The 143,083-nt window shown below is 47.2% G+C and overlaps 4 protein-coding genes across 7 annotated transcripts; 1 reads left to right on the top strand and 3 right to left on the bottom strand.

Moving 5' to 3' along the window:
• Positions 1 to 1,025: 1,025 nt before the first annotated feature.
• Positions 1,026 to 31,713, bottom strand: MORC4 (MORC family CW-type zinc finger 4). 4 transcript variants are annotated; one of them, XM_030574254.1, is made up of 17 exons: positions 31,540 to 31,713; positions 31,386 to 31,458; positions 26,514 to 26,646; positions 22,497 to 22,714; positions 21,428 to 21,575; positions 17,946 to 18,108; positions 17,514 to 17,642; positions 15,280 to 15,399; positions 14,392 to 14,483; positions 12,161 to 12,259; positions 11,209 to 11,337; positions 9,591 to 9,668; positions 9,012 to 9,075; positions 7,189 to 7,382; positions 2,673 to 3,417; positions 2,087 to 2,379; positions 1,026 to 1,250 (listed from the first exon to the last, which is right to left on the bottom strand). In XM_030574254.1, exons 1-17 carry the CDS (start codon positions 31,582 to 31,584, stop codon positions 1,100 to 1,102), a joined length of 2,874 nt encoding a protein of 957 aa, XP_030430114.1. In that variant the 5' UTR covers positions 31,585 to 31,713; the 3' UTR covers positions 1,026 to 1,099. The 4 variants fall into 4 exon arrangements, with proteins under 4 accessions (XP_030430114.1, XP_030430115.1, XP_030430117.1 ...); XM_030574255.1 differs by having other exon boundaries at positions 2,096 to 2,379; positions 31,540 to 31,712; XM_030574257.1 differs by lacking the exon at positions 31,386 to 31,458 and having other exon boundaries at positions 31,540 to 31,558.
• Positions 31,714 to 34,274: 2,561 nt separating this feature from the next.
• On the bottom strand, positions 34,275 to 43,602 carry RBM41 (RNA binding motif protein 41). Its single transcript, XM_030574258.1, has 7 exons — positions 43,538 to 43,602; positions 41,138 to 41,254; positions 40,349 to 40,541; positions 39,799 to 40,003; positions 37,656 to 38,050; positions 35,405 to 35,552; positions 34,275 to 35,001 (listed from the first exon to the last, which is right to left on the bottom strand). The coding sequence occupies exons 1-7, from the start codon at positions 43,543 to 43,545 to the stop codon at positions 34,835 to 34,837; spliced, it is 1,233 nt and encodes a 410-aa protein (XP_030430118.1). The 5' UTR covers positions 43,546 to 43,602; the 3' UTR covers positions 34,275 to 34,834.
• A 4,000-nt stretch (positions 43,603 to 47,602) lies between these two features.
• Positions 47,603 to 67,909, bottom strand: NUP62CL (nucleoporin 62 C-terminal like). Its single transcript, XM_030575144.1, has 13 exons — positions 67,802 to 67,909; positions 66,561 to 66,852; positions 65,488 to 65,876; positions 62,952 to 63,062; positions 61,957 to 62,082; positions 56,667 to 56,762; positions 55,169 to 55,280; positions 54,682 to 54,826; positions 54,042 to 54,091; positions 53,748 to 53,882; positions 52,929 to 53,040; positions 51,819 to 51,885; positions 47,603 to 47,835 (listed from the first exon to the last, which is right to left on the bottom strand). Exons 2-13 carry the CDS (start codon positions 66,836 to 66,838, stop codon positions 47,744 to 47,746), a joined length of 1,713 nt encoding a protein of 570 aa, XP_030431004.1. The 5' UTR covers positions 66,839 to 66,852; positions 67,802 to 67,909; the 3' UTR covers positions 47,603 to 47,743.
• A 156-nt stretch (positions 67,910 to 68,065) lies between these two features.
• On the top strand, positions 68,066 to 86,598 carry PIH1D3 (PIH1 domain containing 3). The gene is made up of 7 exons (XM_030575245.1): positions 68,066 to 68,152; positions 70,787 to 70,898; positions 72,956 to 73,025; positions 74,933 to 75,038; positions 77,794 to 77,890; positions 79,063 to 79,148; positions 84,905 to 86,598. Exons 2-7 carry the CDS (start codon positions 70,800 to 70,802, stop codon positions 85,032 to 85,034), a joined length of 588 nt encoding a protein of 195 aa, XP_030431105.1. The 5' UTR covers positions 68,066 to 68,152; positions 70,787 to 70,799; the 3' UTR covers positions 85,035 to 86,598.
• Positions 86,599 to 143,083: the final 56,485 nt, after the last annotated feature.

Below are 143,083 nucleotides of genomic sequence, written 5' to 3' on the forward strand. Positions count from 1 at the left end.
TCTCCACAGCTGAAAAATTAACCTGGCTACATCTGGGTGGAGACCCCACTCATGGTGGCTGGTAAAAGACCTGCTCAACTGGTCTGACAGACTGTGCTGAATGCCCTGAAGGCAGGAGGCTTTGAAATGGATTGAGTTGGTGGTCACAAAACAGCATTGCCTAAAGGCATAGCAAAGTTGGCCAGGCTCCTCCTTGATATATATTTACATATACATTTGCTATAACCTATTAGGCCATTTGTTTCTTAAATCAGGGCTAATCCTTCTACAAGACAGACATGATTCCAAGTTAAATCAAAGCAGCCTGGCGAATTGTTTAACACTTACATGTGGGGGTGTTCCTTCCACTTTTAATCAGATGAGAAGGAGAGTTTGTTTCAAAGCAGGGAGATGATGAAGAATTTTAAGAGTTTTAGATTCTTTGGAAACTCCAAGCAGAGTCTCTGAAGCCACTGGCCCTTCGCTGGCAATCTGTGTGTGATCTTATCCAGGTACTTCTGTGGTGAGGTGCTCAATGATCTCTTTTGTCCCTACCCCTAAAAGGAAGGCTTCGATACTGGCTTTGTTTCTTATGGGTCTGAGAATGAGGGTATTCTTACAGGGAAGTTTGGGCAGAGAAGAATTTTACACAAAGCACTCATCTGCTAAAAGATGCCAAAGAACCTCATCAATATTATTCTACAGCTTTGCAATTACACTGACACCAGTATAGTGTCAGTGAGTCACCAGCGGGTTCCCATAGCAACTTGAAATGTTAAAATTAGTTCAAAGAATCGTCTCACTCCATTATTTAACAAACAAACCAAAAAAGCATTTAAGAGACAAAATCATCTGAGGACCCAACTCCCTGGAAGCCAGCCAGCACACCCCAAAAGCAGCTTTAAACAAAGGAGACAGGACAAGACACAGAGGGATGAGCTATCCATGTTGATCTCCACAGGACTCTGATGACAAGTTTACAAACCCATAAGAAAGGAGGAGGGAATGGAAGCCCCACTCCTAATGAAATGAAGGAAGGCCCAGAGTTAGGATGAAGAACTTATGGGTTTATTAAAGAAACTATACAAAAAGGCACAGTGGCAGCATGGGGGAAGGGCTACTATGACATCCTGTTTGTCTCCAACACTGTCTGCAAGATCTCATCAATCTGGTCCGACTCATAGTTAACATCCTGCAGTTCTAGGTGAGGGAGGACCAGCGAAAGGAGCTGGCTGACATTCCTACGCAGGTTCTTCAGCTTCTCCATAGTGCTGTGGACAAGAGAAGAAGAGTCAAGAGTCAGAGAAACGGTAGTTCCAATACATCCCTTCCCCTAACTTGCTGTCTTCCTTCCTATTACCAGTGCCGTGTCATGCTGAGGTTCTTTGCTCCATTCTAATGGCAGTGCAAGCTGCGGATGGTAGGATGGGAAGATCTTGGGGCCAGTGCACAGGAATGGAGATAAGGGAATGTAACTCAGTTCTCAACTCTGTTGTAAGTTTCTCATGTGACATTGTGCAAATCAGTTCACTTCTCTGTAATAGGGGGGCAACAATACTTACCACACAGAGGGGTTGTATTTGTAAATCTAATAAGGTTGCATAGCTCAACATTCGCACTTGTTCCTTACGATTCCATAAGTGCTGTCAGGTCAGAAGCAGGGTTAGAAAACACATCCTGGATATGGAAAGTCCCATATTTGTGGGAAAGAGAGTTCAGTAACTGCAGAGTATTTCTTTCCCCTGACACATTCTCTTATCCTTAAGGAAGCCAATATTGTCCGAGTGATTCAACTGGAATACTCCATAAAGTGAACAATGTACTGCAGGAGAAAACCCAAACCTGACAAAGGAACTCTGTGTGGGGTATCCTTCAAACCTGTAGCTATTTGGCTTCACCTGTAGCTCTCCTCCATAGCCCCCCTTCTCCTCACAACCTAGCAATCCTTAGTAATAACCCATTGTTACTCATGCAGCATCCTCAATTCGTGGGTACCAAAGTGTTCTCCCAGAAGTCAGTTTCCTACGTGGATGTTCCCCCACAAGGTAACCCATGTTCTCTCCCCCGTCCCTTGGGACTGACTGATATTGTCTATGGTTTAACTCACAGTTCTGACCTTTTCAAGTCTCCTCTCTCTGGGCTCCTGCAGGATACATGTGCCTCCCTAAGCACCTCCAGATGCATCTCTGTCTCCTTGAGCCTCTCCTTCAGCTCAGTCTTTTCCTCTATGGTCCTCTCCAGCTGAGCCTTCAGCTCTTGCAATTCAGCCTGGCGGTAACCCATGTGTTTCTTGCTCCAGTACAAGCCTTCGGTCTCCTGGGCCCTGAGTGTTGCCAACTCCTGTTGGCTTTTCAAGAAATCTGTCTCCAGGTGGCACTTCTCCTGCTCTAGTTCCTCCACCTGAGTTAAAGAAACAGCAAATGCAGAGACATGCACAGGAAGTGAGGTTGCACATTAAAGAGGAAAAGAAAAAAAACAACAAAACACTAAACTTTCCAGGAGCTGAGGAACAGGGCAATAGCTAGTAGAGTAAGGAAGGAATCCTAACCCCTACTTGCCTTACGTGAGACACAAGTCAAGGGGATTTTCTCTCCTTGTTAAGTCAGTCTTGATCTTCCCCATCCAATTCCCTATTGCCGTAGAACTTTATCCCTCCTGCCCCACCAGAATTCACAGCCAAGTGCTAATGTTACCTTGCCCTGGAGCAAATCCCGTTCCATTGAGACCCTCTTCAGCTCCACCGAGAAATTCTCCACAGTCTGTCTCAGCTCCTCCTGCTCCACCATATCCCTCTGATTTCTGGTCTTTGGTACCTGCAGGTCTCCTCCTCCTTTGTCCCCATCAGGGGGAGGATCATTGTGGCTCCGGACCTTCACCTCAATCTTTGCTTTATCAAGTCTCTCCTCCCACCCAAAGGGGATTAGCTGAATGGGAGCCTCACCATCCACAGCAGCCTGTGAAATACCAACAACAGCCACGAAGGGCCTCTTGTCCACCTCCTCCAAATTCCCACATGTATTTACACAGACACTCTTATCTGATGCCTGGCTTTCTGATATTAAGGCTGGCATTTCCTCTTCCAGTTCCGCCTGGACCACTGCAGTCTCCTTTTGCTCTCCTTCAAAGTGACCGAGACTTGCTGGAGTCTCTTTGGTAGGACAGAGACCTCCATTGTGTGAAGCATCCCCAGCTTGGTTGGTGCCAGAGAGTGCATCCAGATGTTCTCTGACTAGGCAGGAGTCTATGCTCCCCTGTATACTTTCATCATCCTTGTCAGACTCACTGCATTCCTGATCCTGGTCCACTTCAGTGAAGCTCTGCCTTTCAAAAGAAGTAGGAGGGCTGGGACTGGTCAGATCGGGGGGGGATGGGTCTATCTGCTCCTGATATCGCTTCCGCTTTTCCAGCAGCAATTCTTCTGTGGACAGCTTGTGCTTGCTGCAAAAGAGAGGACTGGATCAGCAAGCCTGAATCTCACTCTGTACAGCAGCCAGGCAATGCCACCCCATCCCACTGAGAAAACTAATCTCAGTGTTTAGTGAGTAATGCTGATCTCCCAGAGTAGTCAAGAGTTGCTTTCCCTCTCCCCCTCCTGCACTGGTCAGGAGTGTTCGGGGGTGGGAGAGGGGGCAGGTCCACAGAAACATTAAGACGAGACCACTGCTGGAGGCACGAGACCAGCTCTGCAGGCCTAGGGGTCTGACTACTCTCAGCACTCACACAGCACTTTAGATTTTCAAAGTGCTATACAGAAACTAACTAATAATCCTCATAACTCCCTCCCCAACCCCTGAGAGAAACAGATATTTATCTTCACTTTACAGATGGGGAACTTGCCACATGAGTGGCAGAGCTGGGATTAGATCTCTGGAGTTCCTGGCTCCCCACTCCTCCCCGAACTCAATCCACTAGAACCCACTGCCCCTCTAACCCAGTATAGCAAAGCCTGTGAATCCTGTGTCTCTGCCAGCTGCAGCTTGCAAAATCTCTCATGACAAATGTTTGGTTGATACATTTAATTAAACACAACAGGGTATGTTTAAAATGTTGGGCTTTTTTAAGTATCAGGAAATTGACCCAGTTAAACAAAGTTTACAATACATTGTGAAGCATATATTGTCCACATTCTCAAGCAAAATCTGCACCACTCAAACAGTCAGATGGCTGATGGACTTAATTCACATAATTAAAAACAAAACTGAACTTCAGTCAGGAAGAAGCCGGCTCATTTGTATGTGCGCAGTGCACCTACATCCATAAGAACCCTGCACTGATCTAGAGAAGCTGGTCTGCGTTCGCTAAACTCTCAGACTCACGCATTCCAGGCCACTTCTTAAAATAGATCTTCCCGAGTGGGCAGACACCGTCCTTTCAATTTCACAGTCTCTGCAGTAACTACAGTGCTTGCTTATGTCAGAAAAAAATAATCAGCGCAGCATTAACTAGATGAACGTACATTTGCTTTAGCACAAAGTGGCTTCCTGCTTATGTCCCTCCTTTATTCATATTCAGGTTGTTTAGTTTTGCTCCCTGATTGTAAGGCTTCAGGTTTATTCAAATCTCCCCTTGTTACCTCCATCCCACACTCCTTTACATTTCTCCAGGTTGCTCTGCACTTGATTCTTTACATTAGGAAAGAGCAGGAGTTGGCCATTATCCTGGCCAAATCCCACCTTGGCCAATTCCATTCTACCTTCCTAAACTTCCTGGTACAACAGTCAGTCAGAATTTAATTTTCACTTCTGGGCCTAGAAAACCCTAAAATCTGGTATGCAGTCTGGCTGATTCAGAATGGCTGCCATCATCTACCCAGAGGCGGCTGTGTTTTAGTGACAGGCTAAGTGGTTCCTCTCATGTATGGTCTGCTTAGGGATCTGTTATGATTGGAAGGTTTGATCCTTTACTACAGGAGTTCTCAAACTCTTCAACACCATGGAACATTTCAAAATGAAGATTCGGTCTACCATTTGCAATGGCAACAACAGTGACTGCTCAGGGGAAAAAGCAATGTTAGGAAGGCGTTGAGTGCATTTTCAGCTTCTTGGCATGAATTAGTAGCTGGAAATAAAAGCACCAGGTAAGCAGCATTACCGAAGTGTCCACTGACCACAGTTTGAGAACTTCTGCTCGTGCCATTGCATTATTTCTAAAGCATTTTAAATTCACTTAGGCTACATTTCACTATTCTCGTGCATATAGAACAGGCTTCATCATCTGAGCAGCTCCTCTTCCAAGCTGTCACCCAGAGTGGGGCTCTAAAAGGAAAGGTGGACAAATTGTGCCACCAAGTGCACAGAAGGGTGTATTGCAGTACTTAAAAAACAATGGATTGATGACTTCTCACATAGTAAATACAGAACTGGAGTCAATGCTAGGGCAAGCGACAGGAGGGGAGAAAATGCACCTAAAACCCAAGTGAAGTTCAGATTTAACTAAGAAGCTTCTCTTAACCAAAGGAGCTGTTCCATCTGCTTGTGGCCAGAAATCAACTGAATTTTCAGCTAGAGCTCTGACTTCACAAATTTTGCTGAATTTCCTGTCTCTATCTGATGACAGGAAGTCACATTGCCCATTATCCAGACTGGCCCTAGGGGCTGTGGGAGAACCAGAACTGCACCAGTTACGTTTGCCAACTTTCTACTCTCACAAAACCCAACACCCTTGCCCCGCCCCTTCTCCGAGGCCATGTCCCTGCTCACTCCATTCCCCCTCCCTCTGTTGCTCGCTCTCCTCACCCTCACTCACTCTTTTCACCAGGCTGGCTCAGGGGGTTGGAGTACGGGAGAGGGTTTGAGGGCTCCGACTGGGGGTGAGGGCTCTGGAGTGGGGCTGGGGATGAAGAAGTAGGGGTGCAGGAGGGTGCTCTGGACAGGGACTGAGGTGTTTGGAAAGGGGGAGGGGAAATCAGGGCTGGGGCAGGGGGTTGGGATCATGAGGACATCGGGGTCCAGGCGGCACATGCTGCTGCTTCCAGGAGCTGCTTGAGGTATGTGCCCCTTCTGGCTCCGATGTGGAGGGGTGGCCAGGTGGTTTTGCACACTGCCCATCCGCAGGCGCCGACCCCTCAGCTCCCTTTGGCTGCAGTTCCCAGCCAATGGGAGCTGCAGAGTCAGCACTTGGGGCAAGAGCAGCATGTGGAGCACCGTCTTCCCCTACATGTAGGAGCCGGAGCGGGGACATGCTGCTGCTGCTGGGAGCTGCATGGAGCCATGGCAGGCACGGAGCCTGCCTTATCCCCGCTGCACTGATGACTGGACTTTTAACTGCACAGTCAGCAGTGCTGACCAGAGCCACCAGGGTCCCTTTTTGACTGGGCATTCTGGTCAAAAACCAGACATCTGGCAACCCAAGAACCAGTGCAAAGAACTGCAGAGATTAATTTAGGTTGAGACTTTATGTACATAGAGCTGTGAAGGTGGTAGCACCAATGAGATAGAAAAAAGCACTGGTCAACGTGAAAGGAGGAAAAGATTAAAAAATTAGGACATAGCAAAGATTTCTGTTCCTTCCTCTATTCCCACCCTGCTCCCACTTTCCTTGTCCTATGCTAAGGTGAAAAATCAAATTTGTGTTACAAACTGCAAGAGGCTCACCTCAAAGAGAAAAACAAAAGGAAAAATGACTCTGCAAACGTGATCCTGATTAGTTAGCAAACTTCCAAACTTCGTCCTTTCAGCATTTAAGGGAGAGCATCATAGGTACCAATGTCAAGGACTGGAGAAGCCCAGTCATGCACGCCCTGAGTACCTGTTAGAGAATTAAGTGACCCACCATCCCTTCTCCCAGTGTACCGTGATTCACTGAGTGCTGCTATAACCTCAGCACTGAAGGTTCAGCCGAGGATACACAGACACTAGCTGAAGCTGTAGCTAAACCGGATGGCCTTGCAATCCATTTATCAAAGCTCTCCATGTTCCCATTTCAAGGCCAGCAAAACACTAAGAAGAAAGCTGAATTGTGTTCAGAGAATCTGAAGTTAAAAAAGGAATAAGTGTAAGAGGAATGAGGGCAGATCTTCTAGCTCCAGCCAACACCCGCTTTAATGAGATTCTCAGATAATCCTCTCTCACTCCCTGCCTCATGTCCCTACACTCCAAGTGCAAGCATACCCCTCCCCCTACACAGAATCTCACACACAAGGTGGGTGTCTCACAACAGGAAGAGGGTTGTTATTGATAAGGAGGCAGTTGTTTGCACCATCACAACTACCTTGAAGCTGTCTGGGGTATATTTTTCTCCAAAGGCCCAGTGGTCAGACAGAGAGCACCGATCTTGTCAAGAGCAGGGGGAGGAGTGAGAGAGCCAGCAATCCCATCAGGCCCCTTTTCTGCAGGCTCTTGCTTTGCGGCTCGTGTTACACTGTTATTCTGAGCAGGACAGGGCTCTGGTGTAGTGGATAATACCTGGCAAGGAAGAGAGCATTGAAACAATAAAACAAACAGCCTCTCTCACATGCCAGCTGCAGCTTTGGAAAAAGTTTCTTAACCAAACTGAAAGCAGCACAGGAGTGTACTTGAGTATTCAGCCTGAGTCCCCATTTGAGCAGATGCACCAACTGGGAAATAAAAGAAAATGTTCCTAGTGGATACCATCACTGGGGCTCTGCCAGCTAAGACCAGCGTCCACTCACCCCCAACACCATTCTCTGATGGGTCATGGACTGCACACACATCACCATCAGACAAGTCTCTACAAGTCCAGGACTGACCCATTCCCGTAGCGGTTACTACTTCAGGGGCTCTGCCAGCTAGATGTTGAACTGGTCCCCCTTGCAATAACCACCTCAGTGGACTTTACCAGCTGAGAACCAAACCAAATTACTGCACGGTCACTGTCCCAAAAGGGAATTCCTCTCTCCTCCACTTCCCCAATCACTACCACAGGTGGCACGGTTACTGTTTTGGGCTATAAGAGTTCATCTCCTTCCCAATTCAGGCAGTGGTGCTTTAGCTTCTCCATGCCAGGATGCGAGGTGTTTCCTGGTGCTTCTGTGAGAATGTCCATGCACAGAGGGATGCATGCAAGCGACAAACTGACTTTCTTTCTACACATACACAGGCATGCACCTGGGGATATTGTGGGATGACCATGTCACAAAAGAAACATTAATGACTAAGGGAAGAGAGGAGGAATTGATGCCACTACTGTGGGAAGACACGACAAACATGAGTGAGGACAGAGTAACACCTCAGAGAACCTCCTAGTCTCAAACCAAATCAAATACTCTGCAACAGTGATCAAAGTCTCATCTACTTACGTGCTTCACGGTATGCATGGCTTATTGGGAGGTGGCTTATGGGGAGGAAAGAAGGTGTGAGTGAGAAGTCCTCCTGTCCTCACCAGGTTTGTCCTTCCCAATGGATCAGGGAAAGACTAGTCTAGCATGCGACATGAGGGTATCTTTGGGAAGAGGACATGCAACAAGATTAGGCTGGGGTTGGAATGGGAGCGGGAAGATGTTTTAATACCATGATGATTGTTGGGAGGGAATTGTCCCTAAAGGACGGCCAACCTGATCGCACGCTGAAGTGTCCAGAGCTGCCCGGAGAACCCATCCTGGGCAGCCGTGTCCGAAAGACAGTGCTCCTGAAAATTCAAAACATCAGTCTTTATATAACCAGATAACCTGAAAGTGGGAAAGGGCCTGAGAGAACCACTGCGACCGCAGGACGGGAAGGAGGACCTCACTGACCCCTCTTCTGTGTTGAGAGGGGGCAAGATCAAGCCCCTTAATTAAGACAGGGCTTGGGAGAAAGAATGGCATGTGAGCTGGAGCTCCTAGGCACTGTCACACTGTTAATAAGTATGGTGTTAATATTGCTCTGGTGTTTGCATGTCCAAGCTGTGCATACAGGGTTTTCTTGTTCCAGCCAATACACCGTGATCCTCGTGTCAGCTCCTCTCTCAGCAGAAGACAGAAATAAGAAAGACCGGGGCAAGGCAGAGACTTTGCCATCCCCAACAGCACAGAGCAGGGCTCCCCACTCTCCAGACCGTGACAAAGCCTTCTCCAGTCATTTCCTTCCTCTCACCTGGTGTTCCAGGTTCTCCAAAGATGACGACGACCTCCTCCTCTTTCTCTCTGCAGTCTGCTCTCTAAGTGATGGGAAGGAAGAAGGCATTCAGTTTCCATTCTCTGTAAGGCTCAACCAGGATCTGAAGTTTATCTCTGCCAGGAGAAACAGTTGGGAGGTGGCATGGGCAAGACGTAGGACATTAAGATACCTCAGCATGAGAAGAGTTTACTGCTACAGTGCAAGAACACTATCATGGCATCACCTCTGTGACTCCAGTGAGCAGGCAGTTTGGATTAACTACCAAAGTCTAGTTTCAGAGATAGAGATCCTAAAAAGTGGGTAAGAGAAACATAGGGGACATCATTGATGTTGACCCAGGAACCACTGACATGTGCACCTCCTGTGAGAAAACTGGGACATGTCACTTGCACCTTGAGCTGCTATGCAGAGGTACTGCTGTTTCCTTCTCCCCCTCCCTGGTTGGGTTGAATGGGCAGAAGCAGCAGCAGGACTGGGGAGGGAAAACAAAATTGGTTTACTGACTCCCTTGCTGTTGCTAGTCCATCTGCAGGATGGAGTCAGCATATACTTAACTGTTTCCTGAATTTTCGGTCATAGTTGGGGCTCATCTCGTCATCGCTGGGCTCCTGCTCTTCAGGTGCTGAGCAGCTTCTGCAATGAGATCAGTCCGTCATGCTTGAGCATGAGATTGTCGCCTACGAATTCCCCAAATCTTTAGGATCTTTGTGTACGTCTCCAGCTGCTCTCTCAGACTCTTCAGTACTTTATCTTTCCTTATAAAACCTTTGCATCTATTTCAGATAAAGAGAGCTATGGGAGCAGTCTGGAAACAACAAAATGTAAAATATTTAGGGGAAAACAAGCTACTTACCTCCTAAAACTACATAGATGAGGAGGCAGAAAGCGAAGCTTTTAAGATCTGAGTTTACGGTGTCAAGTATTGTTGCATGTGTGTCATTTCCTTTCAAATTATGAGTTACTATGGAGAAGTGTGGCAATCCCTGCCTCCCACAGTGGTCAATACCAGATGTCTCAGGGGAAAGCATAAGACCTCCATAACGAACAATTAGAGTGTAATATGCCTATAGGAAAAAGTAACTCCTAATCCCAGACAGTTAGTGGTTGCCTACAACCTGAAGCAGGAGGGTTTACATCCCTTATACACTAGTGTAAAAAAAATGCAGCCGTGGATATGAATTGTATAAAAATATCTAATTCTACTAAATTCCTGGCCTCCATTTTACCTTGTGGCTAATGTGCTGCGTAAACACTGAGTTCCCATGTCACTTTTAACTTTGACTGAATATTCCCTGGTCCTTATATATTAGGGCAAAGAGGAGTTCCCGACTGACCACCTCTACGCCATTCATTATTGTGTATACATACAGTACGACCTATGTCTAAACTAGTCGGTCCTAATCCTTTTGATCTCTCTTCCTATGGAAGTCTTTCCATGGTTCTAATAATTTTCATTGAACTTCTTCTTTGTGAGATAGGGTGACCATGAGTAGGCACAGAATTCCAGGTTTGGGTCTACCAGTGATTTATATAAAAGCATTAGAATAGTCTCAGTATTATTCTCTCTCTCTTTTGAAAGTACTCTACCCTCCTAGTAATACCTTGGTCGGTTTTTTTTTTCTTTTTTAAACCACAACTATGGCACATTGAGCAGATGTTTTCACTCAACTGTTCATAATGATCTTAGGTCTTTCTCCTGAGAGGTAACAGTTAATTTAGAAACCATCTGTATGTATGAGTAACTTTAACTGTTCCTTCTAACCTGAATTGCTTTGCACTTGTTTATCTTGCTCCCTGACTACTCAGTTTAAGTAGACCCAGCTGAAGTTTCTCACAATCCACTCATCTTGACTGAAAATTGTGTCATCTGTAATCTGACACCTCCTTTTCCAGATCACTAGTTAACATATTAAACAGCCACCTTCTATTAACCTCCTCCCATGTGGAGACCCGTATTTCAAGTGGGACTTTTGTTCCATACCTATATTTTCAGAGTGGCGATGATAAGGGCTGGCCAGGTAAACTTCTATATTTCAAGGTCTATGCAGATGCACATGTACATGGGAAGGGAAGCAGGGTTCAGCAAAAATTGAGACAGTGAGTGTTTGCCTTAAGAGTGAGAGGCAGCAGGGTAGAAAGTTCAGACAAGGACTGAGATAGGTGAGCTCCTTACTTGTACTTGGGGTGAGGATGGAGATGACAGAACCACTTCTCAGGTAATGATGCAGGATCAACCTTGTCAGGGAGCTTCCTCCATTTCAAACACTCCTCACACTGCACCCAAGTCTGGTCTGGTCTCCCTCTGGAAAGAGAGATACATGAACTAAATGTCTAGAATACAAAGCAAAGAACTACCCCTGCCCTATACTTAATCCCTTGAGTACTAAGAACACTGCATCCAGCGCTGCAACTGTGTGGCTGGCTAGCCTGGTCTACAGTTTCTGGCAGTGCATGTCCCTATTTAGTTTTGTTTTTAATAACCCTCCATTCTCAGATGTTACCATTCACTCTGCGGGTAGTGCCTGTATAACATGAGCAGCCCCCAGAGAAGCTCCTTCCTCATCACCAGCAACAGATTCCCTGTGGACATAAAAGTGCTTGGCCTTGCAGAGGAGCGATAGCCATCAGCACCATACCTATTCCCCATCACCTCAACCCCACATCTCGCCATGCTCTGTCAGCTGCACACAGCTTCCTCAGAATAGATTGCTCACCTCACTATTGTGTTGTTCACATCAGAGCTATGAAAGTGAAGGTTTGATTGTATTAGCACCTAATCCGGACAAGTAGCTCAGCCAAGGCATTGCACGTCCCAGCCTGGAACACCACATTATCCTAGTCACAGTGCCCTCCATACATCTGCCAATGATTCTCCATTCTCACCTGGAACACCCTATCGTTACATGTCCTGCTCACCCCCAACATTAGCCAGTGGACTAAGCTGAGATCACTAAAAACTTATTACACTAGCAGCCTTTGCAGCTAGATCTCCCAATGTGAAGGGATACTAATCAACCCTCCATACTCTCTGCCCTTCCACAACTCCCCACCCCTTCTCTGCAGATGAAAGGCCCAGTGCTTTTAATGCTGCACTAAAATTAGACCAAAATCACATTCGAACTCACGCTGGCACACTGGCAGCACTGGAACTACCTAAGTTCATCTGTGCCACCTTCGCCTTCCAATAAGTGTTGAGTTTCTGTCCCAGTGCAGTAATTGTCCGTCTAGAGGGAAGACAAGAGCAGTGAAAAATCAGGCAAATTCCACTGAAAGTCACAACAGGTAGCACAAGTAACACAACCCAGTTAAGAAGCAAACCTCCTTTACTGCCTGTCTCTGCCTTTCACTTCAGTAATCACAACTGCTCAGATATGAAAGTGGTGTGGACGGAGAAGGCATTCAGATGTGCCACTGTAGGAACAGCTTGGGTTTTGGAACATTCATCTAGCTTTATACCAGGAATAACCCTGATGTATCACCCATCCCACAGCTTCAGAAGTCTGCCAGTACCACCCTATGTTACCAGTACACAGGGCTCCTGATGGTCAAGATCTCTGGGATCTTACTCTCTGCTGCCCAAAATGCTCTTAGAGCCTCTCATTGGAGCAGGATTGCCTTTTTGTTCAGAGTCAGGGTCATTTTCTTTCCAAACCAGGGGTACAAGCCCCCCAGTTTTCACAGAGTTTAAAGCCAGAAAGGACCATTAAGATCACCTAGTCTGACCTCCTATACAACACAGGTTAGAGAACTTCATCCTATAATTTCTGTATCCTTTAGGGCTCAAGGTCAGGCTGTGCACAGAAGCTAAGATCTCTCATCTTTGGCCCCAAAATTCGGCTACAGTATAAACACATAATTTTTACCAAGGAAGACTGAAGCCTCATAGGCTAAGACCAAACCCAGGCAGCTAACTAGTCCTGGGTAGCCCTGCCTGAAACCTTTGGGCAATTCCCCCACACCCTCCAAAGAGAAGCCACCAGGCCCATGTCTTATCCAGCCAGTGGCTGCTATATATGATTCAAGTAATCACTGCGATTAAGGCCAGCATCAATTAACTTAAAACAAATTAGATACAAGCCCAAGCATGGGTATTGTGCACACGTAGAGAGGGTGGAGCAGACATAGGGTTTTCTTCTCCCAGTAGGAAAACTGCATTTCTACCCTTTGCATTTGGATGAGGCCGGTATATCAGAATAAAGTCTTTAAGTACTTTTTGGGACAGTCTTGCTATCTCCTACACATCCCAACAGAAAATGTCTCATCACACTCATCAGAGGATACCTTACAATGCAGACACCTGACACAGTTATGAAAAAAGAAAATCCAAATTCTAGATAGCCATGTTCAGATTGGAACACAAAGCACAGGCCTAGCCAAATCTCACCCCAAATTACTGTCTGTCTTGTTCTACAGACCAGCCTGCTATAGGGAGCAAGATTTGGGGACACCTAGACTCCCTTAACTTTAGGCAGCCCCTGCATTCAAGGATTAATTGCATTCATAATATACCCTTTCCACTGATAAAACAGGCTTCCTGGTGTCAGACGGACAGCAAAAGCCCCCATTGGGCAGCAGCATGAAACCCGTGCACCTCAGAGGGATGTACCTTCTGGTCAAGTCAATAACCTAGCAGCTTGGGGGGGGGGGGGGTGGGGTCATGAAGATGACAGACCAGAGAGGCATTCACAAACATCTCACCTCTCACTTCCTGCTGAGACAAGGGGGCCCCTAACCTCAGCACAGCAGCCCAGAGCTCTGGTAGCTATTTGCACTAACTTAAGAGCAGCTGGCTATCTGCAAAGCAAAGACAAACAGCAGGATCTGCTCTGACCCCCCTTCCCTCCCCAACTGCCCATTCTAAATTTGATGCTTACACTCATTTGTTCATCTCTATAGCGCAGCGTTTCCCCAAAGGTAGTGGTATGTCCAACTGAGTAGCTGGAAGGGGTGGGGGGGACATGGAACAGGGCCAATGCCAGCTTCTCTCATGCTGCCCTGCTAACATGACAGGGTTCAAGTGGGGGACATGACTGGTTTAATTTTCCAGCTGTGGGGCTGAGTTTCTGAAAGCCTGGGAAACACTGCTTTAGTAATGAAAGCACACTGTTCTATTTCAGATAAATCTCTGGGGCAGGGTTTAGGGTTCATGGATGGAGACATGCATGAAAAACAGCGCTAGATGAATATGGAGACTACTCCCTCTCTCAACCCAAGAAAGCAAGGTCTCTCTAGACTGTGCAGAAACATGGTCAGACATTTTCTAATAGGGGTGTCAGAAGCAAGATAGGCCAACATGGAGCTACTTCATACATAAAGCCCATGCATAGCAGTATCCCCAGTGGCAGGTCTCCCTTACCGGTATTCCTTGCTTTCTTCAAAGTCCTGTTTGTTGTGTGCTGGTTTCAAGAAGTTGCACTCAATCACCCCAATCACGCCCATGCCATCCCCCTACACCAATGGTCAAAAAAGGAAGAAAACCAATCATTTCAGCCATACTGGTTACAGAAAAGGAGATAGCACTTTCAGGAGAACAATTCCTATACCCCTGGAATCCTGGGAACAAGATTCAAGTTACCATACATCCCCTCCGATACAGGAGTTGATGGTAACACCTCTGCATGTGCCATGTACAGCAGCAACATGTATCAGATATGAACGCCTGGCAATCTCCAAGGGCCTGATCTCAGTCCCCAGCTGGCAGATCCCCTTTAGACAGTGGGGACAAGGAAAGGGATAAGCACAAATCCATAGGGTATAAACCTGGAATATCATCTAGCTTCCTTACTCTGAAAGCCACCAATGTATCAAGATGACCCCTAGAAACAAAGGAATGACAGCCAGCTTGCTGGCACAGCTATGCTGCCCCACCACTGCACACATGATTCTGTAATGAGTACACCACTCAGAGAAAGGAGCAGTCTGGCTGAGCAAAGAGGATGGGTTTCAAGACTTGAGTTCCTCACCAGCATCTGCCCCTTAAAGCAGCAATAAATAATCTCAGAGGACACACTTGGATCTCAGCTTCTAGACAAGTGTACAACAATATGGATATATGTATAGTAAATGGCTGATGAGGACTGACAGTCCAGTTACCAGGTTCAAGAACTCCTGCGCTAAACTGGTGAGATCCTGGAGGCCCATTGGACCAGAGTAAGGATCTAAGGACAGGGCCTACCTTTGATAAAGCCATGTTCCTCTCTTCTCCCCCATTCCTGAGAGCAGAGGGGAAGCACTGATCACTTGCCTTCATTTGGCAGCCCACTTTCTCATAGGACTTGATGAGTCGGTTGTTGTGGTACATCATGATCCCAAAGTGGCTATTGTTCTTGCAATTGAACCCAAAGGTGATCTTCACTCTCTTGTTCTGAGAGAAAACTTGTCAAAGGAGAAAAAACAGCAAGCTCCAAGGAGGAAGAAAGAAATGAATGGTGTTTTGTGGGAAGACCATTGTGTGTGGGGGGGTGGGGGTGGAGAAGGGGCCACTGATGGAGAATAGCAGAAGGCAAAGTGTCTCCAAAAGGTGGTAAATCCCACAAGTTTTCAATGTCTCAGCCTCATGATGTAGGTTGTGTGATGCAGATGTTGTGCTGTTTAGACTAGAGCAACACCTTTGCCTCTTTAGCAGGAGAGCAGAGCTGAGCATTGGCATTTGTACAATGAGGAAGATCTGGTATACACAGCCAAAAATGGTGGATAAGCATAACTGCAGCCTATCTGAGTTCCCACAGTTTAACACAACCAGTCTGGACAGAACAAAACTGTTACAGATAGGTTAAAATAACATGTTTTACCCTAGGTCTCTAAAAAGGCTACAATATTAATTTTCAGCTGGTTATAAAGCAGTCAAGCTCTGACCAAAGAACCACGATCAAACTGAGTTATAACCCAGACGGCCCAGCAAATGACTAAAAATGTGATTAAATTTGGCTGTTTTGGCTTTGTAAACAAGACCAAAGAAACCTCAAGAAATAATGAAAAGAAGAGATAAAGGCCCACAAAGGTAGAGGAAATTCAGCAGACACCCACTTCACTTGGTTTCAGTTCTGGAGAAGAAATTCTGCTACTAGGTTTAAAAAATTGAGGCTATTTATAAAGAATGAGCTTGTTATGCCAGAAATATCCTTCTGGTTGGCCTATCCCTTTAAGAGGGATCCCACATTTACGGAATATATGTGAAGATGGTATATTTTCATTGTGTGTCACCTTCTCAGCTTACCTTAAGTGTATTCTAACAACTTTTATTCTTCAGTGTCAGGGGTATATTACATTTTACACATGCTGGCTCTGCAGAACCAACAAAGTTGTGAGAGAACAAGCCAAAGTCCATTCCTTCTTATTCATTGTCATCGCTTACTAAACTCCACTTAGGCATACTTATGCTTGAGTGTCACCAAAGGCAGGATCTAAATCTGTAAAATCTTTAACAGTGAGCAGGATGCACAAACAGGAAAGGACCCATGCTGAGTCTCTGATCCCTGGCTGAGTATGCAGGGCTGGAAGTTAAAAATAACTCCATCTTTTTACTCTTTTCACATTTAAAGTGGAAATTGAGACAGGTGGAATCCCAGGATACCATTTTACAAAGTCACTTTTCAAAGCAGAACCACTTTTTAAGTGTGTTTAGCGGGAGGGTAGATTTTTACAAAATGTAATTTATTTAATATTAAATGTAAGCCACATTCTATTTCAGGGTTACTTTAATAGACATCTAGGTAAGCACAGCTCCCTTTGTGCTTTGCCTTGACTTGGAATCATGGCTCTCTTCTTCAGTCAGTATGTTCTCAAAACGCACACAAACGGTAAAGAAAAATCGTGTGTTCATACAGCTAACAGACAAAAAAAAGAATGAAATGAACACGGATCTCAAGCTTTCCAGTCAGTCAGGAAAAATAAAGCTAGCAACTGAATGCTGATAAATGGGTTAAAGAGGGGAGCATGGAGCAAGGTTTCCCTTTTATCATACACAAGTTCTGCTCTTGTACATAGAAATCAGGCCCTGGTTTATACTGAGGATTTTTCCCTATACATTTTTAAAGATGTTTATAGTTTTAAACAGGTTTGTGCTGATAACATCAGATAAGCTTGGTATTGGTATTCAGTTGCCAGGACCACTAAGCATGAAGATTCCTTCCACACATCTGGACCTCACTCAGACTTGAAACATGCAAGGGCTTCCATCCAGTAAGTTGAAACACTCTTGCCTTCTCCAACAAACAGTTTTCAAGGCTCTCTCGAACTATTCAGGTTGGGATATAGCCTCTATGGGGGTAAAGGGAGGGAAGGAGAAGAAAAGTCAGTTTCCAAGTTCACTTCAAACCTCGGCTTCTCTACCTTGCTTCTCCAGGCCACCCAATCCAGCTTTGAGTACAAAAGAGGAGTTAATTTCAATTGAGAAACAAGTGATCCTCATTGTGTGCTATCCTAGATGCAAAGAAGTCACCAGGAGGCAGGAAAGGTTAGAGGCAGCTATAAGGATACTGTGAAGGTAGGTCTGTATATATCATATTCAATATTAGCCAAGCTCTTGGAGATCAGCTGAGTCTTCACTTTCTTCTGTCGCAGAACAATCTGCATGCGAGGCTTCAGGTACAAGATACTGCAGTATGCCTGGGAGCAGGAGACAGGACAAGAAAAGAGGTATTATGGACACAGACTTCACTGGAAACCTTTAGGGAAAAAAGTGAAGTCATTTGACAACACAATCAGTCCCATATAGCCAAGTTGCTGAGTCCTTTCCAGGCAAACCCAGCTTGGATTCCACAGCTTTTAATTCCATGGTAAGTGCTACACTGAGGGACCCTGGCATGTCTGACATCAACACAGACTCTTAGCTCACACTGTTTACCTAGGACAGACACAGGGCAAGGACCAATCTAGTTCTTTGGTGTAACTCCAGCATCCCTAACTCACCCGTAAGGAGTACTCTGTTTCTGGTGCAGAGGACTCTTGCACCTTCTCAAGGCGAGGAGGAACCTTCCTCCCAGCATTCTCTGATTCCTCCGAGCTGAAGTCTGATATCCGAATGTCATACTGGTCTGTATCAAAGTCCAATTCAGGCTTCCCATCTTTATTTCTGAAAAACATGATAAACAAAAATCAGGAAATCGTATCCAGCCACTCTGTATCAGCCATAGAACAACTTTATAGCAGTCAAGCTATAAAGCAGTGGTCCCCAAACTTTTCAGGGTTGTGGCACCCCCCGCCCCCTAACCGTATCCACACCCCATCTCCTGCTGTCCAGGGCCAGGAGCGGGGCTGCGGCTCCTAAGGAAGGGAGAGAATGCAGACGGGGTAAGGGAGAAAAGGCTGGGCCACAGCTGGGGGGTGGAGTGGGCCAGGAATGGAGCCAAGGGCAGGGCTGGGAGCAGAGCCCCAGCTGAGGGCCAAAGCTGTGGGGGGGGTTGGGAGTGGTTGGGGCCAGTTGCCAGGCCAGAGCAGAGCTGGGCTGTATGGTGCTCCCTCCCCACCGCCCCGTGGGGGGCTGGCCTGGACCCACCTTGCCTCTTCCCCGAATCATAGAATCACAGAACTGGAAGGGACCTCGAGAAATCATCTAGTCCAGTCCCTTGCATTTCAAGGCAGGACTAAGAATTATCTAGACCAGGGGTAGGCAACCTAGGGCACGTGTGCCGAAGGCAGTACATGAGCTCATTTTCAGTGGTACTCACACTGCTTGGGTCCTGGCCACCGATCTGGTGGGGGGGGGCTCTGCATTTTAATTTAATTTTAAATGAAGAATCTTAAATATTTTAAAAACCTTATTTACTTTACATACAACAATAGTTTAGTTATATATTATAGACTTATAGAAAGAGACCTTCTAAAAATATTAAAATGTATTACTGGCACGCGAAACCTTAAATTAGAGTGAATAACTGAAGACTCGGCACACTACTTCTGAAAGGTTGCCGACCCCTGAAAGGTTGCCGACCCCTGATCTAGACCATCCGTGACAGGTGTTTGTCCAACCTGCTCTTAAAAATCCCCAATGATGGAGATGTCACAATCTCCTTAGGCAAATTATTCCAGTGCTTAGGCCCTCTGACAGTTAGGAAGTTTTTCCTGATGTCCAACCTAAAACCACCCTTGCTGCAATTTAAGCCCATTGCTTCTTGTCCCATCTTCAGAAGTTAAGAAGAACAATTCTTCTCCCTCCTCCTTGTAACAACCTTTTATGTACTTGAAAACTGTTATGTCCCCTCTTAGTTTTCTCTTCTCCAGACTAAACAAACCCAATTGTTTTTAATCTTCCCTCATAGGTCATGTTTTCTAAACCTTTCATCATTTTTGTTGCTCTTCTCTAGACTTTCTCCAATTTGTCCACATCTTTCCTGAAATGTAGTGCCCGGAACTGGACATAATACTCCAGTTGAGGCCTAATCAGCATGGAGTAGAGTATAAGAATTACGTCTCATGTCTTGCTTACAACACTCCTGCTAATACATCCCAGAATGACGTTTGCTTTTTTTTTGAAACAGCATTACACTGTTGACTCATGTTTAGCTTGTGATCCACTATGAACCCCAGATCCCTTTCTCCAGTACTCCTTTCTAGGCAGTCATTTCCCATTTTGTATGCGTGCAACTTATTGTTTCTTCCTAAGTGGAGGACTCTGCATTTGTCCGTATTTAATTTCATCCTATTTACTTCAGACCATTTCTCTAGTTTGTCCAGATAATTTTGAATTATAATCCTATCCTCCAAAGCACTTGCAGCCCATCCCAGCTTGGTATCGTCCGCATGGCAGCACTTTAATGTGCCTTGTGTGGTCAAGGCACAGGGCTGGGACAGAGCTCTCCCAGCGCTCTAAAAAACCCCTACCTCCACAAGGGGCATGGCTCCCAGTGCTGGGGCACTGTCTACACTGGTGCTTTACAGCACTGAAATTTGCTGCACTCAGGGGTTTTTTTTTTTCATATCCCTGAGCAAGGAAGTTGCTGCGATGTAAACTGCTAGTGTAGACAAGCCCTTAGCTGTGGTGGCTCTGCAGGGCTAACAGGATGGAAGAGCGCAGCAGAACATATTTAGTCACAAATGCCAGAAGATCTGACTTGGATCCACCCAAGAAGCAAACTTATGGAGTAGGCACTGCCATTGTTACACTTGAAAGAACCAAACATAGCAAGTTGCATAAAACTGGGTATTTGACCCTGATGCAAATTGGGCCGGTCTAGGTACAGTAACTCCTCATTTAACGTTGTTGTTTTGTTGTTATGGTGCTGACTATTAGGGAACAAGCTCGTTTTAAGTTGCGCAATGCTCCCTTGTAGTCATTTGGCAGCTGCCTGCTTTGTCCACTACCTGCAGGATTTGCAGGAAGAGCAGCCCCTCCTTGTGGGGATTAGAACCGGGGGGGCCAGCAGCCCCCCCGTCCATCAGTTCCCCTAAATTCCCTGTAATGTATGTGGCTCGGCAGCTGCCCAGTAGCATGTCAGCTGTCCCTGACCCCACTGCCATGCTGCTCCTGCCCTGCCCTCTGCCTTGGAGCTGCTCCTGGGAGCTTTCTGCTTGCTGGGGGGAGGGGGGTCCTGATATCAAGATGTCCCCCTGCTCTTGCCCCTCCCCCCCGAACCCCCTCTTCACAAAGCGGAGGAGGGGAACCGGGCTCAGGGACAGAAAGGAGGGAGCTTGCTGGAAGCTGTTGCTTGAAGTGGGGTCAGCACACTTAAAGGAGCAATGCACGTCTCTCTCACTCATGCACGCACCCCCCTGTACTTTGGAAAGTCAGCACCTGTACAGCCATGCATGTGCTCTCAGGAGGCGGGATTGGTGCGCTCCAGCTGGATAGCATGGGTTCATGATCATATTCAGTTTTTGGAGGGAAGTGTCTGCAGCTACTGCCCTGCATCTACTGTGTTTCCTCCCTCCTGCCTCAGTCCATGCTGCCTTGTAGAGTATGAGGCTACATTAACAACAGCGTATTAACTGTTGAGGGCTCAGCCGACTGCTAGTTCATCATTTAGCAGCAAGGCATGCCCTGGGAAATAGTCCACACTCTTACTCCACTACACACTCACAATCATTCATTGCTGTGTACAATATTAAACTGTTTGTTTAAAATTGTTTAAAACTTATACTGTACGTGTGTGTGTGTGTGTGTGTGTGTGTGTGTGTGTACACACACACTGTATATGTATATAATGTCTTGTCTGGCAAAAAATTTTTCCCTGGAACCTATCCCCCCACATTTACATTAATTTTTATTGGGAAATTGGACTAGCTTAACATTGTTTCACATAAAGTCGCATTTTTCAGGAACATAACATTTAGTGAGGCGTTACTGTACTCAATCCTTGGGCTACTGCGTTATTACCTTTTTCCCCTCAGCCTTACTAAGGGCTGAACCTATCATTTTCCACTCATCCCTCCTTGTGTGCCCTGGCTCCCTGTACCTGCGGATGTTCCAGATGAGGATCCGTGTGCCCTTTTTGCCTGGAATGGCATCAAACTGAGCCAGCAACTCCTCCTCAGTACTGAAGAGTGTATGTTTCAGGATGGCCTCAAGGCTAGGCCCAGAGTCTTCTGTAACAATCATTTTCTTTAGAAGCCACAGAGTCAAAGAAAATACAAGACGGTCCCTGGTTTCCCCTCTCCCCACGACCAATGAGACATTAAAAATTCAGACACTACTGCATAGGCAGGGGAGGTACATGGACATAGCACTCACCAAGGGGGGGGGAGAGAGGGGGACAGAGGGCTCCGCACACTGCCCTTCCCTGCAGACATCCCCCCCAGCCTCCATTGGCCGGGAACAGGGAATGGGAGCTTCGGGGGAGGTACCCACAAGACAGGGCAGCGTGAGGAGCCCTTTCTCGCCTCCCCCTGGGTCGTGGTGCTGGCCGCTTCCAGGAGCAGCACGGGGCCATGGCAGGCAAGGAGTCTGCCTTAACCCTGCTGCGTGCCGGTGCCACCCCAGAGCCGCTCAAGGTAAGAAGCGCCAGGGTGGAGCCCCCTGATGCATCCCTCCTGCACCCCAACCCCCTGTCACACCCCTCCTACATCCCCTCCCCCTGCCCTGAGCCCCCTGCTCCACCCCTCCCCCCACCCTGAGCTCCCTGCTGCACCCCTCCTGCACCTCAACCCTGTGCCCTGAGCCCCCTCATACACCCTACACTCCCTCTCACACTCCAACTCCCTGCCCCAGCCCTACATTCATAGCCCTGCATGCAATTTTTCCTTACCCAGATGTGGCCTTCAGGCCAAAAAGTTTGCCCACCCCTGCCCTAGTACTCCACAGGGCTGACACCCTCCACAGATGTTACCTGGAGGCAGCAGCACATGCAGCTGACACTGTCGGAGGCTACCCAGATATGTTCCCTTGTGTGAAGACACTATTGCAACAACGGTGCCTCATGAAACAGCGATCCGTGCGCTTCCTCAGTATCACACTTCTCCTACTCCTGACTCCCCACCCAGATGGTACAGATTGCACAGGCACTCTTGCCTTACAGGGAAGGATATTGTTTTGCTGGTTGAATGGTATCACCGGGACAACAACAGCCTGAGCATGGACACGTTCCAAATAGGTCTGCGAAAGGAGCCCCACACTGAGTGCACCTCCATTCTTGGTGAAGACAATGGCATCCTTTCCCAGACGCATGGAGCCTGACTTGAAACCATTACCATACACTCCAATGGATGGGTGGTTCTTCTTCACTGTCTTGTCTGTGAAGCCAAAGCTGCAAATCACACAGTCAGTCAGTCAAGTGGAGAGCTGTCTGATAGACAGAGGTGAGCAGGAAGAGGAATAGTTGGAGTGGAAAGTGATTTTAAATGTGGAACTCCACGGTGGTCACTTGGCTCACAAAGTGGGGGGAGGGATAGCTCAGTGGTTTGAGCATTGGCCTGCTAAATCCAAGGCTGAGAGTTCAATCCTTGAGGGGGCCATTTAGGGATCTGAGGCAAAAATCTGTCTGGGGATTGGTCCTGCTTTGAGCAGCGGGTTGGACTAGATCAGGGGTTCTCAAACTGGGGGTTGGAACCCCTCAGGGGGTCACAAGGTCATTGCATGGGGGGTCATGAGCTGGCAACCTCTACCCCAAATTCCACTTGCTTCCAGCATTTATAATGGTGTTAAAATCTATTAAACCGTGTGTTTAATTTATAAGGGGGGGGGTCACACTCAGAGGCTTGCGATGTGAAAGGGGTTGCCAGTAAAAAAGTTTGAGATCCACTGGACTTAGATGACCTCCTGAGGTCCCTTCCAACCCTGATATTCTATGAAATGAATAATACTTTGCATTAATACAGCATTTCCCATCCAAAAATCTCAAAGCATGTTGCAAATGGAGGTTCAGGGAGGTTAAGAGACTTGTCCAAGGTCACATCATAAACCAGTAGCAGAGTTGCAATTAGACTCCTCCTGATGCCCAGTCCTATGCTCTAATCATTACACAGTGGTGCTTCTTATTGCACTATGTGGCAGTGAGTGTAAGTTTTATAATTAATTAGAATTTCTTTAGTGCCTTCTGCCCAAGGACTTCTAGCACTAATTAATCCTCACAACTCTGGAATGTGGCACTTATTATCCTCCTTTTACAGATGGGGAAAATGAGTTACAGAGAGAAAAAAAACCTGTCATAGTTCACACATTAGGCTAATGACAATCAGGATTAGACTCCATGTGTCCCTGTCTCACTGTGCTCTAAACACTAGCCTATGCTGGCACAGTAGACATTAGACAAACCAGCATGTTTACGCCTCAAGTGGAATAAAATCCTCAGTAGGTGTTGGCAAGACTGAAGAGAGTCCAGCTTTCCCTCCCATCAGATACATAATCGAGGTTGGTTCAGGCATCTACAGTGCCTGCTGCCCTGATTTTCAAGGAAGGGTTTATCACTACTGCCTACATTTTAGTTCATGGGTCACAACAAACTAACACCATGCCTCACTGATACTGCAATTACATTACATGCTACCTCCATGTGATCAGCCTAACGCACCAGTAGAGCATGATATGTGAAGAAAAACTTCAAGACATTGCAACAATGCAGTTTAGATAAGAAGTGCATCTTCAGGACTCAGCCACTGTGGTCCAAACTACTAAAACTAACCTTGTACTTGTTAAAGGTTCAATCTTGGCACAAGCCCATAGCACTATTCCATTACTCCTCTAAAGCTTTGCATGTCCAATTCACCCATTTTTATAACTCCACACTTAATAGTCTGCAGTCAGGAAAGTTAATAAAAGGTGGTTCTTTGATATTGTGGCTGCCTTTGGGGAGAGAGGGGAGAATAACGAAAAATAACCAGAAAATTCCTTTCCCTCCTCTCATTACCTGTTCTCCACATAGGTATCTATATGCCAGAAACTCTTGGCCCCTCCATCCAATTCTCTTTTCATTCTTTCCTCTTGGTGCAGATGCATGAGACAGTCAGTCCTTCCCCTCCACCACACACCATAACAAGAAGGGTGAAGAAGTGGTGAAGGAAGGAAAGAGGGTCACTTTGTGGCTTTGTAACACCTCATTCTAGCTCACCCTAGATTAGTCCTACAGAAGATTTGGAAAGCGTCCCTCTCTAGTTCTGGGGAAGGATTTTGCAATGAGCTTCCCATGTGAAGTGATCTCAGTCTTAGAATTTTAACAGCTAGAGAGGCCTGCTGTCCCTCCTCCACTTCAATTTCACAGCCACTTCATGTTATCTCAAGAGAACCTGAAATAAGAGACCAAGCCATTGCTTTCCTCCCTCACCACACAGAGCAGGAAGGGGCTAAGGCTTCTGGTTTTCACTTCCTGAACCCCTCTGACTTTTCGGAAGAACTGTGGTTTTGTGTTAACAGCATTTGAAGAAATGATAGATTCTCTGCCTCTGTCCCCCACCTTTCTTATCTATCTACAAATTGTTGCAGAGGAACAACCAAACCACGCCCTACCACGACTGACTATCTGCTTTGCAGACGGCCTGCTGGAAACAGCAAAATTATTATTAGGTCTAAGGGAAACCTAGAGGTTACATGGCATTTGTTCTGAGAGGAGAAATAGTAGAACAGGACAATGGGTAATGCAGCAGCATCCAAGTAAGGAGAAATACCCACAGATGTACTGGACCTGCAGCTTAGGGAGAGAAAGGAGGGGGGGCTTGGTGATGCTCCTAGGAAAGACAGACATGAGCACCAAGACTAAGCAGGAAGATGGGAATGCGTGACTGGTGGGCCCCAAAGGAGTAGACATCTGATGTTCCCGGGCATCTGCCAGGCACAGAGGCATAACAGAAGAGACAGGCACACGAAGATGCAGAAGCAAGTTTTTACTATTTTGTAGTCTATGATAAACTCCTGGAAAATTAACTGCCAGTTCTAACATGCTTCTTCAATGTACACAGCACCTACTGCCATAGCTGCTCAAGGACATCTTTTTGGTGTTTAAGATACTGATGCCATGCCCTTCTCTACCCTCAGCAAAGGATGATGATCACATGGCATCCAGTATGATTACTACCAGCAGATACAATTAAAGCACAAGAGGAATAAATTAACCAAAACAAGAGCAAATAAGATCAGCAGACCTTGCATCACACCCTAAAGTTTGTTGAACTCAGGCTGTACCAGACCTGAGTGAGGGGTGGAGACTCTACTGAGAGAGCTAACTCTTGAGAATTTTACCCTAGGAACCAAATGCAAGAGCATTCAGCTGATCTTTATGCCTTTGGCAGGGGACAGAATGAGAGGTCATCTCTTAGAGAATGCTACTGAATGTTAGGGATAAAAATATTTTAGATGATGTTACACTGAGGCAAATTTGATATTCTGTGGTTTAGAATAAAAAGTAACAAGTCAAATTTTAATTTTTTTTGAAGTTAATTAATAAAATAATAATAAAAATTGAATCGAAATTCCTCACTGTAGAGAGTCAGGCCGTGTCCCTGTCTGCCTTTGTTAATGAGAAGGCATGAAACTGGCAATGAGGTAAGCCTATCTTCTCACATCACAGAATGAAAGATTAAAGAAAAGAGAGTCACGTTCTCTGAAACCACAAGCCATTTTAACATTCTGAAGGGAAGGGAGACAAGATGGGAAATTCATTACAACAAGTTTTCAGAAACAAGATCATAGACTTCTGATTTCATTTACTAACTTCAGGAGACATTTGTTTATTTTAAGCAAATACTCCTTGCCCCAAGTACTGTACTGAATTATGTGCTCTTGCTTACAGCTTCTAATTCACGCCAAATTACTTCAGCTAAGCCAGGGACAGTTGTTACGTGAGGAACCTTGTGTATGGAACAGCCCTGAATGTAAAAAGTCAGGAGTCCCTGGACCATGCACTGTATGTTAAAAATCAGCTTGTGAGAGGGTAAATCTTAGGATTTTGCACAGTGTGAGGGAAAGGAAAAGAAGAAAACCCACAGGAAGAACCCTGTGTACATCTGAATCAGGATTCCTTAAGTCCAGAACCCTGGGTCAACGACAACTCTTGCTTGCAAGATCTGAATCTACGGTAGCAAAACCATATCTGGGGTGAATTCTTAGCTTGTTACCTGAGCATACGGTGAAGTTTGTGAGGTGTCATTCCAGCACCATTATCTGTGAAAGTCAAACAAAGCTCCCCCTTGATCTCCACAACATCAATGCAGAGAAGCTTAGCCGTCACACCTGGATCTGAGGCATTGTCTGTGAAAGGAAAAAACATGGCCAGTTAGGCATATTCATTGTTCTCAACTATTCCTGACACAAAGATCATCTCCTCAGATCTTGGAAATGAAAGCATTCTTGAACCCTCCTTTTCCCAAATACAGGGAAATGTCTGATAGAGGATGTACCATAAGAACATAAGAAAGGTCATACTAGGTCAGATCAAAGGTCCATATAGCCCAGTATCCTGTCCTCCAACAGCAGCCAATGCCAGGTGCTTCAGAGGGAATAAATAGAACAGGTAATCATCAAGTGATCCATCCCCTGTCACCCATTCCCAGCTTCTGGCAAACACAGGCTAATAGCCATAGATGGACCTATCCTCTATGAACTTAACTAGTTCTTTTTTGAACCCTGTTATTGTCTTGGCCTTCACAACATCCTCTGGCAAGGAGTTCCACGGGTTGAATGTGCATTGTGTGAAGAAATATTTCCTTGTGTTTGTTTTAAACCTGCTGCCAATTAATTTCATTTGGTGACCCCTAGTTCTTGTCTTATGAGGACTAAATAACACTTCCTTAGTTACTTTCTACACAACAGTCATGATTTTATAGACCTCTATAATATCGCCAGCTTAGTCATCTCTTTTCCAGGCTGAAAGGTACCTGTTTTATTAATTTCTCCCATATTCCCCAAAACTGCTTATCACAAGAAAAGGGTTTCTTATCTGAAGAAGGGTGTGTAAATATAAATTATACATACAGAGAATTGTGTTATACAATAGTATTCCCGTAAAGATTTAAACAGAATGAGATTGGGGGGGGGGAGACACATATTTTTATGAGTGAGGAAGCCACAAATGAGTTATGCAAGCCAACTCGAACAATGGCCAATAAAATCCACCCCAATGCCACCCTTGTGTACTCTGCATGTGCTGTCTGCATTGCAGAAGAACTGTTTGGAAAATGGTTTAGAAATAAAAATGTTATTGGAACCCTTGCATTGTAAACCTAGGTACCATGGTTACCTTCAGTTCACTTACAGCTTAGAGGAAGTCAATGTGAATTTCTCAAAAAGGGGCCTTTTCTATACATAAAAAGATCATGATTTTAAGACTGATATCTTGAGACCTTCCAGGGCTTGAAGGAAGTGTCCCAAGAGGAAGCTCTCTTGTAATCCTGAAGGGTCATAAAATATCAGCCCTTAAGCCCATGCAGGACTGATCACAGCCAATCTTGAGCATCAGGCGGGTAGAATTTGAAAGACCTGGTGATGGGAATGCTGCATGTGAGGTGAAAGCAAGAATCACTGGCTACTTGCAGCTGCTTCAAAGTTTGTACAGTTGGAAACTGTGCTGAAGAAACATGGACTGACGGTCAGAGGAGGCAGTCAAAGAATGTATGATAATTGCAAAACCACAGTAATCTAGTCTATAAGTAGACACACACCACAAAAGTGATGATAATATTCACTGTATCATGGTTAAGTAGTGATCATGTCCCTTTGACTGCCATTATTCCATCTCATCTAGAATTTATTCTAACATTCCAAATTTCTGAGCAGGTTCAAACAGTCAATGCTTTAGATTTTTTAAATTGCCTGTCCTAGAACATTTCATCCTTCTGCATCCAATTGTGGAACTTTCCATTGAATCATGCCTACCTGAGGCACAGGACATGTAAAGTTCAATCCCCAGATGGCACAAGAGAGGTTTGCACTATCCTATGCTAGCCTGCTTATGACTCCTTGTCCCCAGTACTTGCTCAGAGTTTTCTCAAGCAGCATGAAACCACAGCTTTACTACTGTCCTAAGGGTTCCGAATAGCAACAGCAAAATGTAACAGTGTTCTTAATTTTACATTCTTGCTGCTGGACAAGACACAGAGACATTTAAGCCCTCTGTCTGCAGACTCAGATAGGCATTGCTGCACCAGTCACCTTCAGGTCAATAAAAGCTTCAAACATGAGGGTGAAGAATTGCATCACTGTTAAATGAGGAGGGAGTTGAGACTCAGATGGCTGCTTCCCCTCTCCCTGGCAGAGCTGCCCAGCCCAGCACATGCACAGTGACTTAGCACAGTGGTTCTCAACCATTTCAGACTACTATACCACTTTCAGAAATATGATTTGTCCTGCATACCCCAAGTTTCTCCCCACTTAAAAACTCAGGCTTCTTCTTTCTGCCCTGGGCCCCAGCAAGTCTAACACTGTCACTGGTGACCCCATTAAAGTGATCTCAACCAGTTTGAGAACCACTAATATAGTATATAGAACCGATACCAGTACCATTAACACCCTCCCCAGTGCCCTCCAACCCCCTGTCCTGTCCCCACAGCACAGCTACCGGTGCTCTGGACACCCTCACCAGTGCCCTCCAACCCCCTGCCCCGCCCCCCCAGCACAGCTACCAGTGCCCTGAACACCCTCCCCAGTGCCCTCCAACTGCCCCCCTAGCACAGCTACCGGTGCCCTGAACACCCTCCCCAGTGCCCTCCAACTGCGGTGCCCTGGACACCCTCCCCAGTGCCCTCCAACCCCCTACCCTGCCCCCCCAACACAGCTACCGGTGCCCCTAGACATCCTCCCCAGTGCCCCCCAACATAGCTACTGGTGCCCCTGGACACCTTCCCCAGTGCCCCCCAACCCCCTGCCCTGCCCCCACAACACAGCTACCGGTGCCCCTGGACACCCTCCCCAGTGCCTCCCAACATAGCTACTGGTGCCCCTGGACACCCTCCCAGTGCCCCCCTAGCATTGCTCCCGGTGCCCTGGACACCCGCCCCAGAGCCCTCCAACCCCCCGCCCCGCCTCCCCGCACAGCTCCCGGTGCCCTGGACACCCTCCCCAAAGCCCTCCAACCCCCTGCCCTGCCCCCCCAGCACAGCTACCGGTGCCCTGGACACCCTCCCCAGTGCCCTCCAACCCCCTGTCCTGCCCCCCCCAGCACAGCTACCGGTGCCCTGGACACCCTCCCCAGTGCCCTCCAACTGCCCCCCTAGCACAGCTCCCGGTGCCCTGGACACCCTCCCCAGTGCCCTCCAACTGCCCCCCTAGCACAGCTCCAGGTGCCCTGAACACCCTCCCCAGTGCCCTCCAACCCCCTGTCCTGCCGCCCCCAGCACAGCTACCGGTGCCCTGGACACCCTCCCCAGAGCCCTCCAACCCCCTGCCCTGCCCCCCCAGCACAGCTACCGGTGCCCTGGGCACCCTCCCCAGTGCCCTCCAACCCCCTGTCCTGCCCCTCCAGCACAGCTACCGGTGCCCTGGGCACCCTCCCCAGTGCCCTCCAACCCCCCTGCCCTGCCCCTCCAGCACAGCTACCGGTGCCCTGGACACCCTCCCCAGTGCCCCTCCAACCCCCTGCCGTGGCCCCCCAGCACAGCTACCGGTGCCCTGGACACCCTCCCCAGTGCCCTCCAACCCCCTGCCGTGCCCCCCCAGCACAGCTACCGGTGCCCTGGACACCCTCCCCAGTGCCCTCCAACCCCCTGCCCTGCCCCCCCAGCACAGCTACTGGTGCCCTGGGCACCCTCCCCAGTGCCCTCCAACCCCCTGCCCTGCCCCCCCAGCACAGCTACCGGTGCCCTGGACACCCTCCCCAGAGCCCTCCAACCCCCTGCCCTGCCCCCCCAGCACAGCTACCGGTGCCCTGGGCACCCTCCCCAGAGCCCTCCAACCCCCTGCCCTGCCCCCCCAGCACAGCTACCGGTGCCCTGGGCACCCTCCCCTGAGCCCTCCAACCCCCTGCCCAGCCCCCCCAGCACAGCTACCGGTGCCCTGGGCACCCTCCCCAGTGCCCTCCAACCCCCTGTCCTGCCCCTCCAGCACAGCTACTGGTGCCCTGGGCACCCTCCCCAGTGCCCTCCAACCCCCTGCCCTGCCCCCCCCCCTCGCTCAGCTACCGGTGCCCTGGACACCCTCCCCAGAGCCCTCCAACCCCCTGCCCTGTCCCCCAACACAGCTACCGGTGCCCTGGGCACCCTCCCCAGTGCCCTCCAACCCCCTGCCCTGCCCCTCCAGCACAGCTACTGGTGCCCTGGACACCCTCCCCAGAGCCCTCCAACCCCCTGCCCTGCCCCCCCAGCACAGCTACCGGTGCCCTGGGCACCCTCCCCAGTGCCCTCCAACCCCCTGCCCTGCCCCTCCAGCACAGCTACTGGTGCCCTGGACACCCTCCCCAGAGCCCTCCAACCCCCTGCCCTGCCCCCCCAGCACAGCTACCGGTGCCCTGGACACCCTCCCCAGAGCCCTCCAACCCCCTGCCCTGCCCCCCCCCCAGCACAGCTACCGGTGCCCTGGACACCCTCCCCAGTGCCCTCCAACCCCCTGCCCTGCCCCCCCAGCACAGCTACCGGTGCCCTGGACACCCTCCCCAGAGCCCTCCAACCCCCCTGCCCTGCCCCCCCAGCACAGCTACCGGTGCCCTGGGCACCCTCCCCAGTGCCCTCCAACCCCCTGCCCTGCCCCCCCCCCAGCACAGCTACCGGTGCCCTGGGCACCCTCCCCAGAGCCCTCCAACCCCCTGCCCTGCCCCCCCCCCAGCACAGCTACCGGTGCCCTGGGCACCCTCCCCAGAGCCCTCCAACCCCCTGCCCCCCCCCCAGCACAGCTCCCGGTGCCCTGGACACCCTCCCCAGTGCCCTCCAACCCCCCTGCCCTGCCCCTCCAGCACAGCTACCGGTGCCCTGGACACCCTCCCCAGAGCCCCCCAGCCCCCCGCCCCGCCTCCCCGCACAGCTCCCGGTTTCCCGAGTATCCCCAGTACAAGCCGGCCTCACCCAGCAGCTCGGCCATGGCGCTGAAGGGCCGCGTGTGGCTGGTGCTGTTGCTCTGCAGGTACCGCGGGCTCATCTGCGGGGAAAGCGATAGAGCGGGGCGGTCAGGGCCGGGCTCCCGCAGGCTGGGCCCCGCCGCCCCGGCCCCCCCACCTACCGCGCTGAGGCGGATGCCCTGCTCCGTGTTCAGCCTCCGGGCCATGGCGGCCCAGCGCTCCGCGCCGCGGGCTCCAGCGGGAGAAGACGGGGAGCCGCGCAGTGACAGCTCCGACTGCACCAACGCCGAGAGCCCCCTTCTCCCTCAACCGCAGCAATATGGCGGCCCCCACCCCGGAGGTCCCGTTCCGAGTCGTACAGCAACATGGCGGCCCCTGCTAGCAGCTCGCCGCCGTACAGCAACATGGAGGTCTTCACGTCCTGAGCTACAGTAATACTGATTCCCCCTTCACTCCGCCGTACAGAAAGATGGCGACCTCCACAGGGACACTTCCACGTCCGCACAGTAACATGGCGGCCTTCTCATCTATCCTAATAAGAGATCCCCTATATGGGAAATTTCCACTACATGCATCCAACGAAGTGGGTATTCACCCAGGAAAGCTCATGCTCCAAAAAGTCTGTTAGTCTATAAGGTGCCACAGGATTCTTTGCTGCTTTTACAGATCCAGACTAACACGGCTACCCCTCTGATACTTGATCCCCTATATGAGCTCCCTAAAGACCTGAATCAATTTGCATACCCACCCCCTGGGGCGGCAGCCCTTCTCTGTCTCCCCTACTCTCGCTCTCCTGTAACTAGGATTCCCATATGTCCAGATCAGGAAGCCAATCTGTATCAGGGAAGATTTTTGAAACGAGTAAACGTCCGTGATGTTGCCAGCTGTACTTACACACTGCTGCTGGAGGCCCAGAAAGTGGCAGCTGCGAGTTGGGCACCCATAGGGTGACCAGATGTCCCAAGTTTATAGGGACAGTCCCAATATTTGGGTCTTTTTCTTACATAGGCTCCTATTACCCCCCACCCCCTGTCCTGATTATTCACACTTGCTGTCTGGTCACCCTCGGCACCCAGCTCTGAAGGCAGTGCCTCCACCAGCACTCTCTACCCCAGCTCTCCCCCTTCCCCCCCCCCCGCCCCCTGTATTGTCCTCTATTTGGGAATTTGAAATACAGTAACCTCCTAACCCTACTCCTGTACTGCCAATCTCTAACGATCAAAAATCATGAGTCAGACCCAAAAAAATCATGTGTTGTGTTTTGTTTTTTTAAGGACTATATCGTGTTTTTTGGTCTGTCTTGATTTTTGAACTTACTCTACCCAATCTCACTGCATGCATGTACCAATTAATGCACCCCACTTGCCCAAATGTATTAGGTAAGGTGATTTTGGCCCCTGTTGCTGGAGCTCTCACTCTATCTGCCTGCCCCCTGTCCAGCAATTAATCCTAACCCCCCAGTCCCACTACCAGTTCTGTATGATCATTGAAGTATGCAGACGTTCAGTGAAGCGTGGGCATAAAAGATGTAACCTGAATTTAAAAACTTGCCAATGAAAGGAAACAAAATAGATAATCTAGACCTACCTCTGGCATGTCCCTCTGTTTTCTACTCTCCTGTAAAGTGGAAGGAAATTCCACCTTCTCCGCTCCCTATGAAATTAAATTTAAATCCCAGCCAGTGTTAAGCTTGGAACCATCCCCATTGTGACGCACAAACATTCCGTGGCAATGTGAACTAAGCAGGCTGGAGCCACCAGACAGGGCCCCAAAGGAACTCTGGTGTTTGAAGAGTATAAGAATGCACCTCAGCCATTGTGCCTATCACGCTGCTGTTTTGAAGAATTAAGCCTCCAGAGTTTGTAAGGACTCTGTTGTACCATGTAGTATAGCTCATTCTTCAAGAGCGGATGTAGTAACACTTCTGCATTCTACTTTTTTTTTGCTCTAAAGCCATCCTCACCGCGCCAACATTGCAAGTAGGACACTGCACATCACTCCATTTGATGTTTGAACTCAAGCCTGGATTTTGTGCATGACACATGATGAAAGGCTATCGAGAGCTGACAATAGCCAGAAAAATCAAACTGACAGGCTAGGGGTAGACTAGACAAGGGGAGAAAAAAGCAACAGACAGTAGGGCTACTAGCTGGATGCTTGGGGAAGGAACTAGCTGTTATAGGGAATTTGCATCCCTTCTGGGTATGTGGCAGGTGTTGCACAGCTCATCTCTGTTAAAGCCATGAAATCTGGTTCCATCAATCAGTGGGCAAGGGGATCTCAAATGCTTCTCTACAGAGACAGTCAGGTTGGTGGGGAAGAAACATTACAATAGCCTGCCATATTTATTGACAGAGGAGGCTATTCCTGAAGAAAATAGCATAATTCTCAGAAAGCAACTGAACATTTATATCAAGAATAGCATCTGCAGTGAGACTAGTTGGGAAAAATTACAAAGGCTACCAATCTTTGCGCTTTGGGGCTTTAGTAGATCAAGAGTGAAGGGTCAAGTCGTTTTCCCAGTCACATAGCACAGTATAATCAAATACACAGATGCAATCCTGTGGCTATGGGATGAGGGGAGGGGCATTTATGTCTTTCTTTCTCCTGAACCCTCCACTGCTATCCACTGTAAGAGACAGGCTCTCAGACCAGACAGACCATTGCTGGTCTGCTCCAGTACAGTAACTTGTGAGGAAGAAATGAGATCTGCTGTTATTATCTAGAGTCTGCAAAGCACAATATACCTGGTCCTAAAAGAAAGGCCCTACGTAGGCGGCTTCTACAGTATCCAAAAATTTCCAGGCAAAGAAGATGATGGATGCAGCTGTTCTGCAATACAGAGAGGGCAAAAGGCGGAGGAGCATCTGGGGAACTGAGACATGCACTAGGAAAACACAACCTGAACACATTTATTCACATATTCTTCCCCCTTAAATGCCATTCAGATGGCAGCACCAAAATACAGATATAAACAGGCAGGAACAGCTACCACTTACCCTGGAGGTGGTGACAAAACAGGCATCCGGTACAAACAGCATAAAGCTATTTGTTTAAACTATATACGGAATGGAATACAGCACAGGACTCAGCCCTCAGAATATGCTGCATGGTATGAGTGTTCAAACACACAGCAATTTCAGATCCTCAGACTCCTTCAGACCAATGTCTGTTACCAAGCCACTGACCTCAGCATTCCTTCTGCCTTACACCAGGTGAGGTTGCCTCTGTTCCTATCATCCCAAGAGTCACCTCTGTCCCATGCTGAGTGGGGCTGCCTCTAGCTTTCCTCTGCATCTCACTTGAAGGAACTTAGCTCTCATGACTCCCATGCCCCACGCTGGGACTTATATACCTGAATGTTGAGCTCAGAATCAGAGAATTAAAGGACTGTTCCAAAAGGTGAGTAACCGCAATCCATGAGGATCCACACACACCCCACAGATTACTTGTCCACTAGTTGGTAGTGGGTTTCTCTGCACTGGTGATGGCACGCAAGCTGTGGGAGGCAGAGTCAACACTTGATGACTGCACCTTACTTTTCCCAAACTCTATCACCAGCGTTTTCCCCATCAGGTTATAACCGTTCACCAGCAGCATTGCTTCCCGTGCAACCTCGACACCTGGAACAGGAGAGTAAAGTGAGATCAGGTTACAGGGCACATATAACTGCTCTTACAACCAGCTCTGCTCTCAAGCCCACTGGGTTGAAGCACAGACCTCGGGATCATGTGGTCTTCTCCTGGCCATTTCTAGCTCTTGTGCACTGTTATACAGCACAGTGCTGGGAGCTCATTGGTAGAGCAGTGTGTGGGGAATGCCACCATTGAGTGAGCATATGACATTGAATCCCTCTTATTCGATGGGAGGGCTGGAATTCGTCACTGGGGCAGCGTGGGGATGCTGAGGTCAGATAAGCATGGTGGCCAAATTCCCCTCCTACCCCAGCAAGCGTAGCCCTTCCAGAGCTGACACTGCACCATCATTCATCAGGAAAGGCCTGCGAGATGCAGCTGAGTGACTCACTGGGAAAGGTGATAAAGGCCTGGCCCCTCATGCGGCCACTCAGCAGGCGGAATTGGATCGGTGGGCCATCCTTCTCCTGGAACCGAGCAAACAGCGAGACCAGCTCCCTCACTGTCACCTGAGTGCTCAGGTTCTTCAAATACAGCACCTAATCAGCCCCCAGAACAATAGCGGTGAGAGAGAAAGAGTCACCACAGACTTGTGTGAGAAGGGCCATCTCTATACAGCTAACTCCCCTCTCTCTCCCCCACAGGCTCTCTCTGCCACATACCGGAAGGGGCTGGCCCTGCCCCTCCTGCCCCCCTACAGCCCCGCACCCCACACAGGAAGGGGCTGGCCCTGCCCCTCCTCCCCCCTCCAGCCCCCCACCCCACACAGGGAGGGGCTGGCCCTGCCCCTCTCATTCCCCCTACAGCCCCCTCTGCCTCACACAGGGAGGGGCTGGTCCTGTCCCTCTCATTCCCCCTACAGCCTGATTGCCCCACATTGCGAGGGGCTGGCCCTGCCCTTCTCACCCCCCCCCCCAGCCCCTTCTGCTCCACATGGGGAAGGGCTGGCGCTGCCCCCTCACACACACACCCCTCCAGGCCTCCCCCTTCCCCACACTGGTGGTTGTATGTTTATAAGACAGAGACGGGCACATATAGGACAGCATCTTATGGCTTTTTTGAGGCTGTACCATGCTGTATCTACATAGATTCTTGTTGGCTCCAGTTATTTATATCATGAGCTCTTGCTGCCTGTTAAACAAGTTTTAAACATAGCATTGTGGGAAGGCATTCAGATTGCTCATGACTAGTTATGGAGATGGCACTATGTCTGTCTAGGTCTCTGAGAGCCAGAGATCTTCCTCCCACTATAGTCCATCTGGGGCTGGGTTTGAAACATGGCTGGCAGTTAGGTATCCTAGGAGTATTTAAGCAGGGGACTCCAAAAAGCATCTTTATTCTCCCAGCAGAGGAGACTATTTCTCCTTTGTCTGGAAGGCAACTGCACACACTTATTTGGTGATGCTTCATCATTCGCAAGCAGGAATCTTTACCCATTAGGATTCTGCCCACTAGCCCCTTCTGGCCCTGGCATCCCATCAATCTAATACAGGTGCCAGAACAGTGTCCCCAGAGCTCTGCGTTAGGGCATAGAAACAAATGACTGGAAGGAATATCAAGAGGTCATCTAGTCCAGTCCCCTGCACTCATGGCATGATGAACTATTATCTAGACCATTCCTGACAGGTGTTTGTCTAACCTGCTCTTCAAAATCTCCACTGATGGAGATTCCACAACCTCCCTAGGCAAATTATTCCAGTGCTTAATCACTCTGACAGTTAGGAAGTTTTTCCTAATGTCCAACCTAAACTACCCTTGCTGCAATTTAAGGCCATTGCTTCTTGTCCTATCCTCAGAGGTTAAGAACAATTCTTCTCCCTCCTCCTTGTAACAGCCTTTTATATACTTGAAAACGGTTATCATGTCGCCTCTCAGTCTTCTCTTCTCCAGCCTAAACTACCCAATTTTTTCCAATCTTCCCTCATAGGTCATGTTTTCTAGACCTTTCATCATTTTTGTTGCTCTTCTCTGGACTTTCTCCAATTTGTCCACATCTTTCCTGAAATGTGGCACCCAGAACTGGACAAAATACTCCAGTTGAGGCCTGATCAGCGCGGAGTAGAGCGGAAGAATTACTTCTCGGGTCTGGCTTACAACAATCCTGCTAATACATCCCAGAATGATGTTCACTTTCTCTGCAACAGTGTTATACTGTTGACTCATATTTAGCTCGTGGTCCACTATGACCCCGAGATCCCTTTCCGCAGTACTCCTTCCTAGGCAGTTATTACCCATTTTGTACGAGTGCAACTGATTGTTCCTTCCTAAGTGTAGTCTTTGCATTTGTCCTTATTGAATTTCATCCTATTTACTTCAGAGCATTTCTCCAGTTTGTCCAGATCATTTTGAATTTTAATCCTATCCTACAAAGCACTTGCAACCTCTCCCAGCTTGGTACTGTCCACAGACTTTATAAGTGTACTCTCTATGCCATTATCTAAAACATTGATGAAGATACTTAACAGAACTGATCCCTGTGCGACCACACTCGATATGCTCTTCCATCATGACTGTGAACCACTGATAATTACTCTCTGGGAATGGTTTTCCATCCAGTTTTGCATCCAGCTTATACGGTACAATAATAACTGGGAAGGGGGAACATATCCAGTTTATGACCCTCAGCTTGATGTTTCCCATACCTTGCTTGGCTCTCCCGGCTCGTAGGAGGAAAACCGGGAGATGCTCCTGATCTCCTCCTCCGAGAGACGATTCTTGCGAATCTCCTCTTCTGGGATGAACTCCACGGGCTCCTTTACAGTTGCAGACCCCAGGATGGGTCTCTGGGCCACAGTCCCCACTGCCTTAATCGCGGGGAGGCTGGGACCTCCATATTGTTCTGGCTGCTCTCCCTGATCCAGAAGCTGTGTGGTACCCTTAATCACAGGTCCACTTGGGGAGGGGAAGCAAGGCAAGCATGGATCACTTTTTGTTGACTGGGATTCCCCGGGCAATGGCTTTTTTAGCATCTCCTGACAGACAGTCTCCAAGTGACCCATGGGGTCCTTTTCATTCACCATCCTCTTCTGAGCTTCATCTAATCCACAGTAAAGAAATATGGTGACATGACAAAATCCACCACCACCACAAGTAAATGAAAAGATCACTGGGTACAGCTAGAGCCTGGGCCCCAAAGACAGGAAGTTCTGCTCTGGGGCAGCTCAGTCCAGCCTCCGGCAGGAATCTGGGGGTTACTGAAAGGCAAAATGTAGGCTGCCAGCAGTAACTGATGGTATTACAGATTAGAACAGCTTTCCGGGAAGAACAGCAACTCTACCAGAATGTTTTCTATGACTCTCATTCCCAACTCAATTATCCTGTGGACTTTATAATCTGTCACTTGATTTCAATATGTTCCAGAGATCAGCACACTGACTAGTTCCCCTGCGCTCCAGCTAGCAGAGACCCTTCTCCACCTGGTCCGTGCTTATAGCTAGTGAAGCTTATTTCCTGCCATGCAGCTTTTTAAAATGTTATTTTGAACAAACATGTTTTGTTGAGCTTTCAGGGACACTAGCAGGTTAAAAATCAGGGATTTAAAGGAGCTTCCTTGCCAGGGTTACCAATAACATCTGCCTTCGTTTATTTAATGGAAGCAAGGGCAAAAATGAAAAACTTTCCCCCCATCCACGTAGCATTTAATAGGGTACTTTTTTACTGTGTTGGTGTCTCAGCAGAGTGCAGAGTAACACCAGAGGGGTTAGTCCACTAGCAGTTGCACTTCCTGGACGCTGCAGCTGTAGGTGAGAATGGGGAATCAATGTCATTAGATTGTCAGCTCTTTGGAGCAACGACCATCTTTCTGTACTGTGTTTGTACAGTGCCTAGCACAATGGGGCCCTGGTCAATGACCAGGGCTCCTAACCACTCTAATAATACAGACAACAATAATAATAATAGTAATCAAAACACATTTTTAGAAACAAGTTGTGAAAAGCACCTGCTTTAAGCAGTTTTTCTAACAAACAAAACCTAATTGTTAGGCTTGCAATACCCCTTTAAATGTGACCCTCGCTATGATCTGGTGTATGATGCATTTCCGCCGTCGCCTAGGGCAATGCTAGATACCACTGCCTAAGGGTCAGATTGTGAGAAAGAATACAACAAAGGGGCAGGAGAAAAGTGATACTCAGGTGAGAGGCAGTGTGGTGAAGTGAAGAGGGTCCTGGGCTGGGAATCAGGACACCTAGGTTCTAGTTCTAACTCTGCCACTGACCCTGCTGGGTGACCTTGGCCAAGTCAGTTTCCGTCCCGCCCAGTGTCTGGCTTGTATATTTAGCCTGATAAACATTCAGGATAGGGACAGTCTTACGATGTGTATTTACTCTGCCTAGCACAATAGGCACTGATTTTGGTTGGCCCTTTAGGTACTACAGCAGTATAAATAATTAATAAGAGAACCAGGTTACATGCTGCTATTATACATACAGGCTGAACTCTGTCTCAGCTACACCCATGCCATCCCAGTGAACCAACTGTGTTGCACAGCTGTCAGAGAGCACCGAATTCAGCATGCCAGTGGGGGCGTGTACATTCCGACAGTGGCTCTGTGCAGACTCATATGCTAGAAAGTTCTTTCTTTAAATGGTCGGTTCATGCAAGATGCTCTGGGAAAAAGGAAAATAGCTCCTCCCCTCGCATCACACAGTCCAGAAGTAGAACCATTTCTTCAGAGAGAAAGGGCAAGGATACACCCCAGATCTACGTTCACAGAACACTTGCTCCCGCACTTCCAGGTTCGCTGTGAGTTACTCCCACCCTGATGGCATTGGGAAGCCCATATACCTTGGTGGTAGAGTGCTCGCAGGAAGGAGTGACGGTCTGTCCCCTGGAAAAGCGCATTCTCAATCTCCATTTCCCTCCGGTTCAGCTGTTTGCTGCCAGCAAACCTCTGCGGCAGGGATAAAATGCGCTGGCGCTCTGTGATCTTCTCCTGGATGGCTCGCAGCCGTTCCCGCATGGCTTCAGGGGCTGCTCCCAGCCCAGAGCCCTGAAATGCAGTAGCAGCATTGCTTAGGAGAAAACCCACCCAATTCACACTAGAGGGGCACTGATTATTGACGAGCAGTTCCATGGATACCGATTTATATCCACGGATATAAATTTTGTATCCGTACAGGGCTCTACCTATTTGTGAATGCAGCTCTATGGAATGTAGATGGACTGTTAGCCATTCCTTGGTAGAATGCTTAAGGTGCCTTAAAAGCTGCAATTTATTATTGGCTATTATTAATACCCTCTGCAGAGCTTTGGACTCCAGACTCCATTATGTTCTAGAGGACCCTCTATGCTGGATTCTAGGTTCCTGCTGTTGCTAGTAAAGCTCCTTCCCCACCTTATCTGCTGAAGCATGGTTCTTCCAGAGCAGGATCTCTGAGTCTGAGAGCCCCAGTTCCCGAAGAGAGGCTGTTTCTTTCTCACTCTCCTGCAATGCCTGGAACTGCGATAAGGTCAGAGTCCCTGCAGCCTCCTCTCCAAAGGGCTTGTAAAGAGCGGCTGGGGCGAAGCATCTTCGCTTGGACACACACCTGCAACACAAATCAACAGCAAAGTGAGAAGTCCTTAGGGCTCAGAAGTTAAGTGTGGAGGATAGGATCCTGGCCTTTATATAAACCTGGACATGCTCTCACCACCAGCAGCCTAGCATGGGCACCAGAGATGCTGTGCTTCTGAAGATGCTGTCCTCTCTAACATGGGCACATTCCACATTCTTTTACCTGATACTATAAGATTATAAGGCAGGGGCGCATCAAGCAGTGTATATTTCTATTATATGCAGTGTCACCAAGTGGCTGAAAACTCTAACTACATTATGTGTTTGCATGATGAGAATGCTGGGAGAAAGAACCGTGCTCCCTGAGAGTCATGCTCCAGAGCTCACTGCTTGAGTGAGACACAGCACAGGAAGCTCTGCTTGTGCAACCTATCTCCATGTGTTTGTCAATGATTCACCTACACCAATATCTTCTCATCATCTTCATGCTGCAACATTAATGCTGTTGTACTGCTGGTGGTGCTGCCCTCAATAATCTGAATGTGCTCTGTCTGCCAGCACTCAAGTGCCAGCAAGGGCAGCCTTTAGCCTTGTGCTTTGCTGGCAAATGCTGGCTAGTTCAATACTTACTGTTCAATGGAGACAGCAGTATCAAGCTGATGATGAAGGAGGGTCTTCAGCTGCCTCTCTCCTTCTGTCTCCAAATCCTCCAGGAGGAGATCATCACTAGACAGGCTGCTGTTGATCCTGTGCGTGGAAACACAACAGAGGGAGTCAGTAAGTTACAGAGAGTGCTTTACTCTCTGCCTCCCCCCACACCCAAATCTACCATATTTATAATTCTACATATAGTCTTTCAGCCCTTTATCAGAACACTAGGAAGATAATGTGACAGTCCAGATGGACTATAAAGCACAAGATGGAACTAAAAATAACCTTCATGGCAGAACTCTCACTGATGTCAATTAGAAAGGCACACAGATGATTTTTGGAAAATTAAAAATATCCTAGGAGCACTTTTTTTTAATTCACATTCCTGTAATTTTTATTTAGGGAAGATCTATTTTAAATAATTAATCCTGCCTAGCTTCAAATGACTCAGTGCAAATCCCGCCTCCAAAATAAAAAATAAAGCCATCAGAGTCCGTCAAAGAAAGCAGAAAGTTGGCAGCATGCTTGAAAATAGTTATAAACTTGATTATCAATCTGCCTTTCTAAGGGAGAACTTGCTCCACACATGGCACATTGCCTTGCACTTGTTATTTCATACAGAATTTTAAAGGACATTGACATCTACTGTTCTGTGGCTTTTTGTTTCCTTCTCTCAGTGCCTGCACCAAGGTCAGAATAGGGTTAGGGAAGAAATAGTTGATACACTTTTCAAGTCCAATTCCCAATCTTAAAGGCACAGGATGTTCCTGCAAAAGTTATGAACAGTGAAATGATTAACAATGCAGTGGTCTAAATACTTATTAAGATTCAGGCTTTAATACTTTATTGGTATGAATGGAGCTGCTCACACCTCTCCTAGGGCAATTGTTTCAGACTGCCTCTAAACTCAGGCAGGCAGACAGCCATGCACTGGGGAACATTTGGGCAAACAGCCCAGCATTGGATGAAGGTTTCTTCACAACAATCACAGCCAGAAACTTCACTTTGTTTTTAACTGAAAGCTTAGAAAGTGCCAGTATACTAACTTATGAACAGCCGTACTAGATCAGACCAATGGTCCATCTAGCCCAATATCCTGTCTCTGACGGTGGCTGGTGCTAGATGCTTCAGAGGGACTGAAAAAGACAGGGCAATTTCAAATGATCTATCCCAGGCCTTCTCAAACTTCATTGCATTGCAATCCTCTTCTGACAACCAAGTTACTACATGACCTCAGGAGGGGACTGGAGCCCAAGCCCCACCACCTTGGATGGCGGAAGAGGGGGCCACAGCCCAACCCCCACCACCTTGGGTGGGGGTTGAGCTCAGGCTTCCGCTTCAGCCCTGGGTCCCAGCGAGTCTAATGCTGGCCCTGGAGACTCCAGGGGGTGATGGGGCTCATGAAAGATTGCAAAATGGCCAACCCAAAGCCTCAAAAATCATGACTTGGGCCACCCACTGAAATAATTAGATTTATTTTAAAATAATAAATACTGGGCATTTTATTTGTGCTGAGGTTTAAGATCCTTTAGGGCAAACTTGCTTGATGTTTTCAAGCTTTTCTCTACTATCACTAGAGCTAGTACCTTTTTTTTTTTTTAAATGGAAGCTGAGATATTGTTGCTCTCTCTTGAATCCAGGAACTAGGGCTTCAAGAAAAACACTAAGTATTGTAGGACTCGCAATAAAATCACAAGAGCTGGCAATGCTGGAATTCATGTCCAGGCTGTCTGCATTAGAAGAATCTCATAGGAACTTGCATAGAAGGAAATCACTCCCCCAGAACACCTTCAACCCCCACTCTTCCTCCCTAGAGCACCTCAACTCCCCATCCTTCCTGCCCCCAAACTCCCCCTCTTCCTTCAGAGCACCACAACCCTCATCTTCCCACCACCTGAGCATCCCCAACTCCATCATCTTTCCCCATCCTTTCCCTTCCTCCCCAGAGCAGCCCAACTCTGCAGACCCCAGCACCCCCTATCCTTCTGCCCTGCTGCCTCCCATCTCCCCTCCCTTCTACCCCCAGAACACCCCCTTCCTCCTTCAGAGCACCCTCAACCCCCCAGTCCTCATCTTCCCCGCACCTGAACATCCCTAACACTCAGTCATCATCCTCCCCGCCCCCAGAGCACCCACAACTCTGCAGGCCCCAGCATGCCCCAACCCTCTTCCTTTCCCCCACCTCACCTTCCTTCCTCCCCCAGAGCAACCCCTACCCCAGAGCACCTCACTCCCACTTCCTCCTACAGAGCCACCCCTTTTCTGCCTCCCCGCCCCGCCCTCCAGCTGCGCGAACCCAGCAGCAGCCCCGGCCCTGGCTGCCCCCAGGGGAGTCACTAGCGCCTAGCTGCGAGATCCGAGACAACCCTCCCCTCTCACCTCCGCATGGCTCCGGCCCCCAGCACGTCCCGCTCCCGCAGCCAGCTCAAGGCGTGGACTGCAACTCCCAGGAGCACCGTGCGGCAGGGCCCGAGTGGAGGGGCGGGGCGGGCTCCACGGGCTACTGGTTGTTGTAGTGCAGCCAGGCTCAGCTACGTCCCCGTTGGAGTCCCGTAAGAGCCTGCCAGAGCGCAGCTGCCTTGTGGGGCGTTTATTAACCACGCTCCAGTCCCATGCGCCAGAAGCCCAGCAGCTTTCCTCACAGGGAGCTGGGTGAGACAGACTGGGGCACCTGTGCTACAGCCCCTTGCCCCAGCTGGGTTTGCCAACTTTCTAATTCCCGAAAACCCCAAACGGCCTTGCCCTGCCCACTGTTCCACCCCTTCCTGAGCCCACTCCATTCCCTGTTCCTCCCACACTTGCTCTCCCCCACCCTCACTCACATGCTCATTTTCAATGCAAAGCCCAAACAGGCACCTCGATCATGCTAAGTTCACATTTTATTTGCTACAGGATGCTAGAGCTGGCAGCAAAATAGTCGATAAGGGTAATTTAAAAAAAAAATTCACTAAGGTTTTCATGATTTTTACCCTCCCCTCTTCTCGTTTTTCATAACCAGCTCCATGGTTTTGGTTCACTAAAGTTACTGTAATTGTATGTGTGGAATTAGGACCACACCTTATCACAGCTACAATGGGTCCATTAAAGGCTCACTCCCACCACCCAAATACAAATCCATAGAGCACAACCACAGAAATGCACACCTGTCCCATATCTATAAAAATAAATCAGTTTTTACACACTCCCACCCCTGCATGCAGATACACATGTATTCATATGTACATATCTAGCATGCACGAACACATACTTCCACATTATTTATTATTACAATTGTTGTTTAGTGCCTAGAGATCCCAAATAAGATAATGGCTTCAGGGTGGTAGATGCTAGACATACACATAAAGAGAGTCTGCAACAAAGAGTTAGACAAGGGTGGGGAGCAATGATACATTAGTAATTGCAGAAGAGCCAGTCAACATTCACTGTTAAGAAACAAGGTTTCTTTTACAGTTCCCTTCTCTTTTAACAACTTGTTATGAAATGAATATACACATTTTATGCCATCTATTTTCTTGTGCCAAGCCAGCAAAAGGAATGAGAGTCAAAGAGTTTGAATAAAATTTGTAGCCTCACAGGTATATACACATGCAGCAATACATGCATCTCTCTACACAGAGACACTTTTTCCATATACTTTTCCAGGGGCTGCCTAAATCACACAGCCAGGAAGGAAAGGAGGATGGGGAGGGAAAGAGGCCAAGGATAAGAGCAGGGTGGAGGTGAGAAGGGGCAGTGAAGGAGAGAGGAGGGGATGTGAGGGGGGTATGTGGGGTAGATGGAGGGAGAGGCAGAAGGCTACAGGTGCATGAGGATGTGAGGTATATAGGGCCATAATGGGAGTGCAGCAGGGTGAGGTGGTGAAAGGGGTGCAGGGGGTGAGGGACATGGGGGGGCAGCTCTGGGAGATGGAGAGGATGGGTGGGAGAGCACTGTAAGAGGTACAGGGATGGGATGGGACAGGGGAGAGATGCAATGATGGGGGTTGGGATGGGGATACAACTCCATTCCTAGCACTGAGAGATGGGAATACACATACCTCCAACTCCTGAGTGCTAGTGATGAGGTGACAGACCACGGTTCGCAGCAGGGCACGTGCCACAGCTTGAGCGAGCCACATGAGAAGAGGGCCAGGCAGCAGTGGGAGAAGCGTGCACCACACAACACCTCAAAAGGCACCTGCTGAGCGCTCGCCAGTAGCGCTAGTTCCTCCCGTGCCCAGACCCAGCCAATGGGAGCTGTGCCTGTGAGCAGGGCAAGCACACAGACATCCCCTCCCCCTGCCCAGCAGCCCTTAAGGCTAGGAGCTGGACATGCCAGCTGCTTTTGGACCCGGGAGCCACATGGGCCGCGGTGCTAGGAGGGAGCTTGCCAGCCCCTCTCTGGCAGCGCAAACCAGACATTCAGCGGTGCTGATCAGAGCCATCAGGCTTCCTTTTCAACTGAGTGTTCCAGTCCAAAACCAGACAGCTGGTCACCCTAGCCCCAGCATAGCTATGGCCCTGCTATGCAGGCTGGCCTGCTAGTAATCACCACATTGATTATAGTGGGTCCTAGGCACCAACCACAATCGGGGCCCCCTCGGGCCAAGTGCTGTACAAACACAGACAAGTCCCTGCCCCTCCATTACACTAAATCTTATCCAAATAGGGCAGTATAGGAACTGAGTGGCAAGAGTAACTGTTAAAGTCAGTAAATGTCAGGACACTTAGGCCCTTACTATATCGCAGGTGACAACTGGAGCGATGGAGCAAACCAAGTTAGGAGGAAAAGCAGCATGCATTAACATCTCTATTTTATTAGCATTGGTCTGGAGATATCCATGTATTTAGTGAACTGGAGTCAAAGAGTTGGGTAGGGAAGCTGCTCCTTCTCCATCAGCAAGTTACGGTACAAATTAAGATCAATCCAGTTTCACCACATTCCACAAATAACAAAGTCAGTTTAAAACCATATAAAAGATAGATGTCTACTGCCACTTACCCTCACAACCCATATGTGGTATAGAAGAGCTCATTGAACACTACAAGTGCTAGAAGATAAGGCCCAGATCCACAAATGTATTTAGGTTCCTAACTTCCACTGAAGACAAATACCTTTGTAAATCCAGGGTTAAGTGTTTCTAAAGTGCCAATTTTCCTCTGGAGAGAGGTGGGCGAGCTTTTGAGCTACACCAAGACCTGAAGAGCTCTGTATAGCTTGAAAGCATGTCTTTCACCAACATCAGCTGGTCCAATAAAAGATATTACCTCACCCACCTTGTTTCTCTAGCATTAGGGAGCAACAAACCAACAACAATTTTCCCTGTAATCTGCTACACCATTTTTGAAGTTATGACATCTCAGAAATGATTTGTGGAGTACAAGCAGGAAGGGAGCACCTAACTTATTGCAGACAGCAGAATGCAAACCAAGTTTTCAGAAGTGAAACAGGCCCAATTCAGGATGGACTGATTTCAGTCCTGCATTTGTATTTTAGTTTGCTAAAGAAAAGGTTTATTCTTATTAGTTGGCTAACCACTAAAATATGATTTGCAATAAAATACAGCCTATACACTAAATTTGACACTTTTTGCTCAGCAGGACATGCTATATTAGTACATATTTAAGTAATTTTATCTCTTAAATTAATATTAATATTTACAGTTAGAAAATGATGAATAGTGTATTTCTTTAGTAGATTAATTTTTCACTTGTGATTTTTGTCAAGCTCCATTTGGATGGAACATGGAATTCAATTACAAATGGCCAGCCCCAATGCACTTTAAAATTTTATTTAACCAACGAAAAAACAGACAAGCAAGCTTAAATGTGCTGGATAAATTTAAAAAGCTTATTAAAACAAAGGAAGCATTATCTGTACTTAATGAATGGAACTAGTTGTTTCTAGTCACCATCAACTCCTACTTGTCATAGATTGGAAGAGAAAACAAGATTCCCTGTTTTGTTTTTCAACTCCCAATCATCTTAACATTTAATGAACTAGTCATTGAACTGAACTAGTTGCAAAGAATATTTTCTTCATTTCAGTTTATTCATCTGCAGAAGAGGCTATTGCTTTCAAAAACTGGCTTAGCACTTCAACAAACTCGTTCCTGGTGCTTTGCCAGTGACTTCCACCAGTTCAATGATCTGACTTCCCTTTAAAATTTCAGCACAAACACATACTGCTTGAATTTTTTTAAATTATTTTAATAGTACATACTAAGTTTAGGTCTTAATATAGGTCATCATAAGTCCAATCTTAAAGCTGGAGAGGTTAGTCATGTGACTTCACTGTAGTTTAAAACACTCTAAAGACAGCAAACAAGAAATGAGTAAAATATATGAAACATATGTACAAAAACCACAGAACAAGGACACAGATGCTGTAGAACTAAGAAGCTCCATGCAATCTCTATGGTATGAGTCAATGTGAATTCCAGTAAGGTGGATATTGCAGACAATAGTAGGTTTGGCATGAAAAAGCATTTTATTGAAACAAATAAAAACAACAACAACGTGATATCACAATTTTTACTCCATTTTTCCTAAGTTTTTACATAAATGGCTATCAAGTGAATACAGCAGTAGAGATTTCTTGGATCACTCAATCGAATGTGATCCGAAAACTGCGTTCCTGTTCCTTTCGGCGGCTCTCACAAACCTTCGTCACCTCCTCCACCTTCCTCTGCAGCAGGGCTGTGGGGAGAGGGAAAAAAACAATACACACACGAGGATCACATGATCATCATAAGAGAGAGCCCTAGGCAGCATAGGTCTGGAGGAGAGAAGAGTGTCTCAGAAAGAGTAAAGATCAATGGTTAAGATAGGTTTGAGAACAGAAGAGGAGAGAAAAACCCAGCAGGAGACACTGCTGAACTGCAAAAGGCTCATGGGAAGGCTATGATGGCAGAAACTCTTAGCAACACCCAGAAACAAGTGGACAAGCCCAAGAGGACATTTTAGCCATCATTCCAATCTTCCTTGCTGACCCAACTTCAATTTGGTTTACATTAATTTATGTTATTTCATTTACATCTTCAACAAAAGTTTTACAAAGTTAGAAACTAAAGACTTGCTGAACATCAGTAGCTGGAACAGGCTCCATAGTTGGAAATACACAAATTATGCGTGCGCACACACACACACACTATCCACTGTGCCCCTTCATGACCTATAATCCGTTCTCAATTATTGTCTGCAAAATAAGTAAATTGCTTTAATAGTTCTGTACGCTGTAGGCACTGCACTGAAAAAGTCTACTTTTTCTGAACACCTGTAAATGATTCCTCCAGAATAATTTCACCAATCTTCATCATAAAGCTGCACTATGGGTCTGTAGAATGGAGACATTCTAGTCTATTTAAGTTCTTGTAATACATCTAACATGCGATACCAGACTCTTCCAGTAGTACATTAAGTGACCCGATTAGCATTTGGGATGTATTCTTTCTTCTCTCCTCTTAAAGAGAAAATTATATATGGGTTTAATATATATAAATTTTAATGAATTTAAATTATGGTATGTGTTTTTATTAATGAAGGCAGGTTGAAATGTATTTTGCACTTGGAACAGAAAGCAGCACGTTTTGTGTTGGTACTTTAGAGTCTGCAGGAGTTAATTCCAGTCTGAAGCCAGACTCCAGGAAAGCTCTGTCTCCTGGACAAACAAGCTTCCCCTTTGCAGTTAACGTGCATTAGAAGCTTTAAAACACATGCAGTGACCCATATTTCCAAGAACTAGTAGCTCTGCAAATTTAACTACCCTTTCAAAGCTCCATATTATACAGGGTACTCTTTTTGTACAGCAAGTTTTAGCCCCACTATCAGCTACACATATACGCATCTCAAAATTTAATACTCCCACTACAAAGCAGAGCTCTCACTAGTGTCCAGTCAGCTATGGTAACCCTCAAACATTTAATAAGAGAAACAGAAGAAAGTAAAATATTTTGGCATTCTTTTGGCAAGAGGAGAGATTTAAGATTATCTAGACTATACCTGTGTTCCCCCAGCTACGAGATCTTGTCATCTTAGGGGACCATGGTGTGCCAAGAAGGAGTGGACTCATTGGAAATGGGAAGCAAATTAGCCAAAGATCTCAGCAACACGAGAGTTTGGAATCTACTAGGTGTCCGTTTCATATTTTAACCCCCCCACACATTTACTGAACTAATACAGCTCTCTGGATGCAAATGTTAAAGTTACATAAGTCTTATTAAGAAATCCCTCAGCAAGATAACAGATGTTACAATTATCTAGAAAAGCTACTTTGCTTTTATGAAGTGGCCCTGAACATATTTTAAGGGAATGGAATTTAGAAACTTGTGAACAGTTTCTATGTTTTACATTTTTTAAATCAAGAACAGTATTATCTTAGAAGCTCCACTTCTCCCAGTCCTGCCAATGGGACAAGCCATTCTGGCTGTTGCAGAAGGCAGGCACATAATGGGTAAGTGTAAATAGGAACAGGAACACTTACATTTGCTCAACACTCCAAGGGAACAAAGGAAGCAGATGAATCATTTAGGGAAAACAGTACATTTTGTAACATCCACTGCTCCTACTCCTGCTTGAGGGACTTGCCCTACCATACTAAAGTTGATAGGTTCCTCTTTGAAACTTGCATATCCCCTAAAAATAGACACTGGTCTATTCAATTAATATAGTGATCTAATTAATTGGCTGAATAGCCGTGATCTATAATTAGGACCCTACCAAATTCAGCCATGAAAAACGCATCATGGACCGTGAAATCTGTATAGTCTAGGGTAAAAGCACACAAGACCAGATTCCACGGGGGACACCAGAGTTTCTCAAAGAGGGGGTCTTGACCCAAAAGGGAGTTGCAGGGGGGGTCACAAGGTTATTTCAGGGGAGTATCGTGGTATTGCCACCCTATTTCTGTGTTGCCTTCAGAGCTGGATGGCCGGAGAGTGGCAGCTGTTGGCCGGCACCCAGCTCTGAAGGCAGTGCCCCACCAACAGCAGCACAGACAAAAGGTTAGCACAATACCATACCATGCCTCCCTTACTTCTGCACTGCTGCTGACGGTGGCTCTGCCTTCAAAGCTGGGATCCCGGCCAGCAGCCGCCGCTCTTCAGCTGCCCAGCTCTGAAGGGAGCCACCAGCTGCAGCAGTAAGGGTAGCAGTACCACAACCCTCCCACCCCCTCCACTCCTTTTCAGATCAATTGCAACACCATGAAATTTCAGATTTAAATAGCTGAAATAATGAAATTTATTATTTTTAAAATCCTATGACTGTGAAATTGACCAAAATGGACCATGAATTTGATAGGGTCCTATTTGTAATACAAGAAAAATTCTCACATTGATGGAACAAATTGCAACCCCTTTAATAATCATCTTCAAAAGAAACAGGCAACTGCTTTACCCTAGACTGACATTTCCAGATACTTCCTGCAACTGGACCCACAGATCTGCTGCTACAGGCGACATCCCAGAAACTGTCAAAACTCATCATGATGACAAGCACTAGGTACTGAGAAGTTAAAACCTTTTAGGAATCTGGAAGCCAAATACAGCTCTGGTATAATCAGACAAGTCTATTTAAATCAAGGGAGTTGCGCTTTCTTTCAAAAGGGATGAACAACCACCATAGGTTTGGGGACAGTCACAGCTTTTCAGGAGTTGAGAGTGCAGCAGAGCTGGTGTACCTGAGGCCTGGAAAGAGCAGCACCACATCAGTCAACAGTGTCCCCTTGTGGCTAAGTAGGTTCGGTTAAGGAGAGTTGCAAACTAGCTAGAATACTCAGGATCCTTTACTGGGAGACAGATGGTTCCTGGTTATGAAAACTATGTGTAATAACTTTAGAAAAAGCAATTAAACCCTGGAAGCATCCCAATATTTTCATGAAAAAACCCAGTCCCTGAAGAGCAATCTTCCTTTCTAATACCAAGTATAACATCTGTTCAGTATTATCTTTTTGAAGTTACTCTGCAACTTCTGCAGTGTCCCTCAGAAAATGGAGTTACTGCACTTGCAGGGAAGGAATGTTTGACCTCAGCTAACAGCGAAAGAAGCAATCTTCCTGAGCTGAAACTCAGGAGAGAGGGGGGCCACAGGATAGATACTGAGGTAGGAAGGCCAGTGGAGGTGAAAAGAGCATTTTAAAAATTGGCATCTGTGACCCTCAAAAGACAATTTCCATAAAGAAAAGGTTGATAACATCATAAAAACCCATGTTCAGACTATTAATAGGGAAGTCATTTTCTATTGATAGTTTTAGAACACTGATTTTCCTAACATATTTAGCAAACGCCCAGGAACTTCATCCAGAAACTACTGAGTCTATAGGGCTTTAACGGAGAATGAAGAGATAAGGGAATCCAAATGATATTAGACTAGGTCCTTGGGGAAGACTCCTCATGTATCTTTCTGAAGTGATCTATGATCAAGAAACACATACACCAGAATTGCACTTAGTATTTTAACTTTATAAAAAGTGATTGTTTTGCACAGTTCACTACCAGTACCTGTCAATGTCTAGCTGATCTCTCAACCTCCAATCTCTCCACTAAGCACCTGAATAGAGAGGCCAGTAAGAGATTACACTTCCCCTCCTCCTTCAAGATATCCAATCTTCCCTCCTAAGTGCAGTTCAGACCTGACATTTTGGCCAGTTCATTTTTTATTTATTTTTTTAAAAAGGTTCTTACCGGAGTTCTGGTCAATCCACTGCAATGAATCCATGTGTGCATTCAAAATTTTACAGATCTGCTGGAGCTGGAGAGAAACGGATGCAAGATTTTAGGCGTGATTTATTCTGTTTGTAACGTGAAAATGAACAGTAAGAAATACCAGTTAGACATAAAAGTCTAGCCTGGTCCTCAGGGCTTTCTGTAGCAGTCAGGGCTAAGTACTCCATACATTTAGCAAATCTAGCAGTCACTTCACCCAAGTGAAGCTAGTACGGAAGTAGCACACAGCACAGCTGTATGGGGGACCTCTGGTTTGGAAAATATCCTTGCGGCCTGGACTTTCTTAGGCTAATAGAGGTCAGATACATCATACACCCATAAAAGGTTTACTCTCAAGGTGGTGTAGAAGAGGCTGGGAAAGCTCCCTGCTCTGCAATGTTCAGCAAAACGGAAGTTCTCCACTGACAAGCCTACAGGCAAAAACCATGATGGAGATTAAAATCAAGTTGATATGTAGGAGAAAGAGATGAGAATTTAGGTCTGAATTAGAAGATGAAGTACAACAGAAGACGGAAATAATGACAGATGTATATAGGAGAATTCTGATCCGTCACAAGTAATATGCAAGAAGCATAATAGTAAGCAGGATTACAGCCACGCTATCTGTGGTAAACATACACAGCATTTAGTCCTAAACTCAGGCAAGAGATGGCCTGTTGTCCTTGGGGCAGCTGAGTGGCGCACAAAGGACTATCCAAAGTTCACACCCAAAATCTGATAGGTCTACAAAAGTCTACAATATGGTGGAAAATATCTTCCAGACTTCAAAAATATATGTTTATAAAAGATAAATACAACAGGTGAGTGTCTGCAAAACCTCCCCATGCAATCTCTCTGCTGGCTGCTTTTATAATGTTCATGTGACCCTACAGTAAGCATAAGGGAGACACACTGGCTTGTGCTGGAACAGGAGTTTGGCCAACAGAAAAAAAACTAGGGAGTAAAAGCTGTAAAATCCTCTTCAAATCCTGAAAATACAAAGGACATGAGGAGCATTCAGAACTACACAAGTTAAATGGCCGATAAGAGATTTTACCACCTTCACAAGAGTACTTGGCTCATACTCACTGGGTCGCTGGTATCAGCAGGGCCCCCAGATGTATTCAGGTGCTCAATGATGTCTTTGAGATCCTGTGCCATACGCTTTAACTGGGCATCTATGTTTTCAGCCAATTTATAGCTGCAAAGCACATAGGAGTAGATGTGGTCAGAGTGTTTCAAATCAAACAGATTTACCAGGTACACTAGAAGAACATTTTGCCCCACCAACTAGGCAACACCAACGTTCTTTCATAGGAGAGAGACATGTGAACACTAGGAACAGAGATGTCTTCAATGCTCTTTGACATTTAAGATTCAACAGAATATTCTCCTCACACCCTGCCAGAGGAATGAAACAAATCAACTGGTCCAGATCCTGCAAGACATCTCTTGGGCAAGTCAGACACCCTCTCTGGTTGCCTTACTAGAACTCACCAGTCCTTGCCCTAAAATGCTTGCATGACTTGAATAATCACACACACTGCTTCCCTGGCTCTAATCAGCACCCATGGGACTTCACTTTCAGTAGTATGACAGAGATCATTCCAAAAATGAATAGACTGACCTCAAATAGCTAGTTACGTCCACATAGCAAAAATTGAGGTCTTTTGGGGTATCTAATAAAATATATAGACAGCTCTACTTCCCTATTCCTCTGTCTACACTTCCAATATGGGAAATGCAAGCCACTGAGAAGACTATGTTCCAGAAAAAGCTGTTACTAGTTTCCTCATCCTATAGCAACCCCCTAGAATGCCCTGTAGTCCAAGTTTAGTTCTTCCTGTTCGCAAATTTTACTACATTAGCTCTGGCCTATCATGTGCTTAACTAGGGTCACTTCCTTACGTTCGCTCCCGCTCCTCATCTGCGTGCTGCAAGTAGATAGTCCCACTCTGTTCCTTTACAGACTCCTCCAGAGGAATTAGCAAATCTTCCAGCTCCTTCTGTTGCGACAGGATGAAATCAAGTTCCTGATCCAACCTGCAAAAAGACAAATAAACAAGTGTGCTACTGAAAGCAACTTAGGGGAGAGTTATATGTGGTGTATAAACTCTTCATTATCAGAAGGCTGCAAGGAGATGGAAAGAACACTATCCCAGGAAAACAAAAAACACATCACTAAAGCACTCAGTCTCTTACCTCTTCTGATCCAGCTTCACTTTTTCCACTTCTCTGTGTAATGAAGTAATCTACAACCAGACAGGAACACAGCATTTAGCAGACTGTAATAATAGAATTCAGAAATCATCTGTCAGGATGTAGGGGTAGAGAAAAAGAGGTGGGATTGAGAAAAACCCCATGAAAATTATCAGAGGGGTAGCTGTGTTAGTCTGGATCTGTAAAAGCAGCAAAGAATCCTGTGGCACCTTATAGACTAACAAACGTTTTGGAGCATAAGCTTTTGTGGGTGAATACCCACTTCTTCAGATGCATGCATCTGAGGAAGTGGGTATTCACCCACGAAAGCTTATGCTCCAAAACGTCTGTTGGTCTATAAGGTGCCACAGGATTCTTTGCTGCTCCCATGAAAATTGTGTACTAGAAAGAGGAAATATTGGTATCAATGTTTATAGAGAACATTTTAGATTTAGCACTGGAGCTATGGCCACAAAAGCCAACTTCTAGGCAACACACTGGCTTAAGATTTCTCATCTTATCTGGGCAGCTCTTAAGCATGCTGAAAATCCCACTGGGTGCCTATTTGCATCTTTGGGCACTCAAATACCTTTAAAAATCTGGCCCTATGTGAAAAGCAGGTTGATAAGGCATGTCATCTCACCTTCTCTCCATTCTCAATCAGTGTCCGATCCCAGGCATTGACCTGTGTAGCCTGATGAAGAAAATGTTTCTCCTGGTCCTCCAGTTCCAGGCTCCATTTATTAATCAGACTCTCCAACTGAGCATAAGTCATCACTGGGGGAGCACTGGGGTTGGGGAAGTTGAGAGAGCATTAAGCATTAGAATCAATACAAGCTCAAAAATGACGGGATATAAAGCTGACAGCACAGCTAGCGTTAACCACACAACCACTGAATTACAAACAGACCCCAACAGAACATCCTTGCCAGGATATGGTATATCTATGATACTCACTGTACTGCTGTGTTCTAATCCCACCACAGTCTCTTTGTCTGGAGTAGCCGATTCTGATTCCTCCACTCAAAATCCAATAAACTGACTACATCTTGAATTTGAACACTCACTCTCAATACCCAGCCACTGAACTAGGACAGTTGGCAGTAACTCAATTGGCTGAAAGGACTCACCTGGTTGTTGTGGTAGCTATAGTAGCAGTAGAAGTCACAGCACCAATGCTACCAGTGGTGGTCAGTGGTTTAAGATTCAAGGCAAAGCCTGTGCTAGGGGCAGAAGAAGTGCCTGCAAGGAAAGGTTTAGTGTCACACCATACATAAAAGGAGAGGAATGGTCAGCTGTGATCTAGCAGATTGGACACAAGATTGGAAATTAGGAGACATGAGTTCTATTCACAAATTACCTTGAGTATGTGATCTAGATTAGCCACTTCACTTGAGTTTCTCCATTTGTAAGATGCAGATAATGCTACTTATCCACCTTTGTAAGGTGCTGTGAGATCTTTAGAAAGCTCTACTCTGTATAAGCAGCAAGTGGCGGCTTATTGCTCTTACTTTTCAAATTATAGAGATATATAGAGAGAAGACGGATTATAAATAAATCAATTTTGCTACAATGGACAGGGATGGACTGAAATCCCCAAGTTCCCTTCCAATCCAAGTGTCTCTATTAAAATGAGGGACTGAAAGCACGTATTTAACCAGGTAATACTGAGAAAGATACAATGCAAACTCTGCACGTATCTCTCTCAACCCAGATCTGCAGGACCCCAACTACTAGAATATTGGATCTACATATGGCTCTGCATGTGCATCACCACTCTTCTTTTGGAATTGGACTTCTTATAAGCAGAGCTGGTGAACTAAAAAAATGTTTTAGTGATGTTGATGAACATCTGTTAATAAAACTTGACAGTTATACAGCACCTTCTGTCCCAGGATCTCAAAGCTCTTTATGAACCTGAAGGAAACAAGCCTCAATGCTTGTTGGGCAATACTACTCTTTTGCAAAAAGGCAAGCTAAGACAGACAGGCAAGGATCACAAAGCAACTGACTGGCAGAGTCAGGAACAGGATGCTAGGTCCTGGATCTTGATACTGTGCTATTATTAAGTCTAGACAAGGACTTCCCAACCAGTTGGATGCAACTCAGAAGTTGAAACAACGCACTGGTTGATAGAAGTGGGGAAAAGGCTTCAAAATTCTGCACTCTCTAGGATCCAGGGCAGGGAAGAAGCTAAATGCTCCCTTTCTATCCTATTTCCACCTCATCCTAGTCACCCCAACTAATCCTACTGCAGCTCCTTAATCCTATTTCTCTCTCCCCTCTATCCCTACAGTGTGCAGCTAGATCCACAGCCTCTTGAAGCAATGCTATACCTGCTGTGTAGGAAGGCTGGTGGCTGGGGAGGGAGATGCTACCCCAGTAACAGCTGCCCCTCACCAACCTTGTAAACCAGACTGCCAAACTCTTACAGCCCCCAGCCAAGACCACCCATGGTTTCTTGCTGTGAACACAAGTCCATAATGGCCATAAAGAATTGTGGGACCAGATGTATCACAACACAGGATGTTTTTCAGATACTGAGTAGAAAGAGACTGAGAACCATGGGACTATACAATAGTGTTATCAGCATGACCATTCTCATTCTTTTCAGAATCTAGTCCTTACTCGTGGTAGTGATGGTTGCAGCAGTCGTTGTTCCAGGGACCTTTAATCCAAATCCGAGAGTACCCAGACTGGTTGCTGCAGTTGAGGTGCCACCAACTGCAAACAGAAGAAAATTACACATATTCCTGTGTGTCCCACTGAACAGGGGATCCCCTTTAGAAAGTTACTGTGCTCTGGTCCCTGTTTTATCTGTACTAGCAATGAACCAATACTAAGTGGGCTGAGGGAACGTCCAGGCACCTAGGTGAAGACTGGAAGGTTGAAACTATGGACACATGCAGAAGGCCTCACAGCTGTTTTAAGAGTTCTTCTCAATTCAGCTAGAAAGCTACTAACAATTATATTTAGATAATTTGAAACATGCAACATTCAACTGATACAAACTGCTAGAACAGCCAATATGACCCAAACACCAGGCTCAAGTTAGCTTGGGAACACAATCTTGGAACTATAAGTACTCAGAGGCTAAATGAGAGTGAGGATTCGGAGTAACTCATTACGGAAACAATCCACTCTATCAAATATAGCATCCCGGATATGGCTAAACTCAGAAGACTATCTTGCCAAATTCACTAAGCCCCACAGAGATACACTTTGGAAAAGGGATGCCAAAACATAAGCAGAATGAAGGCAGTAAGCCAAATTCATTTCTGGTAGAACTCCACTAACTTCAATGGTGTTACACCAGGGACAAGTTTGGTCCCCATGAGGCGCATGATTGACTCCATACTCACTGAGTTTTTGTAACATGTAATGTAATTTGGTTGGAGTGATCTGTGTTCATAGGAACACAGACTAAAGATCTCAAAATACTGTCTGGTTTCTTCTAATGCAAATGAGTTGCTATTTCTTACTTCAGGTGGCTCAGTTTTGCATGCTCTCTCTGGTAAACTGCACTGTTCCTCTCTTATACAGAAAATGAAGGTGATCCTGAAGTTATGTAGCATATGTATTTGCTGATGGACCCAACTTTCTGCTTTTATGTCCTAACACCTGAAACAGCTGAATAATATTTAAAACAAAATTACTCTGGTCCACAGAGTAAAGAAAGTGTCATCTAAGAAAAAAACCCTCCACAAACAGTGCAGCCAAGGTACAGGCCTTTATTGAAAAAAAAAAGAAGAGGACACCTGATTGTCATGAGCAAGCCAAAAGCCCTCCTCCAGGCTCTTTGGAAGGGAAGGGGCAAAGAAAGTGAGCATTCTGGAGAGCTTGAATCACAACTGATTAGACCAGGAACCACCTTATCCTGAAGCTTCAAGACGCTTTAACTACATGTAATATTGTTGCAAAAAAAAATCAAACATCATTCTGGGATGTATTATCAGGAGTGCTGTAAGCAAGACAAGGAGAAATTCTTCTACTCTACTCAAACACTAGTAAGGCCTCCACTGGAGTACTGTGTCCAGTTCTTGGAACCACACATCAGGAAAGGTGTGGATAAATTGGAGAAAGTGCAGAGGAGAGCAACAAAAGTAATTAAAAAAAGTCTTGAAAATAAGAACTAGGAGAAAAGATTGGGAAAAAAATGGTTTTTTTAGTCTGGAAAAGAGCAGACAGAAGAGACATGATATCAGTATTCAAGTGCGTAAAAGATTGTTATAAAGAGGAGGGTGATAAATTGTTCTCCTTAACCACTGAGGACAGGACAAGAATTAATGGGCTTAAATTGCAGCAAGTGAGATTTAGGTTAGATATTATGGAAAACTTCCTCACTTTAAGGGTATTTAAGCACTGGAACAAAATAACCTAGGGAAGCTGTGGAATCTGTCATTAGATGTTTTTAAGAACAGGTTGGACAAACACCTGTCAGGGATGGTCTAATACTTAGCCCTGCCATAGTGCAAGGGACTGGACTAGATGACCTATTGAGGTCACTTCCAGTCCTACATTTCTATGATTCTATGTTTTACATCAAGTACTTGAAGAAAATCTGGCAAATTATTCTATTATTCATACAGCAAATACATAAGCTACTAAAAGTTACAGGTGAGCAATTAAAAAAGATATTCTCCAGAAGCCAAAAGGACTGTAGTGCAATAAACCCACACTTTCACTTCCCCAAAGGACTTTTAAAACATCTCTCTGGCTAGGTACACAGTGGTGTTTTTCTACACAAATAGCTATATTAACAGCAGAAATCACTCGTTGTGGCAAAATTCTTGTAGTCAGGTTTATTTTCCCATTGTTGACTATGACTGTTAACACATTTATAGGGTTGGAAAGTGAGAGAGCAGTTGGACACAGGGTAAGATTAACTACCCTAAAGTGGGCAGAAGAGGGTTAGTATTTCCTGGTATGAAGTAACTGACAGCAGCTAGCACATCTTCTACCACAAAAGAATTACCTAGATACGCAGCATATTAAAACAACCAAATATTCACACACACCCTTCCCCAAACCAGCACCTCACTTGAAAATGGAATGTGAAGACCTGAGCATCATAAACACTATCTCAGAGATAATGGCACAAGGAGGGCAAATCTACACTACAAAATTAAGTCAACTTAAGTTACACTGCTGTGCAGTCACTATAGTCATTAATTTTTTCATGTCCAAACTCCCCTCCTGCTGTCAGCAGTGCACGTCCTCAGGAGCGCTTCCACCAATTTAACTGACAGCTCCTGGCTGTCAGCCGCCAGGGACTGACAGCCATAACAGTCAATGCAGTGTCTATACTAACACTGCATCGACCTAACTACACAAACCTAAGCGCTACACCTCTCGGTGAGGTGGAGTTATTAAGTCAGTGTAGTGAGCGACTTACATCCGCAGGAACAACATTGTAACGTAGGCACTCACAGAGGCCTGATCTACACTACGCGTTTAAACTGAATTTACCAGTGTTAAACCAATTTAACCCTGCACCTGTCTGCACAACGAGGCCCTTTATATCGATATAAAGGGCTCTTTAAACCAGTTTCTGTACTCCTCCCCGACGAGAGTAGTAGCGCTGAAATCAGTATTGCCATGTCGGATTAGGGTTAGTGTGGTCGTAAATTGATGGTATTGGCCTCCGGGCGGTATCCCACAGTGCACCATTGTGACTGCTCTGGAAAGCGATCTGAACTCGGATGCACTGGCCGGGTAAATAGGAAAAGCCCCATGAACTTTTGAATTTCATTTCCTGTCTGCCCAGCGTGGAGCTCTGATCAGCACAGGTGGCCATGCAGTCCCAAATCCCAAAAGAGCTCCAGCATGGACCGTACGGGAGATACTGGATCTGATCGCTGTACGAGGAGACAAATCTGTTCTATCAGAGCTCCGTGACAGAAGATGAAATGACAAAACATTTGAAAAAATCTCCAGGCTATGACAGACAGAGGCCACAGCACAGTGCTGTGTGACAAGCGTAACAAAAAGCCAAAGAATCAAATGGACGCTCATGGAGGGAGGGGGTACTGAGGACTCCAGCTATCCCACAGTCCCCGCAGTCTCCGAAAAGCATTTGCATTCTTGGCTGAGCTCCCAATGCCTGAAGGGTCAAAACCATTTTCCGGGGTGTTTCAGGGTATATGTCGTCAATTTACACCCTCCCCCCAGAAAGAAAAGGGAATAAAACGTTTCTCGCCTTTTTTCAATGTCACCCTATGTCTACTGCATGCTGCTGGTAGACAAGGTGCTGCAGCGCTGAACACCAGCATCACCTTCCCGGTGGCAGACGGTACAATATGACTGCTATCCTTCGTCATCCTCAGCCCGTGAGTGCTCCTGCCTGGCCTCGGTGAGGTTGGCCGGGGGCGCCTGGGTAAAAATGGGAATGACTCTCGGTCATTCCCGGCAGATGGTACAGAACGGCTGGTAACCATCTTCATCATAGCAACTGCAGGCTGAGCTCCATCAGCTGCACCCCCTGCTCCCCCTTTCATGTCTAAAGAAAAGATTCTGTACTGCCTGGACTATCATAGTAGCGGGAGGCTTCCTCCCCCTCATTTTATCTCACTAAAAAGTCAGTGTTTCTTATTCCTGCATTCTTTATTACTTCATCACACAAATGGGGGGGACACTGCCACGGTAGCCCAGGAGGGTTGGGGGAGGAGGGAAGTAATGGGTGGGGTTGTTGCAGAGGCAACCCCTAGAATGGCATGCAGATCATCATTTCTGCAGGATCTCTGGGGCTCTGACATGGAGCGGCTGTGCTCTCTGGGTCTCTAGTACACTTGCCCCATATTCTAGGTAGGACTGACTATTTTTAGACAGAACATAAAGGACGGAATGACCCAGGGAGTCATTCCCATTTTTGTCCATGTGCCCCCGGCTGACCTCAGCGAGGCCAGCCAGGAGCACCCATGACAGCAGCAGACAGTACAGAACGACTGATAATCGTCATCTCATCGCCAATTTACAATGGCATGGCAGATGGTGCAATAGGGATGGTAACCGTCTCTGCTACCTTGCAAAGGCAAATGAATGCTGCTTTGTAGCACTGCAGTACCGCCTCTGTCAGCAGCATCCAGTACACATATGGTGACAGTGACAAAAGGCAAAATGGGCTCCATGACTGCCATGCTATGGCGTCTGCCAGGGCAATCCACGGAAAAGGCGCAAAATGATTGTCTGCAGTTGCTTTCACGGAGGAAGGAATGAGTGACGACATTTACCCAGAATCACCCGCGACACTGTTTTTGCACCATCATGCATTGGGATCTCAACTCAGAATTCCAATGGGCGAGGGAGACTGCGGGAACTATGGGATAGCTACCCACAGTGCAACGCTCCAGAAAATTGACGCTAGCCTCGGTACATGGATGCACACCACTGAATTAATGTGCTTAGTATGGCCACGAGCACTCAACTTTATACAATCTGTTTTAAAAAAACTGGTTTATGTAAAATCGGAATAATCTCGTAGTGTAGGCATACCCAGAGTTAGGTTGATGTAAGCAGCCTTATGTCAACCTAATTCTGTAGTATAGATCACACCTGAGGTTAACACATGTAATCAGAGTCACAGGCATGTTCAGCTGTGATAATATCAGGAGAGTGGACAAAAAAGAAAAAAAATCAGAGTTAGTTAAAATTGCCACTCTTCTCACATGCATTATGTTCTGGACAAAAGTTTCTATGCAATGAACAGGATACATCACTGACAAGATTTTTGCCCTGAAGCAGACAAAGACAAGCTGACACTATCAAAGACCAAAATAACTGTGTAGTTGTACCTTATGATTTCGCCACTTTAGTGAAAAAGCACCATCACCACAGACAGAACCTGCGAACCTACTCCTTGACCACCTACTACGAGGCTAGACTGTGAGGAAAACTGTCAGATACATGTTCTGTGACTTACGTGAGAGGCCTGTGGCGGCAGAGGAGTTTGGAGCTGAAGAACTTGCTATGGATGCAAACAAAGTAGGCCCAGATGAACCAAGAAGGGAAGCTGTGGTGGTAGGAGCTGTGGATGCTGCAGTCAAACCTAGAACAGAAAAAACCAAAACCCATACAAACATATCCTTCACTGAAGCTTCAGCACACATACTCAGAACAAAACAAAGCAAAGAATGGGACCTTTTCTTTGACACACCTTCTCTCCATTCATCTACACCAATGGTTCTCAAACTGTGGGTCATGACCTCATTTTAATGGGATCACTAGGGCTGGCATTAGGGTCTCTGGGGCCCAGGCCTGAAGCCCAAGCCTCACCACCCAGGGCCGAAGCCTGAGGGCTTCAGCCCTGAGTGGCAGGGCTCAGGTTACAGCCCTCCCCCCCACCCCCCCGATAGAGCGCTTGGGCTTTGGCACCCCCTGCCCAGGGCACCGGGGCTCAGGCTTCAGTCTCCCCCTCCCCCTCGGGTCATGTAGTATTTTTTGTTGTCAGAAGGGGGTCATGGTACAATGAAGTTTGAGAACCCCTGATCTACACTCATCTTCTATTGATGTAAGAGTCTCCTCCTCTGCAGCTTCTGTTTTCTGAAAGTTTTACTGTATTATGCCTCAGTGCTCCATATCTTTTTAAAATTAATTTTAAAAGTATCTCTCCCCCCATCACCCTTAAGCTCCTCTTTCTGTTTTATTTTACCCCATAAAGAACCATGAAATATAGTTTTCATACGCAAAACTCTGTACAAAGTAAAATTGAGCAATATAGTAAAATAAGAAGGTGCTTAGAGAACTTACAGAATCTGACCAATGAGCAAATTCACTTAAGAAAGTATAACGCGCCCATTCCACTCTTATATTGATCTGTTCTCCACACTCCAACAAACAGAACTACTTCAAGCAGGGTGGTCAGACCCCCTTCACCCTGACTCATCTTTCAGTCACCAAGCCTCAGTCACCACCTACCTCCGAGTTTGGTTCCAAATGATAAACTAGGTCCCTGGGTAGTAGTAGCTGTCAGTGTTCCTGTAGATGCAGAGGTGGCTGCTGTTGAGGCCAGTATTCCAAAATTTAAACCTGGATTAAGAAATACAAAAAGAATGAAACAAGAGCACCCAGTTCTCAAGCAGAGACTCTGAAATACCTGCAACTGCAGAGAGAGACTGAAAAAACCCACAATATCCAAAAGGGGTAGAGCTAAGAGTATCTATTACAGATTAATATCGATGTCTCTCTGACAGACCTAGACCAAGCACTGTCAATGGGATTCACTACATCTAATACATTCTGTCCACAACTTTTAGGATTTGCTCTAATGCAGACTAACTGCAGCTGACATCACCCACCCAGGCTATAGACTTCCCCCCACTTTTTAGTGTCTAAAAGACCATCACTGCAACTTCGTGCTGATGTGTCAAGCTTTTTGCTGCTTCTACTTTGTCCGTGTCCGAGGTACTGGAACTATTCTTAATGGCCTGGGAAGTATACAGTAGTGGCTTCAAACCCCTGGCACAGAATCCATTGAGCAACTGACTATAAATGCAAAGTCTTTTTACCCACATATAGATCTTATTTCTAAAGAGAACTGATTTTACAAATGCAACCAATTTTCAACTTGCTGCCTACACTCAGGAGGTGGCAGAATTATTTCAGTCCTTTGAAATTAAAACCCAGCACTTACAGAAAATATAGTTCTCATAAGAGATATTCATCTGTAACAGTCACAGTACTATGGTACCAAACTCTTTCCACAAAGGTTTGTGGAACTGTGATTGCAAAGACGTTCCAAGTCCTGCAAAATAAAGGTCAGACGCTCCCAGTGTCATCTCTGCAATCTGTTTCTTTCTAAACTCTTATTTCATCCCATCATCTGTGTTCATCTAGATGCTCATACATAAGACACGAGTAAGTCAGTAGCCCCAGATTTAATGAGATAAGCCTGCAGACCACTCATCCCAGCATTATGGCCTTAGATTGGAGTGCTGTGAAAAATAAATTTCCTTTGCAAAGTGGCCTACAAAAGACAGCGGCCTATTAACCACGCTGGACCAACTAGGGCACAAATTAATTTGTTGATTCTGTGCATGCTCACACTCTGTCATTTCCCATTACAGCAATCTGAAGTAGCAAACAAAAACGCTCCTGCTAAGGTTCTACTGTGTATATTTTCTAAATTTCATATTATCTAGTAGGCATCAAGAAAGAGATAAAGCTGACTATCAACATTTAGGGGGCAAAGTATACTTGGTAATTCTGTCACATTATTGAGACCATCTACAGAGATGCCATCTTAAAAGACTACATGAAAAAATGTTACAGATAACTGGCGACTTCGGCCAGGTATATATTGGAAACAGCATCATTTCTATTTCACACCAGACTGAAACAGCAGACTTCAGTATCCATTTCTCAATCAAAACATCAATTCACCTGCATTATTAGAACTTTTAATAAGTAAATACCATTTCATTTACATAGCTTCAGAAGTCAGCTGACTGGAGGAGCTTTAATATGAATATAATACAGTAACTCCTCACTTAAAGTCGTCCCGGTTAACACTCTTATGTTACTGATCAATTAGGGAACACGCTCATTTAAAGTTGTGTAATGTTCCCTTCTAACGTCATTTGGCAGCTGCCTGTTTTGTCTACTGCTTGCAGGAAGAGCAGCCTGTTGCAACTAGCTGGTGGGGGCTTGGAACCAGGGTAGACCAGCAGCCCCCCCACCATCAGCTCCTCGCTCCCCTAAGTTCCTGTGAAACAGCTGCCTGCAGTTCAAAGCTGTCCCTCCCCACACTGCCATGTGCTGCTACTGCCCTCTGCCTTGGAGCAGCTCCCTGAGATTCCTGCTTGTTGGGGGGGTGGGGGAGGAAGAGGGAGCTAAAGTCAGGATGTCCCCCTCCCCCCTGCACTCCACTTACAACATCTTCCACAAAGCGAAGTGTGGGGAGGGCCACACCAGGGCTCAGGAGGAAGGGAGCTTGCAGCTTCTGATCTAATTAACAAGGCAGTGTACTTAAAAGAGAAATGCGCATATTCCCCTCCATTCTTGCTGCCTTGTAGAGCGAGTGAGGGCTCAGCCAATTGCTAGTTCATCTTTAGCAGTAAGAGAAATATCCCACTGTCTGACTCCTCCACCTCAACCAAGCTTCACAAACATCACTGTGTACCAGTATTGAATTGTTTGTTTAAAACGTGTGTGTGTGTGTGTGTGTGTGTGTGTGTGTGTGTGTGTGTGTGTGTGTGTGTGTGTGTGTGTGTGTGTGTGTGTGTGTGTGTGTGTGTGTGTGTGTGTGTGTGTGTGTGTGTGTGTGTGTGTGTGTGTAAAAAAATAAGTTCCCTGGAACCTAACCCCCTCATTTACATTAACTCTTATGAGGAAATTGGATTTACTTAACATCATTTTGCTTGAAGTTGCGTTTTTCAGGAACATAACTACAATATTAAGTGAAGAGTTACTGTACTGCTAATACTTGGGCTTCCGATTCAAGCTTGATACTCACCTGTCGACTGTCCCCCAAGACTGAAGGCAGTGGCTGGTTGTGCAGTAGTTGCTGCAATGGTGGCAGCAGCTGGGGCTGCTCCAAAGGTTAATCCTGTAGGTGCTACTTGCTGAGTTGTACTTCCCACAGAGCTGATATTAAAGTTCGGGGTTCCAGTCTGAGCTGTTCCGCTGCTGGCAAAGTTGAATCCTCCAGTTGTCCCAGCCTGAGCAGTGGTGGTGGTAGTGGGGCCAAAAACAAAGCCAGAAGGAGCTGCTACCTGACTTGAAGACACACTGCTTGGTATAGAGCTCGTAAGGGCAGTACTGTTAGCAAGTCCAAAACCCCCAGTGATTCCTGTAGTCTGAGTGGTGCCACTGCTGCCCAAGTTTAGCTTTGGTACACTTCCCCTAGACAGAAAAAGAATAGCAAGATGAACTGCCCTGTTTACAGTATAGTCCAGCAAGCTGCTGAAGACCAGTTTTTTATGGCTTTGCTTATCTAAAATGTTAAAGATGAGTTTCAAGAAGGTCAACCGTTTGTTTTCTTTGTAGAACATTGGATTTAATCTCAAAGAGATAGCTCAGTTCTAACACACTATATTAAGAGGGAGGGACAGCTCAGTGGTTTGAACATTAGCCTACCAAACCCAGGGTTATGAGTTCAATCCTTGAGGGGGCCACTTAGGGATCCGAGGCAAAAAATCAGTACTTGGTCCTACTAGTAAAGGCAGGGGACTGGATTCCATGACCTTTCAAGGTCCCTTCCAGCTCTATGAGATGGGTATGTCTCCATATATAAAAAACCCATCATGCCTTAACTCCACTCACCTTAAGGCTTCCTTAGTTACCTCCTCTCAGTAAAGTCTACCTTTTCCACATCACCTGGTATGCCTGGGACAGCCACTCTCCTTCTGTATGTCAAACATCTTCCTACTTTTGAATCCCCAACAAGACTGAAATCTTTCAGCTAGCTTTCCACTTGGATTCTCTCCACTCCCAACGTGTGTTTTAAAAATTTACAGAAAAAGACAGCTCGATGATGGCAACTCACAAGAACGACAAGAACAGATACTTCATCTAGTTAGTTCTTACCCTAACGAGAATACGGTTCCTGCTGGGGTTGCAGTTGATGTGGCTGGTGATCCGAAACTGAATCCAGAAGCCTGTGCAGATGTAGCAGGGGTGGCCAGGGAGAACAGACCTGTAGACTGGGTGCTTGCTGGGGCCTGTGTTGGTGTCCCAAAACTGAATCCTGTTCCACTGCCAGATGTGAAGGAATATCCTGTCGGTGCTGTGGTGGCTGCTGTCTTTGGAGTGCCAAAGTTGAACCCTCCCCCAGCAGAACCAGATCCAAAGTTAAACTGACTCATGATGATTTCTGACTCTGAGAAAAATAAATAAATAAATAAATAACCACTCAACAGCCCATCACACTTTGTGCCACCCTAATTTCTGACAGGCTAAGGAGTTTGGCTGTTCTGTGCATCTACATGTTGTGAGTAGGTGATGAAATATAATTAGTATGATTTCCTTTCAATGTGCTACTGAGCTCTACCTTGCAGAATAAGGAATATTACAACGCTTTCATTTTCCCCCATGAACATTTCTACCAGCAAAACACTAATTCACCACCGTCACCAAAGGCTACATAACAAATACATTAACTATAAGAATTTGCCAGTCGCTAGTGTTACAAGAATGAGCACTAATGAAACTGGCCTTAAGTTCTATGAATCTACAGAGAAAGGCAGAGGCTGCCATCCTAACCTGGGGCACACAGAGGGCACATGGCCACATCCTTTGGGAAATGCGCTATAGCAGGGTACCGATACCCCTAACTGAGCTGCAAGGCTGTGCCATGAGATCCCAAGAGCAGTTGACTAGGGGGAAGATCAGGGCAGGTACCGCCTGGGTGTGGGTGGGTCTTACTGCAGCAGGCACCACGGAGAGCATCCACCCCCCACAACAGACACCGCTTCACACCGAGAAGCCTCGTGCTGGGCCGTAGCAGCCGGGTCCCAAGGCCAGCACCCCACTGGGCGCATCTAGTCAAATGTCACTGTGCGGGGAAGGGATGGGGACGCGCTGCCCGGGGAGGGGCAGGTTTCACCCGCGTGCCGCTAGGAGGGCGGCAGGACAAGAGGGGGGTCGGGTCCGAGAGGCCCATCAGGTCACCGCCCCCGCCGGAGCCTAGCGAGCAGGGCCAGGCCTGGGTGGCCCCTTAGGGAACCGCCGAGCCCGTGCTCCTGCGCGCGCCGCCATCGCTGCCCCCACCCACCAGGGCTCGGCGAGCGGGGCCGCGCAGGGCCCGGGGGGAGCAGGCGCCTCCTCACCTGGTCACTCAAGGCCCAGCCCCGGGCCACCGTTCTTCGCCTTCCAGATCGCGCGCGCCAGCCCCGACAGTGAGAGACGACGGTGCGTGCGTTGCGTGTGACGCTTACAGAACGCGAGAGTGCTGGGCCCAGCTTCCGCCAATCACCCGCAGCTTTAAGGGGATCTAGCATGTTACTGGATGAACGTGCTGTCATTCCGACGTGCTCTCTCGGGGTTGGCTGAGAGGACGAGATCCCGCCCTTCTCGGGACGCGTCGGGAGGGGGGAAAGACTCGCGGCTGCCATGGTAACGGCAGACGCTGCGCTGGGGCTCGGCTCCCGGGGACCGCAGCAGCCGCTGGAAAGCGCCAGGTATCGGGCCTGGGAACCGAGGGGCCAGCACGCCGGGGGGGAGTCAGGGAGTGGGAGGGACCCCCGGGGGTTGGGACGGGGAGCGCGGGGGGCCAGGGCGGGGTCTCCCCGGGAAGGGGGCGGGGACAGGAGCGCGGGGGGTGACGGTGGAGGGGCCAAGACCCACGGGAGGGCTTGAGGCGGGATCTGGGGAGAGGAGGGGGAAGGCCCGGGGCAAGCCCATTGCGAAGGCGTCGGGAGGTGTGACAGAGACCTGGATCGGGTCGGGCAAAACCCCTATAGTACAAGGGGCATCGGCCGTATCGAGCCACTTGGCCCCGTCACCGCCTCCGCAGCCCGTGGCTGCCAGGGCCGCTGGGCTCAGTCGCTGGGCAAGACCCTGAAAGCATGTGCCTGCAATATCGCCCGTGCTACCCCTTTTACTCAGGCTCCTGGTTGCATGCTGCATCATGTGCGGATCCCGTTCCCCGGGGGTGGGATTTTCCCCAACATCCTCTGCATTTGGGGCATAACGTGTCGTCCCCGCCTCCCCCGAGACCCTCTGTGTGCTGTGGAGTCAAAGGTGTGAGCAGGGGTGAGGTCCATAACCTTTGTCCTGTGCAGACGGCTCTGATAGGAGGTGCTGTAGCAAACTTGGTACTATATAGCTTAGACAGTTGACAGCACGTGGTTTGAAGGTCTTTGGGAGAAGAAAGAGCAACATTAGGGTAGTGGGGCAGATGCCTGTGCCTCAGCCTTGGCCCTGGAGCAGGGGTAAAGAAAGAAATGTATTAGAAATGGGACCTAGCAAGAGCAAAAATGGGACAATGTCCCTAAGAAAAACAGGAGATACACCAAATGCCCAAGCCTATGAGAAATGGAGTAGTCCCAGAATCAGCCAGAGAAAGTGGTCTCTTTCTAACCAACCCCACCATCCACCATACATATTGAGAAGTCTTCTAGAGACCTTTGAAATAAAAAGAAGCATCTCTGAAAGGGATAGAAAAGTTACTCATAGGCCTTGTCTACACTCATATTTTGCTTTAAATTTCCCACTGAAGCATTACTACTATTTCAGCTCCAGCACTGCAATGTAGTACAGCACTAGTCGGGACACAGGGGGAAATGACACACAAAACAACACAACTATTGTTGATGCACAATCCCAATTGTTCTTATGCTGGTGTTATCCCAGTGCATCAACTACCTATGGTTCCATTTCCCTGTGTAGACGCAGCTGGTGAGACCTAATCCTAAACTCTTTCTACAAGCATCACACAGAATAATTTTGTTGTTCTTCCATCAATTGTCCTTTTCCTAGGATATAAGGCTATATCTATAAGAACAATTGGGATTGTGCATCAACAATAGTTGTGTTGTTTTGTGTGTCATTTCCCCCTGTGTCCCGACTAGTGCTGTACTACATTGTTGTAGTTGCATTGCCCTTTGAGTACCAATCCCACAGTTCATGGCACAGCTAACTAAAGCAAAAACTTATGGGAGATTTTGAAAGACCTTCTGAGATCCTAAGGGGATTCTAGGAGAAGAGGACAAACAGTCATTGTTCACCTCCTAAGTAGAGCCCTGCAAAGCTGTGGCTATTCACAGACCATGTTTTCAGATCGCGGATCAGATGTGGATAAAATTTTTGTATCCGTGCAGGGTTCTACTCATAAGGTTTAGAGTTGGAGGCTTAGAGAATCAGAGAGTTTGGAAAATGCTAAGTATTTCATCTTCCATAAGATCTTTATTATTTTATGTTATTTTATTGTTTTTAGGAACCATATAACTTTATTAATACTATCAAGTGATTATATCTGAAAATAATTATATATAAATAAAAACAACTGAGAAGTCAGTCATCTCCTTATCACAAAAAGCCTTCACCAGATTACATCAAACAGAACAAACAAACTCACCAACATTCACAATAAGTTATAAGACCATATAATTTAGCAATTTTCTCACATCCATAACATCTCCATAACAGAGGTTGACATCTTCTGTTATACAGGGATAGCTGAAATTTAACCCCAATTCTGTAAGGTGTTCAGATGCTTCTGTGATCAATAGAAAAAAAAGAGGTTAGGGCACGAGCCTACAACTGGGAACACCTAGGTTCAAGTCACTGTTCAACCGCAGCCTTCCTGCATGACCTTGGACAAGTTGCTTAGTCTTTCTATGTCTCAGTGCCCCATGTGTAAAATGGGGATAATAGCGCTTCCTTAGCTCACAAGGGTTTTGTTAGGAAACTACGTTAAAGAATATGAGGTATGCAGATTTTTTCCTTTTACCCCCGTTGGTCTGTCTGTATCCATCCGCTGTGTCTTCTCTTATACTTAGATTGTAAACTCTTTGGGGCAGAGACTGTCTCTTTGTTCTCGGTTTGTATAGCATGTAGCACAATGTGGTTCTGACCCATGAGTGGGGTTCCTTGGGGCCACAATAATAATAAAGAATGAGGCAATAGAGGCTAGATAAGTACCTTAGAAAGTTTTCTAAGTATCTTGTGTCATAAATAGTGGGATTGGCATGTGAGTTTCTGACCAGAAATGATCACATCTAGAAAACAAAGTGCTTTTGTATTGTTATTTAAAAAAACATGGAAAAAGCAATTGTTCTTTCTTCAGCTGTTATGTTTGTTTCTGTACACAGGTGAGCAGTAGATATGGATCTAGACAGCGTTTCCTCATTCTCTTCTCTGCAAGCTCTTGCTAAACTGCTTGCTGACCCTCAGGAAGAAGACAGTGATGACAGTGACTTCGGGGTGAGTACCTGACAAGAAATAAAGAATCCTGTAGTCCAATGGGGTCAAATGCAGGTCAGGTAGAAAATGCTGCAACTCCCATGGAAGTAAAAAGTTCAAGGGCCTGATTCTCCTCTCTCTTGCTGGTTTTATGTTGGTATAACTCCATTGACATCTATGGAGTGATTTTAATTTTCACCAGTGCAAGTAAAAAGAGAATCAAACCTCAGAAATCTTTTCAGGTGCGGTAGACTGATTGAAACAGGAGGAAAATTATTGCAGGGTGCATTCTACAGAGAGAGAAAAGAAGAAATAGTAGGAGAGCTCATGGCCTGGGAACAGGAGAGAAATTGAATGCTCTAATCAAAAGGAAATGAAAACATGTATCTGAAATAGCCTCAAATGCAGACTTAGCCCTCCCTTTCCCCACAGTCTCCTATAGATGAAGGCATTTACTCCTAGAGACAAATGGCTTCATAGGAAGGGATACAAAGATGCAGTGCAGCTTGAGAGTAAAGCCTGTGATAATTGAGGAGACTGAATGTACTGATTGTGTGTGTTTCTGAAACATTTTAGAGATAACTGATCATTCAAGTGCAATAGATATTGTTGGAGGGGATAGAATTGGGAGAGGTGAGTAAGCATTGCAAGATGAAATATTTGGAAACAATGATTAAGGAGAGAAACATCTTTGCATTCTTTTATCTCAAATCATTGTGGGACTAGATGACAGTCATGGCATCTGGAAAGTGTACTCTGTGCCCCTACTATACTATTGTCACTGTTGTTGGTTTTTTCTGAGTGTGTGTATCAGGGGAGTTATGTGTCTGGCCCTGTTTGGCCGCAGCGGGAGTCTTCACAACTCTTTTAAAAGTCTGATAGTATCATGTACGTGTTCTGTTGTGGCATAAATAAAAATGACAAATATCTCAGTCCTCCTTCATGACATCGCATCCACTACAGGAGCCAACTGGCTGGCCTTAGAACTTTCTTGTATAGTAGTCTGCATTTGGCATTGGATGCAAGTCCCTGAAGATCCACCTTCAGTAGCGGGAGGATATGAATCCTTCACTCTTCCTAACCATCCCTCAGTTCTTCTATATCTGCCTTTGAAAGTTATTTTTACGACTTAACATTTTGTCAGAAAATAAATCTCAATCATTTGTTTATGTCTTATTAATAAAATGAATAATACCTCAGTCCCAGCAATGGAAAATTGCCCTCAGTGATACCCATGAAGTCTGTGTCAGTCTTCTTGTATGCCATGTAGCTGTAGCCATGTTGGTCCCAGAATATTAGAGAGACAAGGTGGGCGAGGTAATATCTTTTATTGGATCAACTTCAATAAAAGATATTACCTCACCCATTCGTCCATCTTCTTGGTAATTTGGAATCTTTGTTTTGATTTATTTTAATGTCCTCTGTGTGTGAGGTGCTTTTATCAAACCAAGACATTTTTATATACATACCAATGCTGCACACTGACTGCCTATTAGCATTATAGTGATTCATCATTTAAAATAAATGCTATTGCCTTGCATGGCCGTTGGCGTTAAAAAGATTCTAAATGCTATGATGGGACTACATGTAGTACACAGAACTGGTATGCAGCATTGTCATGGCAGGCAAAGTGGGGCAGTTTTCTCAAGTGCCCTATAGGAAAGATCCCTTGGATGCTAGTACTTGTGGCTATAAAGCTGTAGTTATGTAATTCTTGTTTAAATGCAGCACATTAAGGCCATGGTCTCAAGGGTGAGAATGAGGAGGGACGTGTTACATAGTGGTCAGAGCATAAGACTGACACAAGACTTTTCATTATTGCCATTGACTTGGACAAATAATTTAACTTTTCTGTGCCTCATTTTCTCCATCTCTAAAATGGGGATGATAATGCTCACAGGAAAGTTGTGAAAATATAATTAATGTTTGTAAAGCATTCTGATATAGGTAGCTATTGCAGATATTCTCTGTTGAACAGTGCTCTGTAAATACAAAGTATTATTGCTATTAATTGTTTATTATTATTACTGATGTGGGCAATGGGAACATTCATTTCAGCTGTATTTGGCTTTTTTTAGTCACATTCTTCTTCTGTTAGCACTGTGGGGCCCGGGAATATCGGACCAGCAAAGAAAGCAGAGCCCACAGGTAAGTTGAGTTGTAATCGAATGGTGTCAGCAAAGACATGGATCCACCATTACACTACCATAATAAAACAGCTGTAATAGCAGCTGTCTCTGACACAGCTTGTCTCAGCTATGACCGAAGGTGGTTGCTTTCCTCTTTGTTGAGAGGGGAACAATAATTTGGTCTACTAAACCCAGGGTTGTGAGTTCAATCCTTGAGGGGGCCATTTAGGGACCTGGGGTAAAAATCTGTCTAGGTATTGGTCCTGGTTTGAGCAGGGGATTGGACTGGATGACCTCCTGAGGTCCCGTCCAACCTTGATATTCTATGATATTTGAGGAGGGATAGCTCAGCCGTTTGAGCATTGGCCTGCTAAACCCAGGGTTCTGAGCTCAGCCCTAGAGGGGGGCATTTAGGGATCTGGGGCAAAAATCTGTGTGGGGATTGGTCCTGCTTTGAGCAGGGGTTTGGACTAGATGACCTCCTGAAGTCCCTTCCAACTCTGATATTCTATGATTTTACATGGCACTTTTTAACCTGAAGGGTTGAAACACTTTATAAACTCTGTACATACAGTGCCACTGAAATGTAGCATCTTTGAGATGGAACATGTCAGCCACAGAAGACAGCACACTCCTGTTATGGGGCATGGGGAAATATTGGCAAATATCTATTCTTACAAAAAGTGCTACGGAATCTTTAATGCTCACACAAAGCAGACATGAGCTTGATTTTTAGAGCTCATCTTCACATAATAAACTGTATGGGACTCAGTTTATCCACCCAATAAGGAGGAGAAGCTACTACCTGACCATGAAACCATAGACACCTTCCTCGACCCCCCCCAACCCATTTAAGAAAAAGTTTGAAAGAAGAACTAAGCTTTATTATGTTCCCTGAAAATCACCAGACTCAAACTGTGCCAGAACAAGGGGAAAGGAAATTCCACCCGTCATCGAACATGCTGCCCCCAGTCCTCAGTTGGGAAATTGGAAATTGCAGCAAAAGTGCTGATAACTCCAGTGGTCACATGTAAAGAGAGAGATAGCTGGAACCTAAGCCCTGTAGGGCCTTAAGCATTAGTGTCAACACCTTGAATTGTATCCAGAAAAAAAAAAAAAGCCAGGGCAGTCTTTGCAGAATCCTTCCTGCTGCTAACACTGTCAGATAGTTGGGCAGCTGCATTATCCACCAGCTGTAACATTTGTATAGTCTTCAGGAGTGGCCTAATAGCAGTGAGTCATTCCAGAAGTCACTATGACACGGAGAACTACAGTGAGAGCTGTGTCCAAAAGAAACAGTCGCAAATATAACAAAGATACTTTTCAACGCTGTTTCTGCTTAGGAATCCAGAAGCAATCAAGGAGCCAAAAGAACCCCAACCTGTATACTGGATGAAGGGAAGACACATCCCCTCAATAACAGGGGGTAGATACCATCCCTGCCATATTCGCTATATGCTTTTTCCCAGTGTACATCATCACCTTTGTTTTCCACGTCCCCAATGATTTATGAAAAGGACCACGATATATTGTGCTGTTTACAAATGAGAGGAGAAAGTGGATCACTTTACAAATCATTTCTGCTCACTTAAAATCCTATTTGGAGATGTCTCAGTATCCCATAATCCCTTTAGATTTCACCCATCCCAATTTGAGGAATGTCTGATGTTCTGTGACGTGGAGCAGAATATTCCCTGACTTGTTCCATACAGGATGGGTAAAGGAGAGTAAGGTTTGTGGACATAAAAAAATCTCCTCCTTTTCTAAATCTCCACTTAGACTGTGGCCAGGTAGATCCTAGGGAGACTAGGAATACCTTGAAATACCTTGCATCACACAGCCACACCATGGTTAAACACAGCAACCCTACAAAGACAGACCTAGAAGCTGACAGTATCAAATTCTTTCTTTCACCCCCTCTCCTAGTCACCCCTGATGTGAAGTCTGGAAATAGTAAAGATATCTGGAATACAGAAGAGGTGCCAGAAGGATCAGAGTTTGATGATATCTGGGATCCAAGGGAACAGCCAGAGTAAGTGTAACAGAGCTAAAACTGTGTTCATGGGTTTTGTGTAGCTGAAATACAAGCATGTGCTATGTAGCATATATATTGTGTTTAGAACAAAACACGCACTACTGAAAAGCTTGTGTCATGGAAGGGAAGAAGGGATGTATAGTAGGGGTAGATTTCACAGCAATGTAAGCCCAGGGTTAGCGGGGCTTGAGTCAGCTGACCCATGTTAGGGAACCTTGGGCTTTGAGCATCTAGATTGTATTTTAACCCTGTGTTAAGTCTTTTCTAATCAGTGCTTGAACCTTGGGCTCTAGCATCCACATTGCAGCGCACAGACCCAAGTCAAAGTAACCGTATACCAGAGTTCTTAACTCCCCCAGCTCTAGAACTGTGGTGCAGTGTGGGAAAACTTTACTGCCCATTCTGCACATTACCAGGAAGCATCTTGCTTTGCAAAAGGCTTGATCAGTTTGCTCTCCATTGCAAACCCAGGAGTCTCTCTGATAGTATTCTTGCAGATCAGTGATCTGAACAGAATGGGTTAACACTAACCGAAGATGCTGCTGTTTGCAAAGTGTGGGTGGCTTCCGTTTTCAATAGAGTAGATTGTAGACTGTTGGAATGGGAAGGCCTAATGAAATTGTCCCATGGAATTGTGGGATACTGACTCCCAGGACCTGAGTCAAGTGGAGCTGTGTCTACACTGCTGAGTAATAGGGCTCAGACCTTGGGTCCTGGCTTAACTCAAGTTTGGACCCTTCAGCCCTGCAGGGTCTTGGGGCCCTGGGTCCAAGCCCTGGATTAGCGCAATTGCAGTATAGATGCAAGGGAGGTTAGGTTTGTGCCCAGGCTCAAGCCCGGGTTTACGTTGCAGTGTAGACATATCCTGATGAGCTTTGCCTCCAAAGCAGCAACAATTAAAAAATGACTTTAATCTCTTCTGTGGAGGAGACCTTTTAATCTCATTACTGAAATTTGGAGTCTATTATTCCTGTTATAAGATTATTCCCTGTGTCAGATGCTTGTATAAAGTAGGATTAGGAGGGAAAGGAGGCCATTGCCAGAATATATTTGCCTTCATACATGCCAAGTTTGTATACCACATTACTGAATGTACCTGCTGCATTTGTGACAGTAAGTGAGAGTTCCATTCTTTTGATAATTCTGTACTATATGGGAGCTGGGGTTGAATTTATATTTCAGAGAATTAAGTGCTTTAGAGGCAAATACCTGCTGTCCGAGAAGTATTTTACAGTCAGTGTTACTTTTCTAATGGATTGCATTCAGTCAGAGATGGATTGTAAGAGGTCAGCCTAAAAATAGTAATAGACATCTTCCTTCCCCACCTCAAATAAATCATTCTTAAGTAGATGCTGTCATGTAGTTTAGGTTGTGAAGTGCTCTGATGTGATCTGGAAAATTCTCTAGCTCCAAGGGGCCAGATAATCCAAAAGGCAGCCTTTACATTTATCATCACAAAATATTGCACCCTGAGGCCCAGATCATCAGTTGGTGTAAATTGGGGTAGTTTAACTGAAGTCAACAGAGCTACATAGTATATATCTGATTGAAGATCTGGCTCATAATTTCCACTTTTCTCTGTGCATAAATACAATTAGCCACTCAGTTGTCTGATCTAGAAACTAGGCTGAGTTTTCCCCTTTAAAATTAGACCTTAAAAATGAACCTTTTTGACAGCCCTCTGTGTAGCCTCCACTTATGCGCCCACATACACTTGTGTGCACATTTTTATTTAAAACTATGACTTTTATTATCCTGTTTAGGTAAGGTAAATCTGTCCAATGCTGATATGAACCAAACTCTCTGGACTCATTCAGTCTCTACTGAAGGAGGTGCAGCTTTTCTCTAGCCCTGAGCAATTACATACTGTGTAGCACAGATCAAATGAATATAAATCTTTGTAATAGTTCAAATTAATGCATGGAAAAAGCTGTGAAAGGTAAATCTAGAGCTATTATTAGACAGATTTTATGTTGACTGAGAGACTAGAATTGTGTTACATGCATGCATGACTGCTGGAGATGAGAAAAAAAAAAGGGGGCTTCTTTCCATACAACTTTTCAACAGTCTAGAGAAATTGCTCTATTTATTTTGCTCAATTTACTAAGAGTGTTACATGTTCTAAATACAATCTTCAGGTGTGTTTCCTCATTCATTAAAGACCAACAGAAAGAGAACATAGAATTCCAGATTTTGCTGCATTCTGAATTAGACAGACTGATTTGGAGAGAAAAAAAATCAATGTATGTAAAATGGAATATCATTAAAATTAGCAGAGAAAGCTATGTTATTTTTGAGCTCCAGGAGCCAAAATGATGGACAGGAAGTTCTTTGCAAAAGAATTATTTAACTGCATCCTTTTCAAATCTTCCCCCCAGGGGGCTATCTAGGAGATAAATATCACATCCACATGGTTCAGTTTCCAGCCCCAGTGTCTTATTCCCTGGTCCTGCAAAGGTGGGTTGTGTTGTTGAGGCAGCATGCCCAGCATCTGGTGACAAGTGAAGGGTGACTCATTGTTCAAGATGAGCCCTCCAGCCAACTATGAGAGACAGTGATGGTTATGAATAGAGTCCAAAGCCAGGTGTCCCTTTGAAGGGCATCTAAAATGGAGGAAAATGGGGAATCCTAAGAGTGCCAGCAGAGATAAAAGGACCTATATTCCCAGAAGAAACAATATTATACTCTTCTCCTGCCCTCCCTTAACATGGAGATTCATACAGGGTTTGATGACCAGTTTTGTCTCTGCTAGGTATGAGATTTTATTCAAGCAGCAGGTAGGAGCGGAGGACATCTTCCTGGGGATGAGCAGAAAGAACCCTTCCACAGCCTGTTGCGAGGACATGCTGGTGAGCATGACCCACATCTCCAGTTGCTTCTTCCCCTTTCCTCACTGTCTCCTTCAATGTAGCACATACCTACACAGCAGCTCTATTACTGTCCTTGGGACTATGCAGGATCTGCTAAGTAGATTTCAGTGAATCTGCCATTGCCACTGACCTGTACTAACCTGAGTAGTCATGCAGCTCCTTGAGAGCCAGGTATATTCAGAAAATACACAACCTGCCCAGTTCTATGGGCCAGGTTCAGACCTGGTATAAGTGGATGTAGGTCCAACTGGATGTTGCACCCACTTACCTATGACCTTGTGTGGTTGGGTTTTTTTTTAACACTTGAATAAACTCACTGAAGCAATAGTGCAGTTAATGAATAGACTGTCACAGCCAGGTTGTGGGTGGCAGACCAATTAGTCAGAGCCATAGTCACGAGACAGGAATCAGCTGCATCAGGTTACCGGGAGGTCAGAAGCAGGATACAAACTGGAGATCAGCAGCCACAAGTCAGATGCCAAGAGTCAAGCCAGGCTAAGTTGCCAGAAGAGCAGGAGCACGATGGAACCCAGTTGTTCAGGCAACTTCCCATTCCTGCTGCTGGCTTAAATAGGGCCACAGGGCCAATCAGCTGCCCTGGGACTTCACTAGTCAGTGCTCAGGGGCAGAGCCTCATACTCAGGCTGGACTTCATGCAGCCCAGGTAGGCTACTGTTAGCAGGCTGCCAGCGGGAGAGTTGGAGTGTGGCTGGTCCCATGAACCTTCTGGGTCATGGCACTGCATGAAGTGGTGAATGTTACAACATTGTGACAGTCCTCAAAGTCACATGTATCTGAGCCTCTCCCCTTATTATGACCTCCCTCATCTGCAAAATTCATGTGTATTTTATTCTAGTTGGTACAAGGTGCTCCAGGCCTTTACCAGAGATGGGGCTTTAAGTGACTGCAAAAGATCTTTCACGTAGGCTTTCAACTATGGATTTCTGTAAAGGACAGGGGTATCTGCAGACTTCATGAAACCATTGAAAGAAATTACTACTTCATCTTTCTTCTGATAGAAATCACCTCTGTAAAATGCTGGCTCTGATCTTCTATAGACCATAGTACTGCAGAGCTCATCCCAGTCTCCAGTGCATCCCCCTGCCATTACCTCTCCCACCCTTTTGTCTTACCTGTACCTGTCTTTTCAGATTAAAATCAAACTGCCAGATACAAAGTCCTCAGACATTACACTTGACATTCAGGACAAGATTCTTGACCTTCGAACCCCAAAAAAGTAAGCAAAGCAGCATTGTTATAAGTTCTCTCTCTAATGGAATTTAACAAAGGTTTCAGGGGAATGATCAGCAGCATGCAAAGGTGTTGATGCAGATGTGATTATTTAATTGCAAAGAAAAAAATACAGATAGATGGAAACACAGCCATTATTAATCTGTTAGATTAATAGTGGCCTAGGTTTGGGGCCCTGTAGCAAAGCGAAACTCACTGGTGCAGCACCTTCCCAGACCCCAGTACCCCTTTACCCCAGGTTTCTGCCCCACAGTATCCCCACACTCTGGGTCTTCCCTCCTAGGGGAACCCCCAACTCTCTACACCCACCACACCTCAGTGGTGACTGCCAGTCATCATCTAACCCCCATTCACTGGGGCAGACTGCAGGGTAATGGCCACTCATCATTGGCAAAGGAGGTTTGGGTCTGCTGCCTTTCCCTGAAGCCCAGTACTTCTCTAGCCTTTCCTGTCAGGCCACAGCCTGGGAGATCACCAGGCCTCAGCTCCCTAGCACTGCTCTGTCAATGGTACCCTTTGCTCCTTCAGGCAACTAAGTCAGTCTCTCTTCTCCCCAGGAGTCCTTCTTATACTGGCCCAGCCAAGCACTGATTGGCTGCCTCAAGCCCACCCATGATTGACTCCCCAGGACAGCCCTTTCCCAGGGCTGTTTTAACCCCTTCAAGGTAAGAGCAGGGTGACCACCTCACTACAGGCCTGTAACAGGGTTCCACATCCCACTCCAATTCCTGGGGCCCACTTGTTGCCCCCAATAAGGCTCAGAGAGGCTTCAGGGTTGTGAAACACCTGTGTCTTTGTTTATATAAGGTTTTCCCACCACCAGTGTCTATCTATACAAGTCTTGCAGGATTAGTCACCTCCTTTACAGGCAGCCCCAGCCCCGGCTACTCCCTCCCAGCCTTTATAGCTCTTGGCTTGTCAAACCAGCAGGTGCTGCCAATCCTCAGGCCAGCATCAGGCCTTTTCCATCAGCCCCAATCTGCTTCCCCTGACTGGAGCTTACTGGGCAGAGGCTATTTAGGTGCTTTTGCACCAGCATCCTGCTATAAGGCCCCTAAAACTAACCTCTCTGGAGACCTCTATAATCCTTCTCTGTCAAAGATAGCCTTAAAACAGCAAACCTATGGGCCAAAATTGTAGTCCTCTAAAACTGGGCTTACAGTTCTGAATGCCTACTTAGTTATTTGGCCACAAATGCCACGTGTACATGCATACAGCTGTGCACACACAAAGATGGAGGGCCATCTGTAAGTGAATCCAAGAGGTGTGATCTGGATTAAGGCCAGAAGAAGTTTGTCTCTAATAGGCTAACTATATAATACCACATAAAGGGCCAGCTTCATATCCTCCCAAAAGCATTTTAAGCTCTGCATAACCTTTATATACAGAGATCAGATGTTTTTCCTATCTTCCACCAACAGGTTAAGTGTTTTGGGTATCTATGATTAGTAGGTTGAACATATACACCCAGATCATATTCTTCACTATTGAAAAGATCCAGACAGCCCCAGTGTTTATTTTTAAGTTGATGCACAAATACACAGAGCTTCAAAGCACATATTTTAATAAATACTAAAGAAAAACTTTATTTTAAACATTAAAAATATAGGAATTGCCACACTGGAAACAAAAGTCCATAGGGCCTTCTGAGCACTGATCAGACCCACTGAAGTCAATATAGTTATACCAGGGATGAATTTAAGCAAAAGACCTATGAATACTGGAAGGTTACACTAAATTAATGTGGCCACCAAATTTTCCCTTCTGAAATGCAACACTAGCCTTTGGAAGTGATGTCAGTCGAAAAGAAGGAGAAATGCATATTAAGCCAGCAACCACTGGTTAGGCAAAAACTCCTAGTTGCAAAATCAGACTCTAAGTATACACTGCAGATATAGGGAAACCTCAACATGCTGCTTCTCTTGTGATCCAGTTTCTTTGCTGAGTCAGAGATTTGCCATATCTTATTTGCTTCTAGACATTGCAGGTCCTGAGTCCAACAAATAAAGAAATTTTCAGTAAATCTAAAAGCTGTATGGGGCACTATCTGAACTAGTGTTGATTTCTCAAGTGTAGGTGCAATTCCTTGCACTATGAAAGAAAGTAAGCTTTTTCGGTCCTATAGAGAATCATAAACTTTAAGGTCAGAAGGGACCATTATGATCATCTAGTCTGACCTGCACAATGCAGGCAACAGAATCTCACCCACCCACTCCTGTATCAAAACCCTAACCTATGTCTGAGCTATTGAAGTCCTCAAATAGTGGTTTAAAGACTTCAAGTGCAGAGAATCCTCCAGTAAGTGACCCGTGCCCCACACTGCAGAGGAAAGCATAAAACCCCCAGGGCCTCTGCCAATCTGCCCTGGAGGAAAATTCCTTCCCAACCCCAAATATAGCAATCAGCTAAACCCTGAGCATGTGGGCAAGACTCACCATCCAGACACCCAGGAAAGAATTCTCTGTAGTAACTCGGATCCCACCCCATCTCACATCACATCACAGGCCATTGGGCATATTTACCACTAATAGTAAAAAATCAATTAATTGCCAAAATTAGGCTATCCCATCATACAATCCTGTCCATAAATTTATCAAGCCTAGTTTTGCCCCCTCTACTCCCCTTGGAAGGCTGTTCCAGAACTTCACTCCTCTGATGGTTAGAAACCTTCGTTTAATTTCAAGTCTAAACTTCCTGATGGCCAGTTAGTACCCATTTGTTCTTGGGTCCACATTGGAACTGAGCTTAAATAATTCCTCTCCCTCCCTGGTATTTATCCCTCTGATATATTTATAGAGAGCAATCATATCTCCCCTCAGCCCTCTTTTGGTTAGGCCAGGGGTTGGCAATCTTTCAGAAGTGGTGTGCCCAGTTTTCATTTATTCACTCGAATTTAAGGTTTTGTGTGCCAGAAATACATTTTAACGTTTTTAGAAGGTCTCGCTCTATAAATCTATATTATATAACTAAACTATTGTTGTATGTAAAGAAAATAAGGTTTTAAAAATGTTTAAGAAGCTTCATTTAAAATTAAATTAAAATGCAGAGCCCTCTGGACCGGTGGCCAGGACCCGGGCAGTGTGAGTGCCACTGAAAATCAGCTCGCTTGCCGCCTTCGGCACACGTGCCATAGGTTGCCTACTCTTGGGTTAGGCTAAACAAGCCAAGCTCTTCGAATCTCCTTTCATAAGACAGGTTTTCCATTCCTCAGATCATCCTTGTAGCCCTTCTCTGTACCTGTTCCAGTTTGAATTCATCCTTCTTAAACATGGGAGACCAGAATTACACACACTATTCCAGATGAGGTCTCACCAGTGCCTTGTATAACGGTACTAGCACCTCCTTATCTCTACTGGAAATATCTCGCTTGATGCATCCCAAGACTGCATTAGCTTTTTTCACAGCCATATCACATTGGCGGCTCATAGTCACCCTGTGATCAACCAATACTATGAGGTCTTTTTCCTCCTCTGTTACTTCCATCTGATGCGTCCCCAGCTTATAACAAAAATTCTTGTTATTAATCCCTAAGTGCATAACCTTGCACTTTTCACTATTAAATTTCATCTTATTACTATTACTCCAGTTTACAAGATTATCCAGATCTTCCCGTATGATATCCCAGTCCTTCTCTGTATTAGCAATACCTACCAGCTTTGTGTCATCCGCAAACATTATTAGCACATTCCCACTTTTTGTGCCAAGGTCAGTAATAAAAAGATTAACTAAGATTGGTCCCAAAACCAGTCCCTGAGGAACTCCACTAGTAACCTCCCTCTGGCCTGACAGTTCGCCTTTCAGTATGACCCATTGTTGTCTCCCCTTTAACCAGTTCCTTACCCATCTTTCAGTTTTCATATTGATCCCCATCTTTTCCAATTTAGCTAATAATTCCCCATGTGGAACCATATCAAATGCCTTACTGAAATCAAGGTACATTAAATTCACTGCATTTCTTTGTCTAAGAAATCTGTTACCTTCTCAAAGAAGGAGATCAGGTTGGTTTGGCACAATCTACCTTTTGTAAAACCATGTTGAATTTTGTCCCAATTACCGTAGACCTCAATGTCCTTAATTACTTTCTCCTTCAAAAAATTTTTCAAGACTTTGCATACTACAGATGTCAAACTAACAGGCCTGTAATTACCCAGATCACTTATTTTTCCTTTCTTAATAAATAGCAACTATGTTAGCAATTCTCCGATTATACGGTACAATCCCTGAGTTTACAGATTCATTAAAATTCTTGGTAATGGTCTTGCAATTTCATGTGCCAGTTCCTTTAATATTCTTGGATGAAGATTATCTGGGCCCCCCAATTTAGTCCCATTAAGCTGTTCAAGTTTGGTTTATACCTCGGATGTGGTAATATCTACCTCCATATCCTCATTCCCATTTGTCATCCTACCATTATCCCTAAGCTTCTCATTAGCCTAATTAAAGACTGAGGCAAAGTATTTGTTTAGACATTGGGCCATGCCTAGATTATCGTTAACCTTCACTCCATCCTCAGTGTTTAGTGGTCCCACTTCTTCTTTCTTTGTTTTCTTCTTATTTATATGGCTATAGAACCTTTTACTATTGGTTTTAATTCCCTTTGCAAGCTCCAACTCTACATGGCTTTTGGCCTTTCACTTTATCCTTACATGTTCTGACCTCAATAAGGTAGCTTTCCTTGCTGATCACTCCCATCTTCCACTCCTTGTAGGCTTTCTACTTTTTCATAATCACCTCTCTGAGATGCTTGCTCATCCATCTTGGTCTACAGTTCCTGCCTATGAATTTTTCCCTTTCTTGGGATGCAGGCTTCTGATAGTTTCTGCAACTTTGACTTGAAGTAATTCCAGGCCTCCTCTGCCTTTAGATCCACAAGTTCTTCAGTCCAATCCACTTCCCTAACTGCAAATGCTGGACACAGCTGAGGAGGGGGAGCACAAAGGAACTGTGCACAGCAATCTGGTCCCGGGGCTGGTTCTGTGTCAGTCCACTGTAAAGCTGCTTTAGGCTGCTCTGAACTATGCCAGCTCCCGATGGCCCATTCCAGCAGCCAGGGCACAGGGAATTCAGACTACACCCCTTTGCCAGCGACCCCTAATACAGCAGAGGGCCAGGAGGGGCATGATGTAGAACCAACATGACTTATGGCATAGTTTAGAGCTGCCATGAGACTGTGCTGACTCTATGTCAGCCAAGGATTCCCCCACGCTTGGAGCAATCCTTGGCTAGCCAGATCCCCTGGGTTCAAGGTCTCTTGTGTCATTGGGGTGGCCAAAGCTTTTAATCAGGATTCTCCTATTATTTTTCCTTCATTGGGGAAGTTAGGTTACTGCTCCCTGTACTACATTTTCTTCAAACACATGTTCAGACTGTATACATTATTCAGATTTTTACCACTGTGACACCATTAGTGATTTGTCTCATTCTCACTCTGCATCTGAAATGCACCACTATGCAGCAGCAAGAGCTGTGAGAAGCCCGACAATCCATCACTGGAAATCTTTGTCAGAGCACAAAGCCAAGAGCATGTTGAGAGAGAACCAGATTTGGAATTATTCGAGAGCCCAGTGGGGCAGATCCCTAGTAGTTCAGTGAGTCCCACCACCTCACACTGTCTAAATTAACGTGGCTCATCACATTCTGGTTTCTGAATAGCAAACACTAGCCTGGCGCTAGTAATTTGCATTCTCTTCTCTAATGCCTACTTAGGACTGGGACTGAAAAATCCCGTTTCCTGTTTTCTAGGAAGCTGCTACTGCATCTCCCCCACCCTGTGGACAGCAAGAATGGCAAAGCTTGCTTCATTTCAGAAAAGGAGACCCTGGAAGTCACCTTGAGGATGAAAAGAGAGTTTGACTTCATCAACTTTGCCTGAGGGAAATGGGGAATATTTTCAAACAGTGATCTATAAGGCTACCTGATTGACAGCCAAACATTGGCCTGTTCCCCTTGGGAATGGTTCAGGAAGGATCGATCCTTCCACTGCAGTTCCTGGTTGTGCTGTTAGGCAGTGTGATGAACCACCCCTTATATCTGTTGGAGGTGAATAGGAATCAGAGGTGTCTGAGCAAGTATAGTATAGCATTTCTATCTCTGTGCAATTCTGTCTCTGAGCTTGGGATCCCAGCCTTACCATATAAATTCTCAGAACCTCTGAATTTTCTCTGAACTCATCTTGGTGTGTGAGTGTGACCCAGAACACCAGCTGTAATAGCCAATGGAACAAGACTGCGAGACACTTTTTCTGCCTCTTAGATAAAATTCTGCAGAGATCATAGATGGAGATGATCCCATCTTTAGCCTCTCGTGGAACTCTACTGTTTGTTGTATGGGGTTCCCAGGTTAAACTTGATCTTCTCCTGTTAAATAGCACTCATCGTTGCATATCTCAGAAAGGAGATGCCCATGAGTATGTGTTCTGGAATAGAAGCCATGGATCTGATCCAAAACCCATTGAAGTCAATGGAAACACTCCTATTGACTTCACTGAGCTTTGGATTAGGCCTTAGATGGTGGTGCATCACTTGGTCCAGAGGGCAGGACCAAGACCAGACATATATATTTGGTTTGAATTATTTGTCACTGAGTTGCTGCTGTTAATGTGATGCTATAGTCTACACTGTATGAATAATTAAAATGTTACTACTACTCTAACTAAAATGCTTGCATTGACACCTTTTTGGGGAGATCGGGCCCTGAAACCAAAACATATAATGACTGGGAAAAAATGGGACAAACTTACTCAGTAATGGGACAAACTTACTTGGTCAGTTTGGTTTCCAAATCATGTAAAGCGCCATCATACCGAGGTTCAGTTTTAATTTATAGATAGGTTGATACATTATAACAGTGTGCATATTTGTAAAGTACCATTACATTTAAAAATGTAAGTAATTTCAATAAACAGATTTGAAATATGCATAAAGATATAAAAAATACTGAGGAAAGTCATGCAGTTGGCATTAATGCATTTAATTTGGGAGTATTTTGATGAGAAAGGGACTGAAAATACTCCACCGGGTAAGATACAGTATACATTCTATGTCTCAGATTTAGAAGGCCTCTTCATAGCATCTGTTCCAAATAGGAAAACTGGCCAATCTGCGGTATTTAAATATATATTTTCACGTATACTATATGTGCAAAAATGTCATTATTTATAGAACAAATACATGAAAAATATATGGTGTCTTTATGGCTGATGCCACGTTGTAAACCCTCAGTTATTCTATTCCTCCACTTAGGCCAGGAATGGAGATGAAGATGGAATGGTGGTGTTAAACCATCTGTGCTTCCTGTGTTCTGGGGCTTTGCAAGGGACCTACCTGATGCCCAGGCAATCTAGAGCAGCCTCGGGGCTCCTCTAATTTAAAGTCTGCTTACCATGGTCCCCGAGAATCTGAGAAGAGTTGATTATAAATTATTTGGGACAGAGAGTGTCTTTTTGTTCTGTGTTTGTTCAGTGCCTAGCACAGTAGGCCCTAGTTCATGAGAGGGGCTCCTAGGCAGTATTGCAATACAGATAAATAATAACACTGTAGTGCTCTCTGGCTACACCTCCAATTACCCTCCAAATGCCCTCTCCCTGAGCAGCTGGGAGTGAGCTAGCACAGAATGCTTATTTCAGCTCTCCACTTGCCGCGTAGGCCTTCTGTGTTATAGAGGGCCATTTCCACCAACTTCAAGGCCCCTTGGAGTAGTCAGGATAATGTAGCATGCACTTTGTTCTGACTGTTGAACCTCTTGGCTTTCAAGAACAGTTTACTGAATTGTGTGGTGCAGTGTTAGCTACGCACCCTGCTGTGCCTCTGCCTCTACCCTCATCTGTCTGATTAAACGGGAAGTACATGCTGTATTAATTGTGCCGATCTCCTACTACCTCTACCTCTCTCCAAAGTGGGTTCCTCTGTGTAGCCCTGGAGTACCTTCCAGAGACACAGTGGTGTGTACTCAAGAAACACTCCTCCTTCACTAGCAGCCAGATCAATAAATCCTTGTAACACTCTGCATATGTGCGCTGGAGTTAATCATCCAAGAAGCAAACAGGTATCTACTCCATGATTAGAATGGAGAGAGGACAAACTGGACCTGGGCTTTGATGGATTGGATATGTTTAACAACCAAGATCTTGTAATCAGTTTAACAATACAATGTCTTGGGGCTGCATGAAAGTGGAGGAAGGAGATTGACTGTCTCCGCTGTGACTAGTGCCCATGCAGCTAATTTCATGACAGGTTGTAAAGGGGAAATGGATCCCTCACGATGGAGATGACACTGTCAATGATCTCTCATGAGAAGCATTTTCTGTTGGATCGATGACAATTTGCAACCTTCAGTGTATGTCTCTATTAGGCTGCGTCACATCCTAGGAGAAACCTAAGTGTGTCAAGGCATTTCAAACACTGCCTTTAAATTGGTCCCTGTGCTGAAACCCGGGTAACAGTACCCACTGCTATCGTGTTAATGATCTGTCTGGAAAACAAAGGAAAATTGCAGTTTAGAGCATCTTAACTTCTGGCAAGGCCTAAGGGCCTCCTGAATTTCTATTTGCCAGAGGACTTCAATAAATCACACCAGGCACTGGCTCCAACTCTGAGAATCAATGCACAAGGAGATTGTGCTGGTGTATGAGAAAGCTGAGCTCATTATTTCTGGCTGAGTGTATACAGGCCGCTGCTGCCAGAAGTTAACAGCACTGGCCCTTCTTGGAAAAAGGCTAGCTTTGTGGTCGTTTGACAAAACGATGCTACCTCTGTTACATAATAAGAATTGCATTTATGATAGGGCTGTAAAGCGATTTAAAAAATTAATCGTGAGTAATCGCACTATTAAACAATAATAGAATACATATGTTTTCTACATTTTCAAATGTATTGATTTCAATTACAACACAGAATACAAAGTGTACAGTGCTCACTTAATGTTTATTTTTGATTATAAGTATATGCACTGTAAAAAAACCAAAGAAATTTATTTCAGAGACGCACTGAAGAGCCTCCAGACAATAAAGGATATTTGGTCACTGCTACCATAGGACAGAGTTGAACCAGTGGTGTCTGAAGGCATCAAGTTCTACTTAAATAATTGATTTACAGGTATATTTGTTATTAATAACCTCTTGGAAGGGCAAGACTGCTTTCAAATCCATGAGGTGAATCTGTGTTTTTATTTGCTTTATTGGTAACAGAATAGATCCCTATTTGTCTGGAGGCTTCTGTGTATAGTTTATCATCCCAATCAAGTGCATTTCCCTAATTCTGAACAGAAACTACTTGAAGTGGCTCTCAAATTCTCACACCCTTCCCATCAAGGGTGACAGAAGCCTGGCACTGAAGGGATTTTTCCACAAATTGAGCTGAAATGCAATTGGACTGGAGGGACAGAGGTGCTGCCAAGTCTCTGAGAACTCTTGGGCTGCTGTCCGCCTGAAGGAGTTAACTTTAAGCAAGGGCATTATCGAATTTTGCTTTACTTAACCAGCACCTGTAGAGATCTTTCAGAAGGGACACAAAGCACCATTTGCCTCTAGAACATCACAGCAACTTACTACTTCATCACCTGCAGGCATTGGCATCATCATTAACCAAAATTACCAGCCCAGTCAAACAGCAGCACTAACCACTAAGTATCATCAAGCTTTATTTGGCTGCTTGAGAAAATTAAGACTATAAAAGTTGCCATACTGGGTCAGATCATGGTCTATCTTGCCCAGCATCCTGTCTTGAACAGTGGTCCATACCAGAGCTCAGGATTAAGTGTGTCTGTGAAAGAGTGTAGTACAGTATACCATTAAGGGACAGGCTGGAGCTTACAACCAAAACAGTGTGGGTATAATCCTGGAGGCCCTTGCCCACCCTGGGGCTGGGCTATTTAAACAGGAATAGGAAGCTAAGTGAGAAGAAGGGACTAGAAGCCACGCAGGCTGTAGTGGTTGCTGTCTCAGGCTCCTGGAGACTTGACTGATCAAGGTCAGAGATTTTGTTTTGTGGACTAATTTAAGTTTGGGAGTGCTGAACCAGGGTCCTAAGGTGAGGGCTTTATGAACTGTGGTTAAAACTATTCCTTCCCTGAGACCTTGTTAAAGAGAAGAGACTTATATTCTTAGTTTGTATTCTGTTTCCCTTTGCCCGGACCCTTTTAAGTGAATTTATTGGTGCCCCAATTGGGGAAATTAAGGTGGGGCACACTCATAGTGCCACACCTGACTGCAAGAGGGCATGTAGGGATGGCACATGCCTTTTCTTTTCTTTTCTTTTCTTTTCCTTTCTTTCTCCTCCCACACTCTCAGGTGCATAGGGCAGCTGCCAGTTTCTGCCATTTATTTCATCTTGTGCTGGTCTGTTCAGGCTTCTGAGTATCATTCTGATGGATTTAGTTTTTTTCTCTGTTGTTCTGCTAATATTTCTTTAGGTTGCCCTCTGTTTCTCTTCCCAGGTGGTGTCCATATTATTGTTTGACATGGAAGTCATGTTGGTGATATCTTAAAGCATGTCCTAAATATGTCCAGAATTGTCTTCTTACTACAGTTGATGCTTTAGGGTATGTCTACACTACGATATTAGGTTGATTTTATAGAAGTCGATCTTTAGAAAGTGATTTTATACAGTCGATCGTGTATGTCCCCACTAAGTGCACTAGGTCAGTGGAGTGTGTCCGACTCACAGAGTGGTGCACTGTGGGTAGCTATCCCACAGTCCCAGCTGCCCACTCGAATTCTGGGTTAAGTTCCCAATGCCTGATGGAGCAAAAACATTGTCACATGTGGTTTTGGGTTCATGTTATCAGTCTCCCCTCCCTCGCTCCCTCCCTCCCTCCTTGAAAGCAACGGCAAACAATCATTTTGCACCTTTTTTCCTGGGTTACCCGTGCAGATGCCATAGCATGGCAAGCATGGAGCCCACTCAGCTCACCACTGCTGTAAACACCTCACACATTATCCTGCAGTATGTGCAGAACCTGGCTAGGAAATGCCAGCACGAGGACAATTGTGAGGAGAACGTGGATACAGACGTTCCTGAAAGCACGGGATGTGGCAATTGGGACATCATGGCAGTAGTGGGGCAGGTTGATACAGTGAAATGCTGATTCTGGGCCCGGCAAACAAGCACAGACTGGTGGGACTGCATAGTGTTGCACGTATGGGATGATTCCCAGTGGCTGCGAAACTTTTGCATGCGGAAGGTCACTTTCATGGAACTGTGTGAGTTGCTTTCTCCCACCCTGAAGTGCAGGAATACCAAGATGAGACCTGCCCTGACAGTTGAGAAGTGACTGGCGATAGCCCTGTGGAAGCTTGCAAGCCTCACTGCTACTAGTCAGTCAGGAATCAATTCGGAGTGGGCAAATCTACTGTGGGGGCTGCTGTGATCCAAGTAGCGAAGGCAATCAGTAACCTTCTGCTAGCAAGGGTAATGACTCTGGGAAATGTGCAGGTCATGTGGATGGCTTTGCTGCAATGGGGTTCCCTAACTGTGGTAGGGCGATAGATGGGATTCATATCCCTATTTTGGAACCGGACCACCTTGCCAACCAGTACATAAACCGCAAGGGGTACTTCTCAATGGTGCTGCAAGCACTGGTGGATCACAAGGGACATTTCACCGACATCAACATGAGATGTCCGGAAAAGGTGCATGATGCTCGCATCTTTAGGAACTCCGGGCTGTTCAAACAGCTGCAAGAAGGGACTTACTTCCCAGACCAGAAAATTACTTTTGGGGAATGTTGAAATGCCAATAGTTATCCTTGGGGACCCAGCCTACCCCTTACTCCAATGGCTCATGAAGCCATACACAGGCAGTCTGGACAGTAGTAAGGTGCAATTCAGCTATAAGCTGAGCAAGTGCAGAATGGTGGTAGAATGTGCCTTTGGACATTTAAAAGCTCGCTGGCACTGTTTGCTGATTAGGTTAGACCTCAGCACAACCAATATTCCCATTTTTATTGCTGCTTGCTATGTGCTCCATAATATCTGTGAGAGTAAGGGGGAGATGTTTTTGGCGGGGTGAGAGGTTGAGGCAAATTGTCTGGCGGCCAGTTTTGACCAGCCAGACCCCAGGATGATTAGAAGAGCACAGCTAGGTGCACTGCGCATCAGAGAGGCTTTGAAAATCAGTTTCATGACTGGCAAGGCTACAGTATGACAGTTGTGTGTGTTTCTCCTTGATGCAAAACCGCCTCTTTTGTTGAAATTACTTCCCTGTAATCCAATCCCCCTCTTCCCCTCAACCACAGCTGGGAAAGGAAATAAAGTCCCTATTGTTTTGAATCCATGCATTCTTTATTTATTTTAAAAAAAGTGAGATCACTGACAAGGTAGCCCGGGTGCGGTGGGGGAGGCAGGAAGGACAAGGCCACATTGCTTATTGTAGCCACACTACAAATCAAAGCTGTTTGAATGAAAGCCTTCTGTTGCTTGGGCCATCCTCTGGAGTGGAGTGTCTGGGTGCCTGGAGCCTCCCCCCCAACATTCTTGGGCATCGAGGTGAGGAGGATATGGAACTTGGTGAGAAGGGCAGGTGGTTATACATGGATGCAGCAGCGATCTGTGCTCTTGTTGCCTTTACTGCGGCTCCACCAGATGCCTGGTCATGTCTGTTTGCTTCCCCATTAGCCTCAGCATCTTCTCCTGTGTGTTCTGATCATGCTCACTGAATGCTTTCCTGGCCTATGCCACCGAATGCCTCCATGCATTCAGCTGTGCCCTATCGATATGGTGGGGTGCTGCATGAGCTCTGAAAACATCTCATTGTGAGTGCATTTTTTTCACCTTCTAATCGGCAATAACCTCAGGGACGGAGATGATACAGGGAGCATAGAAACATTTGCACCTGCAGGAGGGATAAAAAGGGAGAGTAAAATTTAAGAAGATATATTTCTGAGAACAAAAGGGAGACTCTTTTACAGTGAATCAAGCAATTCACAGCAGACAGCACATGTGCTTTAGGTACAAGGTCACATTTTGCCTTTTATATTGAGTGCCTGCCGGTATGGTGACATATCATACACGCGTGGGCAACAGAATTCGGTTTCCAGACAGCCATGGTAAGCCAAAGGGTACATGGGGTTGGCTTCGAACGCCTTCATAACATGTTTCAGACTGTAGCTCCCTCCTTTCCTATAGCAAGCAATGCCGGTTGGGTTTGCCATTTAAAAGGAGGGGGCTGTGAATTTGGGTTGGATGTGCAGCACACCTCTCCTCTCACTGCGTGGCTATTCTCAGGGATGATCCCTTTTGCCAAGTGCAAGCAGCCCAGCATGAACAGGGTCCTTTTATTGTTCCCTTGCAAAAATTCCCCTATTTCAACCAGGTGACCATGAATGATATCACTCTCATGAGGCTGAAAGATAAAGACCAATGTTGCATGAATGCAACCAAAACCCAGGACCATTCGCTGCCATGCTTTGTGCTGCAATGATTCCAGACAACTTGCTACTGGCTTGGCGTTGTAAAGTGTCCTACCATGGAGGATGAAATAAGGCAGCCCTGCCCAGAAACCTTCTGCACAGGGTTTCAGAGTACCTCCAGGAGAGCTTCATGGAGATGTCCCTAGAGGATTCCCGCTCCATCCCCAGACACATTAACAGACTTTTCCAGTAGCTGTGTTGGCTGCGAATGCATCCCAATTCTTCAGGACAAATCAAACATTAAATTGCTTTTAACCCCTGTAGTGTAGTTACAAACGTGCACTCACCAGAGGTGCCTTCTCCGCCTTCAGGGTCCGGGAACCCGCTGTGGGAGGGTATTGGCTCCAGGGTGATGAAAAGGTCCTGGCTGCCAAGGAGAACAGATTCTCCGCTTGCCTGCTGTGCATTCTCTTTCTCCTCTTCCTCATCCAAAAAATCATCCTCCATGTTGTGTGAGACTCCCCCTTGTAGGTGTCCATGGACAGTAGTGGGGTACTGGTAGGGTCCCCCCATAGAATGGCATGCAGCTGATCATAGAAGCAGAATGTATGGGGCTCTGACCCAGAGCAACCGTTTGCCTCCTTTGTCTTTTGGTAGACTTGTCTGAGCTCCTTAACTTTCACTTGGCACTGCTGTGTCCCCCTGGTGTAGCCTCTTTTGACCATGCCCTCTGTGATTTTGTCATATATATTAGCATTTCTTCTTTTTGATCAGAGGGGGAGGGATAGCTCAGTGGTTTGATCATTGGCCTGCTAAACCCAGGGTTGTGAGCTCAATTCTTGAGGGGGCCATTTGGGGATTGGTCCTGCTTTGAGCAGGGAGTTGGACTAGATGATCTCCTGAGGTCCCTTCCAACCCTAATAATCTATGATTCTGCCTGCACAGATTCTTCTCCTCCTACAGCAATCAGATCCAGTGTCTCCCATTCACTGCATGCTAGAGGTAAATTTGCAATTCTGGGACTGGATGGTCACCTGTGCTGCTGAGCTCACCAGGCTGACCAAACAGGAAATGAAATTCAAAAGTTCCCAGGGCTTTTCCTGTGTACCCAGCTAGTGCATTGGAGTTGAAAGTGCCATCCAGAGTAGTCACATTGGAGCACTCTGGGATAACTCCCAGAGGCCAATACTGTCAAATTGCACAATGCTGCATCTGCACTACCCAAATTCAACCCAAGAAGGTCAATTTTAGCACTACTTCCCTCACCAGGGAGGAGAACAGCAGTTGACTTTAAGAGCCCTCTAGGTCAGGGGATCTCAAACTGGGGGTCGAGACCCCTCAGGGGGTCACAAGGTTATTACATGGGGGATCTTGAGGTGTCAGCCTCCCCCCCAAACCCCACTTTGCATCCAGCATTTATAATGATGTTCAATATATAAAAAAGTGTTTTTAATTTATAAAGGGGGTCGCACTCAGAGGCTTGCTATGTGAAAGGGATCACCAGCACAAAAGTCTGAAAACCACTGCTCTAGATCAATGGAACAGGATTGGTTGTGTAGCCTTATTGCTTATAAAATTGACCTAATGCAACTAAATTCGACCTAATGTCATAGTGTAGACCATGGCATATATTGGTTTGCTCTGATGTTGTAAGAAACTCTCTCCAATGGACTCTGAAAATCTTCCACAGGCATTTACTTTGGAATTAGTTGATCTTATCAATTTCTGTTGTACATGTACATGACTCTGCTCTGTAAAGGAGGACAGATATAATGTTGGTGTTAGCTCTTTGGCAATGTACATTGGTAAATTCTGGCTCCTTCTCCAGCTCAGGTTGGCCACACCTGCTCTAGCCCCTTGGCTACTCTCCTCAGGACAATGAAAATAGACTTGCTCCAGCCTCAGAGGGAGAGGACAGTGAGTCTACCAGCTGCCACAAGCCATCCCAGCGGTCAGCAATAGGCCAGCAGGGCCTCTCATTGAGAATACACGAGCTGGGGAGACCAACATGTGGTGGAGGTTAGGGATGGTTGGCAAGTGGAAAGGTAAGGGAGGGGAGTCTTGTGCGTAGTCCATACATTTTGATAAGCACACAGTTTTTAGGGGTTTTCCCATTGCTGGTTCAATATCTATTTATACAATATTTATCCATGGTTTGTGTGCTTTGGTACACTTTTCATTGTACTCCCTCCCATTTCAGTCATGGTACAATTGCCTGGAGCAGAGAGTGTAGGATTGAGTGGACTTCATGGGAGAACTGGTCTTTTAGGAGAGTCTGAGCACTGTCTGAGTTCTGAGGGCCTAAAAATTAAGATCTTATAAAATAGCCTAAAATGTACTGCAATGCAAAGCTAACCCTCCAGTGGCAAGCTCTGCCCCCACAGCTCCAGTGCACCTGGAGAATTATTGCTGCATTTTTCAAATATAGGCCATACATGCCAACAAGCTACATTTTTACTGCCACATTTGTGGGCATAGCTGCACAAACCCTGTTCATGACAATTGTATGGCTAAATCCCAGTCTGCTCACAATATACTCCTAGATTTGAGCAGTATGCAGTGAGTGTTGGTGGAGAGAAGCCATGCTCACTTTCTGTGAGTTATTATCTAGCTGTGGTACTTATGCCCTGTCAAAGGACATGCATGCCTTGTGGCATCCCCTGCTGGCCAAGCATGGCTTTGTAGCACCCCTCTTCATGTTCCCCTTCATAGATTCATAGAATCATAGAATATCAGGGTTGGAAGGGACCTCAGGAGGTCATCTAGTCCAACCCCCTGCTCAAAGCAGGACCAATCCCCAACTAAATCATCCCAGCCAGGGCTTTGTCAAGCCTGGCCTTAAAAACCTCTGAGGATGGAGACCCTCCCTAGGTAACCCATTCCAGTGCTTCACCACCCTCCTAGTGAAAATTTTTTTCCTAATATCCAACCTAAACTGCCCCCACTTCAACTTGAAACCATTACTCCTTCTTCTGTCATTTGGTACCACTGAGAATAGTCTAGAGCCATCCTCTTTGGAACCCCCTTTCAGGTAGTTGAAAGCAGCTATCAAATCCCCCCTCATTCTTCTCTTCTGCAAACTAAACAATCCCAGTTCCCTCAGCCTCTCCTCATAAGTCATGTGCTCCAGCCCCCTAATCATTTTTGTTGCCCTCCGCGGGACTCTTTCCAATTTTTCCACATCCTTCTTGTAGTGTGAGGCTCAAAACTGGACACAGTACTCCAGATGAGGCCTCACCAATGTCGAATAGAGGGGAATGATCACGTCCCTCGATCTGCTGGCAATGCCCCTACTTATACAGTCCAAAATGCTGTTAGCCTTCTTGGCAACAAGGGCACACTGTTGACTCATATCCAGCTTCTCGTCCACTGTAACCCCTAGGTCCTTTTCTGCAGTACTGCTGCCTAGCCATTCAGTCCCTAGTCTGTAGCAACGCATGGGATTATTCCATCCTAAGTGCAGGACTCTGCACTTGTCCTTGTTGAACCTCATCGTATTTCTTTTGGCCCAATCCTCTAATTTGTTTAGGTCCCTCTGTAACCTATCCCTACCTTCCAGCGTATCTACCATTCCTCCAAGTTTATTATCATCTGCAAACTTGCTGAGGGTGCAGTCTAAGCAGACTAAGCAACTTGCCCAAGGTCTAAAACAAAGTCTGGCAAAGCAGGAACTTGGACCTGGGTCTCCCAAGTCTGATATTAGTGCCTCAACTACTGGAGGATCCTACCTCTCATCCATCCCCCATGGCCACTCTCAGTTTCCACTTCCCAGATTCTTACAGATGTTTTCAAAAAGAGCGGTGAGATTTATATGTGTATGCTTTCTGCTGTGTGTGAAATACTGCCTACCAGTATCTGCCTAGGGAGGCAGAAAGAGGGGTCATTTACCACAAAGTTTTATATAAAATGACTAAAGTGTATCTAGAAACACTAAACCATCCAAGTAACTATCCACAGAAAGGATCTCTGGGAGAAATGTGTCAGACAGGGTCAGACACAGGCACAGAGTAGTGCTCTAGTGGTTCGTAGGCTCTTTGCCTACTGTGGTAAAATAGGAAGGGGGGTGACTGGGCCTTGTACCTCCTTCATATAAACCTGGGCCTCCAAACATCCAGTGCCAGCAGTGCTCACGTGAGCCCAACAGGCAGAGCTTTCTGGAGGTTCTGAAGACTGATGTAGGCACCATGAGTAATTCTGCAGAGGCAAAAAGCACAGCATAAGCACAGTATGCCAACATTTTTATGGCTGACTTAGAACAATGCTTCCTCAGCTCTCGTCCCCTAACACTCCTACTCTACTTGCGCTCCATTGATGACATCTTCATCATCTGGACCCATGGAAAAGAAGCCCTTCAGGAATTCCACCATGATTTCAACAATTTCCATCCCACCATCAACCTCAGGCTGGACCAGTCCACACAAGAGATCCACTTCCTGGACACAATAGTGCTAATAAGCAATGGTCACATAAACACCACTCTATACCAGAAACCTACTGACTGTTATACTTATCTACATGCCTCCAGCTTTCATCCAGACCACACAACTTGATCCATTGTCTACAGTCAATCTCTAAGATACAACCATATTTGCTCCAACCCCTCAGACAGAGACAAACACCTACAAGATCTCTATCAAGCATTCTTTCAACTACAGTACCCACCTGCTGAAATGAAAAAACAGATTGACAGAGCCAGAAGAGTACCCAGAAGTCACCTACTGCAGGACAGGCCCAACAAAGAAAATAACAGAACGCCACTAGCCATCACCTTCAGCCCCCAACTAAAACCTCTCCAGTGCATCATCAAGATCTACAACCTATTCTGAAAGATGATCCCTCACTCTCACAGATCTTGGGAGACAGGCCAGTCCTCACTTACAGACAGCCCCCCGGTCTGAAGCAAATACTCACCAGCAACCACACACCACACAACAAATACACTAACCCAGGAACCTATCCTTGCAACAAAGCCCATTGCCAACTCTGTCCACATATCTAATCAGGGGACACTATCATAGGATCTAATCACATCAGCCACACTATCAGAGGCTCATTCATCTGCACATCTACCAATGTGATATATGCCATCATGTGCCAGCAATGCCCCTCTGCCATGTACATTGGACAAACCTGACAGTCTCTACGCAAAAGAATAAATGGACACAAATCAGACGTCAAGAATTATAACATTAAAAACCAGTCGGAGAGCACTTCAACCTCCCTCATCACTCAATTACAGACCTCAAAGTCAGAATATTCCAACAAAAAAACTTCAAAACCAGACTCCAACAAGAAACTGCAGAATTGGAATTACGGTAATTTGCAAAATGGACACCATTAAATTAGCTTTGAATAAACACTGGGAGTGGATGGGTCATTACACAAAGTAAAACCTATTTCCCCTTGCTATTTTTCCCCCTACTGTTACTCACACCTTCTTGTCAACTGTTGGAAATGGGCCATCCTGATTATCACTACAAAAGTTTTTTTTCTCCTGCTGATAATAGCCCACCTTAACTGATTACTCTCATTATAGATAGTATGGCAACACCCATTTTTTCATGTTCTCTGTGTATACATATCTTCCTACTGTATTTTCCACTGCATGCATCTGATGAAGTGTGTTTTAGCCCACGAAAGCTTATGCTCAAATAAATGTGTTAGTCTCTAAGGTGCCACAAGTACTCCTATTTCTTTTTGCTGATACAGACTAACACGCTACCACTCTGAAACCTGTCTACAGAGGCAGTACTCAAAGAAACACAGTTCCTGGTACGTAACCACTCCATCTTTGCTCCTTCCCCGTAACACTCTCTGTCCAGATTTATCACTTATACTTTGGAATCTTCTCCTTCCAGGGCCATTGCCAACTGCAGTTAGTCATCCTCTTGTCTGCCTGTCATCTTGACCCCAGGAAAGCTGCCTGCAATCTATCAAGGGGCTGGCTTCTTTGGTTTCTATAGTCCTCCAAAATAACTTTCTCTTTGTCTTCTTGTCCAAATGGATTTGACATTCATCTAGTGACACTGAATAGCCAGTCTCCTCTTTCCTGTGGGTCCTTCTTCCTCTTCTCTTTCCCTTTTCCACTCCTGTTTTTTCCATTTACCCTTCCCTTCTGAGTTTTTCATTTCTTCCATCTCATCCTCTCTTCTCCATGTCCTTGCTCATTTTCCTTCTGATTGCTCTACCACTAGAATGTCTCTCATCAGAGTTTATGGCTACAATAACTGACCTAGATTGGATGTGCTGATTGACTCCTTGTGACCCTGGACACCCCTGGATTCACGTCCTAAATGCTACTGCAATACTATTTGTATAAAATATGTCATGTGAAGGGCCGGGTTAACCTTTTGTGGGCCCGACGTCAAACTTATTTTTGGGCCCCCATGGGAGCAGTGGAGCATGGCACAGGGAGGTCAGTCCCTAGAGAGAGGGGTCAGCCAGGGGCAATGGGGCATGGCATGGCAAGGGCAGCCCAGCTACACCCAGCCCAGTGCAAGGGCAATATTTACATACCGGCAGTTGCCAGACACAGTGGCCCACCTGGCCCTGTGCTGCCAGCATGCTCCCTCCCCTCGGGGGCAGGCCCATGCTGCACCACACAGCCCCCCCATGCAACATCCTCCTGACTCCCTATGGCCAGAGCCCTGCCGAGACCCCACCACACAAATGCCCAGCACCCTGCACAACACCACCTCTGCCCAGCAACTCCCTGCCCACAGCCCCACCACAACTCCCCAGCACCCCCCACAGAACCCCCAGTCCCTAGTGCCCAACATACACATCTTCCCTGCCCACTCACAGCCCAGCACTGCCCCCGCAAGTAATCCACTCCCCCACACCCTGCCTCCCGGCTGCACTCACTGGCCCTGCTGGGAGGCAACTGTGTCTGCCAGGCTGAGCTGGCAGTGCAGCCAGAGCTGGTCCCGGGGCAGGGAATCACTCCAGTCCCTTGGGAGTGGTGTGATCAGCCAGGCCAAGACCTGCCCCGGTTGGACTCCCTCAAGACGCACTTCCCTTGGAGGGGCCCAGCCAAGCTCCCCACACTGTCCTCTTCCCCACCCCACCGTACCTCACCCCCAGCTGAGACTGGTCAGGCTTCTGCATGAGTCCCAGGCAGCTCAGCTCCAGGGAGACAGGTGGGACCCCACAGGTGGTAGGAAGCAGAGTCTGCCCAGAGCCAGAGGTGCACTGGGGTCCAGCCAGGGGGCAGAGAGGAGCGGGGGCGAGGGGCAAGGAGGCAGCAGGCGGGCAAGCGAAGAGGAGCAAGAGGTGGGCAGTGGGAGCCAGAGGGGTCTTAGGGCGCAGTGCAAGTGGAGCAGGCTGGTGCCCCTTCTGAGCATGGGCCCAGCTCCATGGAGCCACTGGAGCCATTGTAAACCTGGGACTGGCCATGTGAGGGATGATATGAATGCTATTAACATGCTGGATATTAATAGTGTAAAATGCACATGTTCACCTGATATGTGAAGTTATGAATTCCCTCTTTGTAATGTTACTAGAACATGTTTAAGAGAAAGACAGACTAGTCTAGATAAAGGTGATAAACAAAGTCTGTCCTAGACGAAGGAATGAGTGAGGGTTTACTCAATATACACAATAGCCATAAACAAATCTATCAAGCTAAATCAGTGGGGGTTATCTTGAGCCTGAACTATAGAGACAGAGAATTAACATGGCTCCTGCACCCCAGAGAGGCCCAGAAGATTGAATCCCCAGGAGTCTTCCTGGCTTGTAAAACAAAGACATCCCTTTGAGAATATGAGGAACAGAGAGAGATTCCACCTTGATTTTTCACCTCAAGGAGCCAAAGAAATTAAGTAATATGATCTCTGTGTTGGGTCCTGGCCAGGAAAGCTAGAAAGGAGACTGGGAGTGAGCAAAACCATCTTCAACAAAGACTGTTTCGTTCTAGCTTAAGTTTTAGACTTCTAGATGCGTTTTCACTATTATTTGCTTGTATCTGTCTCTAACTTTACCTTTTTTTACTTGTAATCATTTAATCTATACTCTTTTGTCAATAAACTTTATTTTTACTATAAACCAATGCAGTGCTGTGTTTGAAGAGAAGGGTGTGTTTGCCCCAGTTAAATTAATAAGCTGTGATGTACTGACTCTTTAATAAAGCAGTGAACTTAATATCTTCTGAGACTGCACAGAAGATAGGGACAGAGTGTTGCAGAGAAACAGCTCTGAGGGGCTTGGAGGCTGGAGTTTGCTCATTGTTACCTGGTAGGCAAGGTATGGGCAGGGAGAGTCGTGAGGAAGACAAACTTGTCTGGCAGGGAGTTGACACACAGTCTCATCCTCCACAATGCTCACTCTCGCTGAGGCAAAGAGGGAACACAGCGGCTCACAGCTCTAGGTATCCCCAGCAGCGGGTTACACAGCCCTCTATCAGCAATATGTGCATTCTGTCTCCCCCACTCAGCTTAATGCGGGAACAAAAGACTATTCTTCCATAGTCCCTGTGTGTATAGTATGTGTGCACATGAGGGGCAGAAATGTACTGCCGGTCAAAACTGGGGTGCATTAACAGAATTGTATTGGAGGCCCAGGACTACATCAGTAGCAGGTGCTGTGAGTCAAGATGGAGGTGCTGCAACAGCAGGGACCATGCAGTTCAGGAGTGAGGGGTACTGGCAAAGCTGAGGAGGAGCACATCTCTGAATGGACAAACAAACCAAACTGACCCCACCACTCTAATGTTAAAATTAGTTTGACTATGGACATGAGATGGGTGACCCAGTTCAGATAAGGTAAGAACCATCCTGAACCTTCACCCAGAATCCTCCAAAAAGTTTAAAAAACTGCAGTGAGCTTTCATCTTTGCTATATAGCATTTTCCCAATTCACCTCGGTACTCCTGCATCCCGGCCAGGCCCAGTGAAGGGTGTGCTCAGATCCATTTCCAGCCCAGACAGGCAGTGGTTTGGCTAGCACAGAGAAGCACCTCAGCTCTTGGGGGCTCATCTGATCTAAAACAAATCTCTGACTTATCTGAGGTTTACTCATCACGATTCAGGGCTCCTCCCAGCCCCATTTCCCTTCTTTGCCTCCCGCTCCTGTGTCACCTAAATGACTAGGGAGAAGGAGGCAGTGAGGGGTAGGAAGTTGCTAACATGGTAGCTGACCCCACCCACCCTACAGCTCTCTAAGACCCTCTCCCTCCTGGCCTCACAATCTAGTCCCTGCCCAGGACCGGCTCTAAGCACCAGCAAACCAAGCTCGTGCTTGGGGTGGCACAATTTCGCCAGCGGCATTCCAGATACTTTTTTTTTTTTTGCTTGGGGCAGCAAAAAACCTAGAGCCAGCTCTACCCCCACCCACCATGTAACCCCCTCCTATCCCATTATCTTTTGAACCTCCCTCATTGTGGGGTCCAACAACCCTAGCAGCCTGTCAGCTGGACCTTACTGATGGTGGATTATCTTCTTTCATGATCTGGGGCACATAGCCCCAAAAGTCTGTGATATTTTAATTCAGTGGCAGCCGGGGCCAGCAGAGACTTCCACAGCATCTAAGCCACACACAGGCCGCTTGTCTCTTGCAGCTGCCACCTCCAAACAGCTTTGTCCTTGGAGATTCTTGCTGGGGAAGGGAATATGTCAGGACAGTCATATATAGGAAGGGGATGGGGAGGGGTCGTTTGCAAAGAGGGAGGGAACTGGCGATGATCTCACTGAGGTCGGAGACCTTGTGGAGTGTGAGAGTGCTGCAAGAGGGGGCATTGCTGGGCGATTGCAGGTCGGGCGCCTTAAAATATGTGGATAGGAATGTTTATCTGAAGTGAGTCTCTTGGGGCTGGGCTGTGCCCAGGGAGGAAGATCCCTCCTTACACCTTTATGTGGGTTACCAAGATCTTGGGCCCAGGTGTGTAGAGTAAGCTGGGCCCTTCCCTGAAGCCTTGCCTCCATTGGCCTTAACTTGCTTACCAGAATAGCTGAATCAGAACAGGGGGGCAGGCTAGTAATTTGCTGCTGCTGAAGACCAGTATTAGGTCACTACCCCTGGAGCAAGGAGGAAGCAGGGAGGAATTGTGACTCAGGAGAATGGGGCTACTCCTTGGGCAGTGCAACTTACACATCATCTTTTCTCAGAGCTGTGTGTAAAGGCACAACCTAGCACTTTGCCCCATACCTTGACTAACAGAGGTTGCTGTCAGGTCAGGAGAATTGTGCATCTGTAGAGCTTTGTTGGGGGTTAAGGGCAAGGTACAGCAGGCAGTGCTGCTGGTCATGGCAGAGTTGTATTGCCAGAACTATGTGAAAGCTCCAGGACTAGAGTAGCAGGGGTGGCTGTAAAGCGGGACTTGAGGGCACTGGTAGAGCTGTGTGGAGCGCCCAGGACTGGAACAGCGGGAGGAGCTGCAGGTGAAGATTGAGATGCAATAGGAGAGCTGCTTTTCTAGCCAGGAGGAGACATGAAGGCTACGGTGGATGTGTGAGATGGGGAGAGAGACTGTACAGCTACTAACTGGGAGGAGAAAAGATTTACAGAAGTCTCTACAGTCACAGTGCTGGAGGCAAAGATCAGAGCAGACTGATGAGAAAACCAAGCCAAGAGGGCAGATGGGAATCCTGGGCACAAAGGATGAGTTAGTGGAGGGGGCCTGTGCCATGAAGGTCACTTGGTCTCTGAGAAGAAGCTAAGGCTAAGGCTAAGGCTGCATAGATCTGTCCAGTCAGGAATCCTCCCTTCCCTAAGAGCTCATCCAAGGTAACACTCAGAAACTATCCCAGCCAACGCAGGAGGAAGAAGGGAATCCTGGAAACAGCCTGGAGAACAGAACTTGTGTGTTCTGAGAAGATGGGGGCCAGAAGGAGGTTCTCAGAAGGAAGGGGCCAGAATTCATGCACTCCCCCAACAAAAGCCCTGCTTAAAACAGCTCGATATTCTGTGATGTCCTCACTCTTTGTATATTTTTCTGTCCTGGTCAAATTCATGTGTGAATTGCACAAGCATTGTGGAAGAGACTCTCCACCAAACTAGGGCCAATGGACAGTTCCTAGGTCCTAGAACAGTAGCCAGATGCATCTTAGACTCTGTTCTCCTTTCTCCATTGAAAAAGGACCTTGTGAGGCAGGTTTGAGTCCATCAGTGGCGCACTGTGGGGGCAGCTCTGAAAGTGTGTGAAAACCACATTCCCCTCTGACTCTGCAGAAAGGAGGGTCCTGCAAATCAAGATTGTGGGAGTCCATTGGGAGAAAAGTGTGTGCTTGAAGTCCAGTACAGGATGGACATGACCACTGAATTTCTCTCTCACAATCAGGGAGGAACTTCCAGACTGGGGGTGGGCCACTGCTGTGGCAATGTGAAAGTGAAACTGTGGATTGGTGGCTTGATCCAAAGCCTGTTGAAGTTAATAGAAAGAGTCCCATTGACCATTTGCCTTGGTTCAGGCCCTGGATGGAGCGTGAATTCCTTTCTTGCCCTGAGTGAGGACGGTTGGGAGGCAACAGAGCACAATCACCTCCTTTCTCTCTTTAACCCTGAGATCTCTGGCTTCCGCTCTGTGAGTTTAGTTAAATCAGACCTTTGCCGTTATTGGCAAACAATGTTGTTCTTTTGAATAAAACATCTTTCCCAATGCTGTCACCCCTGCCCGAGCCACAGAGAAGTGGTATCTCAGCCTACTCCTTTAAATCAAGAGAAAATTATTTGTGTCCTTGGAGGCTGGGAGAATAACAACCAAAGAAAGCCAGGCACCACGGGAGGAATTCATTTGTAAGTTAATGAAGATTGGGCAGAGGGGGCGGGATGAGGATAGGGACTGTTTCTGGGCAGTGTTTGCCAAGCTAAGCCTCCTTCTGTTGGCACTGCGTTCCCCATGGAGAGACGGCTGGACGGTTTAAATACCACTTGCGTAACTGAGGGGCAGATGATAATGAAACATTTCTTTACACAACGACATCCGCTGTGTCTCAGCCTGAGACTCTCGGGAGGAAATCCAGCACAACAGGGAAGAAGAGATGGGGGGAAATGAAGAGGGAAAAAAAACCTCATTCCCTAGTTTTGTGTCATATCATAAAAATCAGCCATCTGTGTGATATTTTTCATATAGTTTGCAATTTGTCGCATTGAAGCAGATTCATCCCTCATTGAAGCCCATTGAAGTTGCTGGCAGTGCACGGGGAGGAGTCTGGTCTGCACTGTGCATTGTGCATGCAATCCATTGTATGAAACACAAAACATATGAATGGGATGAAAGTAAACATGCCCCTGGGATTATGCTGCTGGCCTCCAGGCAGGAGGGAGGGCCAGAAGAATGGAGAGGAGGCAGGAAGCAGCAGTTCATACTCCAGACAGTGGGGGTGTCTCGATGAGTTTTTCCAGGTGGTGTTTGGTTCAGATGAGGTCATTGTGGGCTCTGACCTTGTTCCATTACTGCAGTTTGTGCAGGCTGCTGAAGGGGGACCGGAATTGGGTGCCCAAAAGCTAGTTGGTCTTGTAGAGGCAGCAGAGTATGTGCCTGGGTGCCATAAATTCTTGGGTTTGACTCCCAGTTCTGCCACTGCCTTGCTGCTTGGACTTGGACAGTCGTTTAACTGCTCCAGCCCTCGGTTTCCCAGTCCATGAAATAGGGATAACACCACCATCAGCTCTTGTCTGGCTGTTGTGCAGATTAGTTCATATCTGTACAATACCTAACAGCACAGACATAGTAAATACTGCATTTCCATCACTCTTCCCTCCCTGCCAATTCAGGAAGAATGAGTGATAGCGTAAGAGAAGCTGTATAATAAGAGATTTGCTAAGGTGTGTACATGTGGCCTACTCTTATTTGGACATCTGTGCTGATGGGACTCATGTGCTGTGGACAGAAAGAGAATAAATATCCATCAATAACATTAATCCATAGTCCCGGTGCACACATGGCCCTTCAGACTAGAGGGCTAAATACCTCTGCAGTAGCGTTTAGCACCATCTAGGTGGTCATTATCAGCCAAGTGAGCCTGCAGAGAGAAAAGCGGCAGTGATAGGGTGTGACAGTGGCCTTTAATAACAGAAAATAACAACTGCATGGAAGGCATTACCCCCCCGCAAATGAGCTTCAGTGCAGTCCATGTAACAAGACACTGGGTGTTCGGGGAGAGAGAATGGACAGGTTAGGGAGGGAAAACCTATTATTAACTGTGGTTTACTGGCAGCGGAGACACTAGAGAGATTGCTGCTGTTGAGTGAGGGAGAGAAAGGGGGTATGTCACACTCAACTGATCTTCTTCATGCAATTCCCTGATTAAGGAGCAGCAGAGGATTCAAGTACTGCTTAGTAACAACTTCACTTTCTCCAGGCAAAAAAGAAAGAACCTTACCCAGAGCCTCAGCTGCTGTAAATCAGAGCCATCCGGCTGAAGTCAATGGCACTGTGGCGACACACGCTGGCTGAGCCTCTGGCCCATTCACTCACAGGCTGAACTCTTCCTAGGAGCGAGATGTGGACTTTATTTCCTTTTGTTTCCTGTGTAGACAACCCTAGAGATCAGAGTCTCTCCTAGACAATAGGGCAGTCATGTAAACTTTCCCAAACAAACCATCCCCTTCATGGATGTGCCTCAGCCTTCACTGTTGTTTTACAACCAAGATTGGAACCCCATCATCTAACAGACAGAGGCACAGAGAGATGACGTGACTTGCACAAGGTCATACAGCTGGGCAGTGGTGGAGCCATTCTTTTGACTCCCATTCCAATGCTCTATCTGCCTCTCACTGACCTGGAGGGACCATCTCTAACAGCAGAAGAGTATCAGAGGGGTAGCCAGGTTAGTGTGGATCTGTAAAAAGCAACAAAGAGTCCTGTGGCACCTTATAAACTAACAGATGTATTGGAGCATGAGCTTTCGTGTGAATGCCCACTTCGTCAAAAGAGGAGTTCACTCTTCAGGACCCATGCAGTGCTTGGTACTTCTTCAGAGTCTAACAACTAATCACAGTGTGGGAATGGTTTCTGGACGTGAATACCTTTCCAACTGGAGTTGGGCTCATTTCACGATGGTCACTGAACAGCCATCAGGTGGTAACCACTTGCAGTTGTTAGCAGCCTGGCTGGGTGCTACGCTGCACCTGGTGAAAGTCTCTTTTCCACACTACTCAGTTCCTGAACCATCTGTTCCCCCAGATGCAGTCTTACATCTTGCAGCGAAGTCAATGTAGATTGGTGGATGAGGAGGAGGGCCGGGAGTGGGAGAAGCACCATGCATGAAGAATGTGAATATTATACCCACTGCCATCCTCTTTTCTGCCTCTGTGGAGTTGTAATGAGGCTTCCATTTACTGTCTTGGGGCTCTACTGGATGGGGAGGGAACACAGGCTCTTGACTTAGCATGCAGGGGTGCTAGGAGGTGTGCAGGTTCCATGTGATTTTACTGACGGATGCTTGTAGTGATCACTTGGCTGGTTAGATCACATCTTACTTTCCAAAAGCCAGTTTCCATGTGGCCTAATAAGCTTTCCCTTCACCTCAATTGCTGTGTAGGGCTGTCCGTTATAAGACCTGATTGGAACTGCTGCAGATAAATAACATTACACCTAGTGGGAGTAGCAATATGAGCCAGCTCTGACCCAGTTAACTTGTTTTGGCATGACAGGGACTAACAGAATCAATTTGTCATTCTGAGATGGAGATTTTCCTTCTTTTGCTGTGTCTGATTTGGGGAGATGACTGTTCATTCAGATGGCAAGGACAAAAGAGGGGCTGCAAAGTTCATCTTTTTGACAGAAGGTGTGTGTGTGATTTAATCATAGATATGCCTGAGTTTTTCAATATATGTATGCTTTGGCCATGTTTATAGGTGTTTGTGTGTGTAGAGGAGCTAACTGTGGACTATTGGTACCCATGTTCTTTATCTGAAGTGCCGTGAGGGTATGATTCTGTACATATACATGGAGGTTATCATATATACAAATGTGGTTTTAGACCAGGTGTTCAGGTGGATTGTGTATAGGAAACCGTGTATGTACATTTGGATGAGCTGCATACATTGTGTGTGTGTGTGTGTATGTTTGGAGTGCTTATGTGCATAGGTATGCCAATGGATGGTGCACATGTGAGGGTTAATCATGTAAATGTTCTTCTTCAAGTGGTTCACGTGTATTGCACCCAGGTGTACACGTGCCCAGTGTGCCCAGAGCCAGAAAATTTTCTGTACCATTACTGGTCAGGGAAGCATATGCACTGCATGCCTCCTGCTGTCCCCTCTCAAGGCTATTTAAGGGCACCACCACCCCGACCTTGGTTCTTTCTCACCGCCCCAGCCTGATTCGGAGCTCCCTGTGTGGTTTACCTCATGATGAATATGCAATTAGTGTTTTTTTTTCCTCTTACCTGCTAGTGTTTGTTATTTAGTGCAGCAGTAGTACCCAGTAGCTAGTAGTTTAGGTAGTTATTTATGTTAGATTACAAGCAAGCTGGTAGCGTGCCATCACTAGGCTTCAAACATTGACTATCACATGGGGTAGCTATTTTTGACAGTGATCCCCACCTGCGCTGCCTCTCATGCCTCAATGAGGGCATATTAAAGAGAGGTGCAATATCTGTCATTCTTTCACAAAGAGGATGCAGACTTTGTAGAGACTTACGGCCTGAAGCAGCACCTCTTGGAACCAGCAATGATGCCTGTGGGCCTTGCCAGGGAATACATCACATCTCTCTATATGAGACAGAGGCATGTATATCTATCATTCTCTGTAGAGACAGAAAGATAGTCATGTACCTTTATTTGCTATTTTTCTCACTGTCTCTGATACTATTGGATAGTATTAAAATGGAAAAAAGTCGACGGTTATGAAGGAGGTTAGAGAGATACAATGATAGTAAACAGTCAGTATGAAAGTTTTAGAGTTCATTTAAATAGCTGAAAGCTAAGAAATAAAAATGAAGACATAAGATGACAAAGCGCCAGGTTTAATTTTTAAAGCAAATTTTACTTAACATTTTCTACTGATGCCCAGGCAAATTTCCATCTGTGCAGAACCCTTCCCTTCTATGGTGACACTGAATACACGATGTCAAGTAACACACAGACTGAAGCTATGTTATTGTCAGCTTTTGTCTTTTGGCCCAGCTCCCCCAGCCAGAGCCCCACGGCCGGAGCCCTGCAACGTCGCGGTCCGCTCCCCCGATTGCAGCGCGACAAATCCCGTGGCCCCGCTGCCCCGGCCGGAGCCCCACGGTCCCCGCTACCCTGGCCAGAGCCCCGCAATCATGCGGTCCCGCTCCCCAGGCCGAGCGTGGCAAGTTCCGCGGCCCCGCTACCCCGGCCAGAGCCCCGCAACCCCGTGGCCCCGCTACCCCGGCCAGAGCTCCGCAACCCCGCAGTCCCGCTCTCCCGGCTGGAGCTCCGCAACCCCACAGTCCCGCTCCCCCGGCTGGAGTTCCGCAATCCCGAGGTCCCGCTCCCCAGGCTGGAGGTCCGCAACCCCGCAGTCCCGCTCCCCTGGTCGGAGCTCCGCAACCCCGCAGCCCCGCTCTCCTGGCGGAGTGCGGCAAGTCCCATGGCTGCTACTCCAGCCGGAGGCCCGCAACCTTGCATTCCTGCTCCTTCTGCTGGAGCCCCGCAACCTCGCAGCCCTGGTCCCCTGGCCCCAGAGTGGCAAGTGCGGCTGCCCAGCTCCCGCCGTCAGAGCCCCGCGGCCCCGCTACCACGCGGCCCGGCTACTAGCGTGGAGCGCGAAAACCCGAAGTGCCGCCTGAAAAGTACATGCCCCATGAATCGTCCCACACTGGCTAAAGCCAGCCCTGTTGCCACCGGATCCTTCAATTCTTCATCTGGCCCCTTAAGCAACAGCCAAGACTCAGATGGGCCTCTGGACTCAGACTCTTCTCCACATAGGAAGAGAGGTCGATTTTCTTCTCCAGGCCTTCCATGTGAGAGGGCCCATGAGACAAGCAGGAGTTCCAGGTCCAGAAAAGGCTCCCTTCTTTGTCAGAGAGGTATCCCTCAGGTGCACAGGCCAGAGCTGGGCCCTCATCCTGTCTCTCCCCAGTGCTGAGAAGGGACTGTATTGTTATGCTGTGGATTCCAGCACTGTCACAGAGATGGCCAGTGGATCCGATACCAACAGACTCGACCTTGGCACCAGTCTGCGGTGCCAGTTCTTTTGGTAGCATCTATTCTACGGGCATTTCAAGCTGCTTCCAATCTGCTTAGTCTCTCAGTCCCAAATTCTCCAGTGGCACATGAGGACCTGCTTCCAGCCATGTCAGGTCTTTTGGGATTTGTAGCCTTGGAATGGAATCCACTGATGGTAACAATATCAGCATCGACTCGGAAGGACAGTAGGGGTGCTTCCTCAGCTCTGGCTTAAGTACTGTCACCTCCAACTTCCATGATGCCAGCACCAGTGGAAGGGCCGTGCCTGGCAACGACCATTGACATAGCCCCTTCAATATCTCGGGGTATGTTACTGGTACTGACCCCTGTACTGTCATCGTTACCGACATTGCTGCATTCCCACTGGCTAAGGAGTCATTGGGACGTCTTATAGCTCCCCTGGGCTTGGCTCCTCTGCTGCCTTTGGAGTACTCAGAGGGTTCCTCAAGGTCTGGGTCAGAATCTTCCCCCACCTCTCCCTCAGCACAGGTCAACAAGAGCCTCCAGATTACCTTCTGAAAGGCAGTGTTGGTACCGAGAACAAAGACTGCTTTGGTATGGTGACCAGCCATCTTGTCTGAGTCCATTCTGGCTCCCAGTTCCATTGGCCTTGCCTCGGAGGTCTGACTGGAAACCTGAGGGGTTCCCAAGGCTTCAAGGTCCCGATCATCAACACACTTTAGGGGACAGTCCCCAACAGTAAGTTGCTCCCCACAGCCTATCTTTTGAGAAAGGTCAGCCAGAGAGCAACTAGCTAAAGTCTCAAATGGAAGGCCCATAAGAGCTCTGCTTAAGTCCCACATGGGAACAGGAGGCTAAAAATCAATAAAACCTATGAGGGATTGACCTAGCATTGGATCAGAGAACAACGACTTTCCCTCGAATGGAGGATGGATCACTGAGATTGCAGCTATGTGGACCCATAGGGAACTGAGAGAGACCTGAAGACTTGAGGTGTAATACGTACTCACGGATATCCTGAACCAGGGCTGGGTATCTTGAGCAGCTGACCAGATGGAAAAGTGCTTCCATGTAGGCAGGTAGGTGGACTTAGCAAATTGTTTTCTACTGCTTAGCAGGACGAGCTGAACTGCAGTTGAACTGTGACTGGCCTAGCCATTCAACAGCTCTGCTGGGATGCTCAGGTTGCTCAAGTTTGGGTGCCATTTCTGACCATAGTGTTGCGACAACAGGTCTGGAAGAGCCCTGGGGGCCAAATCAAGGGCCTGCTTATGGGATGTTTCTTCTAGACATACATAGGGCTGTTACGTGGTCCTCTGTAAGTCCCTTACTCAGTACTGTCATGACAACTGCTTTCAGATCTCATGCAAGTTTTGAGAAAACAGTTTTGAGTTGCTATTCAGGTAGACTCTGAGCCCTACCACCTATCCAAACATCTTGGGAGTCACCTGAGGGGAATACACCTTTGAACCATTCAAAAAAGAAAGAATGGTTACTTACTTGTAACTGTTGTTCTTTATTTGTTCGAGAGTCCACCCTCCGTCCCCTCTGCACCAGAATTTCTAGCCTCGTATTGCAGTCCAAAGAAAGTGAGGGGATTCTGGTGGGAGGGTGCCCTTCAATAGTCTTGAGAAGGGCCACAAAGACACGTAGGGCACATGCACTGCTTCACTGGATGCTGCTATGGAAAATTCTCCAGCGTCAGGCGCGCTAGGTGTGCACACACCTGAGGGAAATACAACAGTTACAGATAACTAACTTTCTGGAGAGAAAGAATCATAGCCATGTGGGGCTCTGTCTGTATGCAGGGGTGTGTCATGTACACACATGGACACATCAGGTATGTGTAGGGTTGTATGGAAGTGGGTAATTTATAGGTTGTGAGAGCCAAATATATACCTGGTGCAATCAGCTGCAATTCCATCAAAATCAAGAGTTGCACCAGCAGGTCCCCAGGATAAATTTTGTGTCATATTTGGGTTGCCACCTGTGAAAGCAAGCAAGCGAGTCATGTACATGTGTGTGCATCACATATATGTTTGTAGGATAATCATGTGCACATGATGGTCCATGTAAATAACATGGTTTATTGGACAGGGCACTGGACTGGGATTCAGGATTCCTCAGTTCTGTTCTCAGGTCTGACACTGACCTTCATCTATGCCTGTATTTCCACTCCTGTCTTTGTCTTGTCTGTTAGACTGTGGACTCTTTAGAGCAGGGAATGCATCTTATAAGATGTTTGCAAAGCATCTGGTGCCGGGGGCCCACCCTCAGCAGGCTTTTGTAGGTGCTACTGTGGAGGTTGTGGTTTATATGTCAGAACATGTGGGAAGGTTTACTGCAGGGCTGGCACAGGACTATGGAGCTGTGTGACCATGAGTGAGAGTCTGTCTCTGCAGCTATGCTGCACCAGCGCTCCTCCAAGCGTACCAAAGACAATGGGGGTTGTTGGCTCTGTGGAGGGACTGCAGATCATACGGTGTCAAAAGAAAGACTGCAGCTGCAGCAGGACAGTGAAAACATCCCGGACTCATGGGCAAGGCAATGTGTGTGTGAAGAGCTGAAGACAGATCAAATAATGATCGGTGAAGCTGTCCAAAGCAGAAAAAGGCATTTTAAACAAGAGTTTAAAAGATGCTGTGTGGAAGATCAGATATAGCCCCTCCCACCATCCTTAATTCGTTTTCTCTCTCCTTTCTGCCCTCCTTAATTTCTATCCTGTTCAGTGCCCTACCGCCTATTAGCATGCAGCATGGCAAAGGTTACAGTATTGTCCCCAGAGCAATTCCCAAAGTAGGCGAAGCTGGTAAAGCTGATAACAGATGGATTATTTTATTATAGAATTAAGTGGCAGTATGACAACCAGTATGTGTGTGGCCCCCATCTTTGCACTCTCATGAGTCATGAAGACCAGACCCACTGGGCTTGTAACCAGCAGCTTGATCTCATCCCTAAGTAGGCAGCATTGCCTAGTGGATAGAGCACTGGATATGGGGAAACCCTGGTTCTAGTCTTGACTGCCATTGGCCTGCTGGCTGGCCTCGGATAAGTCACTTTGCCTTGCATCTGCTGCTGGAATGTTTGATGCCTAAGGACTGTGCATGATTAAGATTTCAATCTACTTGGGGCAGGGGCCATCCTTGCAGGTGTGAGGCCAAGCACAGTATTGGCTTTCAGTGAAAAATAATTAATAGCAGAGCTGTTTTGGGGGATCCAGTAGAGGATCTTCTTCCTCTACTTGTTTATGTAATTCAGCCAGGCTTCTGGTCTCAAAGGGTCAAACCACTGTCATTCTTCCTCTGGCGAAAATGAGGCAGCACTTCATTTCGTGACCTCAGTTTTATCCTCTGCCCTTCATTAGCACCAGCCATCTCTGTCTGTCTGACAGGGGGCTGCTAGCCTCTCCACATTGCTGGGACAATACAAATAGTGCTCAATTAAATGGTAATGTTCCAAATGTAATTATTCAATTAATGTTGTAATTGAATTATTTCAGTTTAATTACTCCATTAGGAATTGTCTCTCTCTCCCTCTGTTTCCAGTCTCTTTCTCTCCCAGTGGGATGGCTGCACAATGCAGCATCTGGCCTTGAGAGGAGAACTGGTCTCATTCAGACTCTGAAGGGGCACTAATTAGGTTCAGAGAATTCTGACACTGCTGAGACACAACTGATTTGCTCACGTCCCAGCTGAGGTGAATGCACTATGATGGTATTGTAGGCGCCTTTCCTTTGTTTTCCTACAGCAAGAGCATTTTGACATGCAAGAATGTTCGGGAGAAGACAAAGAATGGAGAATACTCATGCGACTGTGCACTTGCATAGGAATCGGTGCCAGATGTGTTTGGCAGCCATCTTCTGGGCGTGGATGTCATCCAATAAAACATCAGACACAATGTAATCTCTTTTAGATGACCAATCACACGATGCAGCTGTCAAACCAGGACTAGTGAGCGCTCAAAGCAATGGTCGCTGGGATTTGTTCCTGACGAAGATATTGCTCAAGACAGCAGCTGACTAATTCTGAATAATGAACCCATCTGTGCAAACAGAAGTTTCTCTGTAGAGGTTTTACAAGCAGAAGAAGGAACTACGGCTGGGATTAGAAAGGCAATAGGAATTGGGCGTCTAATTCTCTTAGGCCCCTTTTGAAGATCCCAGCCTGTGTGTTGAATGAATTGTCTGCTGGGATTAGTTTTTCCAGCTCTCCTCAAGACATTCCTGCGGCTAATGGGACTGTCCGAGCCCCCCTTCCTCACCCCCCAGAGCACTGCCATAAATATCCCCAAATTTCCCCTTCATTCCCAACTTTCTCCTGAGCACCTATTTCTTGCTCATGTGGCACACTAATTAACAGATACTTTAAAGTGAACATCCTTTCTCTTTCTTCTGACCGTTGTGAGCTTTTCAAATTCCAGAGTGTTGAACATTTTGACTTGCATAGCATTGGCCCTGGCTCTTACTCTTGTTAGTGTGGGACACTTGCAGCAGTCTTCGCTTAACAGCTCAGAGGTTCAAGTTCCATTGACAGCCTGGGCTTATGCTTAATGCTGACACTGCAGCATAGTAGTGGGAGAGGGTTGGTATTACACCATTCTTCCAAGGGATACACTGAGGTCTCTTTGGCCTGTTCCTTGTGGGAGTGAGGAAGATGAGGAGTTAACCTAGGGTACGTCTAGACTACCTGCCGTATCGGCGGGTAGCGATCGATTTCTCAGGGATCGATATATCGCATCTCATCGATCCCCGAAAGCGCTCTCGTTGACTCCGGAACTCCACCAGCACGAACAGCGGTAGCGGAGTCGACAGGGGGAGCCGCAGACATCAATCCCGTGCCATGAGGATGAGAGGTAAATCGATCTAAGATACTTTGACTTCAGCTACGCTATTCACGTAGCTGAAGTTGCGTATCTTAGATCGACACCCCCCCTCCCAGTGTAGACCAGCCCCTAGTATCCTGACCAAGGTTCCTTCCCAGTGAAACTGGCCCTTTGTGTGAAGCAAGGCTGAGCATGTGTGGGCTGCTGTGTTTGCCTGCACTCACTCACCTCCCGTATCCTGGTGTCTGTCTGTGGGACTCAGGAGGCAGTGTGGAAGAAGCATTGACCCTCATGGAGGGGCCAAGCACATTGCTGTGCCTGGGCACACCTAGACACAGGAACTGCTCCCTGACAGCTCCCCCCTGCTGCACTAGCTACCCCAAAAGGATGGGGGGAGCATCACACCAGATAGCTGTGCCGGCTGTCTAGGGAGGAGAGCATCCTCTACACCCTCCCAAGGGGTGGAGCTGACAGCCCTGGGAGGTATGACACAGTGCCTGAGGTACATGCCTCCCATAGTTCCTGCAGGGGCAGGGGATGAGGGGTATCTCCCATGGCCTTTACCTATGTGCCATAGGCATGTACCTATGTGCCATAGGCACTACTGAAATAGAGCCACCTGGAGAGCGGAAAGCAGCCGTGGTTATAAGGGACACAGTGACAACCCTGCACAAGAGGTTAAGACAGGAAGTGATGAATGCCATAACCACATGAAACCACCGGGGGGGAGGGGTGAGCAAGTACAGCAGCTGGAATTCTGCCAGGGGCTGGCAGACAATCACTCAACACTTCCAAACTAATGACACGGGATTATTGTTTTAAAAGTGCCTGTGTATTGAGGTGTTAACTCGCCTGATAGCCCTGGAGAAGTAAATCCTGCACTTACACCCAGAATGAGTAGTGACAAGTACACTGCTCCCCTTGCGCCTCAATCTCATCCTGTGGGATGAACTGAGAGTTGTCTCCATGGCCCACTGTCTCCTTGGCCTCTCTGCTGAGACAGCCACCATAGCACTGCATACTGGACTGACTCCAGCAAGCTCCTTTCCCCACAAGGTCTCTAATGGCCATATGCGATCAGGGACTCTGTTTTACATCACATCTGCAAGGAGGGAATACACTGGATGAAAAGAGCTAACGTCTCCACTCATCATGCAAAATGCATGGCGTAGAATTGCAAAGTACCATTCAAAAATACATCGAAGCTGGACAGACTGCAGTACTTTCCAAACAGATGGGGCCAAATCCCCCCTCCTGTAACTCCAGTGACGTCAGTGGCTCGGCATCAGGGATGCATTTATCTCCTGGGGCCAGGCCATGTATTTTAATCTCCTACAAGCTGGCTGATTTTATATTAATTTCCATATTCTCCTATATTACAGCTCCTTATGGGCTCCCTCAGTCACACCCCTCCCACCTGCTCTCCCGCATCTATGACCTGCAGCCTTGTCTCTGTTCTAGGGCCTTTATCCTATCAGCATTATCTTCAAAACTCTGCCTTTTCCAATTTAACAGGGAATTGGATTTCCTTAGCCTGTGGTATCTCAGCATCTCTCCCTTCTCCACTTCTCTCCTCTCCCCCCACAAGCACACTTTATTTTTATATACACTATACATCAAACTTCATTGCACCGCGACCCCTTCTGACAACAAAAATTACTGCATGAGCCTAGGAGGGCTATGTGACATTCTGTACCTTGCGGGAGCACGCTGTAACCAGGGCTGGCTCCAGGCACCAGCTTATCAAGCAGGTGCTTGGGGCAGCAACTCCAGAGCGGGGCGGCACTTTCAGGTATTCGGCGGCAATTCGGTGGAGGGTCCCTCACTCCCGCTTGGAGCAAAGGACCTCCCACTGAATTGCCACAGATTGCGATCACGGCTTTTTTTTTTTTTCTTGGCTGCTTGGGGCGGCAAAACCCCTGGAGCCAGCCCTGGCTGTAACCTCCCATATTCGTCATCTGTATGTCATTGTGATACTACATATAAAGCATGCCTTGTAAGGTATCAGGGGAAAGGGTATGATCTGCCGAAAGTCATTCTCTAACCATATATGTGTAGCATTAATGCATATGAAGTTATGAGAATTGTGTTGTATAGTTGTCACTAAAACATGCTGTAAATTGGGGGAAATCAGCCAGATATTAGCTCCCCACAGGCAACAGCAAGGAAAGTAACCAATGCCAGGGCAGGGTGTGAAACAACCCATCAACAGCCACTGTCCAGCAAGGGAGACACAATGCAATGACTCACCTGCATGAGGCCACACCAGGGGAATTGCTCAACCTTGCCTGGGGATTCAGCAATACCCCCCAGACAAGCCTGGACTTGTGTTTTCCAAGCACATGGACTGAGGGTACAAAACCGAACACAGGAGGTCCATGTTGGGCCTTTCTCCTTTACCCACCTATGCTGCAAGCAACAAGGAGACTCTGAAAACTCCAACTGAGGGGACTGGCCCACGTTTCAAGGGCGAAATCTATGTACTATGAATTGCAATATCCAGTGGGGTGAGAAAAACTGCTTAATCTAGATGTTGCCGAGTCTAACAGGGTTGAGAGTTTAGACTGCATACTTATATTTTCTTTTCTTTTGGTAACTAAGTCTGACTTATCACTTAAAAATCTATCTTTTGTAGTCAGGGGCAGCTCCAGGCATCAGCACGCCAAGCGTGTGCCTGGGGCGGCAAGCCACGGGAGACGCTCTGCCGGTCGCCGCGAGGGCAGCAGGCAGGTTGCCTTTGGTACTTTGCAATACCTAGAGCTGCCCCTGTTTGTAGTCAATACATTTGTTTTACTGTTTATCTTTACCAGTGAGTATGAAGTGTGTGGCAAATCTGCTCAAGGTTTGCAACGGCTGGTGTATGTCCAATTTCCACTGATGAAGTGGTGAATCAGTCAATAAATCTGCATTGGTCATCTTGAGCAGTGCAAGACAGTATATTCCTGGGGTATAGTACTGGGAGCTGAGGGATATGGCTAGTGCCTTTCTCTGTGTGATTCATGAGGGCTCTGGGAGCATTCATGCAATATAGCTGGGTGTGGGGCTCCATATGCAGTTGTGCTGAGTGATAACAGCACCTGGAGGGGTTTGCTACTGGTCACTAGCAAGGTATTGTGAGAGTCAGCCCAGGCTGGAGAGAATCCAGGAGGCACAGCGGTCCCACAGTCCCATGTTGCACCCCAGGGATTCCATCACAGGGGGACTGAAGCCAGAGTCTGCCCGAGCCCTGCTGCCCCAGGTGAGGGAACCAAAGCCCAAAGGCTTCAGCCCTGAGTTGGGGGCTCTTGGGTTTTGGCCCTGGGCAGCGGGGTTTGGGCTTAGGCTTTGGCCCTGACAAGTCTAACACCAGCCCTGGTGACCCCATTAAAATGGGGTCCCGACCAACAGTTTGAGAAGCACTGCTATATATTATGGCTCCGCCACTTTGGAGGAGCCTGGTCATTGGCCTGCATATGAGTTAGGTTCTTGGGGCCAGATTTTCAAAGGTATTTAGGCAGCAAAAGATGCAGTTAGAAAAGCTGCTTTTGAAGATCTTTTAGAGCCTAAATACCTTTGAAAATCTGGCCCTGAGGGACTAGAAAAGGAAATGTACAGGTTGCTGTGGTGGAAGAGTCACCTCTCAGTGCCTCTTCTTTTACCCTCATCTCATTAAATATGGGCATAAAATAGCCAGAGAAGAAGGTGAGAGAAACATCAGTGCTATGTGTATAGCACGAGCATAAGAAGCGTTTGCATCAGTGACTGGCAGGTTGACAGCAGGGCTCAAACTGGGGGGAAAAAGATCCCACTCTGTCTCCGACCATGTTCCAAGAATAGCTGGATGCTTCTACTACAACCAGCAGCACTGAAAGAGTAAACAGGGTTGACATTTGCACTGTAATCATTAGTCTTCAGACTGAACACTCCCCTAAAATGAAGGGAGTAGCTCACCCTTTCCAGGGTGGTTTCTGTTTATCCACAGACTCATGAAGAGAGCACAGCAATAGGGCACACTCAGTAAGAGGTATCTCTGCCACCAAAGGCTAGCGACTGGTTTTAATTAATGAAAGCTTAAACGCTGCAGCAACCCATGGGGCCACCAAACAGATCATTTTCAACAGTTCTGCCACTGGGCCATTCATCGTGACTGGATTTGAGGCAAAAGTGTGAAGAGCCCTTGGATTTAGATAGGGGCAGGAAGACTCGCCGTGTTCAGAGGACACAATGTGATGAATATCAGACTGAGAATTAGTCAGTAGCAGAACCAGAAATAGATCTCCCATCTGTCTCTGTGACCCTGGGCAAGGCACAGAAAGTGGAAAGTACTGTTACTTTATTCTCAGTAGCTCAGCCTGTCCCGGTCATGTCAGAGCAGACAGGTGGCTGGCACCATTTTAGTCTGCTTTACGTGCAGGAGGAGTGTTTGCCTGCATGCCAACACAGCCGTGTGGGGGAGACCACCCACCGCTCCCATTCCCAGCCCTTCCAGACTGGTACATGGAGGAGGCTGCATGCAGCTCTCTGCCCAGGCACTCTCTTCTCAGGGACAGGTGCCAAGGTGGATGGAAGGTAGAGCGGTCATCCAATATTGTTACTATTATTGTGCCTGAAACAAAGGAAAGTGAATGAGAGCCACAGAGCAGAGCCAAGAGCCTTGGGCACATGAATTTTGCGACAGGACAGTCAGACAACAAAAACTTAATTGAAGCTAATTAGTATGGGTCCAGCTTTCTTCTGCCTGCCTGAGACAGACCGTCTGGACAGGCTCCCAACAGGGCTGAGAGCAGAGTGGGAGGAGGAGGCAGGCATGGTGGAAATGGACAATGGACAGGTTGCAACAAGAGAGAGGGACAGGCCCACGTAGGTCCCTAAGGACTCTGGGTGCCATGGCTAGTGCCCTGTGGTGCCAGTGTGTGAGTGTTGCCAGTCAAAGGAAACCCCAGCTTGAGAACCGCCTTGATTAAACAAGCAGCCCCAGACAGGTTAATCCACACACATGCAAGGCACATACCAACCCCATCCCAAACAGAGAGCAGCTTTCACATAACAGAGGCTGCAGGGGGTTAACAACAACAGCCACCTTGGTAATTGCCACAGCATGAAATGGAATACTCCAGTTTCCTCACTGGGGCTTTGAAATACCATTAATGGAGCAGAGCCTGTTTCTAGCACAGAGCCTGGTGCTCCCAGCCAGGCAGGCAGTGGAACAAAATAATTGATTGCCTTCTCGCTGCGAATTCAAAATTGTTTTTGATGTTGGGTCATTCATTGTCATAACTGGAATAATAACACAATTCATTTTAGCCACAGCCCTGCAAATGGATGGCTTTAATAATGGCTAATTTGGGATGATGAATGAGCCATTTGGCGTGACATTATTGCTGAATAAGGAGAAGGGAGAGGGGGAAAGGGACTGGCAGAGAAAAGGCTGCACTAACCTCAGACAGGGGAGGGTCGGTGCCTCTGCCTTCCCGAAGAAAACCCAGAGTCACTTCCTGGGGTGTGCAGCAAGGAGAGCGTGTGACCGGGATGGCTACATGGACAGCTAAGTGCATGTGTTTGTACCATGGTGCGATGTCTGCAGTAGTGTATCTGGGATACCTGTCGGTGCTAATGGACCTGTATAAGGGTTTTCACACTGTGCACACATGCAGGGTGCATGACTGGCCAGGAGAGGTGGGCATGCTATGGGTGTGTAAGGAACGGAGGCCAGGCCCACAATAGGAGCACTTAGCTAGGAGCTAGAGCACTGCTATACGGTAACACCTCACTTAAAGTCGTCCCGGTTAATGTTGTTTTGTTGTTATGCTGCTGATCAATCAGAGAACATGCTTGTTTAAAGTTGTGTAATGCTCCCTTCTAACATTGTTTGGCAGCCACCTGCTTTGTCCACTGCTTTCAAGAAGAGCAGCCCATTGGAGCTAGCTGGTGGGGGGTTGGAACCGGGGTTGGAACCAAGGTGGACCGGCAGAGCCCCATCAACTCCCCCTATCAGCTCCCCGCTCCGCTAAGTTCCCTGTGCAGCAGCTGCTCAGCAGGTTAGCAATTGCAGCTGTCCCTCCCCCTACTGCCATGTGCTGCTCCTGCCCCTGCGTTGGAGCTGCTCCCCGAGACTCCTGCTTGCTGTGCGGGGGGGAGGGAAGGAAGAAGAGGGCTAATGTCAGGGTGTTCCCCTCTCCCCTGCTTCTGCACCCTGTTTACTCCATCTTCCATAGAGCAGGGGGAACATACAACAGGGCTCAGGACAGAGGGAGCTTGCTGGTAGCTGCAGCTGCAGTCTCAGCAAGCTGATCTAATTAACAAGGCAGTGTACTTAAAGGGGAAATGCACATCGCTCTCACACACACACAGTGCATGTCTCTGTCTCTGTCTGCGATGCTCTCTCCCCTCCCTCCATTCCTGCTGCCTTGTAGACTGTGAGAGTTAACCCTTGAGGGCTCAGCCGATTGCTAGTTCATCATTTAGCAGTAAGGCATTCCCAGGAAAATATCCCACCCTCTGACTCCTCCACATATATATATATATATAAAATGTATTTAAAAAAATTCCCTGGAACCTAACCCCCTCATTTACATTAATTCTTATGGGGAAATTGGATTCACTTAACATCGTTTCGCTTAAAGTCGCATTTTTCAGGAACATAACTACAATGTTAAGTGAGGAGTTACTGTACTGTACTGGCACAGCGTTCTTAGCCAAACTGCACTTTTACCAGTATATCTTATCCAGCACCTCCGAACAAAATAGCCATTATAACTGCCTGTACACTATGGGATTCTGCCAGCACAGCTGTGGTGGTCAAGGATCCCACTCTGACTGGCATAACTATGCCAGCAAAAGTTTGCAGTTAGCGTGTGTGCACACGTCTGTGATATAATCTGGGGAGGGGTCTGTATGTGGGCACGCTCTTTGGGGCTGTTTGCCAGCTGGGGTGAATTGATGCAGTTCCATTACAGCCAGTGGAACAATGCTGATCTCCAGCAGCTGAGGAACTGGCCCTTTGTGTGAAACCCAGGTAGGGGTCTGTGTGTCTGGGCTATCATTGTGCATGATTGTGTGGCTGTCTGCACTAGCATCATTAGCTCCTGCTGAGACCGTGGGCCAGCGCTCAGGCTTGAGCAGAGCTGAAGAACTGAAGCAAAGCACCTCAGTAAGGGGCCTTTGTATAAGCAAATAGGAATAGTTGGTCAGGTTTTCAAGGCTGCAGTGACTCAGGATAAGAGCATCAGAGGATTCACATCCATCTGGAGGGCCTAGAAGACATGAATTTGGGAGGCTCAGCACAGTTGCAGTGGACAGGTGTGAAACTAACAATCTGTTGACTAGGAGAGTCCTGGGACTGATCTGAACAGAGACGGGGCACTGACCTGTTTGTCTCTGCAGCTGGGGGTAGGCCAGGCTCTACTGGGGAAGTAAGGGGTAAACCTATGTCTGTGAGAACACGGAGGGAGGATTTTCTGCTCTTTCCGCCTCTGAGTGGGGCAGGACCAAGCCCTCCAGGTCAGGGGAGTTTGTCAGTGAGTAAAGCTCACTCTCTGGCCATCCATTTGTGCAATATCTGCCCTGTGCATTGAGAGCCAGTAAGTTCAGTTCCCATCCCTGCTGCTCCTGGAGCCAGTTATAAAAATTAGATTTTCTTAATTAGATTTTCCCCCAGGGTTGTCAGCCCAGGCAGGTAAATTAAAGACAAAGATGAATATGAAAGAGGGGGAGCAAGAAACAATAAGATATTGAAAATACTCCAGGAGAATGTTCATGCTAATTAGAAGTGGGCAGAGACTGTTACACATAGTTCCATGAGCCTCCACCTGAATCTAAAGAGGAATTTGTTTGTGTCCCTTTTGGGTTGATTTAGAAGCTATTGGACCTCATTCTCCTCTCTTTTACACTTGTGGAAGCACATGGGACTTCTCTGGAGTTGCTCCAGATTGACAGAGAGGGGAGAATCCGGCTAACTGGGCCAGTCTCTCCCCTGCCCTGCACCAGTGCAAGGTGGGTGTAAAATATTACCATACCAGGATAGTGTCAATGAAAATGATGCCACCTGGGCCTGGATTCTCTGGTCCATCCATATGTGGGTCTGTGATGGGCTATGCAGGCACACACCAAAAAGGCAGAGGTTAGACGCTGCACTGGGCCCTGGATTGGAGAGAGTGAGCATAGATTCTCCAACCAGCCCCTAGGCTGTGCAGAAGGCAGAAAGGCTACCCCAATATGGGGAAATCAGGATGAGAGAAGGCCCCGAAGGGTAAAGACCCCAAGACCTTGGTCCTGGGGAGGCTGGAAGCCCTTTGCCTAACCACAGAGCTATCCTTTGCCAGACTATATATCCTAGAAGGGGTGGATATAAGTACGTGACCTAGCTAGAGGGCTGAGTCACTGGGGGCAGGGAGAGTAGACTGCTGAGCTGCCCCAGCTGTTGACAGGACACGCCAGGGAAGCGGAGGAGAGCCTGCCATGCCTGGCCACCAGGGAGCACCTGCAGTGAGTAAACAGCTTCACAGACTCACAGTGAATTTACTCTGGAGAGTCTCCGGGGAGAATGCCCCGAGTAGCAAGAACCTCTGCTGGCAGGCATCAGAGGCAGTGCAGCCACCTCTGCCACCTCATTCCAGCTCCTGTGCTGAGATTCTACTGCTTGGCCTAAGTGGAGGCAGGGTGCATCGGGGGCAGGACTGGGGAGTGTCAGAGCAAAGCTCTGCTATGCCCGATTCCCTAATAGTGCTAAGTCCCAAGAGGCTTTACCAGTGCTCCAAGCTAAACCTTCCCCCTACAGCTTTATTTATACTGGGGTTGGGTTACTCTGAATTAGGGAGCTGCAATCACCTGTCACCCCCACTGGGACATGCTGGAGAAACAAGCCCTGGGAGCAAGGCAGTGGCTTAAATCCATCCAGTATGACCCGAATGAATGCTAGAGGAAAGCCAGCACTAGGCTCCCACAGCTGTGCATTCGCCCCAGAAATGGCACATGTGTCCGTGTGTCTAGGCATGGTTTTATTTTAGACAATCACTGGTAGAGAAGAAACCTCTCACTTCTATTTATTCATCCCATTGTTTCATATTTTTATCTATCTTTTAAATAAAATTACAGTGTGAGGGTAAGAAAAAGAAACGTGCCATAAGATGCTCATCCTCACAAAAAACTCAACCCTCTCAAGAAGTCCAATAAAACGCATGCGAGGCACAAAGAAAACGAAGAAGCAATTCAAAGACAAGATCGAAAATCATTGAAGTGACAGATACCTGCAAGATCAATTTACTATCAAATGTGTCAGCTAGTTAGGTAACAAAGCAAAACAGCCTCATCCAAACAGCCAACCTCATCAGAACCTGCGGCATCATCTTAATTTAGAATAGCTTTGTCTTGACTCAACTTCATGTGTAGGAGGGCTTTGGCATCATCAGAGCAAGAACAAACCCAAACTCGTGTATTTTTGAAGCTTCAATAATGCTTCAACTGTGGGCATAAATGCTTCTGGCTTGTTCCTGTCAATGACAAGAATACAGTGCCAGAAATTTGCATCTACGTTTTCGGTAATTTTCCTACTACAAGGAAAAATAAAGAAATTTCTATCTAAGATTTGTATATAACTGTTCTTTCCCCAAGCTGTTATCATGGTACATTCCAGGCTCATGGCAGTGCCAGAATCCCTGTAACCCTTCAAGATGACGTGGATGAAATAGGCAATGATTTAACTGGGGGAGATTTGCAGTCTATGCAGCATTGCCAACTCTTGCTATTTTATTGAGAGACTTGCAATATTTAGTGGTTTATTTAAAGCCCCAGCTCCCAGAGTCATGTGATTATGTGACACTCTTAGCTTTCATTTAAAAATAAAATGAAGCTTCTAGCTCCCTTGACCTTTAGCTCCTTTCTCAGTGCTGATGTCACAATGAGACAGGGCCAGCTGGAAAGAACCTCAGTAGCAGCAGCTTTTTTAAGATACACCCAGAGATGCGATGCTGCTTGAAAACAGCAGGGTGATGGATTTGTCAAGCGCCTCTCTCAGGATTGTAAGCTCTTTGGTACAAGAACCATCTCTTTGTTCCATATCTGTATAGGTCCTTGTCCCAGGTGCTATGGTAATACAAATAATAATGAATAATAAAGACCCTGCAGAGGCAGTCACAGACACGAGGCAAAAGTGACCTCTCCCTCTGCAGTCAGGACTGCTCATGTACTCACAGTCACCGTGTGAAGGTGATGAGAGAAAATTCTATTTGAACTCTGCCCTCGGTCAGTAAACCTTAGGGTACATGTACACTTTGAGCGGGGGGTACAGACATACTCCTGTGAGAACTGATCAAGCCAGTGTACTAACAATACAAGGGCAGTCACCACAGAGGGAGTGGCAGGAGGGGCTAGCCGCTCCAGGACAATCGCATCCAAGATGCTAGGCATGTACTCAGGGTACTTATGCAGTGGCAGCTACACTCTATTTTTAGTGTGCTAGCTCTAGCATGGCTCCTCAAGCTGGGGCTCACACCTTCAGCTTGAGGTGTAGAAATACTCTCAGAGTAATCTAATTTTCCCAGTGATGATGCCTTGGGCAAGGCTTGCATGGCCCTAAAAGGAAAAGCATTAACTTTCTCTCAAGTTCTCTCCTCTTGCTCTCTCTCCCTAAGAGATCCAAATCTCCAGTGGTTATTTCCTACCCTCTTTCTGATTATCAGTTACGCTTATCCAGTGAGGGAGCAGAAAAAAACAACGCATGACTGGTTACCCATCATAACTAACCAGTATAGCACCAGCATTGACTATCGAATGGCCTTGCAGCAAATGCAGTACGGCCAGTCCCAAAGATTCAAAACAAATCATGAGTCAGGGTCCCAAAAATGATCAAATTGTTTTAAAAATTCCTTAGATTTTTAAAATAATCAATGCTGGGTTCTTTCCATTTTCCCTCTAATTTATGGCCTTTAGGATTTGCATTCTCCATCTTTCCTGTGCAGTCATGAGGTCTAGAAATATTATTTGTTATAAATAGTGAAATGTCACTTTGACATGTAATCGTGTGACTCCAGGAGCTGGGGCTTTGAGAAAAAAAACCCACAGCAACTATCGTGAGATGCTCACTAAAATTGAGAGAGCAGGTGTGATGGGATGCCTACTACACACTGGGCTCTAAGGGGTTAATAGACCCCTTAGAAGGCTGCAGAGGAAGCAGCCAATCAGAGAGGGTCTGCGAGGAGCAGCCAATCAGGGCTGGGATGGCCAACATAAGAAGGGCTGCAGACCCATTTCAGTCACTTCCTGGAACTTAAGGAGGGAGGTGGACTGGCTGCCTTGAAGACACCCTGGACAGAGCAGTGCTGCAGGTAGAGATGCAGGGAGCTAAATGCAGGTCCTGGTGGGCGGCAGGAATTACCAGACTGAAGCCCTGAGGCCAGGGCAAAGAGGATGCTGGGGCTATGGGGAAGTGGCCCAGGGAAATCCATTGAGGAGTTGGAGTGGGTGCTGCAAGCAGCAGCCATCTACAGGGTCCCTGAGCTGGGACATGGAGTAGAAGATGGGCCCGGGTCCCCACCACCACCACCGAGGAAGTAGCTGGACTAAGGGACTGTGACATTCCCTTGGAAGGGGGGGAGCACAGAGTGCAGCTCAGCCAGAGGGCTATGTTATGAAGAAGATGCTGCACTCCTGGGAGTGGTGCGGGTCCTAGAATGAAAGTGACGGCAGTAAGGTACCACCAGAGGAGTGTGCCCTGGTGAGCAGAGCTAATTCCCATGACCACTAGCAGGAGGTGCCAGAGTGGTGAGTCCAACCCCCCATCACAACAGGTAACTGTTTAGGATCAATCTGTAGAGAAAACTATGTTGGCTGCATTTGAATACGGAATCCACTCGAGGAAATAGCTGTGTTCTCAGGGGGCACTCCAACAGGCTAAATTCCTCCAATAAATTATTCATTGCACATTATTCACTCAGCTAGGAACAGAATATGATGTTTCTTTAATGCCTGTGGCAGGGGATCTCAGGGAACGTTCCCACTCTTAGTGAATTAAAATTCAGAACCTCCCAGTGAGGAAGGTCAGGAAATACAGGGATCACTCACTATTGCCCACTGAAATAAACCCAGGCCTGAGATGGAACGTGGCAGCCATTTAACCATGCAAACAACACTGCACAACAGTCCAGGTGCAGGAGATGCTAAAGAACAGGAACATCATGGCAGGGGAGCAGCAGTATGGAAGACTGCCTTTTTGTCAAGCCACTCATGGGGTCAAGGGGATTTATGTGTCATTATCTTCCAATATCCATGTGACACTTTGGGATGGTACATGTAGGCGAATAGGGATGTAAGAACTGAAGCTGTCTCCCTGAGAGCTTTGTGAGAGTGCTAAATCCTCCAGAGGCGAGGAGGTTTCTCCTATCCCTGCACAGCTATAAATTGGAGAGTTAAAGCTGGGTCTACAAAGGTCAGCTCTGGTGTGGAAATGCCTGTTCACAAGCACCACCCTAGTTTTTTGTACTAATGTATGGAAATTAAGGTTACTTGGATTAGAAAACAAGGAGTGTGATGCTTGCTTGATGCTGTCTTTAATTACTGTAATGAACTGTCTGGTCAGTGTGCGCATATGTCTGTATTCTATACAAAACAACTACAGTACATTCAGACATGGAACTGGGAGCCCTTGCCTATTCCGCACATGCTTTCCTGTCATAGGGAAGAAGGCAGGACTCCTTAAAGCCCTGCCTGTCTCCTTCCCCAGGCACCTTGACAAGTGGCATAGAAGACAGCTCACAGCCCAGGAATGCTGTAAGCTCTACACACATGCATACTTGACAACAATCAGGTAGCTGATGTGCAGAGACCACTGCCTGTCATGCTGACGGTGATACAGCATGGCCAGAGGGCAGCAGGAGAGTGTTAGCAGGGAGCCTTATTCCCTGCAAGGGGAGGAAGGTTTGTTATAGATTAATTAGAGCACCTGAAGCCAATTAGAGCACCAGCAGTCAGTCATGTGATAAAAAACCCCTGCTTCAGCCAGACAGTGTGGGAGTTGGAGTAGGAAGGTTTGGTTAGAGCAGAGAGTAGTTTGAAGGTGTTGGAGAAGAGAACAGTATTGAAGAGAGACAAAAGGAAAGTTTGGAGGAGTGCTGTGGTGGGCTGAGAAATCCAAAAGAAACCCTAGGTAAGGGGCACCTGGCTTGTGTAGAAGGAGAGCAAGAAACCCCTTCCCAAGCTGAAGGGCAGGAGAGGGAAGTAGCCCAGGGGAAGGAACTGCTAGTTCAAGTGGTTCAGCACAAACCTCAGGGCCCCTGGGTTGGGACCTGGAGAAGAGGGTGGGCCCAGGTCCCTCCCTCTCCACTCCCCTCCTCAAGGACACTAGTGGGGTAATTAAAATACCGGTTCAGAGGCAAGCAATGGCGCCCTGAACCTTCCCCAAAGAAGAGAGAGCGTGAGACCCAGCATAACAGTACTGGCAATTTGCCACATGACCAATATTGTTTCATTGCTTCCTGTGCTTCCCCATTTCTCTGTATCTACCTCCTGTCTTATTTTTAGGTTTGAGGCAGGGGTGGGGGTGGTTGTTGTTGTTTTTGTTTGTACAGCACCTAGTACAATGGAGTCCTGGTCCATGACTGGGACTTCTATGTGCTAGGGTAGTGGTTCTCAGCCAGGGGTAGGTGTACCCCTGGGGGTACTCAGAGGTCTTCCAGGAGGCACATTGGCTCATCTAAATATTAGCTTAGTGTCACGGAGTGTGGGGGAGTCCGGCCCTGCACCCCTCTTCCTGGGACCCACAGTGACTCTCGGCCAGCCAGTAAAACAGAAGGTTTATTGGACAACAGGAACACCGGTTACAGCAGAGCTTGCAGGCACAGTCAGGACCCCTCCACCGAGTCCTTCTGGGCTTTCAGGGTGCTTGGATCCTAGCTAGGATACTCTGAATTCCGCCCACACAGCCCCAAGCCCAAACTGAAACTGCTTCCCTCCTGCCACTCCCTTCCTTTGTTCCCCTTCCCAGGCAAAGGTGTTGACCTTTCCCCTCCCTTACCTAGCTCAGGTTACAGGCCCTGGCATCGTCCATCCCCTAAAGTCCTCCCCTGCTCTCCCACTCCCCACACAGACAGTCCCTACTGCATCACATCTCTCCCCCCTTCGAGACTGAACTGAGCGGGGTCACTCTGCCCAGTGACCTGGGGAAGTTCAGGGCCCCCTCTCCGGGACAACGCATCCGCTGTCAGGTTGGCACTTCCCTTCACATGGACCACGTCCATGTCATAGTCCTGCAGGAGCAGGCTCCACCTCAGGAGCTTGGCGTTGGCTCCTTTCATCTGGTGCAGCCAGGTCAGGGGAGAGTGGTCGGTGTACACGGTGAAGTGTCGCCCAAAGAGATATGGCTCTAGTTTCTTAAGGGCCCACACCATGGCCAGGCATTCCTTCTCGATGGCCGCGTAGCTTTGTTCCCGGGGTAGCAGCTTCTTACTCAGGTACACGATGGGGTGTCTCTCCCCCTTTACATCCTCCTGCATTAACACTGCCCCCAGTCCCATGTCTGAGGCATCAGTGAACACCATAAAGGGTTTGTCAAAATCTGGGTTTGCCAGAACTGGGCCACTAACCAGAGCCTCCTTCAGCGCCCGGAAAGCCTCCTGGCACTGCTCAGTCCAGATCACCTTGTCTGGCTTCCCCTTTTTGCACAGTTCAGTGATGGGGCCGGCTATGGCACTAAAGTGGGGCACGAACCTTCGATAGTACCCCGCCATCCCAATAAAGGCCTGGACCTGCTTTTTGGTTTGGGGAGCAGGCCAGTCTCTGATCACCTCCACCTTGGCTGGTTCCGGCTTCAGGCAGCTGCTCCCCACCCGATGGCCCAGGTAAGATACTTCAGCCATCCCCACCTTGCACTTCTCAGCCTTTACTGTTAACCCAGCCTTTCGGAGTCGGTCTAGGACTTGTTTAACCTGGGACATGTGGTCCTCCCAGGTCTGGCTGAAGACGCAGATGTCGTCAATATACGCCACGGCAAAACTCTCCATCCCCCTCAGTAGCTGATCCACCAGGCGCTGGAAGGTGGCCGGCGCTCCCTTGAGGCCGAAGGGCAGGGTCAGAAACTCATAGAGCCCCAGAGGGGTGATAAAGGCCGATTTCAGCCTGGCATCTGCGTCCAGCGGCACTTGCCAGTAGCCTTTGGTAAGATCCATAGTGGTGAGGTACCGAGCATCTCCCAGCTTGTCTAGGAGCTCGTCAGGCCTGGGCATAGGGTAGGCATCAGATACGGTGATGGCATTGAGCTTTCGATAGTCCACACAGAACCGGATTGACCCATCCTTCTTGGGGACTAGCACCACTGGCGAGGCCCAAGGGCTGGAAGACGGCTGGATCACCCCCAAAGCCAGCATGTCCCTGACCTCTCTTTCAAGATCCTGGGCAGTTTTACCAGTGACCCGAAAAGGGGAGCATCTTATAGGGGCATGTGACCCGGTCTCCACCCGGTGGACAGTCAAATTAGTGCGTCCAGGCTGGTTGGAAAACAGCTGTCAGTACAGATGCAGCACCCCTCTGATCTCAGCGTGCTGACCCGGGGTCAGTTGCTCAGAGAGGGGAATCGCCTCCAGGGGGGAACCAGCTTTTGTCCCAGGGAATAGATCCACTAAGGGGTCATCTCCCTGCCCCTCCCAATGTCCACACACGGCCAACACCACATTCCCCCTGTCATAGTATGGTTTCATCATGTTCACATGGTACACCCGACGGTGATGTGCCCGGTTTGACAGCTCCACCACATAGTTTACCTCATTCATTTGCTTGATAACCTTGAAGGGCCCTTCCCAGGCGGCCTGGAGTTTGTTTCTCCTCACGGGGATGAGAACCATCACCTGATCCCCGGTGGCGAAGGCACGGGCTCATGCTGTGCAGTCATACCAGACCTTCTGCCTCCTCTGGGCTCGGGCCAGATTCTCCCTGGCCAGGCCCATGAGCTCGGCCAGTCTTTCCCGGAAGGTCAGGACATACTCCACCACTGACTCTCCCTCGGGAGCGGCCTTCCCCTCCCATTCGTCCCTCATCAGGTCTAGGGGCCCCCTCACCCGCCTTCCATACAACAGTTCGAAAGGTGAAAACCCGGTAGATTCCTGGGGTACCTCCCTGTACGCAAACAGCAGGTGAGGTAAGTACTTGTCCCAATCTTGCAGATGCTGGTTCATAAATGTTTTTAGCATCATCTTCAGCGTCCCGTTGAACCTTTCTACCAGCCCGTTGGACTGGGGGTGATACGCTGAGGCCCAGTTGTGCTGGACCCCACATTTCTGCCATAAGGACCGGAGCAGGGCCAACATGAAGTTGGACCCCTGGTCCGTTAAGACCTCCTTGGGGAACCCCACCCGGCTGAAAATTGTCAGCAGCGCATCTGCCACTGTGTCTGCTTCGATAGAGGACAAGGCCACCGCCTCGGGGTAGCGAGTGGCAAAATCCACCACCACCAGGATGTATTTCTTCCCTGACCGGGTCGTCTTGCTGAGGGGTCCCACTATGTCCATGGCCACCTTCTGGAAAGGTTCTTCTGTGATGGGTAAAGGCCTCAAAGCCGCTTTCCCCTTGTCCCAGGCCTTCCCCACCCTCTGGCAGGGGTCACAGGATTGGCAGTACTGTCGGACATGGGTAAAGACCCCAGGCCAGTAAAAGTTCTGTAGCAGCCTCTGCCTGGTGCGCCAGATTCCCTGGTGCCCTGCGAGAGGGATGTCATGGGCCAGGTACAACAGCTTGTGACGGAACTTCTGGGGAACCACCAGCTGCCTCCTGATCCCCCATGACTCTACTTCCCCTGGGGGAGCCCATTCTCGGTACAGGAACCCCTTCTCCCACAGGAACCTCTCCTTGCAACCTCTCCTCATGGTCTGTACTGCACTAAGGTCAGCCCGGTCCCTGTGCTTCCGCAAGGAGGGATCTTTCTGCAACTCGGCCTGGAACTCAACAGCTGGGATAGGAATGGGGACCGGCTCTCTCTTGCTGGCTGGGTCCGAGGCCGCAGCCTCTCTGCACCGTGCCCCTGGGCGTTCCTCGCTCCCTGAGTTAGGGTCCTGCACCTCAGGTCGAGTACCTTCCCCGTTGTCGGGGAGCAGTGCCATTTGCCGACTCTGACTACGAGTCACGACCAGGGCACTCTGGGTGTTACTAGGCCAGTCCTCAAGGTCCCCTCCCATTAACACATCAGTGGGCAAATATTGGTGTACCCCCACATCCTTGGGGCCCTCCTTGGCCCCCCATTTCAGGTGTACCCTTGCCACGGGTACCTTGAATGGGGTCCCGCCCACGCCCATCAGGGTCAGGTAGGTGTCGGGCACCATCCGATCTGAGGCCACCACCTCGGGCTGGGCCAGCGTCACCTCTGCGCCCGTGTCCCAGTACGAAGTGACCTTCCTCCCATCCACTTCCAGGGAAACAATGCACTCTTTCCGGAGGGGCAGCCCCGCGCCCACCTGGTAAACCAAAAACCCGGAACCTGGAGCATCCACAGGTGGTATGTTGCCAGCCCCCCTTTCCTGGGAATGTAGCCCCTCCTTCGATTGGGTTTTTACCCAGTCCACCCTCTGCGGGTTGGGTCTGCTTGGTCTGTCCCTGAGCTTGGGGCACTGGGCCCGTATGTGACCTCGTTGGCCACAGCGATAGCAGCCCATATCTCGTGGGTCCCCTTGAGTGGGTCGGAGGGACCTGCCGCTGGATGTTCCCCTTTTGGGGGGGTTCTCCATAGGCCCCCTTTGGGAGGTCCCATGATGACTCTCTCTCTGCGTTGAGGCAGGCCTTCTCCTTCGAGACTCCTCCCTGCCATCCCCTGCCCGACTGTCCACAAATTGGTAGGCCAGCTGGCCTGCATGCTGTGGGTTCTCCAGCTTCTGGTCCATCAACCACAGCCTCAGGTCAGACGGGCACTGCTCGTACAGGTGCTCCAGTATGAATTGGTCAAGCAGGTCCTCTTTAGTTTGGGCCCCAGCTGTCCACTTGCGGGCATACCCCTGCGCCCGGTTGACCAGTTGTAGGTATGTGACCTCACGGGTTTTACGCTGGCTCCGGAACTTTTTCCGGTACATCTCAGGAGTCAGCCCAAACTCGCGGAGCAGGGCCTGTTTGAACAGTTCGTAGTCCCCTGCCTCCGCCCCTTTCAGTCGGCTGTACATCTCCACGGCTGTGGAGTCCAGTAAGGGGGTGAGAACTGCGATCCTGTCTGCAGGGTCAACCCTGTGCAGCTTGCAGGCATTCTCAAAGGCCGTCAGGAAGGTATCTATGTCCTCCCCCTCCTTACGCCGGGGCAGCAAGTGCTTATCAAAGCTCTTTGTAGGCTTGGGTCCCCCCTCACTCACCGCAGCCGGAGCCTCACTGCTCCTCAGCCGGGCCAGGTCCAGCTCATGTTTACGCTGTTTCTCCTCCTCCTCCCACTCACGCTGGCGCTGGTTCTCCTCATGTTTACGCTGGTTCTCCTCATGTTTACGCTGTTTCGCCTTCTCCTCCAGCTCTCGCCTCTTTAACTCGAGCTCTTCCCGTCTCAGCTCCCTTTCATATTCCAGCCGCCTCCGCTCCACGGATGCCGAGCGTTACCGGGAGGATCCCCTGCTGGGGGGTGGGCTTCGCCGTGAGGCTCCCCTGCTGGCCGGGGGTGTCACGGTGCCCTCGGTATACACTGGGCTCCTCCCCGCCCTTCCCCTACGCCTAGGAAGGGGGGGTCTCGGGAAGCCCTCGTCCGCCGGCTGACCACTCCCAGCGGGGACAGACACTGGTGCCTGCGCTGCATCTGCTCGGCTGCTTCCCTCAGAGACAGGGCTCCGTTCCTTCCTGCGGTCTCCCTGCTCCAGCTGGGCAATCAGCTGGTCCTTGGTGCGTCTCCCCGGGCGCAACCCCCTTTGCTTGCACAGCTCCAGCAGGTCGCACTTGCGCCGCTTGGCATACATCTTCCTGCTGGCCACTCACAGGCCGGGGTGCTCGCCGCTCCCCACGGTTTCCAGGGGGACCCCTAGTGCACCAGCCCTTCGTAAGGTCACCACCTCTCTGCCAGGGTCGAGCTGCCGACTCCTTCGCCCCTGGGACCGCTCCTGCAATTCCCCGGGGGACCCTGTTACTGCAAAGTCCTTCTCACTGGGCACACTCTCCCAGGGGTTAGTCACCCCTTCGTTTTACTGCTCCCCAGTCACTTACTGCAGGAAGCGCCGTCCACGGGGTGCAGTATCTTCCACCGCTGCCACCAGTTGTCACGGAGTGTGGGGGAGTCCGGCCCTGCACCCCTCTTCCTGGGACCCACAGTGACTCTCGGCCAGCCAGTAAAACAGAAGGTTTATTGGACAACAGGAACACCGGTTACAGCAGAGCTTGCAGGCACAGTCAGGACCCCTCCACCGAGTCCTTCTGGGCTTTCAGGGTGCTTGGATCCTAGCTAGGATACCCTGAATTCCGCCCACACAGCCCCAAGCCCAAACTCAAATTGCTTCCCTCCTGCCACTCCCTTCCTTTGTTCCCCTTCCCGGGCAAAGGTGTTGACCTTTCCCCTCCCTTACCTAGCTCAGGTTACAGGCCCTGGCATCGTCCATCCCCTAAAGTCCTCCCCTGCTCTCCCACTCCCCACACAGACAGTCCCTACTGCATCACATTTAGTTTTACAAGAGGCTACATAAAGCGCTAGCAAAGTCAGTACAAACTGAGAAAATAAGCAATTTTTCAATAATAGCGTGCTGTGACACACTTTTAGGTCTGGTTTTGTAAGCAAGTATTTTTTAAGTGAGGTAAAACTTGGGATATGCAAGACAGATCAGACTCCTGAAAGGGGTACAGTAGTCTGGAAAGGTTGAAAACGACTGGGCTAGGCCAACATAAGTGATTAATAACAATAACAGCAATTAATAAATGTGCAGAATCAAAAGAACACCAGCCAGCCATTCAGAGATCTCAGCACAGAACCTAGAACATTTCTAAACGCCTTATCGCTTTTGGCAAATCACAACCAGTTTTCACCAGACTTCCTGAAAGCACACCTGTAAGCAGGGGACTACCTCCCTGTCACATTTCAAGTTTCTGCTGTCTGCCACTGATATAATGGAGCTGTTAAAAAAGAAGTTACTTTTTCTAAAGTAATAAGAAGAGTGGTTTTTTATTCACTCTTTTCACTCTTCAGAACGGCTGGCTGAAAATGTTTCAGGGTACATCTATGCTACCCACCGGATCGGCGGGTAGTAATCGATCTATTGGGCATCGATTTATCTCGTCTCATCTAGATGCAATAAATCAATCTGCGAATCTAGGTCCGTAATCCACCTCAGCAGGAGGAGTAAGCAGCGTCAATGAGGGAGCCACGTCAGTCAACTCGCTGCTGTGAGGACAGCAGGTAAATCAAACTAAGATACTTCGACTTCTGCTGAAATTGCATGTCTTAGATCGATCCCCACGCCTCCAGTGTAGACCTGCCCTCAGTTCAAACTTTCCAGAAAAATTCACTCCCATATTGAGCTCAAATCTGCCAGATTTCAGTCAGAAAAGTAAGAGACTGGAAGAGTTTTAGGCTACCCAGAAAATTACCCCTTAGAATGAAAACTCTTGTGCAACCTTAACTGAATTGCTATAATCAATACTGTTATGGGGTGTTCACTCCACACTTGCTCTTAAAGGGTTAATGTTGATTGAGAAGAGGTCTAATTAACCTGACAGGCTATAGCTGAGGGGAACCAGGTGACTAAGTAATCCCTGGACTGAGTGAGGAAGCCCAGTTGGGGAGGGGTTAGCTGGTTTGGGATTATTAAAACAGGAAATTGGCAGCAGAGGGGGCTGCTGGGAAAGGCTGCAGTCACTCCCTGAGAGGAATGTTTAGAGCAGGGGTGGGCAAACTGTGGCCCGGGGACCACATTCGGCCCTCCAGAAGTTTTAATCTGGCTCTCGAGCTCCAGCCGGGGAGCAGCGTCGGGGGCTTGCCCCACTCTGCACAGGTCCTAGAAGCAGTGGCATGTCCCCCCCTCCAGCTCCTACGCATAGGGGCAGCCAGGGGGCTCCACTCCCACCCCAAGCACCACCTCCGCACAGGGCTGGCCTTAGGATTTATGGTGCCCTAGGTGAGATTATTAAACTGGTGCCCCTGTGCCTGATCTGCTCTTCGCAACACAAACATAAGCTTAAAGTATTGGAAAACTTGCCACATTCACGTTATTAAAACCAGTTTAACTTAATTAAGCACACTATAATGCTGATGGACTAGCACTAAAGAAGCAGCACTATAGAAAAAATTCTGATGACAGAATGATGCAAATTTTTTTTTAATTTATCAAAATTTTATTGGAAATTTATATGAAGAGGTATTGAAACAAAGATTTGTTTTTAATTAAAAGCAATCTTTCTGGCTTTTTTGGCTGCAAAATCAGTAATAATGTCATCGTATGACAAAGACAAAGTCGTGTCTTGTTCGATTGCAAGAATAGCAAGACCAGTTAAGCGTTCCAGACTCATTGTAGAGCGGAGATAGTTTTTAATGAGCTTTAGTTTTGAAAAACTCCGTTCTCCTGACGCTACTGTTAAAGGAATTGTCAGTAGAATACGAGTGGCAATGTACATATTAGGATATATGTCAACAAGTTTGCGGGTATGAATAAACTGTACAATGTCCATCACCGATTTTGAATGTGGCAACATTGATGACAGTGTACTCCATTCTTCGTACAGTTCAAGTCCATTTAAATCAAAACTATCACCATGCTTCAGGAGGCTCTCTAGGTTCTTGCACTTTGTCATTAGTTGCTCTTGTTTTCCTATTTCGTTGAATTTAGTTATGTCATACAAAAATCCAAACTGTTCATGGTGTACTTGCAAGGTATTAAACCTTTCATCAACAGCAGATACTGCTTTATCCATCACAACATTAAAAAATTCAACCTCAAATTTCTTTTCTGGATCGTCTATGGGCATGATCTGCTGTACAGATTCTTCACAAAGAAGTGTCCCTGGCCTTTTTAACTCATATTAACTATGTATTTACTTTTTGAAAGTTGGAGAAAACATTGTGAAAACGTAAAACATTGGCTGCCCAACTTCTGGGCTGGCAAAAGTTATACTGACTCACAGGGAAAAAAAAAAGCAGGAGAATCTTAGTATAACATATGGTCACTCTATACCAGGGGTCGGGTCGGCAACCTTTCAGAAGTGGTGTGCCAAGTTCACTGTAATTTAAGGTTTCTCTTGCCAGTAATACATTTTAATGTTTGTAGAAGGTTTCTCTCTATGTCTATATTATATAAATAAACTATTGTTATTATCTGAGGTCTTGGCCACCGGTCCTGCTCAGGCCACTGCCAGCTGAGTAAATGAAACCCCAAACCGGCAGCGGGCTGGTGGCTGGAACCCTAGACAAGGATCCCAGGCCCTGCTCAGCCTGCTGCTAGTCTGGGATTCTGACCACCAACTCCTGCCAGCCAGGATCCCGGCCGCCAATCCCCCCTAGCCCGCTACCAGCCTGGGATTCTGCTCACCCAGGCTGGCAGGAGGCAGAGTGGGGCTGGCGGCTGAGCTCCGGACTGGCAAGGGGCCGGCAGCCGGAACCCTGGAGTAGCAGTAGGCTGAGTGCTGCTGGCACCCCAGACTGGCAGCAGACTGAGCCACTCAGTCCCCCATCGGCCCTGCTCAGCCCGCCACCAGCCCACTCAGCCTGCTGCCGGCTGAGTGAATGGAACCCCAGGTTGACAGCAGGTTGAGTGGTTCGGCTGGCCTGCTCAGCCCACTGCCAGCCTGGGGTTCCTTGGGGGTCCCCAGGCCAGCAGCAGGTGCTGAGTGGGGCCGATGGCTGGTATCCCAGCTGGCAATAGGGCAGCAGCTGGAACCCCAGAGCAGTGATGGGCTGAGCCGCTCAGCCTGCTGCTGCATACCATCAAAAATCAGCTCACCTGCCACCTTTGACACGTGTGCCGTAGGTTGCCGACCCCTGCTTTATACACTAGTAAGGAGATGAGCATATTACAGTTGTTGGGCTCTTATCAGGAGTAACAGGCTATAGGAAAGTCAGTCAACATTTTTTGTTTCTCTGATGAAAACTGGCCCACTCCCTGCCTCAAACCAAACCTGTCACTAATAATTGTCAACAACTTAATTTTCTGTTTTTGGCTAAGATATTGATTTTTTTTAAATAATATTGAAATTGGATTCAGGATTGTTAGCAAGAATTTTTGGCAAACAAAGTTGTTAAATGACAATCTAAATGGCAACACAGTACTGCTTTCATGCTTGGCTCACCCCCCAGCCCGCTGGTCCAACAGCTGCAGTAGAGGAGGAGATAGGTGGAAAACTGCAGGACCCCAAAATCCACCTCTTGGGGTGCAGAGTGGCAACAGCAGCAGCAAACCCTCAGGTCCAGTCACACACCAATGGGCACCACCACCAGCCTTATGGACCATGGTGAAGTTAGCACAGCATCTGATCTCAGGGACGGGGCACCCATGGAGCCACAGCAGCTCATCCTGCCTTATGCAGCTCCCCCTGGATGAGATGGATAGCTGGCAGCTGCCAGCCCGGGGGAGAGGCGCTCCCCCGCTAGGGTGGCCAGATCCAGATGTCCTGATTTTATAGGACCAGTCCTGATATTTGGGGCTTTGTCTTATATAGGCACCAACTACCCCCACCTAGAGTGACCAGACAGAAAGTGTGTAAAATCAGGACAGGGATGGGGGGGGGGGGGGTAAAAGGAGCCTATATAAGAAAAAGACCCCAAAATTGGGACTGTCCCTATAAAATAGGGATATCTGCTCACCCTACCCCAATGCCGATTTGTCACACATCTGGCTAACCCCAGCCAAACCCTGTGACACATTCCAATTCTGGCTGCCTGCCCAGGAAGTGAGTTACTTTCACTTTCATTCCTCAGCAAGCAGCCAGCCTCGCCTCCCCCCCAGCACTTCACCAAATCCAGCCCTGACGGAGGGGAGGGAGGAGAGAGAGAGGGGTGCTGCTGGGGAGGAGGGAGAAAGGAGGGGGTGCTCTGTGGGGCGGGGGGAGAAGAATGGATATTATGGGAGACAACAAAGGATACTGGTTCCAGAGCCACAGAGCCTGCCTCACCTGACCTCAGCCGGGGGGAAAGAGTCACACTCGCAGGTGAGCTCCTTTCCCAACCCCCACCCCCTCCCCTTCCCAGAGACCCCAGCAGCCAATCCCGTCCCTCAGACTGTGCTGTATTCGGCTCTCTCTAGGACCCAGCAGCCCTGCTTCTACACTGTCTGGGCTGCCTGCTGAGTGGTGCCCCCAGGCAGTGTGGGGCCCTACGCCATTGCCTATTCTGCCTATGCCTAAGGACGGCCCTGCCTCCGCAGCTCCCATTGATCGGGAACCATGGCCAACGGGAGCTGCAAGGGCGCTGCCTGCGGACAGGGCAGCATGCAGAGCTGCATGGCTGTGCCTCTGCGTAGGAGTTGGAGGGGAGACATGCCGCTGCTTCTGGAAGCTGTTTGAGGTAAGTGCTGCCTGCAGCCTGCACCTCTGACCCCCTCCTGTGTCCTTACCCCAGCCCTGATCCCTCTCCTGCCCTCTGAACTCCTCGATCCCAACCTGGAGCACCCTCCTGCACCCCCAACTCCTCATCCCCAGCCCCACCCCAGAGCCTGCACCCCCAGCCGGATCCCTCCCCATGTCCTGCACCCCACCCCCCCCAATTTTGTGAGCATTCATGACTCGCCATACAATTTCTATACCCAGATGTGGCCCTTGGGCCAAAAAGTTTGCCCACCCCTGGTTTAGAGCCTGCAGAAAGAGAGATCCTGCATCTGCTCCTTGGAAGGAGGGAGTGGCGAGGCTGGAGCACCCAGGGGAATGCCAGATGGTAGGGAAAAGGTTCGGGGAAAAGTAGTAAGGCCAAGGAGGGAACAAACCCTTGACTGTTGGCTAGTGGGTCCCTGAGCTGGAACCTGGAGTAAAAGATGTCTCTGAGGTTCCCCTGCCAGACACTGAGGGAGTGGCACTGTGCAGCAGTGAATGGCAAGATTGCCCAAGTTTGCTGAAGAAAGACTCTGGTACCCTGGATGGGGACTCCACATAGGGTGACCTGGTAGGAGGGCCAAGTCATGAAGAGGCTGCAGTGTGTGGAAAGAGATGAAGAAATGGTGGAAGGGAGTGCTGGCCTCATGAGCTGTTCCCCAGTGTGACCAGGAGGAGGTACTATCCTGGCAGTGAGTGGAGCACCCGGTCAGATACCTAGGATTATAGATGTGTACCACTTCCCTCTACTGGATAGAAGCAGAACTGCTCAGCTGTGTCATAGGTTATCTATGGCTATATGAAGAGTCCCTCCTAGCTCTAGTAGGAGGAGTCTGTGCTACTGGAACAGGAAGAGCTGAGCATCTCTCTGCTACTGGCACTAAGTCCTGAGTGCTGGGAGGTGAAGGTCCTGGGGCCACTGATTTATGGGATGGGTTAATCATATGGTTCCATGCATTTGCCCTTTCCACCATGACCCCCCCTGTTACTTTTCTACTAAAACTACAGCCACGGGTAGGAGATCTTGAAAGTGGGATGGGGGGCTGTCAGAGGAGAAGGGGAACATCTCTGTTCTCATCTTCACAATCTGGCTATGCCACAGCATGATTGAGTACAGCCAGCACACAAGGAGTTAACTGCCCCCACTCACATTGCTGCCCCCACTCTCATCCGCTCTCCCACACATCCATGTGGAACTCCAGCTATTCCAAGTTAGCAGGAATGTGAGGGCTCCACTTCCAGTTGGCAGCAGCAGGCCCTGCAGCATTTTCTGGTGCCAGCGTTGGGGCCTCCATAAATTCAACTGCATACACTAGAGCAGAGGTCGGCAACCTTTCAGAAGTGGTGTACTGAGTCTTCATTTATACACTCTAATTTAAGGTTTCGTGTGCCATACATTTTAACATTTTAGAAGGTCTCTTTTTCTATAAGTCTATAATACATAACTAAACTATTGTTGTATGTAAAATAAATAAGGCTTTTTAAATGTTTAAGAATCTTCATTTAAAATTACATTAAAATGCAGAGCCTCCTGGATGGCGGCCAGGACCCGGCAGTGTGAGTGCCACTGAAAATCAGCTTGCGTATGCCATAGGTTGCCTACCCCTGCACTAGAGCAAGAGACAGTGCTTGTTTCAATGACAGTTAGTTTCACAGTAGCTTCAGCCTGGAGGCTCTTTAGAGGCAACAGACTGATATGGCTGCTGGGGTTTTACCTATACTCGCTCATCCTGCTTCCATGCAGCTTCACTAATGGCAAGGAGATAAGGTTCCTCAGATCAGTGTTTTCCCCAGATATTGAAATTAGGGGGGAGTGTTTGAATTTATGGGGGGGGTGTCAGGGCCGATGGGGGGTGAGACTCTGAGGGTGAATGTGGGCTCTATGGCACCATAGTAAAAACTGAAAAATGTTTCATGACCGTTTTATTAGATTCAACTCATGTTTTAAAATCATCACACAAATTAAAGTTGGCTACTCAAGCCTTCTATGAAGCACTACATCTACATCCTTCTTGGGTTCTTGTTATAATTTTGCACAGTTCTGGAAATGAACTTCTTGAATGCAATGCATTCATCTTTGGTGGCTTCTCGTGTGTCCGGTACTTCTATTCCTTCAATTGAAATCCTCATTAGTTCATTCACATGATCAGGCAGATCGAAGGCGACTTCTTTCAGAACACAAAATTCTATTCAATGATGAAAAAGAATGCTCAACTGTAGCTGTTGTGACTGGCAGTAGCAAGAGATGAATTCCTACTTCTTTCAGCCCAGGAAACATAACACAAAGATCGAGTCAAGCCACTTGTGGTGATAAAAAAGAAGTTGAAGTCAAATCTTCATTCATTCATTGTATGATATTCCACTCTGTGTTCAAATTCTCTGTTCTGTCCTGAGCACATGGCAGCCCCATTGCTGGTAGTGCCTCACTCCACTCAGCTGTCGGTACTTTATAAGACAGGGATCTGTAAAAGCTATGCAGAGGTTGAGTAAATCTAGAAGTCACTGTTGTAGATTTTTGAGAATCAAGACTGTGTACTTTTTCACTTGTCTTTACAAACACTTCTTGTCCTCTTCACTTAAGGATTCAATATAAATGCCTTCATTAGTCAACTTCTGGACTGAAGTCTTTGCTTCTTCCAGTACTTTTTCAATGGATAGCTCTCTGGTTGATCCAAATGTAGCTTGCATTGCTGGACAAAGATCTACTGTTGTAGCAGATGCCTGGATGGCACTGTTTAATGATCCAAGTGGTTTCAACAGTAGACTTACAAGAGAGAGAATGGCAGTAGTCTTCTCTGAATGTAGTAGCAAAAGTAATCCACCAGCCTCACTACGTAGATCCATCCCATCTTGGTAGATACTTTCCAAAGCCAGTAATAATGGCTGGAGTAATTTTAAGACAACAGCCAAGGATTGCTCATGAGAAAGCCAGAGGGTTTTCCCAGGTTGGACTAATTTGAACTTCGCTCCCAGTGTATCTTCTACATTTTCCAAGATATTCAGTCTTTTTGGATTCTTGCTTAAAAAAAAAGAATATAATGAAGACATTAAATTTATAGCTTTTTTAATGTCTTTTGAAGAGTCTGCAGCTCGTACTAGCACTAGTTGGAGTAGATGGCCTCTGCAGTGTGTATAGGAGAGATTAGGGTTACACTTTTCTCTGAGCAAAGCTTGTGCTCCACCATGTCTTCCAGAGAAGTTTGCAGCTCCATCAAATGCACAAGCAGCCATTTGTTTGGAGTCCAATTGACAAGCATTTAACTCTTTTCTAAGATGTGTCTTCTATAACTTGAACATCTAGAAATGCATCTACTGGCTACCACTGACATCAAGATAACGTACGCAATGACTTAATACTTGATACCCATTTGCATCGGTGTATTCATCAGCCATGTATGCAAATGTTTTTTTGTAGTGAGAGTTCTTCACTTTTTCAACTGTTGAGTCATACTTCTAGCCAGTCAGCTGAGTTTCTTGCAGAAAGACAGTGAGCATTTGCTGGTCTTGTTCAGAACCAGTGTTCAACTTCAGGATGAAAGTGACAGTGCACTTAACATTGGCCTCCAGTTTGTAGTGTGTGGTATCTCTTGCTTAAATAGAAAGTATGATGCCACAGCTGTTTGTTCGCATGAATTGTGTTGTGTCTCCAGCATTCTTAACAGCCTCATTAACACTCACCAGTGTTGTCCTTGGGCAGTGGAGACTCAGAATTCAGAGGTGCTTTCATATAACTTCACCTCCCAGGTGGGGGGCAAGAAGGCACCTTGTTCATTCCTCCAGCTGCTTACTGTTCGCTCTGGCCACTGTTGTTCGTTGTGCCACCATTCACTCCATCGCTGTGTTGCCAATGGCCCTGCACTGTCACCTTCTGCTGCCACTTGCCACTGTGATCTCTGCTAGTTGGTCTCTTGAGGTTCCACTCAGCTCTCAGGGATTTCAGCAGAGCTCTCAGTGGGGGAACCTTGCTGCTAGTGCTCTTCCACAGAAACACTGTCCCACAGCAGGTCTAAACACTTAACCCTGATTTCAGCTGTAGTGGTCACTTAACAAAACAAAAGACTATCTATGGAGCCTAATCAGCTCTGTCTTTAAACACTGGAGAGGGGCAGGTCAAATAGTACTTGTGACTCAGGCAGACCATCAAGCAAAACACCGTCCCCACCCTGTCTCGACGCCCTCAATCAGCACAGGCTAAATACAGTTCTACAGCCCTTTACTCATACAATAAGAGTAACATTTAATTACCCCTCATCCCGCATTCAAGTGATTTGTAACCCAACCCCAGCCAAA

This window comes from Gopherus evgoodei, chromosome 9 (genome assembly GCF_007399415.2).
Source record: "Gopherus evgoodei ecotype Sinaloan lineage chromosome 9, rGopEvg1_v1.p, whole genome shotgun sequence".
Lineage (NCBI taxonomy): Eukaryota > Metazoa > Chordata > Testudines > Testudinidae > Gopherus > Gopherus evgoodei.

What these genes read in the sequence shown, in the direction of transcription:
- MORC4 (XM_030574254.1), bottom strand. Translation starts at nt 31,584, where the DNA reads ATGGCCCGGAGGCTGAACACGGAGCAGGGCATCCGCCTCAGCGCG. An exon ending in AAACAGAGTACTCCTTACGG is followed by an intron (nt 17,643 to 17,945) that starts GTGAGTTAGGGA and finishes TCCTGCTCCCAG; the next exon opens with GCATACTGCAGTATCTTGTA. An exon ending in TGGAGAACCTGGAACACCAG is followed by an intron (nt 7,383 to 9,011) that starts GTGAGAGGAAGG and finishes CTTCCTTGCCAG; the next exon opens with GTATTATCCACTACACCAGA.
- RBM41 (XM_030574258.1), bottom strand. An exon ending in GCGAGCACTCTACCACCAAG is followed by an intron (nt 38,051 to 39,798) that starts GTATATGGGCTT and finishes ACTGTGGATTAG; the next exon opens with ATGAAGCTCAGAAGAGGATG. An exon ending in AGCCGGGAGAGCCAAGCAAG is followed by an intron (nt 35,553 to 37,655) that starts GTATGGGAAACA and finishes GGGGCTGATTAG; the next exon opens with GTGCTGTATTTGAAGAACCT.
- NUP62CL (XM_030575144.1), bottom strand. Translation starts at nt 66,838, where the DNA reads ATGAGTCAGTTTAACTTTGGATCTGGTTCTGCTGGGGGAGGGTTCAAC. An exon ending in TCTTGGGGGACAGTCGACAG is followed by an intron (nt 63,063 to 65,487) that starts GTGAGTATCAAG and finishes TTCTTAATCCAG; the next exon opens with GTTTAAATTTTGGAATACTG. An exon ending in GATGAGGAGCGGGAGCGAAC is followed by an intron (nt 53,041 to 53,747) that starts GTAAGGAAGTGA and finishes TGTGCTTTGCAG; the next exon opens with CTATAAATTGGCTGAAAACA.
- PIH1D3 (XM_030575245.1), top strand. Translation starts at nt 70,800, where the DNA reads ATGGATCTAGACAGCGTTTCCTCATTCTCTTCTCTGCAAGCTCTTGCT. An exon ending in GTGATGACAGTGACTTCGGG is followed by an intron (nt 70,899 to 72,955) that starts GTGAGTACCTGA and finishes GGCTTTTTTTAG; the next exon opens with TCACATTCTTCTTCTGTTAG. An exon ending in GATCCAAGGGAACAGCCAGA is followed by an intron (nt 75,039 to 77,793) that starts GTAAGTGTAACA and finishes TGTCTCTGCTAG; the next exon opens with GTATGAGATTTTATTCAAGC.